Source organism: Tachypleus tridentatus, chromosome 10 (assembly GCF_004210375.1).
Source record: "Tachypleus tridentatus isolate NWPU-2018 chromosome 10, ASM421037v1, whole genome shotgun sequence".
Taxonomy (NCBI): Eukaryota; Metazoa; Arthropoda; class Merostomata; order Xiphosura; family Limulidae; genus Tachypleus; species Tachypleus tridentatus.
This window is the reverse complement of record NC_134834.1, coordinates 155,426,944-155,571,122: the sequence shown is the minus strand read 5'-3', so window position 1 is coordinate 155,571,122 and position 144,179 is coordinate 155,426,944. Positions and strand designations below refer to the sequence as shown.

At 33.0% G+C, this 144,179-nt stretch overlaps 1 protein-coding gene and 1 long non-coding RNA gene across 2 annotated transcripts; one reads left to right on the top strand and one right to left on the bottom strand.

Annotated features, from left to right (window-relative positions):
• Positions 1-47,793: 47,793 nt before the first annotated feature.
• On the bottom strand, positions 47,794-116,259 carry LOC143230691 (E3 ubiquitin-protein ligase TRIM9-like). The gene is given in 9 exon segments (XM_076464678.1): positions 47,794-51,331; positions 52,025-52,249; positions 54,332-54,470; positions 63,845-63,984; positions 65,663-65,819; positions 69,374-69,607; positions 75,076-75,171; positions 115,427-115,611; positions 115,614-116,259. Coding segments are annotated over 9 exon segments (2,052 nt in total). The 5' UTR covers positions 116,164-116,259; the 3' UTR covers positions 47,794-51,005.
• LOC143230693 (uncharacterized) lies at positions 56,161-80,501 on the top strand. The gene is made up of 3 exons (XR_013016600.1): positions 56,161-56,502; positions 74,635-74,726; positions 80,123-80,501. It is a non-coding gene; the product is annotated as an uncharacterized LOC143230693 (long non-coding RNA).
• Positions 116,260-144,179: the final 27,920 nt, after the last annotated feature.

The window sequence follows — 144,179 nt, the reverse complement described above, 5'->3', positions numbered from 1 at the left end:
GTTTCCTGGCTTAGAAAAACGACTGTAAAAATGTTGTGAATAATAAACTTTCAGCAATAAAATTGAAAACGTAGAGGTAGCCGCCATTTTGTCACTTAAGAAAAATTTTAAAATATTTTACATTTGTGATGGATTTACAATTATATATCTATTTTAATACCGATGTCTCTTTAAGTTAAATTTATATTTAGAAATGTACATAACTTAAACTGTTAAATCTACGTTGTGAAATAACCGCCTAACTCACTAAAGTTGTAGAAGATTCTCTAGTGTAAAAATCAACGGTATATGTGTGTACAAAAACAACAGTGTATCCTCTATGCAGGCTGAAGTTTCTTGAATTTCTCTTTACGGCTATAAACGTGACTGACACGATGCGCAAAGAGACCGTACATATTACTGGTTTGTTATAGTTGGTATACTATAAACCCCGGAGTCATAACGATGATTAACGTTTGTTAACTGGGTACTTCAGATGTATCACCACAAGCGTTTATAATATTCGAACATTGCAAACCATTTAACTTTAGCGGATTCACTCTGGACAATAGTGTTTTTTATGAAAACATTATATAACTTCAGTGTGGTCAGAGAAGAACACAGATCTAGCTATTATTGATGACGAGAAACCCACTTGAAATAAAAATGTATCTCAGAACGGTTGGTATGGGTATTAACACTTTTATTGATAAGGAGAGAACAACGTTTCGACCTTCCTAGGTCATCATCTTCAGGTTAAGGTTCTCTACTTATCAATAAAAGTGTTAACACTCATACCAGCCGTTCTGATATACAGAGCTAGTTAGCTCCCTGTTAAGTAAATTGTATGTACATAAACTCGAAATTAACTCGTTCACCGTGAAACCTCGATAAAACATCAAGGAAGTTTCAGACCAGAAAGAAGACTCGATATAGTTCGCCAATTTGTAAAACTTCAGTACATAGACCATTATTTGTAACAACCGTCATTGTTTGCATATTAAAATATATATCTATGAAAAAAAAAACTGTGTGTATCAATCTTGTTGGCAAGTGTAGTAAATTTGATACCTATCAACATTTATTTAACTTTGAAGTTTAGATTACAATTTAATTCAGTTTAAATTATCTGAAATTGTAATACATAACATAATAAATAGGGGGCTTATGTTCGAGACCAGAATGAGAAAGAAAATTTGACTAAATTAAAAGTTAAGTAATAAATCAATTTATATTTATTAATCCCAACAAGATTTTACTATGTTTAACTAGTAAGATTTTCTTAAATCACCCTCCCTCGAACAATTGGAAAGATATAACAAAAATGAATTGCTCGAAACTGCCAAAGTTTTAGAATTAGAAATCAATGAGAAAATATGGACTAGAAATGGTATAACTTTAAGGGGCAATAATATAGTTTACATTAGAATTGTAACTTTGTTTCTTTAAATTTTGCACTGAATAACAATAAAGTAGATAGTCAACGATCGTGAATACCTGTTTTGCACTCTCATAAATTTATAACATTTTAAAGGGACAAATAAGAAATTATTAGTCCACCAAGGATGGTCCTTCTAGTCCCCAAATGTAATCACCCCTTATTATCATGTATTCATTCAATCTTTTTCTGAATTTGGTTAAATTTTCTGCCTCCACTACCAAATGCTAACCAGTCGGTTTGAAAAGTAATACAATCTAAACCGCAGACGACTCCTTCACTGCCAAAATTTATGATATCTTGTTTTATTATTTTTAGTGCTAAACGCAAAAAAAAAGGATCTATATTATCAATACCCTTAATAATGTTAAACACCTCAGTCATATCCTTTCTGATTCTTCTCTTTGGAGAAAACAAGTTTAAAGATTTTAGTTTCTCTTTATGAGACAATCCCATCATTCTAGGTATTATCCTAGTAGCTCTTTTCTGAACTTTCTCTAAAAATTCATTGTATTCTTGAAGAAGGTAGCCCAGAACCGTACACAGTACTTTAAATGAGGCCTTACAAGTGTTTTATACAGTGAAACAATTATATTCCTTGTCTTGTTTTCAGTATTTGTGTCGATGCTTCCTAAACTTCTATTAGCCCTATTGCTAGTTATAATACACTGTTTAGATGACTTGAGTGATTTTTTTCTATCACAACACAATATATTTTTCTTCAATCACTGTATTTAACATATTTCTGTTTAAATTGTTACATTAATTTGAATTGTGAAAAACTACATGCATCACCTTACATTCTAATAGTTCAACATCATCTGCCATGTATTGGCCCAATGCATCAATTGATCTAAATTTCCCTATAAGTCTGCAGCATCTCCGATACAGCTAGCCATCCAAAAAATCTTAATGTCATCTGCAAACTTCAAAATTTTATTAGTAATTCTAAAGTCAATATCATTAATATAAGTCATAAAAAGCAGAGGACCCAGCACAGAACCATGAGGCACACAGCTTGTAACTGTGATCCAGTAAGATCTAACTCCATTTATTACTACTCCCTAGCAACTTTCAATCCAATTTAACATTTTCCCACTACCCAAAGATTTAATTTTTCTAACTAGTCTTTTGTGAGGTACCTTATAAAAAGTTTTCTAAAAACCACAGTAAACAAAATCCACAGTACTTCCTTCATCAACTCTTGCAGTAGCATCCTCGAGGAATGTCAGAAGATTTGTTAAATAAGACTTTTTCCTTATTGAAATCATGCTGGCTCTTTGACACCACATTAAATCACTTTTAGTGACTCTACAGTGCATCTTTAATCACACTCTCCAAAACCTTTCCACTAGTGATGTGAAACTAACTGGCCTATAATTACCTGAACAATGATTATCACCTCCTTTGAGAACGTCAAGTTCCAATAATCTTGTAATACTTTTACACTACTCACCGACCTATAAATAATATTAACTAGCGGTTCACAAATAAAATATTTAAGTTCCCTTAAAATTCTAAGATAAAAGTTGTCTGGTCCAGGGGATTTAGCACTTTTGTTATTTTCCAGCTTTTCTCTTACAATTTCAGAACTTAACTCATATCTTCTGTCTCTATAAATTAAGTGTTCTGGTTTATGTATAATATTTGTATCTTCCTTCATAAAAACTGAAGATAACATATAATTTGATAATATTACCGTATCATAATCTTCTGAGATAACTCCCCACTATTATATTAAAGAGATCCAATACCCATCCTAACATTTTGCTTACCCAGCATATATCTAAAGAATTCCTTATTGTTTGATTTAACTCTCAGCCAACCCTGTTTCATATACAGATTTTAACATTTAAGTTTTTCTTTTAACCAGTTCTCATTCCATCAACACTGGCTTTCCTGAAATTTGGAATTAAGATGTCATTCTTCTTCCCCTCTACACGTAGTAAGATCCCAAACCTAATAGTGAAATGGTCACTTATACTTGTTTGCGCACCAATCACAACTCTGTTTATCATATTTATATCGGATTCTAATATAAGATCTAAATTATGATAAAATTATAGTTATTGCTAGAACTGGACAAGCACTAGACCTGTTGAAGCAAGATGGTAATAAACGAAAATAAGAAATCCCGGTTTTGGTTATTTACAGATTTTCAAATTTGTTATGCTCTGTATAGCTGAAAAGCGACATATACGCCGAAAATAGAGTGACTACGTCATATCTAGTTTTTAATGATCCGTAAAGAACAAAATCCAAATGGCTTTTGTATTGCTTTAACACGAGTATCCGTGGTATCCCTACATAGGGAGCACCAGCACACTTTCTGATACTAAGGCAGCTGAACTTGTGTCTCGATATAACGAATGTGTATTGTAAAACAGAGAGAGTGAAGTAGTTATTTAAGATTTACAATTAAATAACTTCTGTGTGTGGACTTCTTCTTTCTTTTATCTCCTCTCTTTCTATTCCATAAATTGTAACTTTTTATGTTCATATTAAACTGAATGTGTAATGGAGTGCATCTCATGTGAAAAAAAAATTAAAAATCTAGGTACAACGTTAATTTACTTTTTGTTAGTTAACACTCGTCTTATAAATTTACAACGCTTTTGCGCTGTTGTTACAACTGTAGAGGGAACGATAACCATCAATTTGATTTAAGCAACTGCTTTTATCAGGGAGCAAAGCTTGTTAAAGATGTAGTCTTCAATCAATCAAGTACGAATAAATTTCCATTAAAAGAAGGTCCGTTACTGGTTTGGATGTAAATGTCAGAATTGGAAGTGAGAACTTGAGGGAAATTCTCGTCCTTAACAAGCACCACACTCGTGTGCAGTTTGTTTGTGTGTGTTTTGCTTATAGCAAAGCCACATCTGGTTATCTGCTGTGTCCATCGAGGGGAATCGAACCCCTGATTTTAGCTTTGTAAATCCATAGGCGTACTGCTGTCCCAGCGGAGGACCGGCTTACTACTCGACAAAGGAAGGAAAGTATGCTAATTTAGTAATAAGTTGGCAGGTAACGATTTATAAGAATAAATAAATAACTTTATCATGTTTATAAATCGTTGTTTGCTAACTTATTGTTAACCATTTACTACATTTCTTTCTTTTTCTTCCTTTTAAAGAGTCGTAAACATGTTATCTGACTAACATTAGCTTTCCGAAATGAGCAATTTATGAGTACCAACTACAAATTAACAGAAATAAGTCTATCGTTTAAAGTTGAGATTTTCAACTATTCTATAAGAATTTTAATCAAATTAAGTTTTAAAAAAATATATTTTTGTGTCATAAAAATTATATGTCAAACACACTCATAAATCGGACAAATTAAAACGTTTAAGTACGCTAAAATCTGTTTATTATTAATTTAAAACAAATAAATAAAAACACATACATAAATCATAAATACCGGTTTTGTACCTTCAAGGACACTCTTAAGTTTTAAAGTAAGACTCTTTTTTTATAAGACGTACTTAACATTGTAAAACTTCATATATTTTTGGATCTTAAAGCTCCCTTTATCTTTTAAATTATGGAACATTTAATGTGGTTTTCAATTATCAAAACATAATTTTCATAAAATAATCAGAATGATAGAAAATGTAAATATTTCTTACCCCAAAAAGGTTCTTGTAAAATATGATGTTTGTTAATAGGCAACTATTTGCATATTTGACATGAAATTAATATACATCAATTTTTAATAGTAAGTTTTCCGTTTACCACTCAGTGGCACAGTAGCAGTTTTACAAACTTATAAAGCTAGGAACCAGATTTCGATATATATGGGCCCGGCACAGATAATTCATTGAATAACATTATGCTTAACTACAAACAAACAAAGGTGTTCCGTTTCTCCAACATATGTTTGCTTAAAATAAATACAAGATTATAAATAAATAACATTATATGAAATACAAAATCTAAAGTTTATGAAAAGTATTTTCTCCCCTGTAGAGCGAATGGAATATCTACTTTATGTAAAATAATCTTTCCACAAATATAACAGTTTGGTTTATTAAAAGGAAAAATACCTTCATCAGATGTCTTTGCTTTATTTCTCTGATTTAAGATAGCATGTAAATGTTTGAGCTGTCCCCTCGTGAGAGTACAATTTGTTTGTTTTCAAACTTAGCTTTTAAAACTGTACTTGAATTTTTATTCCATTCCTTTTTACATATCATTAATAGTAATTTTAACTGGAGGACATTTGATACTTATGAAAGGAATAACTTGTTACTCTTCGTTTATGATTATTGTTATTTTTTATGTAATTTTAGCTAAGTTAAAACCTCTATCTATTATATTTTTTAAATAATGACACTTTCTAAGACGATATTTTAGTTCTATGAGTCTTTAATTTCGTTGAACAATAGAAACAATTATTTGAGTTAAACAAAGTAGAATATTTAAATTAGAATGTACACGATGATTTATATAAAAATCTAAATACCGAAGTGAATCAGTGGTTTTATAATATAAATACGTTTTGGTTTTACTATTTTCTCTTTTATAATCCATATATCTAAGAAATATAAATCCAAATTACTCATTTCAAAAGTAAACTTATATATTTGGGTTAATTTGATTAAAATTTTTAAAACATATTCTAAAACCAAAGCATACGTTCTATAATAAAAAAATATTCAAATATTTCTTCCAGTTTTTATTAAAATGATTAATACTGCTGCCTTTAACACGGTCTTATAAATTGTTGAATATTTGAATTTCAAAATACTCAATTGCTGAAGTGGCATAACTTGGATATAGTTTTGTACTTAATGAAGTTCCACATTTTTTCTAAATAAACCATTATTACTTATTTTAATTTACCTCGGACAAGTCTCCGATTTATTATGTTACGTGTAATGATTTCAAATACTTGGAAATCTGAATTTGAAATTAGAAGTTAACTAAATGCCATATGTATTAAATTTATGACATTTGCCACCAAGATTGATACAGACAAGTTTCTTTCTTAACGCAAATATGTTTTAATAGAAAAACAAGAATATAATTTATAATAACAGTTTTTACAAACAATGATTCATATATAACAGCGTTACAAACTTACAAACAATACTGAGTCTTCTATTTGGTCTGGAACTGAATCTTTTATCGACTCTTCACGTAGAATGAGTTAATCCTATGTCAATACATATGTACAATTCACGGCGAAACTAGCTAGCTGCTTCAAAGGCACACGTAAGTTTTTCATCGCTAAGGTTATAGAATGTCTTCGTAGAAATACTGACGTCCAAAGTAAATTCTGAAGTTGAATGGCTCGTAATGTTTGAAATCTATAAACGTTTCTGGTCAGATATGTGTAGTTTCTCGATTAAAAACGTTTATCACGGTTATAGCTTCAGAAGTTTATAGTATACTGACTATAGCGGCCCAACAATATTCTTAAATTGCCTCTTGGCGCGACACTTTATAAACTTTTAGGGTGAGGTTCTCGAAGATACACTAGTGCTTTCGTTAAACATTTGTTGTTGATTCTTTCACTCGAGAATCTTCTACAAATTGAGGGAACGGGCAGTACTTGTGCGATACCAATTTAACAATATAAGTCACAAGCATTTCTAAATATATATTAAAGTGAAACAAATATAAGTATTAAAATAATATTAAATCCGCTATACCACGGATATATAACAAATCTGGGAATTTATTTAAATAGTACTCAATAGCTTTTATACCATGTACATATGTAATACATGGATAAAGAAAAATTGTATTTAATGATATTATAATAATATTTCTAAATTTTCTCTAGCAAATGAGTAATGAAATTAAAATAAGTTTTGATATACTATTATACCAAAGATGTAAATAGTTTTAGTATTATGTTCACAATAAAATTCAATGGTTTTTTTCCATCTATAACTGGTGTTCAACAGATTTTTGGAGAACTCTTGATTCAAAGATATCCCACCTAATTTTTAATAAAGTTTCTTTAATTTCATTACTTTTATAAATTTTGAGCAATACATAAAATATTCATAGTTCATCATTCATTAAGAAATAATCGTTTATTTTGAATAAAAATGTGTAAAAAATCCTTTTCTATATTTTTTAATTATCAATTTTTACAAAATATAATTTATAGAAGTATTAATTAAAATAGTTAAATTAGAAACAGGACTTTTACTAATGAGTTTTTCAACTACACAATTATAATTTAACTTCATCGTTTTGTAATACATGACATCTCATTGCCCCTCATATATTTATATACAGGCCTAGTAACAAATGATTCAGAAAATTAAAAATATTCTAGTGAATGCACTTATTCATCTACTGTGAAATAACATTTTATAATCTCAAATATATATTTATGTAATCGACTTGATCTTACTAATATAGGAAAACTTTCAACTGCAACATATTTTTATAGGTGCACAAGTTGTAATCAATTGCACACTAGGAAAATCCCTGATTAGAAAGGAAATTATCACTAATTATAAAAATAATATAAAAGAAGAACAACCAGTTATTTCTTTCAACATTACTCTTCAGTTAAAATTTATATTAATGATTTGTCAAAAAGAAATGAAAAGAATTTCAGACACAATTGTAAAATAAACAAACCATATTCTCAGAAGAACAGACCGACAAATTATGTAATATCTTACACCAGATGAGTAGAGCAAAGGAATTTGATAATGGCATTTTTCTCTGTAATAAACCAGAGAAGTGTTATATTACATAAAGTAAATATGCTATTGGTTCTACTGAGAAGAAATGCTTTTAATAAACTCTAGATTTAATTGTAATTCGTATAATATTATCTACGTATTTTCTTGCATTTGGTTTATGCAAGTCCATGTTACAGAAACATACAGATAATGTTTAAGAATAACTTATATTAATCGTATTTCAAATATACAAACAGTTGCTTATTACATGTTAACAACTACATTAACAAGGGCATTGCGGAAAACATACTTTAGCACAAGCTTTTTCCTTGACACATTTATATTTAGGTATTCTTGTGGAAGAATAACGTATTATCTTACTAAAATCATTTTATCAGTAAATTTAAAGCCACTTTAAATGTTGCTCCGTTTAACGTGGAAAAGGAGCTTAAAAATTTATAAAGATTTAAAGTCCAAGACTCGCATAAAGTTTTCAATGTTAAGTAGATTTTATCAGAAAATATGTTGCATTAGACACTGAAGAGAATTTTCAAAGACACGAAATTGGTATTTTTGCTTGTATACATGTGTATTTTTATTTATTTTACTAACAATCAAGAGTTTAAAAATATGTTAAACATTCTTATTTTGTTTCATTTTGTCGGTCGTTTAACTGAATAAAGTGTTTTTGATTCTGCTTATTTATAATTTATAGAAATGTATAAATATTTATACAAAGAAAAAGAAAACGATATTTTCGAAAGTAAAACACCAAAACAGAATGTGATTACTTTTTACTTGTTGACAATTCAAAACTGTGAAAAAATATTCATATATCTATCATGTGATATGACTATTCACGATTCCTTTACTTCTGATATGAAAAACAGTTTAGGTATTTAATATGTAATACGAGATATGATTACGGAATTCAGCCATCTACCTATATCAGGTTGATCTAATCAAACATGAAAAATATTGCTAAGAAGATGAGCCTTGTTTCACAGTTTTCGTTCCTCTGAACATATGTTGCTAAAAAGCAAGAGAAAAAACTTGACAACTGTTACCTGATAAATAAAACGATCCAAGAATATCAGAATGATACGAGTCCAAGAGTATGCAGATGGCTTAAGTAACTTACGTATCCGTATGTGATCCATTCTCTATCATGTGAATCGGAGTATAATTACTATTTATATGCCATGTGACACTAGAGATACATTATACAGACTACGTAACCATAAAACTTGAAAATAATTACACATTCTGTACCATATCACCTGAGAGGTAAATTATGTACTGTATAAATAAATAATAATACATTATTTAACATGTGAATCGAGGGTTCATGTGATATATGAAAAATAAATCTTTTGTATCACGTTATCTAAGAAATAATCTCTCATTGAGTATCATGCTACTTAAGAAATAAATCACTCATTCTGTTTAATATTATCTAAGAAATACAACTTATTCTGCATCATGTGGTCCAAGATAAGCAACTAACTCATTTTACATGATGTCTGACCGCACAGATGTTTATGCGTTTGTTATTGGTGGAGTTATGCGTGTAAATCGTAACAAAGATGACGTAAGCATCCTAGAAACACTTTATCTTGTGCCAAATGGCACCCTGTTAGTTGCTATATTTGTCTCTTTAGAGTTATTTAAAGGAAAAAGTATAAGATATATTTTAGATGTCTTTGTCGAGTTTACCAGTGCGTATGAGTATGTATGTACACACACACATTTGTATGGTGTTGAACTTCATAACTATCATCTTAGCTATCGAAATCCTTAGAATCTACGTCTCCCGCTGGTACAGCGGTAAGTCTATGGACTTACAACGCTAAAATCAGAGGTTCGATTTCCCTCAGTGGACTTAGCAGATAGCCCGATGTTGCTTTGCTATAAGAACACACACACACCTTAGAATCTAACACAATTACTATAGAATATTTCCTATACCAGGTGTATATGTTTTAACTAGGCGGCTATTGAAAGAGTATTAATATACTAAGTTACTAGATTTCTCTAGTCGATCCAAGTACTAAACTTATACAAATTATATCAAGAATGAAATTTATAATTAAATAAAACACATTTGTTTAGAGAAAAGTAATGTATATTATAATTATGGTAACTGTGGATAATTATCTGATATTTAACTAGTTTCGAATTCCTTTACAAGTTGGCCTTAACTGTTGATTCCAAGAACTGACATGGAAACGCTCCAACGGCTTGCTTTTTTTCTCTTTCTAAGAATTAACAAGTTGGAGGGTTAAGTTGAAAGACAGCCGCGTAACGTGACGAAAATCGAACAACTACTTCCAGATCTGGCAGATACAAAGAAAACGTAGAGTTAGTGTTTCATATTTTAAAATTATCAACATTTTGTTTTATTGTACACTTCCACTTCCCCAATGGGTCATCAGTAACTTTGAGGGCATATCTCGATAAAAACCAAATTTCTCTACCAATGATGAGTAACGATCTGTTTAACTTTGGGTTTATCAACAACAGAAAAAAAAACAAACAATAACAACATTTTATTTACTGTTACTCTGAAAATAATCATACCATATTCATCGAGAAAAATGAAGGAAAGGCCTGTCAGTAAAACAACGATGAAAAATATATTGATGATTAATATTAATTCACTTTAGAATAACCGAAATATTCTAGATTTCTTTTGTATTTTTATGCTACAATGACTGTAGAAAAAATTTGAAAATATACTATATTCTCAACACTTAAGAGTGTATTTCCTATTTCATGAATTTTATATTACGGAGCTACCTGGTTAGATAATATTATATAAAGTTCCAAAATACTAAGGAAATAATTTTCAGGAATAGTTCAAATCTAGTTATGTACAAATAAAACTATGGCGGCAAAACTATTGTACATATTAAGCGTTGAAATATTAAATCAAGTATGGATATTTTACATGTCTCCCCCCTCCCTGTAGTGATTCAGCAGCAAATATCTTCATAAGTCTACAACAACAATTAGGTTTCAAGTAGCTATTCGAGTAAAATATGACTTAGCGAACGTAATAATTTAGAAACTGCTTGCTCTTCCTGATGTCATAAACTGTGTCTGAATCAATATCTAGACAATTTCAGAAATACGGAGGTATGTTTCCTCTTGTATTAGCACCAAACATGCTCGCTCTTCCAGCCGTGAGGGCGTTATAATTTGACGGTCAATCTCACTATTCGTTGACAAAATAGTAGCCCAAGAGTTGGCGGTTGGTGGTGATAACTAACTGCCTTCACTCTAGCCTTACACTGCTAAATTAGGGACGGCTAGCGCAGATAGTCCTCGTGTAGCTTTGCGCGAAATTCAAACAAACAAACAAACAAACCTCTTGTATTAAATAAAAACGAACTACTTAATAGCAATTCGTTATATTATTTTGATCGTATGTCAATATCTAAGGTATATGTTATCTCAAAGAAAATAGTATGTTACCAATTTCGCATTCATATTATCTATCCCAGTGAATATTTCCAACCAACGTAAATTTTGAAAGAGCATACCAAAACTTAATCCAGAGAATACATCCGCAAAAACAGAAAAGAAAATATCTTAAAGTAATAAAAAAAAGCGATAGAGGAAGATTTAGCAGATGGAAAAATCTATCAAGGTAAAACATAAGTCAGGCTTAACGTTCGGTTTCATCCACAATAAAATAGCCTATTACAAAATCTGCATGTAGCAAACGTCTAATCATGAAAAATGTTAGGGTGACAACTTTATAGATGTCCAAGGAAATCGTAACTGCTTGTTCAATATACAACTCCAGTCATACAGAAATCTTGCAAATAATAACAATAAAACTCTCGTTAGAGCTTCCAGTGGCCCGGCATGGCCAAGTGTGTTAAGACGTTCGACTCGTAATCCGAGGGTCGCGGATTCGAATCCCGGTCGCACCAACCATGCTCGCCCTTTCAGCCGTGGAGGCGTTATAATGTGACGCTCAATCCCACTATTCGTTGGTAAAAGAGTAGCCCAAGAGTTGGCGGTGGATGGTGATGACTAGCTGCCTTCCCTCTAGTCTTACACTGCTTAATTAGGAACGGCTAGCGCAGATAGCCTTCGAGTAGCTTTGCGCGAAATTCAAAACAAAAACAAGAGCTTTAAGCAAATTTGTTGATTTTAAGAGCGCGAAGATAGTCCACCGCTACTATAGCGGTAAGTCTACTGATTTACAACGCTAAAATCAGCGGTTCGATTCCCCTCGGTGGGCTCAGCAGATAGCTCGATGTGGCTTTGTTATGAAAAACACACACGCGAGAAGATAATGTCATCTTATTTATCATTTTATTGACGGAATACATAAAACATTACAATCCTATGTAGTTTGTATCAGTCTGCGCTGTTGAAGAGGTTTTTATCATACTTGATGTATCTACTTTCTTCATATTCTGTAGTAACTGTATTACCAGAAAGCATAATGTTATATATACAATATACTAACGTTGACAGAGAGATTAGTGTAATAAGTGTAGTAGTACTTGTGTAAATTTAGATGTTTAATTTTAGCATACAGTGAAGGTGACAGATATATTATTGTAATAAGTGTAGCTGTGTTATGTATAAACTCAAATGTTTGATATTCATATATAACAACGGTGACATCTACATCAGTTTAATATCAGTGTAACTGTATTATGTTTAAACTTAGATGGTTGATGTTCACATACATCCATAGTCGGAAACAACAGTGTAATAAATATCTTGATATTATTTTTTTCGACTTTACAGGTGAGTAGTAAATATACTGAGTTAAACACATTTAATTTGAATGTCTTGCAAATACTGATACAACGGCATTAGGCGCAGACCTTGATGTGGGCCAGAAGTGACCTATTTAAATCTATGTCATTTGATAATGCAATGCTTTCACAGACGACTTTGGGCTGGAGGACAATTTAGTCTTACAGCCCATTCCAAGGAAGAATACTGTTGTAAAAAAAAGAACTTTCTAAAATAATTTCGATAACTCTTGTTTAACTAAAATATAAAGAAGGGTTTTGTACTTTACAAACACCACCAATGTTCTTAAACGTTCAGTCAAACCTCCAAACCAACGTGATGACAAACATGATCGAAAAACTGGAATAAAAGCAAATTGTATTCCTTCAAGTATTTCGATACAGCGTCAATGAGGTTTTGTTTTAAATGTGGTTTTATAAGCCGATGTCCACATATAATACAAAATATGTAGACGTTTGTTTCAAGGTGTTTGTTCTAAAACTGCTGAGGATTGTCATGATAGAAGTTGAAGTGTCCAGCACTATTAGATAGAAATCGAAGTAACTAATTTTGAGGATATCACGATTTTTAAGAAAAAAATTTCTGCGAGAATTCAATCGTTAAAATCTTTATGGGTGATACCTCAAATTAGAAAATAAATTTCATAAACAACAATAATAAAGCTATGTGTGGGACTTTATAATAATAATTTCTTGAACTCAGAGAAACGCTTTACCCTAATCTATTGTTTCGGTTTATTTATTTTTCTCAGTTCAAATGTTTTCCGAAATTAAAAAGTTTGATAAAAAAATCAAAACAAGATTTTGAAGCGTAAGAGTCAATTTACTCAACATTAATTGCTAATGTTATTTACAATGTGTTCCTGAAACTGATCACCTAGTCTTTTTTATCGACGACTTTGTATTTCACATCAAATGACTTGGAAAATAGATATTTGTTTATTAAAAATATATTTAACAAATCGATTATTAAACAAACATTAACTTAATTTCATTCTTTTCTGGTTGTGTACATTTACTTAGAATAGATAGCAGCGTTTATTTTATATAACTGATCTTTGTTGTAGTGGATCTACTGCTCTACTATGGATCTATGTATACGATGGATCATTTACATAGTAAATTTAGTTTTTGCTCACAATCTGAAAAAATATTAAAAATAATGTCTGCGCTTCTTTTAGAATCGAATAAACTTAAGTGATAGCATTTCCGTTTTTTGATAAATACTTTGTCCACAAACTCAATACGAGAAATATGATATACTTATCTACTTCGAGTTTTTGTATAATTATTTTAAACAATTTACTTTGCGACAGTTTGATATGCAGACACGCCATGCCTTCCATACCTTCTTCTTCTAATGTAGAAATTTCATTTATTTCAAGTATCCAGTTTTTCACATAACACGTTGCCAAGAAAGTCATTAAGTCGGTTTTGTTTTGACTGCCTTTTCCCTTTGTTATAATGTTGAGGTAACACCTGTACTACCAATGACGGGAAAAGACATGACTGTAATGATACTTGTTGTGAACGGGTATCAACAGTCAGTGTTCTTCAATGGTAGTCGAGATTATATTTCGTGGTTAAAACCTCTACTGTATTTTAATAAGAATGATCAGTCATGTAGCTAACGCCAAAAGCTATGGGTATATCCCATGTTTCCTGTTAAGTAATTAATGTATCGGATATTCTGTAAATTAGTAAGCAGAAATACATTTCGAGAGAAAAATTGTCAGTCCAACCAACTCAAGAATTCTGTGAAAAGTGTTCAGCGTTCATAAACAATCTCAAGCATGTTTTGTGTCTTTAATGTATTAAACAGTACTGAGCCCAGTCTGTTATTTCTTTGCTCACTTCGTAATATATCTGCATTTATATAACAAAAATTTCTAATACTCTTTGAGGAAATCAGTTTTACCTGAGAATGCCACAACAGAAATTTAAAACAAGTTTAAAAATAACATTTGGTACTAGGGCTTACGCTACAGAAACAAACATTTAAGTAAGAATGTCCTATAATTACTGCCTATAATTACACGAATAAGCTTTAAACAATAAAGGAAATTTATCAAAATACGAAAATATGACGTCTGGAGATTAACAAGTTCTTAATTAGTGTAGGCCGGATGTCAGTTAGCTTTCACCATCTCAACATGTGAATTATCGGTCACGCACAACAAGTTCTGTGATTTAGACTTTTCATATTTTCTTTCCTGCACACTTCATCACAACGCCCAATTTTTTTAAGAGGTCCAAGGCCTAGAAAGTGTCTGAATATTCTGTATAATATGAAATACTTTGAACACTATGAAATAAGCATCTGTCATCATATTGGTAACAAACTGCTGTTTAAAATAAAAGAAAATATGCTTTGCCAAGTTAGTCTTCTTGGACATTAGGTGTCTAGCACAACTTTTCAATACGTTTTCGACACGATCTTCAAATCATAGATTTCTAATCCAACCCTGGCCACTTTGATTTAGAGTATGTTTGACATGCTGAGACAATATGATGCAGTAAATTTATTCATTAATGGTAGCTATTTTCAAATATAGGATAAGTACCATTTTGTAAACACTTTGAAACGTTACAAATAGTTTAAATCGCGATTAGTGTTTTTTAACCCAAGGTCAGGTATAAACAAATATTGTTAGACCTACTTCTTCGTGACTCAGAGGAAATGGGCACTGCGAAATTTACCTTATAGGTATATTTCTAACAGGTTGCGTTGTGAATATATCTCGTTATCTTTAGTAATAATAATCAATAGTAACTATATTTCATAAAATCTAAAAAAACTAGTTTTTGATGTATTTATATAATAACACGTTTATTTCAAAAATACCTTTTCACACTAGGCATTACACTGATATTATTAAATATAGGAGACTAAGGTAGAAGAGCTAGACGTTAGCCAAACTTGTGGAAGATGTATAAGGACTATCTTATCTTGATGATCCAAGTGAAGTTATGGTTAAGTTGGCACATGGCCAATTCATAAATGCTATACTGGATGAGGATATACAAATTAGGCTAAGCCAGAATGGGTTTACGTCTTTAATAGAAAAACATTCACAATGTCCAATGGATATTGTATAATGAATGGTATATATCATGTTCAGAAAGGAACGGCCTCTACGTCACAGATTTCTCTTTTTGGTTTCACTTTTTACTAGAAAGAAAAGAAATATGTAACACAATTTGTAATAATTAAAATAATATTTTGTCGGTTTTATGATTATATAATTAAATGCTTCAGATTTATACGATCTATTGTTATTTAAAAATTTATGATACTATTGTACAAGTTTTATGATTCTTATGGAAGATCGAGAAGGAAATTTTTACTACTTTCGAACACTTTGCCCAAAACACAACTAAAAACTAACCCTAACTAGGCTACTATAACAACAATTACGCCAGTATTAAAGCTGAAACTCAGAGACTGAAGTTAAAGCAATAGTACTTTTAAATCAAAACAATTAAACAACAAAATTACCTTCACTAAATGAAATAAACACTAATAACTAAATAATAATAAATAACATCAATAATACACAATAATAACTAAAACTATACCAGTGATATTACCTAAAATAAGTTGTTTAATTTACGTGGATATAACAACGATTGTTGAATTGTATCACATGAACATTGATGCCAGATAACTGTTTACGTTAGAGATGGTGATCGCTTTCACAAATAATTTTGAATCATTGTTGATTTTCAGGTTTTATGACAAAGAAGCATTTTTGTACGTGAAACATAAGTAACAATAATAATTTTATTGGAAAATACGCAGCATTTACAAAGTTTAACGGATTCTTTTTATTCACCAAAATCAGCCAAACTAAGGAGTATTCCTACTCATACAAACGAAAATGTTTTTACTTTACGACTGAAAAGCCCGAGTTATGTTCCGATTGAACGTTTGCGTGTGGGTGTTCAAACATTTGTCGGTCGAGATGTTAAATAATCGAGCTATATTTCATTTCCGAGGAAATTTACCTCTGAAAGAAACTTAGATTGTAGGAAATAGGCGTAACGTTACAAGCTCGAACTTTAACAACTTTTGCTTGAACTAATAAGTATTTTGTTAAACGCTAGCTGAGTGTAATGTTTATTTCTGTCATGGTTTTCAGTCTGTTTATTCCTCAGTTTAACCTAATACTGTTGTAATCTTTTTCCTATTTGAACATAAGATAGTATAATTGTTGCTTTTTAATTTTTTAAACCAAAATGGGACACAAAAATATTTCCCAACTACAACCTTGCAAAAAAGAAAACACCAGTTTGTTTGTTTTGAATTTCACGCAAAGATAAACGAGGGCTATCTGCTCTAGCTGTACCCAATTTAGAAGTATAAGACTAAAGGGAAGGAAACTAGTCATCACCACACACCGCCAACTCTTGGGCTATTCTTTTACCAACAAATAGTGGAATTGACGGTAACATTATAACGCCCCCACGGCTGAAAGGGCGAGCATGTTTGTTGTGACGGAGATTCGAACTCGCGACCCTCGGATTACTAGTCGAGTGGTTAAGGCACTCTACCGAGGAGAATCGAACCCCTATTTTAGCGTTGTAACTCCGCAGACTTACCGCTGTACTAGCGGGGGCCGTCGATTTTAGTGGATAAATAGATTTGCTTCGATGCTAAGCCCAAAGTTACACAATGAACTATTTGTGCTCTGACTACTACGGGTATTAAAACCCCATTTTAATGTTATAAGGTTTTGGATTTACCACTGACTCACCGAACGGATAAAAAAAAAAAAGAGGGAAAATATTTCAATAAACCGTTTAAGGAACCGATAGAAATGATGCAAATAAACTGTGTATAGTTTACATGAATTGAGACGATTTTCTAAAGAGTATCAAAAAAATGACTTGAGAGTTTTTTAAACATTTACATTCCAATTATTTATTTTAATTTTCCAAACCTTAACTTCTCTTCGTGCAACTTCCCTTCGCAGAATGCATAAATAAACACCTAAAACATCGACTCACGGGCCCTCAACAACATACGTTCACTTTAATTATGGTTTAATCAATACAAGCTCGCCATAACGTTATTGAAATTAATTTTCTCTGCCATTATGGCGTAACAAAGCTATCAAAGGTGTTACTGCTTCACCCCAGTGTCGTCTTATCTCCATGGTAACTGATTTGTTCCTACAATGTTAGTTATACTGCTGGAAAAATTAGTTGGATTAATTTGCTTTTTCATAACACATCTGCAAGGTATACCTGTTTTAAAGTTATTTTCGAAAGCTGTTTGGCTCAGATGTCTGCATGCAGTTATTAAACAAATGGAAAATGAAGCAAAGAATAAGCGGCATTTTGAAGCAAACATGGGATTGGAATAATAAATATCAAGCAGAATTACAAGTACTTCAGATATAAAAGGTGGCTGTATGTACGTATCTGTGTGTGTACCAGAGTACTTGAAACGTCTCCTAAGATATAATTTTAATCAAAAGAAAACAGGAACAATACTAGTCATCTATCCATTAAGACCCAGCATGGGCAGACGGTTAAGGCACTCGACTCGTAATCCGAGGGTCGCGAGTTCGAATCCTCGTCACATCAAACACGCTCGACCTTTCAGCCGTGGGGGCATTATAGTGTTACAGTCAATCCCACTATTCGTTGGTTAAAGAGTAGCCCAAGAGTCGGCGGTGATGCCTAGCTGCTTATCCTCTAGTCTTACACTGCCAAATTAAAGACGGCTAGCGCAGATAGCCCTCGAATAACTTTTCGCGAAATTCAAAAACAAACAAACAAAACATTCTTTAACGGCTATCACAATTTCAGCATCTGAAGAAAAGAGAGAATAAAAATATCTTGAAATATTAAATATTAATTGAAAAAATGTTACAGAAGGCATATTTACAACAGTAAACAATTTTAGTAGAAAAAATAAGTATGTTATTTTTGAATATATAATAATATTTATAAATATATTTCTTCTTTTCTACATGTTTCTTCAACAACACTCGTCTTTCCGGCGTGAACCCGGTGCCATTTTTGTCTTTGGTAACAAGTCTTTACGTACTACAATACGAGAGTATTCCAGGCAGCGGCTCAGCGTTTAGCAAGAAGGCAACGAGTCGGTTGTACAATAAATGTTGAAGATATTGCTAGATAATATGATAAGCTCATGTTTGTTTGCTTTAAAGCTTTTTCTTCATGTGTGAGAATTGTAAATAGAGGTCAAGTTTAATAGACGGTGTATCGCTTCCACTACGCGTTTTATTTAATGCAGATACCCTCTTACGAAGATATATTTATCTTCACTCAGTGTACAGTGTACCCTGATTTTGTCTCTCTTTTTATATACGATACTTTTTATTTGTGACATTGTTGTCTGTTTATTTTTTAAATATAATTTTCATGCAATGTAACATTTTGAACTAACAGACTAGACGAAGTATTTAACACTCACTGTTTAATTTTATGACGCACACACGACCATAAGGTGCAAAGCGCTTTTGCTTAAATTGTCTGTTTGTTTGCTTCTTTCCAAGCAAACCCCCGTGGGCTATCTTCTGTGTTCACCTCGGGGAACTGAACCCCACATTTTAGCGTTGTACCAACAGGAGCTTGCAACAATGAGTCACAAACCATCAGTTCACGATAACTGTTTGGAAACATTCTTTGTCTGAAAAGTCGTTTTCTATTCTGTTTTCACATACATTATTACCTTCTTGTTTTAAAATGTGTATGTACGTAAGAAGTTTAACAATCTACATTACTTTTTTTCAAAGACTGCAACTGTATGATCCATTGTTGACGAGAACGTGAAGTCAAAATACCTAAACTTAGAAGTTTGACTATAAGTAACCAACCTTGTTTATAGACATGATTATAAATAAGGGACTGCCTGATTCAAACTCTTAGAAGTCAAGTTTATTTTAGGCTATTAGAACAATATGAAATACGGCAATAATGGAATGATATATAGTTTGTAATTATTTTTCAGTCGAATAAGAAACGATAACAATACACATTTTGCTGTATTGATAGTTACCGTTCACTATTATACGTATAGAAACGGAATGAAATATAATTCAACAGTCAAAATACTTACTGTATATTCGCACAATCCTTATATCGACTACTTGTGTTAAGAATCCAACTCATCATGGAAATATCCTCACTCGAGCTGAACGTTGTTCCTGTCTTTCTAAGAGCTAGATAATTAAATATTCTCGCGCAAAAACATTACAGAAGTGGCATCTAACCCCCACTGTGCTTGAAAACTTTCCTTGTCTGACACAACTTAGTAGGCTTTCCACGAACTCTGAAGGTGGTCAGTAAAGCGAACTCTTGTCCAACTAAATCAGCAGGAATGCTGCGGTTACTTTAGGTAGAATAATGTTGAATAACAAGAGACTGAATATAAAACATCAGGAAGACGACTGAACGTGTTGCTCAAACAAAACCTTTTGTGCGATATCTTGGGGTGGCATATCCCAAATATCTCCTATAAATAATCTGTTTCTAAACAACAACTCGGTTAATAGTAGCGTCAATATGTACTTTAAAAGATGGCCAATACAATAAATATTTCTTTACACATACAAAAAAGTTTAATTTTAGATATACATTTATACATATCTCAATTGCCTCTTTCAAAAAAATAGCGTTCCTGTTACCGTTTCAAAAGATACCAAACCTGGTATGGCCTGATAATTAAAGTGTTCGACCTATGAGGCTCGAATGCTATTATCGAAAATTTTTCTTCTTTCACCAATGTGTGGAGTTATAATATAATGATCAATACACATATTCTATCAGAGAATTGAAAAGTTTGTAGTCGGTGATGATGACTAGCTTCCTTCTCCAGTTTGTCAGTGCAGGAAGCCACTGAGTGGCTTTGTTCATATTAATTTTTTAAAGTTATATTTATAAAAATTTCTTCAAAGTGTCAGTGTTTGAAGACAACCTTTCATTGGAAGAATGGCAATGATGCAAGTATGCATTATCAACTCTCTTCATTACCGGCACGAAATAATTAAAAAGAATGGAATGATAATCTGGTAAGCTTTGTATAGCGTTAGTTAATTCGTAAAAGCGTGCTGTAATACGTACTTTCAGCTTCATAACAATATCGTGTCATTAATGTTTCTTTTATTTCCTTCTCATCTGTAAAGTGTATGTAATGAATTTAATAGTATTTTAATATCAATGTTTGTTTCAGTTCAATATATATTTAGAAATGCATGTAACTTATATTGTTAAATGTGTATTGTGCAAGTCCTGCTTCTTCTCTAAAACTGTAGAAGATTCTTGTGAGTAAGAATCAACAAGGTAGTTCCCCAGAGGCACAGCGTTATGTCTGCGGACTTAAATGCTAGAATCTGGGTTTTGATACCCGTGGTGGGCAGAGAACAGATAATTCATTGTATTACTTTGTGTTTAACTTTAAACAAATAAACAAACAATAATGTATATATATATATGCGTAAATGCCAGTATTATTGCCACTTAAATGTTCGAGAATCTCTTCTAATGAGTATAATAGGAACCCATTGCGACACGTGGGAACATAGTATAATACTGTTAGGTCGCTACAGTCAGTATACTATAAATCTATAAATATCGGAAACTATAACTGTGATAAACGTTTATTAATACGAAAATTACAGATGCTGGACTTATGTATTTGGAACCTTACGAACCGTTCAGCTTCGAACGTTAGTATTTCCATGAATACATTGCATAACTTCAGCTGTGAGAAACTGACGTAAGGCTAGACAAGAATAGAGCTAGCTAGTTTTCTCCCCAAGTGTACATGTGTGTCAACGAAGAATTACTTGGCTCTCCGTGAACCATCGATAAAATATTCAGTTCCAGACCAGACATAAGACTCAGTATTGTCTGTAAGTTTGTAAAACTCTTGTATATAAATCATTATTTATAATAGCCGTTATTATAAATAATAATACGTTACGTACATAAACATAATAAATCGGAGACTCATTCGAAATAAATTATAATACTTTACAAACGAAATCAAATAGAAAATGTTTAGTGAAGAGGAAATTAGAAGATCCTCAGGCTAAGTGGTATATTATATTTGTTTTTTGCGAAAATGTAATGTTTAGTGCAGAAACTCGACTGATGTCGGTAGCATAGGCATCTTAGTCAATGGTTGCTAGTTTATTCGATTTCTCTCTATATAAATATATGTGTATATACGGCTTAGTGTGGTTACCGAAACGATGTAAAATAACATTTTTTTTTTTTCAAATATGATTCAGTTTAGAATCTCGTGTTTTCAGAGTGCTACAATTTTGAATCTCGAGTTTATAATGTCTTACAAACTTAAATATCTTGTTTTTAATGTGTCACCTAGCTTTGATCTCGTGATTCTAGTGTATTACAAGCCTTAATCTCGTGTTTTTAATGTGTTATCAATCACCAACCCAGAGAGGAAACATTTCTGGTATATCCAGATGGTTGAATATTTATAATGACTTTAAACAAAAATATGAGGGTATTTCTTGTAGTCCAGAAAATAACCGTAGCAACTAGCCTCAAAACAAGATTGTGGAAGTTTCATTACCGATTTTCGTCTTAATAAAGTGTCAAGTGTATCTGATTACACTAAGATTAACAAAGTCGCCAACTCTGACGTCACTAGTAGCATATTTGAAAGGAACGAATATAGGCTTATGTGTAACCCTATATTAATGAGCAATAAAATAATGTAGTCGCTTTACAGTTCCCCTTCGGAGTATATGTAGTAGTTGTAACACTTCAATTATGTTATCACATTATTGTTTCTGTTGTTGTCAATAATGATATAATATTGTTAGTAATTCATAATTCCATCTGAACAATTTGATGTCTTTAGTAACTTATAATCAAAGCAGGGTCACTTACATAAAATTATTCATAACTAAAACACAATAAGGTAATAAGTATAAATATTTGAATATGATGTTCTTATGTTACCAAGACACCCGGTAATGTGTCGTACAGCAAATACAACCTGCAGGACACACTATGTTATTAACAGGAGTAATAGTTTGGCAGTCTTCTGTAGCTCGAACTGTGGTTATCCAAACTAACGGATATTATCAGAAGATTTTTTTTTTACTTAGCCCTTACTTCACGTACAAAATGTAAAGGGAATCTATTAAAAAATACATGGAATGTAAAATTTAAAGGGAATCTATCAAGATATACATGTGATGTAAAATTTAAAGGGAATCTATCAAGATATACATGTGATGTAAAATTTAAAGGGAATCTATCAAGATATACGTGTGATGTAAAATTTAAAGGGAATTATTAAGATATACATACACGTATATGTACAATGATACAATGATATATCTTTACAATCTACAATTAGGTGTGAATCGGGGTCTAAATACAAACCACTTGTGTAAAGTTATTCAACAAGAACCGTTACATTCTAAACAAATTATTTACGTAAGACTACACAAAAAGTCACGCAAGCTAACGGTCTTAAACTTTTCGCATAGCTTTATCTAAAAATAAGGATGAACGTATTTTATTTTTTGTCATTCGGATTAAATACAGCTGGTTTAGAGGAGCAAAACTATAGGGTGAAAGCACGTTCAGATACACAAGTGGCTAAGCCAAGATTTTCCGTTTCTAGCTCAAATTCTCAAAAAAATCATAAAAGCTATTATTCATTATTTATTGCCAATTTTTAAACACGGATTTGCTAAATTTAGCGAAATTATCCAAATTAAAAACAGTTCAGCGTCACGTGATTAGCTTAAGGTATTAGTGTAGATAATGGTACTTTATATGGTTGTACCGAATGTCTGTGGAAGATGACAAGAAACTGTTATTCTAGTATCCATGGGCCGTGGCGTAAGTATAAAGGAAGTTATTAACGATGTTTTAGAGATGAAAACAACCACCATATATTTAAATACTTTGGTTTGTCCTGTAAAGTATAGGTCTGTTTCAAATAACAGAGTTCAGATCTTAAAGCTAAGGTTGCTTACTAGCGAGTACCACTTCTTTACTTGCTGTGGTATTCTGGTGTATACTGACAAAAGAGTCATAATTTATATGATATAATGAAATACACCTTAGACGAGAAAACAAAGGCGCGTCCAAAAAAGGATTGAGCTTGCGACTTAAAGGAATGAAATGAAATTTTGTGGACAAACTGGTAGCTACACTTATAGCATTGATAATAAATATTCAGCAAATATTTATTCATTAGTTAGGTAAGCCGGGTATTTTGTTTTACCCACAGTCCATTTGATTGTTTATTTATTTTAATATAAAGCCTCATGTTAGTCTATCGATGATCTGTCCATCTTAGGGAATCGAATCCAGGTTTTTATAATTGTATGTTAGTAAACTCACCACTGAACCACTGGGAGGACGCTCAGGAAATCCAGGCTAATATTATTTAAAATGCGTATAATAAAATAACAAAGTAAGTAATTTAATTTGAGATGTAAATCAAATATATTAAACATTCTGAGCAACACTCTTAATTACAGTAACAGAAAGAATAACGTAAGCCTTACTCACTAGGGTAAAAATTTGATTAAGATATTAAATTTCAAAATACATGTATAATTCAACTTCAAGTTAAAATAACTGAACAATGTGAGAAAATAAACATACGACATTTTTTTAAAAAGTCAGAAAGACATGTTTATGCTCTGAAGGCTTGTTGTTGAGAAATGAAACGGAGTTTTAATTCCTTTTTTTCTTTTATTGTAATTTTCCTTCAACACTACTGTTCGATAAATTTGTTGTCCCTTTAACTGACAAATCTCGTTTATTTATTGTTTTCATCTCACCATACTCACATAGTCGATTCATAACTCTATTAACTGCATAAGGGCTTTCCATTATTTTACCGAATAACCAGAAGTAGCCCGTACAATGAAAGAAGTCGTTAAAACAATGTTAAAATGTTCGAAGGAAAGTTATTACAAATGATGATGGATGCACAGAGAACGTCTCCGGTGGTATGTCTGCGAACATACAACGCTAGAAAGCGGGTTTCGATACAGATGGTGGGTTTTATGTAGCTTTGTACTTGACTTCAAACAAGCAACCAAAATATATGCTCAAACATTTTGCGTTACTTAAAAAAAATCATTTTCATGTCTGTTTTTTATGATCTTCAAAGGGATTATGTTAAAGGTTCCTTATTTCACAGTGAAAGACCACTCTCTCTACATTAATTGTCTTAAAAAGTTATTCCAATCCTATTTGCTCTAGCAATTAATTGGTATGGATCTTTCTTTATACCTGTGGTTGAACCAACTGCAATCCTTATTAATCTTCTAACTAGTCGTTTAGCCTTGTGGTTAGCGAGTCGGATTAGGAAGACCATGGTTCATGATCGCGCTATTCGATAGAAATAGTTCAAGGGCTGGCAATGACGGTTGTTGACTAGATGTTGGATCACTAGATGTTTAGGGCTGGAAAACATAGATGTTCCTTGTGTAGCTTTTGCGAATATCCGAAACAAAAAAGAATCAGTTATCATAACTTTCTGCTGCTTTGACGAAAACGAAAATATCAATTATTTTAGTCTTCGTCTCTGTTTTGTATTTCAAGGACTGTATTTGATCAAAACTTTAAAAATGTGTTGACAAAGTCTGACTTGGAAGAATATTACGTCAAATAATTTTATGTTTGTTTACTTAAACGTAAAACTGTCAAATATATTACCAGCAATGTGTTCACAGCTGAGTTTGAGCCCCGAATTTTAGTTTCCTAAGCCTTCACGTTTACTGTTAATGTACCAGAAGTTAAAATTCCTTTTTTTATATTATTAATAGGATCTCGTTACTAGTTTTATATTTGTTACTAACAGCAGAATATAAATATATTTCTTTTTCATTAGACAACATTTTTTCATTTTTTTATTTATGGCAAGGCTACTGAGGAAAGAAACAGCCAGTCAGCAATACCTTACAACCTACCATCTACACTAAAATATTGGCTGTCGCTTTTATAACACACATAATTTAGAGTGCAGAGAATATTTTGTAAAATCGCACGATTTGCAAATTGGTCTTCAGCTCCGAAATTCAGTGCTCTATCACAGGACTAACTTACTCTTCTTTTATTAGAGCTCTACCATAGGACTAACTTACTCTTCTTTTATTAGAGCTCTACCATAGGACTAACTTACTCTTTTTTATTAGAGCTCTACCATAGGACTAACTTGTGCTTCTTTTATTAGAGCTTACTCTATTAAAGTATCGATTGCAAGTAAGTTAAATATCTAAAGTAATATTTATCGAAATATAGAAAACATTAGAGCTAAAATACTACTCTAACGAGAAAACCTGCGAAATTTGATGAAATACATATCAAGTTTCTACTTAAAGATGTTTTCAATTCTTGATTATAGATCATGGGGGAATAAATAGTCAAGAACTTTTATAATAAGAAGTAACATTCCTTAGATATGATGTCACCGGTTCATTTTTTTCTTATTCACATTGTGCATGCACATATTTCGGCGTTTCTCCTACACTCTTCGCTAGTCAAAGTGTAAACTGCCTGTCAAATGGACAGAAAAAAAAAACGACTTCTAGCAAACTAAAAAAATAATAATAAAAAATTTGCGTTTCCATACAGACCTTACGAAACTTTAGAAACCAACTGCAAACGACTCGTGCGTTTGCGAGAAAATGCACAAGAACAGACACAACATGCTTCTTTGAACTAACATCGTGCTCGATTTTCAAGAAAATCGCTCAACGTTTCTACCTCGTTGCTATACTCGCGACACCACATTTTAAGTCGAAAATAAATGTGAAAATCTTAAAAGTTGAAAAAATCTCAGAAGTCCTTTTTACAATATTAGATTATAACAAAAAGTTAGGAAACATGACCTGGCATTCGTTTAGATTACGAATTACTTATATTTTTATTTTTATAAAATTCCTAACTAATTTCATGCCTTGTAATGACGAGAAACCCACTTGAAATGAAAATGTATCTCAAGACGGTTAGTATGGATATTAAAACTTTTATTAAAATAAATTAGAGAACAACGTTTCGACCTTCTTAAGTCATATTTAGTTTAACAAAGATACATAATTTCATGCCTAACTGGTGCTCTTATTGACTCAACAATAAGTAAGTATGAAGGCTTACAACGCTAAAAGTCTAATTTTGATATCCTAGGTGGGTACAGCACAGATGTTCAATTGTTAACTTAAAATAATTGTTGCTTATAAACGGATAAACAAACAAAGCTTAACTAGCTTGTACATTTGAAAATACCGAAATTATTTATGATAAAATTTTATTATTCGTTTGTGTATAAGTACTAATTAAAGTTATGACAAATTAAGCATATCCTAATATTGATCAACAAGTAACCATATCCTAACGTCTGTCAAAAGAATATAAAATTGCAATCTTCTTCAGATTCTCAGAGAACTACTTTTATAAAACGGTAAACCTCTCAGTGACACAGCGATATGTCTACGAACTAACAACGCTGGAAACCGTGTAGATAACAGATAGTTCATTGTGTAGCTTTGTGATTAATTACAAACAAACAAGCAATAAAACGGTAAATTATAATAATTAAAAAACATAATCAATCTGCGTTAATTTATTACTGTTGAAGAATTCCTAACTGACCGTTCTTAGTTTAACAAACAAAAATATTTATAGTGATAAAATACTGGTAGGAATACAACTGAACACATATAATAAGGCACTAGACTAGCATAAACACAATTGGGAACATAGTGCTAAGACATTAGTATTAGTACATTTTGAAATATGGTGAAGGAACAAAAGTAGTAATATATATTGTTGTATAATAACAAAAGAGGTGTAACAATAGCCAGAAAATAAAAGTGTACCTGCATTTTTAAAGGTTAATGTTAAATTATATATTTCTGTTCAGATCAGAATTTTGTCAGAAAATGAGAAACTAGTTTATTTGGTGTTTAAAGTTTCTCATCGTCTCCCAACTCAAAACTTAAACAAGATAGAAGAAACACGATACTCGTCAAGCGCCAGACTGGTTGTTTTTAAATGTATCACTTTATTGTCAGCGGAACGTAAACTTAACGTAACGAGCGCGTAGAAAAGCTGCATTTAAACTTCTGTATCAGGAAAGAGATGTTAGTTTGAGAATTTCCTCAAAAGAAAATAAAGTTAGACGTCTTTGTGGTCTGAATATAAATTGGAAAACAACAACAGCTTTAGAGTAGTCTGTAGAGAATTCTTTGCTTCTATTTAGATTATAAATATATTGTTCGGTGTACGATACTTTACTTCTTCCCCATTGGCCCACCAGAGGTTGTCCATTGTGCAACTCTATATTTAACAACAACCAAATGAATGATAAATTCCGGTTATTGGTACATTAAGAATCAAGCAGTGGAGTTGTAGGATTTAATTATGTAGATTTTTGTATACAGAGTTATTAATCTAAACTATTATTTGAAAACAAATATTCAAAGTGTGTGTGTGTCTGCTTACAGCTGTCGAATCGCTTTACCACTTGTCACCAAACATGACATGTTTCCTTTATTAAGATTCCCTACAAAATGACATAGGATGGTCATCGTTCCGTTTGTTAAATGGGAACTCCAGGACTAGATCACAAAGTCTGATAATTAGCATTAAAGCTATGAATTCAAACAGTAAAACATTTTTGTATTAAGATCCGAAAAGTCTTAAGGAAAATAAGTTCATCGTTATTCGTACCAACAATGAGAAACACATCTAAGTGGACGTTCCAGTTGTACTGTAATATTTTTCCTTTTTACTCTAATTCTCTTTAAATTTTAAGGGTAATATTCCTTAAATATGATTTTATTAATGTGTATAAATGAGAAGGGTGTTTTATTAGTACTCTTCAGTCTTTCAGTTTTAATAATATTTTGTTCGTAAAATTAAATAAAAATATTCTTAATATTGAATTTTTAAGAAAGTGAAAAGGCATAATATTCTTCGTAAGCTTTTACAATTTAAAGTTTCCTATTCAGTTTAAGGTTAAATCATCATCTTACCTTTTCAAAGTTGATTTTTCGATGTTGAAGTTAAGTTTAAATTAGATCTTATCGTGTTTTTTAAGTTATTTTTCAACTGAAAGATTTGAGGGAAAGCCACTACTATTAAAAAAAAAACCTACAACCACTTTCTGGGAATGGGACAGAAACTGAGGACTCAAATTTACTGTCCAGAACACCAACCACTATGCCGACCAAGTAAATGTTGTGAAAAACTTGAAGAATACAAGTGTATAAGATTTACAGGAGTAAGAAAGAAATGTTTTATTTATTTATGTGCATTTTAAAGATCCAAAATCTCTATAACTATTATATACACATAACCATTGTGAAAGGACTAGCTATTTCTTTGGTCTGATGACAGGTGAAACTGCAGCCCACAGCAAAAGTTGTAGTAAATTAAAAAGTACAATACACCTATACGTCACGTGTTATATGTCTTGTTACTCCTTTGATGAAAATAAATCTGTATAATCCATCTTCTTTCTTTCTACCAACTAAGGAAGCATTGTTAAAGAGTTAAAGATGTCTTTTCATTTGTTCAAGACAAGTTGAAATTTTGATAAACAATTGGGTTCTTTCGTGAAATATATTCTACAATGAAACATAAGAGAGATTATTGTATTAGTAGTTATTGTGAGCTTAGGCCTATCAGTGAATAGTTACGCTAACTTGTAGTCGAACAAATAATTGTAAACTCTTTCATTGTTGTTAATTTAACTGGACTTCACATTCTTCTACTAGTGAAAAATTCAAAATAAATCCACCTAACAAGATACTAGTTGGATCTGAAGATCAGTCTATTGTTCTAATCCTATGTACCCCCACATTTCTTCATTACTGGTTATGAAAACTTTGTGCTTGATTCAGAATTTTGAGCAAATTTATAAAAGAGTTATCACAGGCCATGCCCTCCTGCTGGTTAAAAATATATGTAAGCGCTTTAAAAGAATTATAGATGCTTATCACACAATTACCATTTGAAATGTGACTTACTGTAGATTTAACGTTTTCTTGTATCGTTGTTACGTTGTAAAGAAAACAATTTCTATTATACTCGAAATCCTGTTTATTAATAAGTATTTTTACATTAAGTAATAAAGTAGTGAAATACTGAAGTGGATAATCATGGTGATGGTTTTATTTCTTTTCAATAGACAAGAAATGTTATTATTTTATGAAGGTTTTCAATTCTCTGCCTGTTGGGGGAATATAGCAAGGCCAAGCAACTAACCAGCAATAATAATGGAAACCTAGATTTTCTTATATGATGTGATACTGGATTTGATATAGCCCCAGAAACCACCGGAAGTTTTTGGCTTGCTTCCCTTCTACCCATAGCTTTTCACGATATTTTAATTGCTAATAACGTGGTTTATTGCAACTTCAATATCACATTCTCTAGACCAGAAAAACAGAGCAGTACCTTAACGCGAACGCGAACTTTCACTCCAAGGAGTATCTGAAATTATGCTGCAGCTTTGGTGGTTTAGGCTCAACCTTTATAGCTTTATCATTGTATCGTAAAACGTCTTTTTTATTCTTTGAAAATATAGCAGGTTAAGACTCGAGTTTCGCATTTCTTAATCCTTCGACATGAAAATGTGAATGCATTGTTTCAAAAATGATATCACCGTTCGTTGTAGTTTCATTTTTCGACTAAACTGTAAAGAATTCCAAACACGTTTCTTCGGAATATAATAATCTCGTGAATAAAGAGAAATTTCTTACTATTTTCAGCGTAAGAAACAATTTCAAACTAGAAAACTAAATTTTTTTATCTTAAGCTGTTTTCTTTTAAACTCAGCTTTAGCGACATTTTATTTTACTTCAGGTACAAAACGATAAACTTAACTAATATGAAACGTGGAAACTTAAACAATAATTTCTAAATCTTCAGCAAAAAGTAATAAATTTCACTAGTCAAAAGGTTGAAACTTAATCCACGTGACTACTTCTATTATTCTAGGGGTCAAACGTATCTTAGTTATCAGTGTTCTTGAATTGTTATCTTGGGGTTTACGATTCGTGTCTTATTAACTCAAAATAAAACAGAGAAAATATCGTGCTCTAAACTTTTGTGTCGTAGGTGCATTATAAGCGATTCATTCAAATCTCATTATTCTATTACAGTAGTCCAAGAACTGGCAGTGAGTGCTGTTGACAAGCTACCTTCTGCCTGTGATGTCAGTTAAAAATTAGGGACGACTATTATGTACATTTAAGCAAATATCTGAAACAATAAACCAATCATTTAATTAAAATCTCATGGAATGACATATATCAGAATTACATTTTCATATCATTTAGAGATTAGTAGATATTGTGATACCATCGAAAACTGATGGCGTTAGAAATGCATGCAACAACGTTTTGCAACGAAAAATATTTATATATACAGATCATAAATATATATTTGGATTGAAGATTTAAAATCTCCAAGACGGTGATGTTCCTTGTACATAATAGCATTGAGAAAACAAAGAAATGTGGATCAACCAGAGAAACCAAGATCGTTCAGAAAGGTCTCTCGCTGGAACAGCGATATGTCTACGGAATTACAAGGCCAAAATTAAGGGTTCGATTTTCCTCGGTGGCCACAGCAGATAGCCAGATGTTACTTTGCTATAAGAGCACACGCACGTACAGAAAGAGACCAACAATTAGTCGTATCACAGATGCAGTAAGCAATGTACGGTGTATTTTAGTAGATGAGAATCCGTAAACACAAAGGTGAATGGCACAATCCGTTCAAGTGTTCCAATACGCAACGTAATCAGATATCTGTCTAAAAACAAGGCCAACAGAGAAGGGGTTTTCAAAGCTAAGGCTTTCTTCCAGTCGTAATTTTTGTTCAATTGTCGCATTTTCCAAACATTTAGAGAATGAAAGCATATCGCTAACGGTACCCGACGCAGCACTATGAATTTCTATACAATCGGACTGTTGGAACGAGCGCTGAAAGACGGTAATCTTCGAACATTCGCTGGATTATGAGATAGACGTAATGCGGATTGGTACGCTTTGGACACGACAACTTACGACTACGCCCTTTGCAACTGAAACTTCCCTGCAAAGCTGTTGTAAAGGTAAACGGAGGCTTGACACGGTGGCATTGATTTTAACGATGTGATTAGGTTCCATAATCGTTTTAATATAATGTGCGAAATATCTGTAATTCAGCAATTGTTGGGATCACCTTGTTTTAAGATATGTTATTCTTTGTCTAATGATGAAAGTATTGTCGTTTACCTAGGTTTTTTTCATATGTATGGTGGAATAAATATTAATTAATTTTACAATTTCGATTATTCTTGGATTCACATTTTATATAGTTCAATTATTAAATTAATGTTTATGCTATTAGATCTATAAAAATGCTCTACTTGCGTTCTATTTTTCAAAAAACATTTCTGGAAATCAAATAGACAACAAGGAAATACTTTTTTGCTTCCAAAATTGCTTAAAATCAAACATTTTCCGGGACTTCTGCTCCTGGATATCTCCAGGTCTTTGCCTCTCGATCTCGAGCAGCCAGTCTCCCGCAACTTATGGAAAAAATTCCTCACTGATTTTAAAACTTAAAATTTAATATCTCTGCTCTAACCAAAAACATTTATTCTGAACAGCAGTCATCAGTTGTAACACTGTGTAGTTATTACTTGTTTGTTTGAAATTATATGCTAACTGCATAATGTGTTATCTGTACTCTTCTCGCTACAGGTATCGAAACCAAGTTTCTAGCGTTGTAAACCCGCAAACCTTTCGTTGTGCCGCTGAGAGGCATGTTATTATTAATACGGTAAAATAAATTCACAGAAAAACACAACATTGCAATAAAAACAAATGTATTTTACCTGGAGTTATTTCGAAGAACGTTTCTTCATCAGACTTAATATAAAAAGGATGACAGTAATACGAGTTAAAAACATTGTACGTATAACAATGGAGAGAAATATGGAAGTGAAACAATATAATACAAGTTCAAAAATTTTGTAAGTAAGTTATATAAAGAAAAAATAAAAACAACACTATATATTAGAAATATACATAATTAACTGAAACTAACAAAATGTACATAAGTAACTAAAACTAACAAAATGTACATAAGTAACTAAAACTAACAACAAAAAGTAGAAGGAAATAAAATTATTTATTTATTCCAAGAGGTTGTTTGTTACCTAATTCGAAAACCAGTCTACGTTTGTCCCTTTTTCTGGCCTGGTATGGCCAGGTGGTTGAGGGACTTGTAATCCGAGGGTCGCGGGTTAGAATTCTCGTCACATCAAACGTGCTCGCTCTTTCAGCCTTAGTGGCGTTACAATGTGACGGTAAATCTCACTGTTAATTGGTAAAAGGGTAGCCCCAGAGTTGGCGATGGGTGGTGATGACTAGTTGTCTTCTCTCTACTCTTACATTGCTAAAGTAAGGACGGCTAGCGCAGAGAGCCCTCGTGTAGCTTTGTGCGAAATTCAAACAAAACATACCCTTTTATTTTTCATCTTATCACGTGGTGCATGTTTGAAAAGCTATATTGATAAAGTAGCTAGATGATAGTCGTTTCAGTTAAAATATTTAGAAATTGGAAAATCGCGGTTTTATTCTTTAGTTTGCGTGAATTTTTCTGGTACATGTAGGCAGTAAAAACGGGGAGCAGGTGCCCCCAATTTTGATCCACTAGTGAAATGCTTCTTCGAATGGGGAATAGAAACTTGTTTATTGTGATTATTTAGAGCACTTCACACATCAAACATTCTTAGTCTTGGAGAAGAAGATAAAGGGATAAGTGCAAAAATCAAACATTTACCTTCGATTTTTTAAATACTTTTTTCAATTCAAACTGTTTGCAAACTTAACACAGCAAATAATTAAATTGTTTAAAACCTAAACAACCAACTGGTATTAATGTATCGAAATGTTAGAAATTGGAATTTTAAAACGAACTTTGTATAAAAGAGTTAACAATGAATTATTGTTCATGTAATGAAAAGTTGAAATTGGATTTTCACACAAACTTTGTCCAAAGTCTCAACAACCAGTTCCCATCAATATATTTAAGTACTTAAGATAAGATTATCAACAATATTTTTATCCATTCTTAACAATGGGCTGTTGTTTATGTATAGAAAATGTATGAAAGTAGATTTTTAAAACCAATTTTCTCGTAAGTCTTAACGAATGAGTACTGTCCAGGTATGGAAATATTTGAAATGGGATTCTTAACGCAGGTTATGTAAAGCCTTAACAATGAGCTACTTTTTAGATACTGAAATGTTTAAATTTGGGATCTTGACATCAACTTAATCCAAAGTTAAATATGACTTTTTAACACCCACAAACTTCATGGTGTGATCAAACAGACACTGTCATGTATTAGAGTTCAGAGCAAGATTTTTAGAGTAATTTTTACCAGTTCAGAATGGTTAGTGTGCTCGCCCTAATACCTCATTTTCTCTTCTACAACTTAATTTCTACAATGTGAAAAATTTGTTTAACATTTCCATATTTTACTTGTTTATAATAATTCACTCTTAACCACTTTTAAACCACCACCCAGAAATCATCGCATTTCTCTGATGGCTGCAGATTTCAGGTTATCTGCGTATTTACACAATAGTGTTTGGTCAAAATGTTTTCAAAGTTCAGCTATCCATGTTGCTAACATAATTTAGTTATGGAACTAAAAAGTGATAATTTTGTAGTCCTATATGTCTTTTACTGAAGTTAAAATCTTGTTCTTGACTTGTTGCTTAACTAGGAGTATTATTTTAATCTAATTTTATTATCTATTACCATCTTGTTCAGAACTCTGTAATACAAGAAATTCCTCTTTATTTTCCCAGTTTTTTCTAGTGAACGCCAAAGTTTCTTGCAGGTGCTTTGTGCTCTTGTGAGTAACGACAGGTCAGTTCCTAGAGAATCACCGATGTTTGTGTTTATTTATTTTATGTTGTTCGTTTCTACATTCTTCAGCGACATTTTGAGCACCTTAGCTTTTTTCACCATCCTGCCTTCATATGAATTCCTGTTCATGGTTAGTGACATAGTGGTATGTCTGCGGACTCACACCACTAGAAACTGGGTTTAGATACCCGTGGTGGGCAGAGCACAGATAGCCCATTCTATACCTTTGTGCTTAATTCCAAACAAACCAAACCTAAATAAGGTTATATTTCAGCAGATTTACCTCTCTGGGGTACAAACACCTACTTGCATCTTTGCCGTGTATGACAACTTGGGAAGAAAATTACAAGATTTCTAACGACAAATGTCACCTGAACAGTCTTACGGGCAATGCCTTGGTGATCAATCACGATTAGTTGGTTCGCAGTTATTGGAAAAGTTCAAATTGATATTTTTGTTGGATTTCTTCTCTGTTTGGGATTTAAGTATAATGCTTTTAAAACATTGATATAATTGGGAAGTATCTTTGTAGGGATCCATAGTGAATATCATCGTGAAATGTCTTTACAGGGTGGTTGAGTGCATTTTACTCTACTCTCTTATTAATATTAACTTTTAAAACTTCAAGCAGATCAAACTGAAAGTTTCGTACTTGTATGTTAACATCCTTTTGTAAATAGACACTTGTACCTACCTTCCCTATTATGAGCTTGCTCTTAAAGACTCCTCGAAATAAGATGTCACCATTCTTTATTCACAAAAGGGCTTAGAGTGGTTTGTTGGCTCATTTTGTTGAGGTTACTTACTTGTCAAAACGTGTATGCCTAAGGACAACAATTTTATTTGGGCTAACTTCTCTGCAGATTCATACTGAGGTCATTCTCCGTAATACCTTAAACTCATGGATGAAAATAAATACTGAATCTAATTGTTTTGGTATTTTAGAGACAGACGTTCTTTTCAAATCGTGTTACAGCCGTCTCATATATCTCATCTGTAAAAACTGGCTATATGTGACAACCTATGCATTCATTTGTTTCGTTTTTAACCCAGTATTGAGGCAGAGTATATGAATTGTTTCATATGGCCTCGTATTTAAAGTCTTGGTTGTTTTTAACTTGCACGACATCCTGTTATAGACCTCTTACACGTGTCTCTTGAGATAATAAAAACCATAACAATAATGACTGTAATACAAGCGTATTATGTAAACACTCATCCTTAACTACTTTCCTACAGCTTGGTCGTACCATTTTTGAATAACGATTTGCTGATGATTTGGTCAAAAATATAACCAATCACACTGTTTATACAATACTTACATTTTGTAACATATAAAACCTTGAAATGTTTTAATTTTCACCCCAACTCGTGAGGTGCATATGGGCTTAAGAAAGGGTTTCGTGGCCCAACCTGTTGAAATCTCATTGCAGTTTGGGATGAAAGGGTACATATGATGTATCAGATAGCGAAATAACTCACGGATTAAACTAACGTCTAGCATCTTATCTTCTACCATACTCCCTATCGTTTAGAGCAAAATATAAACAGTGACTGGGAAGCAAACATCTTACATTTTTGGATTTTGAACAATGAAGAACAATTATTGGTCAAACAGCCTTGAGGCTATTTACATATTTTCACTAATAACTTTTTTATGGCGTAAATTCTCTTGGGGGTCCGTGTTGGTTCGATATGTTTGTGATTAGTTGAAAAGAGCCTCATCATTTGCTAAGATGTTGTTTAGAATTCTACTTTTTTATAGAAGTTAAGATCTTATGAAACAACTGTGTTTCAAACCACCTTTATATTGATGATTTTAAATTTTTTATTGGTCATAAAATATGACTTTTTTTTTAGATGTAGTTCTAAACTGTCTTTAGTCAAATATTTAAGTGGACTTTTGCAAATGTGTTGCAGTTTTCCATACTACCAGCGGTTTTAATTTATATTCTGAGCATACATTGATTCAAGTGATAACAAAGTTCTTACAGTTCCTGACAATACACTGACGTCTACTTTCATCGGAAAACAATTAAAAGTTAAGTGGCATTTGATATTCTGTGGGTTATCTCTCCAACTTCTTGAGCAGGAGATGATGTTCTTTTATAAACAAGTATTGGAGCTCAATTGGACTTTCGATCTCTAGTTATTGCTCTGACTAATGGTTCTGCTTAGAAACGCTGCGTAACATTGCATCATCAGTCTTAAAAATGCACAGGAGCCTGCCACTTTTTCTCAGCTTAGAATACCTTCTACGTTTCCACTGTTTTCTGGTGTACACGACTATCCATATTGTATGCTGTAAAGCTGTGACACATGACACACTATCCCATTTCAATTAATGCTTTTCAAATAGGTTGTTTGCTTTTGTCTTTTAGCCTTTGTATCCAAGGAGAGTTAAAAGAGATAATTTTATCTTCAAGACAGCTATAGTATATGGTAGTCACTTCACTTTAGCATTTTACCTTTTCCCACTGTTAATATATTATTGAGTTACTGCAAGAAATTAGATGCGCTCTGACAATCCCGCACTAATTTATAATTTTCATCTGAGATTTATCATTAAACGTCTAAAAAGCGGGAGATGAATATTCCCGACTAGCTATTTACACATTGGCTTGTTGCTATTCCAACCTATGATCTATCCTAGAATTGCAACAATTGTTAATAAGGACAAAGTTGGTTTAGTGAATCTTCAGATTAGCTACGGATTTCAAACTTGTCACCACATTTCACACATATTTGACTTTCTTGTCATCATTTTAGTATTCAACGACGTCATAGTTTCAACTAGTATCTTTTATATTTGACACAGTCATTGAAATAGCTAAACAGGTCATTTGTTTTGTTTTTTTGGAATTTCGCGCAAAGCTACTCGAGGGCTATCTGCGCTAGCGGTCCCTAATTTAGCAGTGTAAGACTAGAGGGAAGGCAGCTAGTCATCATCACCCACCGCCAACTCTTAGGCTGCTCTTTTACCAACGAATAGTGGGATTGACCGACACATTATAACGCCCCCACGGCTGAGAGGGCGAGCATGTTTGGTGCGACCTGGATTCGAATCCGCGACCCTCGGATTAGGAGTTTAACGCCTTAACCTACCTGGCCATGCCGGGCCGATATAAATAATAATACGTAACAAAATGACCCTTAACATTGTGATGTTTTTATCTACATGTTAAGGTTTTCTTAATAACTTAGTAATACTTTGAATTCAGCTGTTTTATATCTTCGTAAAGTATTGCCATGCTAGAATGATCCTTCGAATTCAAATGTTTTGTTTCCTGTAAATTATTTCTTGATGTTTTAATGATATCTGTGATGTTTTGCCTCCCTGTAAAGTTTTTCTGAATATTTATGTGATCTTTCGTATTCATACGTTTTATTCATGTCTAAAGTTCTTTCTTAAAATTAAACTTCTCACAGCAAGCTATCTTTTTGAAGATAAACTAAAAATTCATCTAGTAAAGGTATAAATAATTAAGTATGCTTTCCTCACTTTTTTATTTATAAAGATTAAATTGCATTTTTTATCACTTAGATAATCTCGATGTTATGAATATTTTGGCTGTAAATCCAATATCTCACGATCATCTTATGGTATTTAGGTTAGTCCTAAATACATCTATTATTAAACCTGCAATGCATAATAATCTTTGTAAGAAAGGTGTTATTATAATAACAAATAAGAATGAAAAATAATATATCTAGATATATAAACATTCCAACCAACACAATGCTTAAGTTATTTTTATATTCAGATGTTTTATCTTGTCAGGTTTCTAATATGGGCTGGGTTTCTTTATAGTAGGTGCCTATCATATCGTTAAATTCGAAAAATAAATGGACAATACGCAATTTGCTTGTTTAAAAGATATATTAAAAACAAGTCAGATATATGTACAAAAATTCTTTACACGTCAATATATCACAGCTGTATCTACGTCTCAGCCTACACAGGCCAGTTCAGTTACTTTAGAACTCAATTGACAAAAACAAATTATTTTTCTCTACTCTGTTTCTTATAGATTCATCTACGTTACCCCGTGGGCTACTATAACTGTAGCCAGAACTTTAAACTTTTGTCTCCTTTTTGATATAGCGCAGATAGCCCTCGAGTAGCTTTGCGCGAAAATAAAAAAAAACAACACCAAATCCTTTTTGACAAACCTCACACAGACGAGTTTACTTTTATACTGTAAAACTACTAAACTAACGGCTAAACTAACAACTATGCTGTCTAACTTCACTTTCCCGATCTTAACGTTTTCTAACTTGTTTGTTACTACATTTGTATCCAGAGCTCAAATGATTGTGTGTTTTTCCCTCAAAAATACACACAGCCTGGTTCTGTTATTTTTACTATCTCTGTTATGAAGCACAACTGTGAAACTCACTATAAAAATCATACGTTAAGACTAATCACTTATACGCTGGTTGACTCCATTTTTCTTTACTTCACTTAACTTCGCTTACTTCAGTGGTTCCCAACCAGGGGTGCGAGATAGCGTTCCAGGGGGTGCGAGATAACATTTCAGTTTTTTTTTTTTTGTTTATATTAAGGGTAGGGTTTATGCAACTTTTAGATTGTTGTAATATTTTTTTCTTTTCCAAATGTTTCGTTTTTGTTTATATATCATTAAAAACTAATTATAAAAATTTGTTTTGTCCACCTTCACCTTTATTCTTAAATAAATAATTACTGTGACGGGTGCGAGAACATATTAAATTTTTTTAGAGGTGCGGGGCATAAAAAATGTTGGGAACCACTGGCTTACTTGGTCGTTTGTATGTACATAAATACCAAACTGTGGCCTAGAACGTTTTAAAAACTACGTGTGTACGATGTAACAATACTCACAGCAACGAGAAAAGTACAGAATGTTCGAGTAATATCTTGTCATATTAAAACAATTTATGACTCTTATAGAATTACGTAACTAGATTTGTCATTACTATAGATTTTAAAATAATTACTTTTACATTTATTATGAAAACTAAATAATGATTAGAGACTAAATCACTAAATAAACTAAATAATAACTCTTATATTAAACACTTTTGTATATCCAAAATATTCCTCTATAAAACTCTTTTAAGTTTCTTAGCTTTTAAGTAACACTTCATATTGAGATGTTGTATTCCGATTTTGAGTTCTTGTAAGACATAACTAATTACCAGATTATTTTTTACAAGCGTTCCAACACAGATATTTTTACTTTAACATGAATATTGAAGCTCATGTTTTAAATAAAGCATTGCTTACAAATAAAAAAGCAATATGTTTTAAAATATTTTTATTTAATTAGGGTTTTCTTAAAATTCAAACCAAACCAAACTGTATACAAATATGTATCTGAATGTGTGAATTACACAGTACATCATAATTTTCACCAGTTAAAACAAAAAAATAAAATGGTTTTGAAAATTTATTACTTGTTTTATCCGTAAACAAAACTTGAATTTTCATGTTACAAGTTCTTCCCTTATTTTATTTCGTGTTTCAGTTGTTTAAGACACGAATAATGTAAGCTGTCTTTCAGTAGGTACTTTTATTCTGATTGAAGCCTTTTGATCCATAAGTGGTGTAATTAAGCTATTGTAAGAGAACCTACTACACTGCACCTTCTCTGAAGTGTCTCAGTACATATAGTGCTACATATTACTATGAACTGCAAACGTACAACGTAATGTCTCTCAATGTTTTTTGGGTTGTTTTGTTTTCGAATTTCACTCAAAGCTACACGAGGGCTATCTGCGCTAGCCATCCCTTACTTAGCAATGTAATACTAGAGGGAAGACAGCTAGTCATCACCATCCACTATCAACTCTTGGGCTACTCTTTTACCAATCAATAATGGGATTGATCGTTACATTATAAACACCGACGGATGAACGGGCGAGCATGTTTTGTGTAACCGCCACCCTAAGATTAAGAAGAGTTGAGCGCCCTAACCATCTGGCCATGCTAGGCCTATCTTTCAGTGAAACAGAAATGTAAAATAAACTATATAGAAGTGTTCGTGTTACTTTGTTAAAAACGAATTAAATTGTTTAACATTACAAGCATATAACGAAAAAATAATACTGTACAATATTATAAATGCATTTTAGAATGATATGTATTTAACAACAAAAGGATATAGTCATGAACGACGTCACTAATCTTGCTTCAGCCCTCTTTAATGTTGCTGAATAATCTCTTATAGCGAACTAAATGGATTGTGTACACTTGTACTTTACTATTTTCAGCGTTAACAGTACAATGTAAACAACAAATTCAGAGCCAACTTTTAAAACAAGTTGTTTAACATAACAGCAGTACTTAGTTGTTATTTCATTGGTGGGCTTCTTTGGGCTATGATTTCGGATATTTTGGGACAAGATCTCAGGTGTTTCAGTTCGTGCTGTTAACAGAACGAACAAACCTTGTGTATTAACACAGCAAGACTTAAACAAGTGCTTGTAAAAACTAGTACTTTTTAATCACAAATCTTGTAACTAATTCATTTATTCAATTATTACAAGAAAACCACATAACTCAATAATATAATGACGAAAATTAGTTCTTTAATATAAAATACTACATCTTCAACAGAGACGTTTCTTATTTTTTTGGTTCTCCCCCAAACACGAACTATTTGCACTTGGCCGTTCCTAATTTTGAACTGATAAATTAGTACTCACTGTCAACTCCGAGACTACTGTAATTGAATAGGAGACCCGGACCAACATTCTTGTAATGAATCGTGGCTACAATGATCAAATCGTAAGTCAAATATAAACAGTGTGACTACTTCTAATCTGAAAAAAAGAAATACATAAAACAAAAGCTGTGTTCGACGCTAACTATTAATGTTAGCCTTGAATATCTGGTGAGTACTGTGTGAAATGTGTTATAAATAACTGTTCATCTTTTGCAGCGCTTCTAACCTTATGAGTAAGACAAGTAATTTTCTATTCAGAAAACAAAGTCAATTTATTTAAGCAGTTATTCACAATAACATTTGTATTTGTCCAAAACCTTTTTTCAAACCCTTAAAATGCGTACGTCATCAAATGATGCTGCTACCTACAACAGTTCTGCTGTTTAAGAGTTTAATAGTAGTTCTGATGTCCGTTGCTACAAAAAATGCATGTTTACAGACGTAGTATTTCGAAAAGTTTCAGACCTTGCAGCATTTATCTGTCGTACGGCGGATAAACACTTGTATGATGTTTTTATGAGCTGTTTTTGAAAAGGTCAAATCCTTACAAGGGCAAAGAAAATGAGATCTGTTTTGTGGATTCAAACTGTAACGGTGGCCTGGGGCTATGAACTAAAAAATAAAGGAGGTTATGTGTATAACAATGAATGCAATGAAAATGAAAGCGGTGAACTGTACGTCCAATCTATTTTCTGTGAAGGGCTCCAAGGCACGACTACCGTTAGAATGCACCACTTACAGGAACAACTCAGATCTATTGATGGAAGCCGATATAATTTTTTTATCATTGATAATTTATATACTCAGAGAGACCATGAGTATGTCAGTGAGGATTCCAGTAAGGAAAGTTTTCATCAAAAAAAGCATGTATATTTTTGTGGTGAAGAACAATCCTACAATCTCACAGTTTATGGGTCAGTTTTTACATTTCACATACAGCTTTTATATTAACAAATTAAAACCACTTGGATACAAATAAAAAATACATAATGCTAGCTTTGTCTCAAAACTGAAAAATAAAACTGTTGTGAAGTATCATAAAAAGATATTAAGTAAATTATGTTTTTAAATATGCGTTAACGGGTGAAAAACAATACATAGAGTAACGTTTTAGCATAACACTAGGAGTATCAACTTTTTAACCAGATGAGAAAGGAACATATAAGTTCGTCTTATCTAGTTGTTAAATCCGTGTGTGTCACCCTGTGAGTGAGCGGTTAGTTTACTGACTTACAACATTAAGATCTAGTGTTCGATTCTTCTCTGTAGACAGAGCACAGATAGTCCACTGTGTAGCTTTGAGCTAACGCAACAGTAACGAGTATCCATGTTTGTTTGTTTGTTTTCATTTTCGCGCAAAGCTACACGAGGGCTATTTGCCCTAACCTTCTCTAACTTAGCAGTGTAAGACTAGAGAGTAGGTTGCTGGTAATCACCACCCACCACTAACTCTTGGGTTACTTTTTTACTAACGACTAGTAGTATTGACTGTGACTTTATAACGCCCTCACGGTTAAAAGGGCGAGCATGTTGGGTGTGACGGGGATTCGAATCCGCGACCCTCAGATCTTGAATGGTCTTAGCATTGTTTATGCATTCTTATCTGTAGCAAACACCCTTATCATTTTTCTCTATAAGTAACACCTTTATTTGTGTCAAAAACACTTTTAGTATTGTTTATAGATTGCTGTGTAATCGAGAAATATCATACTTTTTTAAACATTATTGTGTATTAGGAATTATCTTATCATTGTTCAAACATTATTGTGTACCAGGAAATCCATAACATTACTTTTAAATCGTTGCGGTAGGTACTGACTTTATTATTGTTTTCTATTAGTAACGCACTTTCCATAGTTATCATCTATTCACTCTTACCATTATTGTAGATTGTTACCTATTATATTATGAAATTTCTAGCATTGGTTCATACATTGTTGTGCATCAGAAACGCTTTAAGCATGTGTCTGTTGAGAACTTAATTTTACATTGTTGCGTTTAGAGAAAGTTATTACTACCATGTCGTTGTGCTACACAATGACCTAGCTAGAGTAAGTATATTGTTACGTAAATGGAACGCTATTAACAGTTATTATCTTGAGGTCTTCGGGCTTTCTATCGACCAAAACTGAGAATATCTACAGGCATGAAACTTAGTGATTTAGCCTAGTTCCGAACTATCTAGTCCCTGGCCTTTGTACCCAAAATAAGATTCTAGGCTTACTTTTCTTAACATAAACGAATTACAATTGATATTAAAAGAAACAATATAAGATTAAAAATTTTAAAACAAAAAAATACACTTGATCTTCCACAAACAAACCAAAAAATTTATAAATATCAATATAAGGCGTGCGACGCGTAATCCGAGGATAATAAATAAAACACTTTTATATATAATTCAGAGATGATTATACTTTGCAATCACTGGTCGCGTAATCCGAGGATCGCTGGTTCGCGCCCGCGTCGCGCTAAACATGCTCGCCCTCCCAGCCGTGAAGGTGTATAATGTGACGGTCAATCCCACTATTCGTTGGTAAAAGAGTAGCCCAAGAGTTGGCGGTTGGTGGTGATGACTAGCTGCCTTCCCTCTAGTCTTACACTGCTAAATTAGGGACAGCTAGCACAGATAGCCCTCGAGTAGCTTTGTGCGAAATTAAAACAAACAAACAAACAAACATGGAAGAACTAACACCAGTTGATGTAATTTATACAAAGAGTATAATTTGTATTAAAACGAACTTCCGTTATATTATATTACATGCTTATTGTAAATCTAGAATTAAAGATATGAAGATGGAGGCAGTAGTAGAAAATATATTAGTTTTTTTTTAGAAATCCAGAAAGAATATCCTCATTCACACAAGAAAAAAATCATTAATTGTTATAACGTTTATTTATGCTGAATGAAAGGATTAGTCATATAGACAAATTCAGAGTAATATTAATACATGAAAGAGAAGCGGATTAACTGGCCAGTGTGCTGGTAAGATACGACGTCCAAGAACATTTTATACGAACGTAACCAACATTTTTATTATATTTTATCATATTCATGATAATTAAATTTGATAACAATTAAACAGCACAATTGTTACAGAATATATCAATTAGCCTGATTCTGGTGTTTGTATAGTTTACTGTGTTAATTATTGCGGTTAAGGTTTCGTGTTAGTAAAAACAACAAACCAAATTCAGTTATTACTAAAGGGACACTCAGTAGAGCGAATATCTCCGTCACGAAGCGTTGATCAAATTCAGTTCTCACAAAATACGAAAATGTGCCCGTATGTCGCTCGCGTTATCAACGTACACGGACCACTATTATCAGGACAATGAGGAATAGTATTCTACACATGTTTGCCGAATTTCATCAAATTCAAATTTTATAGTGCAAACATAGTGTGAAAAATCGGTCCAAATATTAACAGGTATAGATTGTTTTTGGAATTTCGTGATCTTGCTGTAACCTTTACCTTTAACCTTGACCCTCCAAAAACTTATAATGTCTAAGTTGCATCATAGTCCATGTTTTTCGGAACTTCAGTCCAAATCCGTTTTTCTCTTTTTGTGAAATTGACGGCAGAGGTAACTACGCGTAATTGTACTGACAGAGCATTATTGTCTACACACAGTGTTATTTAAACAGCGTTTAAAATAAATTATTATGTGACTGCAGTGGTATAGTAATGTGTTATAAAGATTTTTTGAAAACGGCTGAATGGATTCAAAAAAAAGGTGGCATATCAGATTTTTATGGGGCCGCGATTCCTTACAGTAAGTGCTTGTGAGTTTTTGGCGATAAATTTCAACAATAAACTGAAAGCACAAGACCCACTTGTTTTAAATAATATATTCAAAGTAAGTCAAACATATATACAAAAATTATATACACTATAGGTTATTACAGTTGTATCCAGAGCTTTAAATAGTTGTCTCGTTTTCATCAAAATCCACATAGCCTGATTCAGTTACTTTAAAACGCAACTGGCAAGCCTGTTTATTCTCCTCTGCTCTGTTTTCACAATATAATTAGTGATAAATCCACATACTTTACCCCGTCGATTACCACAGTTGTGTAAAGAGCTTTAAATAATCTTCTTTTACGTTAAACGTCAACAAAGACTGGTTTATTTATTTTAACTCAAAATTGATAAGACAAATTATTTTTCTTCACTCTGTTATTACAATAAAATTTGCAATTATAACACTTTAAAAGTCGGCACTACACACTCTTTATGGCTAAGCTTATAAACACAGTTTATATTTATTTGAGTGTATCCTTCACCAATTTTTTTCACTTTCACTAACTTGTGTGTGTATATATATAGTACAACTGGGGTAAATAATCTACTAGAAACTACAAGACGTTATGATGTAACAACGCCTACTTAAAGCAGAAAAACAAGCTAAAAACAAGTAAAAACAAATTATTTGTAAAATGTTAGGTAAGCAAACCTGCGATAACTTATCGCTTTTAAAATTAATAAATTTAACGCTCTCATTTTGTAACTATCTAAATCATAACTATCATATTAAATTTAAATGAAACAGTGATGTAAATCTAACATAAACTATGACTCAACTTAGAAGTGATGAGTTTTGGAGGGTCAGGGTCACGCAAACGTAAATAATTCGTACCTCTTAATATGGATATCGGATTTTCATACCATTTTCTCTCTACAACTCAGTTTAAAATGCATGTAAATATGTAAAATACTATTTTTCATTGTTCTATCAAAGATGGTCCATATTCGTCGATAACGTCGGACATATGGACGTATTTTCGTGTTTTTTTTTTTTTAAAGTCGAATACAGTCAACGCTGCGGTGCTCTACTTGAACTCCTTTAGATACAAATATAATTTATTATCTAGAACTATCAATTAAGCAGTTATTATACTTAGTAAAGCGCATGCGTATACCTTACATTAAGTACAGTTTGTCACCCACCAACTTGGATAGAGTTTCGTCTGTCACACACGTGTTACAGTCAGTTTCTGTTTTGCCCCCTCCCTCCCCAGTGGCAGAGGGGTATGTCTGTGGACTTACACCCGCTAGTGGTTGATTAGTGGAGACACTGGAGTATTTCACTGTATTTCACTAATGCTTCCTCAGACAAAAAAATCATCGTCCACTGATATTTCAACATTATGCTTTTTTATTTAATTTTTTTCTCGTTGCTTCCTTAACTTTTAATTCTAAACTTTTGGCAACTTTGGGCAATTCAATTTTGTTAAATTTTTTACGGTGATTCAACAAAACTTTGATAACCAGACATGATCAAATCTTGTTGGCACTGATAAATAATAAATTGAACTACCATTTGATCTCGTACACGACCTCCCAATTTATTATGTTACGCATGTTATAATTTTAAATAGCTGGAAATTTTAATTTAAAAGTTAATTAAATGTTAATATGTATTAAATTTATGATATTTGCTGACAAGATTGATACATACAATTTTATTTCTTAACACAAATATATTTTAATATACAAACGATAATAAAATTAATATTAACGGTAATTACAAATGATGATTTATATACAAGAGTTTTACAAATTTACAAACAATACTGAGTCTTATATCTAGTCTCGAACTGAATCTTTTATCGACGTTCACGAAGAGCAAATTCATTCTTTGTTGATACATTTGTACATTTGTTTTGACGACTGGCTAAGCTTGAATCACTCGTAAGTTCCACCAGCGACAATATCTAATGTCCCCGTAAAAATCCTGACATCAGAAGTTAATTCAATTCAGTTAACTGGTTTATAATATTCAAAATCTGTAAGCGCTACTGGTTAAATTCTGTAGTTTTCTTATTCACAGGCGTTAATCACAGTTACAGCTTTCAAGATTTATAGTACACTGACTGTAGCTGACTAATAATAAACCTCTTTTTTTGGCACGTTGGTTTATATAGTTTAAGACAAATTTCGAGAACGTTCAACAAATTTCCAACGCGTAAGCGTTTTCGTAAAACAAATATAGTTGATTCTTAATCTCAAATATCATCTACAAATTTATTGAACAGGCGGGACTTGTCCAATACATAGCCAACACTGTACGTCACATGCAAAAAGCAAACTATCCTGAAGCAAGCATAGGTATTAAAATAAACGTGTAACGGTAAATCCGTTACAGTTATCAATTCCTCACGATAAACGTTAAAGTACATATGCTTTGTCCATGTCTGTAACAACTTACCAAGATGAATGTTTTAACTATATGTTGTCTAAGTCTGTAATCAACACCCCAAAATGTGTATTGTCCACAGCTGTAATCAACTCATAATTCTCCGAAATGAATCTTAAAGAACGTCCAATTTATTTACATATCTCAGACTTCTTACAGTTCAAATACAAAGAACTAACACACAGGAAATTTTAATAAATAAATATACTACAAGAAAGCAGGTTCATACAATACAAACAATTGACTTTGAACGTTAAAACTGATGTAGTAATTCTGAAGTAAAAACCATCATTATCAGAAAAACCTGTCTATCTTTTTAACAATTTTTGGGAATTGGTAGAGATAATAGCGATATTCACAGTTTTGTCGTGTAGAAGAGATAATTTCATCCGTTTATTTTTGACAACTTTGCAAACACTGTCTCTTCAGTCATCATGATACAACTAAAAAAACCCAAAATAATTAAAATAGAAATAAGCTTAAATTGTTTAACAGCTTCCCTAAAATTTATAAAGAAAATAAAGAATATGTGCGATTTTGAGAAACGTACTGGTTTGTAGCGGAAGATAACCATAAATGTTCATCAAGTACACCCGTAGGTGTTTCATTTGATGACAGAATAAGAAACAAATGATTAGCGAATACAGAAAATGGAGTGACTATATCTAGTTTATATTAAACTGTTCTAAAATATTAGAAACATATAATGAGGTAATGATAATTTTATCATTTAATACTGTAAATAATGAGGTATGTTGGCTATTAGATGTAACTCTCACAAATAAAAGACAGAACAGTGGAAAGAACTGGATTTTTGAACATGGAAATTTGGATTAGATAATAGACACTACTAAACGAGGTTAATGAATGTTGATTTCTAAAACTAGATATTTGGATAAGTTTATTTGTTTGTAATTAAGCACAAAACTCTACAATCGGCTATCTGTGCTCTGCAAACCACATCGAAACTCGGATTCAAGTGTTTTAAGTCCTCAGACATTCCACTGTGCCACAGGGGAACATTTGGATAAGAGTTTTCTAACCACTCATAAATGGATTGCTCAGCAAGGATTTTTAAGTTGATATGAATTTATCCCTTAGTACAGTGGGAATAATTCTTTCTTATCTAAGTGGATTGAGTTTCTGTAAGATGAGAGGTTGGATGTGTTAATGGAATTCTCAATTTGGTTATAGCATTCCTTAAAGGATTAGAGATGGAAGGGATAATAAAAATTTATGAAACTGAAAATAAGATGGGTTTGTTTTTTATTTGCATAATTTGACATAACGTTAATAATAACGTTGTCTTAGGGGATGATAAAAATCTTTAAAGCAGCAGAAACGTATTGAATGATATTCTCTAAATACGAACATTTCGGTTAGTTGAGATTCTTGAAATGCCTGGTTTTATAGCTTAAATTATATTTTATGATAAAATAATAAAAATTAAATTTCACCAACTTTACTTCAGTTATGTTTGATTATAAAACAATAAAATAAAATTACATCGATTTCAAAGCATGTTCTGCTTTTGATGGCACAAGTATACACTAAAACAGAGAAAAGCTGTTGATGATTGTTTTGAATTTTTATATTGTAATGTTTTTATATTCTGACTGGTCACGAGCTCAAAACTGTAGATTCCACCTTAGTTAAAACTCGAAAACGCAAAAATGACTTGAGTCATTTTATTTCAATTTCTGTTAAATGAAAATAATTTTATAGGATGAATGAGAAAATTCCCACTGTTATTAGGAAGATCCTTTTTAACGATAAGTTACCAAACAGAACTAGTGACAATGAAAGTAGCTTTGTTTTTCAAATTAAATAACCGAATTCATTTTGAAGCTCTTTTTTCTACATAGTAATGACAAGTAAAACTAGGTTAAAGCTGTTGTTATCACATGTTCCAACCACACCCCATGTAAACATTTCATTTCTGCTTCTATTAGAGCGCTCTGAATATTTTTTTCTAATTTTTATTGAGTATGTTATTCTTTCATATAACTTTCATCTGCGATGCGTCTTGAAGTAATCCTGTGTGGAAGTACGTACATCAGCTTGTTAGTATACCTCTATCTCATCAACAGTTATTCTTATACGTTTAATCCGAAAATAATATCCATTTTTTTCCTTCACGTATTTTTTCACAAAACTTCATATGCATTTTTACATAAGGCTAAAATCGGGTCACCTTCTTTTTATGCTTGCAGTGCTGTCAACCACTGGCTATAGATTTCTCTAAACCAATCGCGACGTGAGAGTCTTATCGATCGTTATAAAGCAAACGTAACAAACTTAACAATAAAAAATGTTCATTGTGTTAAACGAATTAACAGTTCGGTGTAAGTAAGAGGGTTCCCCCCCTCCCCGGTTTGTAAAAACATTCTTTCGTGATAGAAACAACGAATATTATTTTTGAAATCTGCGTAGCTGAAGAATGTAAAATTCGTTATTAAAACCAAAACAACTTTTATGGAGTTTAGATTCCATTCATTGCATAATAGACAATTTTGCTTGGTTTATAGAGTAAAATTTACCAATTATTTGTTTAAACAAAATAAAATAATTAATGCCTGCTATTCCCGCCAAACCCACCCTAAACTAATTCTGAGAATGTGTCTTATCACTAAACATCTATAAAAGTGAAAAATTTGTTGGAGATTAAACCCAACCCATCAGAAAATCAAATCCAAGGTATTATTACAACATTATTTTGTTTCTGTACATTTGTAAATATTTCATATAAATCAGATTTCATAAAATATATACCATAGTCAGGCCATGGCCAGGTGGGTTAAGGCGTTCGACTCGTAATCTGAGGGTCGCAGGTTCGAATCCCTGTCGCACCAAACACCTTTCGGCCGTGGTGGCGTTATAATGTGACGGTCAATCCCACTATTCGCTGGGAAAAGAGTAGTCCAAGAGTTGGCGGTGGGTGGTGATGACTAGCTGCCTTCCCTCTTGTATTACACCGATAAATTAGGGACGGCTAGCGCAGATAGCTCTCGTGTAGCTTTGGGCGAAATTCCAAAACAAACAAACAAACAAATATACCATAGTCAAACTTCTTATAATTCATGCTTTTAAATATACGACAAAAATCGAAACTCAGGAAAAGGAGGCCTAACACAACATAAACTTTTCTTTGTTTCTTTGCTTTTAGGAAATTTCTTTCAGTACATATTTTTTAAAGTGTGCGATTTCACATCTCATTTTTACAAAACAAGCATTAAAATCCTATTGTGACATTTTAATGTTTAAATGCATTTTACAATACTTTAGCGACCTTACTACTACCTAGTGGATACGTCTAAATAGTTATCCAACGCCTTTCCCTTCTCCTTCACTTTCGTGGTCACTGCCGTCTGTAGGAGGATCAAGTCCTGTTTGAACAGTAACTTGGACGTTCCTATTCACACTGACTGCAGGATAAAACATCCCCTCGTGGAGCCCAGTGAAAGCGATTGGGCCTTGACGTTCATCATTAACATAAAAACTAAGTTGATGTTGATCCACATCCAATAAAACCCCAACTACTGATCCGGAGCCTACACCACCGTCTGTTCTGTTATCATGTCGATCAGAATGGAGAAACCACGACCTCTGGTAGTCAATATACATACTCCATCCCTTATCATCCTTACCTGAAAATGAAAAGATATTTCAATAAGGGAAAAATCTCTTAATTGTAATAATGGGAGCCGAGAAATCACTTTTAACATTCTAAAACTTGAGTGAAATACAGTGTTGAAGTAATGAGCTGAGCGACAAAGATCTGTTTCCGATAACCAAAAATTTCACAATTTGTTTTTACGTTGCGAGGAATTTCCTTTTCTGTTTCTTTGCTTGGTCTCTTTTGTTTTGTAAGTGAAGTCACACAGAAACTAAAACTCTTTTTCTTTAGATAAAATAAATAATTAATGTTTGGAGTTAGTTTAACTTGTCACTGCGAAGCATGCTTTTCGTTAGCATCTGACCTTAAACAACACGAAAACACTCCATTTATCCCCTACATTTCACACTATGGTTATGTCAAGGCTTTTAGATAAGCCTGCATGTGAAGAGAGTACGAAAGTACGAAAATTCAATATGAGTGTCAAATTTTATCTTATTTCTCTGTCCGATGGAAAACAAATCGTAACGAGATGAAAACATTGTCCAATATCATGCGCTTAGCAGCATTAATTAACATCATGGCCTTACATTAATAGATCAGTAACAACAAAACGAGGCGTATTTACTAATACTGGTGAACTTATTGAGCATGATACCCTTAGCAACATCAATAGGCTAATAACAACTTAACGAGACATCTTTACTAATACCTGTATACTTACCCAGCATTATATCCTTAGCAACATCCAGTGTTGCAACGCCAAATGCTGCATCAGCATTTGTGTTGTACTTATCAACAGTGAATTCCCAGTAATGGACTCCTTGTGAGAAGCCCAGACTACCCAGTACCACTCGATGTTCATAGCTATTGCACGTGACAGTCTGGTTCTCGTTGGATAGAATGATATCAGGATGGGCAGTTACAGGGTCCAGACTAAACCAAGCCACTGGACAGAAAAATAGAGATACGTCATATCAGAAAATGTTAGAAAAGAATCGATGATAAAATACGTTAAACTAAAAAAAAATTTGTTCACCAGCATTGTTAGCAATTTACACGTTTACATATCCGGTAATTTTGTCCCTAACCAATCCCATGACCTATAATCACACAGATTAAGAGCTCTAACTTTTTTGTTTCATTTCAATTGAAGATTGAGGATTTTCAAGTGGATTCCGTTTTAACATTCCTGGAGTGGCTACATCAGATACATTTCCGATTCTGTAATTATAAAAGCACGCAAGACAGTTTGCTTCGAAAAGATGGGTATATATAGTATCGAATCGTATCAGTAAAATAATGGAAGATCTGATTTCCAGCAGAGAAAAAATGGTACTCCACGACTAACTAGTAGCAAACCAGGGGTAGTGAATAAAGTTAAATAGCTTGTCACCAGAAGCAATATATAAACACAGCAGTTCGTTACAGCTGAAGTTGGGATCTCTTTTGGAACTGTGAATATATAATTCCCATAGTTTTAGGTCGAAAAACAATGACACAAGAACTGCGTTCAAAAGCTTTTCTCAAAACACATTTGCGGAATTAAGCCTAAAGGGCGGATGTTGTGTAAGCAGTAGCTTACACGTGACAGACGTATGTACGTCGTTACAATTGATGAAGCATTATTTAAAAAGTCCTGGTGATACAGCATTTCATAAAGGATACAGAACGTGTCACGAAACTGTTTCCAATGGATTTTTATTGGTTGTCCATTACAGTTATAAATGATAATGGTAATTTAAAAATCTAAAAATAAAACAAATGCTGATTTATGTAAACGTATAGAAAGATAAAGTTACTTATGCCTAACCGCACTCACTGAGTGTAACCCAAATAGAACAGAAAAGTTTGGTCTAAAAGAGATGCATATTCGAGAAGTTAGTAGCATCGTAACATAAGTAAAACCTTAATATATGTTTTCAAGTTCTTGATGACTGAAACCTTAAATTGGCGCATTTTAAAATTATTATTTCATTTTGTTTTCGCTGATTATATAAGTTCTATAACCATTTAATGTAAAAACAAACTTTAACTTTTGCTAAACAAACTATCGATAAAGTAAGTACCAAACTGCCATTATAGTATCTTTAGAATTGAAAAAAATATTTTAAAAATTATTGATATAAACACGTCACGTTTCGGTTACAAAGAAGGGCTTGATAAAGAAGTTTAGTGATGAACGACGTCTGCAACTGCAAGAGGAAAGTCTCTTACACATTCGTCTGCTAATTCGTTCCTTAACCTTGCGATCGATCGAACCTAATTCTGTTTTCCAATTTCACTGGCTAAGCTCAAGTGACAGAAAGCCGTCTGAAGCAACATTCGAGGAGATATCTCTCTTAATGCTGAAGAAAACTAAACGTTATTTCAACGAAGCATAGTATACTTAACCTATGTAGAAAAGCAAATGGTGTGCCTTTAATGAAAAAACGAAATTTCGAGAAAAACTTGAAAACCCACGGGCATTTTTAACGTGTTCTACGTATTGATTGGATTTCTTATAAACACACAAAAAGTGACCTTCCAGTCACGAAGCAGATGAGTTGGGTATAATTACCGATCTGTCAAAAACAAAACAAAAGTTCTTGTTTATTACGTCGTGTTTCTTTTTAACGGTTTTTATCTAGAGTAAATAAAATAACAGATCGTTCAGTGTATTTAAAAGAAAAACAACTTGTTTGTGTACGATGGAAAAATATACGACGATTTTCTGTAGCTCTAAAAGGCACCAAAGAAAACACGTTTTAACAATTTGAGTGAATGACAATGTTACAAATGAGTCGTTCTGTGGATGCTCGATAGTAAAACATAAAGTTCTATTAATCCAAAATATTCGAATAAAACTCAACAGTAAAATGAAAACATGTACACTTGTGAAGTTTACAGATGGACACAATATACATTTTCATTTCAGAGAATACTGAGGTTACTAAGATTACCAAATAAACCTAGAACTGAAGTTTTTTGAAATCGTAGATGTTAAATTTATTTAAACCAATCCAACATAACAACTATTAAAACATCTAACCTTCATCGGTCCTTATAGATATCGCTTCACAGAAGTCACTCTGGCCTATGTTGTTCACTGCTTTGACTCGAACCTTGTATAATGTGCTAAAGAGGAGAGTTTCTATCCTACAGATAGTGTCGGATCCACTGTAAACTTCCTGTAACACGCAAAACTAAACCTTAAATTTCTGTATAAATAATATGGAAGGTGTTAAAAACAAATTTTTGTTTGAATGTACGTTGAAGAAGAAATTACAATAATATAGAAAATGTGTAACATTTACAAATTATTGTTTAGACGCACTTTGAAGTACAGGTTATAAAAGTGTGGAAAGTGTGAAAGATTTATAAATTATTGTTGGGAATCACGTTGAAGTACAGAGTATAAGAAAGTGAAGGTGTGAAAAATTTATAGATTATTGCTTGGCCGTACGTTGAGGTAAATAAACGATCCTGTTGGAGAAATGTCTTCCTTCCCAATGCTCATTATTACGTAACTCAGGTTAAGACACAAATTCAATTACCAAAAGACTTAACCCTTTTATAAAATAATGTGGTTTTGACTAAAGTTTCTAACATACATACATATATTTTACAAATGATATTGAAAGAACCTTATTAGAAACTATTATAAATTCAGCCAAAATTGTACATTTTAAAGAATTATAAGTTCTGTAGTAAAAGGTCATCGCTTTACTTCTTGTTTATCGGTAAGATTGTTGATGTAACAAACTTTTTTATTCATACGCTGCTTTAACGTTTAATTTTTCAAAAGAAGAAAGAAGCACGAGGAAATTAACAACGATAACATAGTGTGCTGTTCTGTCCCTATTCGTTCTCTCCTTTTCCCAAGCGCTATTTTTGTAACTAATCCCCTTGGTGGATTTTAATCAACTCAGTCACGAAGAGAATGCTCGTGACCAGAATCTTGCACCACGTGTTATGTTATTGTATTACATCACTAAGCAATGTTCATCTCTGGGTGATATAATTGACCTAAGATGGTTAAATATGCTTCCACACACAAATTAAATATGGTTAATATTTCAAATACATAACCAGCATTCAGCCATGTTGAAGATTTTAAAATATGACGCTATTATAATGTGCTGTTAGCAATGAGTTATTTTTATTCAAATCAATCAATATTATGTTAGTATAATGTATTTTTACTATGTTACTCTAATTATAGTTAGTGAAGTGTTCTTATAATGTATTGTAGCTTATATGATATTGTAATGTGTTGTTAGTGAAGTGCTATTATAAAGTATTTTTTACTGATTGTGTTACTTATAATAATGTGAGAAGTTTAGCTAGCATAAGCCGTCTATAATTAACTACTTACATAATCAAAACGGAAATTATCCAAATATTTTATTATATGATAGTTCGCGCTAGAACAAGAATATAGTAGTACTACAAATGTGTTCTTATTGCCCTTTGATGTTGTGAATAGATTGTGTTTTGTTGTTGAACCTTGACTGTAGCGATGTGTTCATTTTACATTTTAGATCATTACATTATCCTCCAAGCAGTGATTTTTCATAAAGGTCGAATTGTGACTTTGTATTTCTTTTGTTTATAAATTTGGTATTGAATGATTCATTCAGAAATAATTTAAGTTCATTTTGTAACGGATTTACTGTTACACATATATTTAAATATTTACGTTTGTTTCAGTTAAACGCATGTGACAGAAATTGTTAAATGTGTATTGCGCAAGTCCCGCCTGTTTTCTAAATTTGTAGATTTTCGAGTGCAAGAATCAACAATGTATGTTTTACAAAAGCACTTGCTTTAACTTCGAATATTGCCATGTGAATTTTAGAGAATCTCGCCTAATGAGCATAAAAGCTAGCCATCGCAACACGCGGAGAGACAGTTTTAGGATATTGTTTTGTCGCTATAGTCAGTAACTATAAACTTCAGAAACTATAATTGTGATAATCCCTTATTAATCGGAAACTACAGATATTTGAACTCCTGCTTACAAACCGTTTAACTTCAGTGAATTAACTTCGGACGTCAGTATTACTACAGGGACATTTGATATTGTTGTCAGCGAAACTTACGGATACTTCAAGCTAGCTAGCAGTCAAGAAAAGTGTACCTGTGTATCAACAATGGAGTTATCCGTGAACGTCGATAAAGGATCCAGTTGCAGACCAGATAGAGGACTGAGAATTGTTTGTAAGTTTGTAAAACTTTTTATGTAAACCAATATTTATCATAACCGTTATTATCAATTGTATTATTGTTATTTGTATGTTAAAAGATATTTGTTAAGAAAGGAAATTGTGTGTATCAATCTTGTTGGCAGATATCACAAATTTGATATACAGGATAGCCCGTAAGTCCCTACCCATCCATATGTTGTGTCTAAATAACGTTATAATACTAATGATGAGTTGAAGGCAGCTGTTACCGCGGCATTTGGAACAATAATCCTTGCTATGTTGAGGAAAATGTCTCACAGAACATGGCGTCGCATAATATTATGCAGCGAGAATGAGGGACAGCACACAGAAACACTGGATACATAAGATATATGGATGGGTAGGGACTTACAGGCCATCCTGTATATTCAAGTTCTAAATTCAAATTCAAATTTTCGGCTATTTGAAGTCACAATACGTAACGTATATAACATAATAGATCGGAGACTAGTTAGAGATACATGTTGAATATAAGTTAAATAATGTTTTGGAATAACTGTGTTACTATGTAAGTTAATGAGTCTGATGTGGCAAACTTGAAACAGTCTGTGCCAATACCGATAGAAAAGGTATAAATATTAACACACATAGTGATTATTAGTGAGAGCCACGAGATAGTTATTGAAGGGTATAATTATTGCTGTTTGTTGATGGATAGTGATATCGAAACGTATTATTTGTATATTGTACTTGCTGTTTTTTGTGTGTTTTCTGAATTAGTATTTTTCTTTCTTATTATTTTTCTCCTGATCCTGTTATGATTCTATTATTATTGATTTGTCAATATTTATGATAAATTGTTTATTGTTGTTGGTTTGAATTCCTGCTTAGGTGTTTCTTTATTTACTGTGTTGAATTTATTTGTAAGTGTTGTTATTGTGAATAAATTGTGAATCTGCTATTGAAGCCTGATTGCTGTTGTGTATAACATTAAGATACAGCATATATCAATGTGTTACACTATGTTTTATTCGACTGAAATGGTATAACACACGTCTCAATGGTGATTTACTGTCTTGCTAGATTAAACATGTAATACGCGTATCGTTGGTGCTATATTTTATTATAATAGCGTTTTGTTACTAATTAGCGTTGCAGTACTACAAAACAACGACAGTTATCACAAATAGGATTTCATGAAATATTTATTAGTCATTTTGATGGTGCTTGATTTTTCAGACACACAACAAACTTCATGGTGGAAAACTTGTACAAAGCGATTATTTCCAACTATATGTTTTTTTTTGTTATTTTAAAGTTACAGTTGGATAGAAAAGTGCTAATTAAAGCTTATTTTAGCAGCAAAACAAAAAACACATGTTTGTGTAATTTGGCAACGAACGATTTTATATGAAACCTGTATATAAGTTCTTGAAAACTATATATACGTATACAAGTGTAGCCTGGCAACAAGTGTTCTCATTTCCTAACTTGTACTTATAACTTAGTCTATTATAAGGATAAAGAAGTGAGCGTTAGCACTTTCTATAAACAGATTCGTCTTCCATTTTTATCCCACTTCCCTTACCCTCAGATAACACATAAAAAATATGTATATATATAAAATAGTGCTGACAGCAAACGTTCTCATGACCTAAAACAAGGAAATCTCATGAGGCTCCTAAAATAAATATCGCATACAGTCATGAAAAGGAGAAACTCATTCACGAAACCTTACAACACCATAGTATAATTTTTATTCAAACTTGTTGCATTTAATGTTTAAGTTTCTCAATTCAAATGATTTGTGGTCTAGCTCTTGAAATATTAGTGTTTTTCGTGTGTATTAGTGCTGTATTAAGGCAGAGGTGGCACTCAGTAAAAGTCCTGCGCTAGTACAGACGTATCTCTCTGGATTTACAACGCACAATCAGGGGTTCAATCCCCTCGGTGGGCTCAGCAGATAGCCCGGATGTGGCTCTGCTATAAGAAAACACACACATCCTGGGTAAATTAGAAACCAATGTCTCCCCATTTTGTTTTTAAGAAAATAGCATATAGTTTGATCTACTAAATTTATTAATGATAAAAAACTAAAGAAATTAAACACCTTTATTATTTTGTTTTTATACGTTTTATATTTTATTATTTATCGCTAACAAAGTGCCCGATTATTATTGTTTGTGTGTTTTAAATTTCGCGCAAAGCTACTCGAGGGCTATCTGATCTAGCTGTCCCTAATTTAGCAGTGTAAGACTAGAAGGAAGGCAGCTAGTCATCACCACCCACCGCCAACTCTTGTACTACTCATTTACCAACGAATAGTGGGATTGACCGTCACATTATAACGCCCCCACGGCTGAAATGGCAAACATGTTTGGTGCGACTGGGATCCGAACCCGTGGCCCTCAGATTACGAGTCGAACGCCTTAAGATGTTTGGCCATGCCGGGCCGGCCCGGTTATTAAGCTAATTATATTCTAGATATCTGTGTCAATGTGTTTGTGTTCAGAATCCGTTTTAGCATAAAGGTATAATCTACATACCTTTATTGCTAAGCAATATGGCATCAAAGCTATTACTGGAATGCGTTTTTACAAAAGCGCACTGACTTTCTATATATTAGAAGTTGTTATAAAAAGGAACGACTTATTTTCTATGCGGTATTTCGCGAGCTTGCCTCATTAAAACAATGTACAGCGTGTACGCACATATATGTGTGTATGTCTGTCTTTGATTTCTATTTGTGATATAAGGAATCACTTTTTCTTGGTAGTGTTTTATTAGTTTGCCTCATTAAATAGATAATCACGGGCGTGGATAAGTAATACGCAGATGCGCACATACCAACAGGGTTCACTTAGAAGGGGGTGCGAGATTTCAGGTTCCTAGATCTTTCTTCTTGTAAATATGGTGGTCACACTTCTTTTCTATGTGGTTTTTCATCTGCTTGTTTCATAAAAAGAACGCGCACGCGCATGCGCTCAACCACATAGATGACTAATAATACCCAGTTGCACACCCTCAGGATCCACTTAGTAGAAGTGTAAGAATGCAAATTTCTATGTTCTTTCCTCTTGGAGTTATGTCGGCCACACACAGACCCACAGATATGCACTTTTATTATTATAAATTATATGCTCAAAGCGTGGTGCCTAATGGCAGTAGGCACTGAGCAACTGCCTATTTTGCCCATTTGATAGAATGTTCCTGATGTGTACGTTGTTTAGAATGAGAAACAGAAACAAAGCCACTAAGATGTTTCTCTTAGCTTGGAAGTCAACACGTATATTCATCTCTCTCTGCTATCACATAACTTTCCATGGAAGAAAGCTTTTGGAGGGTTTACTAGGCCATGCAATTTTTATACCTTTTTTTATAAATGCTTACTTACCAGAGACACTGCTGAAGCAGCTCTTCATGTAATTTGACGTATCTAACAGAGTATTGGCACAACTCTTAACCCCCTAGTAGAACAATGGAGGCTTAGAACGCTAAAAACTGGGTTTTTATATCTGTGTTGGGAACAACAAAGATAAACCATTGTACAACTTTGTTCTTAACTCCAAACAAACAAACACAACTTTCAACGTAATATAACTTGTCTAAATGAGGCATTGACACAGGTAAGGTCTTCACATAACGTGACTTGTCTTACTGAAACATTGAGACAGCACTCCACGTTATGTGACTTGTCTAAATGAAACATTGACACAGTTCTCCACATAACGTGACGAGTCTAACAGAAAAGTTGACCAAACACCTTTATATTATATGACGCGCTGCTGAAACATCTTCATGCATAAGGCACTTTTAAACCAAATCTGTTCACAAAGCACAAACTTAACAATATTGTATATTTTTCATAATCACTCTACATTAATTTTATTAAATGGGTCATGACGCAGTAATAAAAACATTAAACTTAGGTGTGAAACACGGAATCGACGAAAGTATGTGCCCCTTATACACAGTACAAATTAGTGTATAAGTCAGTGTAACCGACACTTGAAATGTATACCAAACACAATGTTGACATACCAAGCGTCTCCATAAGACATAATATTGACATGTCAGGTCTGTGGATGAGATACAGTATAAATACATAAAGTTTCACATACTACAGATTATTGAAGTGTGTTTCTAGGACTATAACATGTTATTGAAGTATGTTTCTAAGACAATATTTTTTACTGAATCGTGCTTCTAGAAGACATACAAATTATCTAGCACAATATTATATTGGTTAAGTGTTTCTAGAACTATATTTTTAAAGAGCAGGATAACGAGTGTTACTAGGACTATTCTGACGAGTAAAGAGCACGTGGATTCTAGGATAGTATTTAATTACTGTAGAATTTTTACGACAGTAGTTTACTACTACTGTGTTTCTGGGGGCTATTTTATTATAAAAGTGTTTCTAGTCTATACTTAGCTACTTTAGTGTTTTATGGAATGTGTATTAATAACTGGACCTTTTTCAGGACTATATAACGGTCAACGAGTGTTTCTAGAAATATACATTTCTAGGGGAAAGATGGCAGGATATTTATAGGTTAAAATCGTGTTCTCAGCGATAGAACGCAGACGGTTGTCAAGAAATCATAGAATATGATTCTTCATTATTTCTTATTTAGTTATCAGTGTTTTGTAGAGTCTTATAAACAATTGTATTTTTTTTCATTCTCCTTCGATGCAGAAACATACACAATTCTGAAGTATTAAATTACAACATTTTTATATGGTACCAAAGAATATTATATTAGTTTCAATATATCATGGCAAAGTAGGTACTCGTAGTTTTTAATATTTTTAATATTTTTTTATGAATAAAACGAACATGATAAGCAATAATTGATAAATTGAACTAACCTGAAAGAGTTTTTGCCCCAGTTTGTAGTTGAGTAAACTATCTTTTTAAACATACCAGTGATGAACGTACCTTCCATATTAACTAAGTCAAAACTCGACCAGCTTATAAACTGTTACTTATCTTATAATTTCAAAGAAAATGGACGTTTAATTTTTTAAATAACTATAACAGATATATAAGTTACGTAATATAGTATGAAACATTGTAAGAAAGAGATATGAACCTTATAGTTCAAAACTCAAATACGCTTCTAATAACATCAGCACTTTGTCCTTCATGTCTTATATCAAAGTAAACATTTCAGACTTTTGGACACCAGCATTCTTCCGTCATACACGGATATCTTGGCTTTTTTTATCCCAATATTTTCACTTTCTGCATAAGACATAAATGTCTTCATCTCAGTATTCCCCAGACATAAAAAGTCATCATACACTATTTGAATATCAGTATTTCATGGTTATAAACGGGCTTGCATTATTTGAATCTCAGTATTCTTCAATCATATATGGACATCTTGCATTGTTTGTATTTTAGTAACAGCCATTGCACTGTTTGTATGTCATTATTTCTCTCTCATATATGGCCATCTTTCATCGATTTTATTTCACTGTTTCTCCGTCATACACGCACATCTTGCGTTGCTTGCTTGTCGGTATTTCTAAGATACATGTTGCACTATTTGGTTCCTCAATATTTTTCGTCATATACAACCATTTTATCACTGTTTGTATCTCAGTATTCTTCCATCATACACGGAAACTTTGTACTACTTGTATTTGTCCACGTAGTATAACAAGTGTATTAGAAACATTGACCAAATTCCCATGTGTTTTGTAGATAATGATAATGCCTGAACATACCATTGAGTTATTGTTTTCATTAACATGTTAGTTATGATATTTTAACAATTAGTTATTATTTTTATCAATAAGTTTCTAAGGAAAGTATGATATGCTGACAATTCATTGAGTCGTGGTTTTTAATAGAACGTTCTAAAGTATGATGAATGTGAACGGTGCATTGAGTTATTGTTGTAGTAGTATATTAATAATTCTATGTTTGATCACGTGCTGAGTAAGGATGAATTTAAATTGATTTGCTCTACAAATATTCTGTCACAAAAGAATCCAGTAACAAGCAATGAACTATTCTAATGGTTCCTGGATTTCTGATGGTACTAGTATTCAATAGGAGTAATGTTCATTAACTAATTATAAGCTCACAGATTAGTTTGATACATTGTAAGCCCGGATCGGTATTGTTTGAAGCTAAAGAAAAAATCAGGTAAATTGCATGATCAACTACATGTTTCAAGGAAACTATGCTTTGATGAGAGGCACAATTTATTTTATATTCTTCTCCATTTCCACTTAGCAGTGGCCATGAGTGGAGAAACTCTCAGCTTTTAAAGTTGTATATATTTGATGTGTTTGATCAGCATATCTCAAAGTGCAGTCGAAACTATTTCAATCGTATAACACCCTCGGCTCCCCCTCCCAGGTATTCTTGGTTTAAATGGTACAGGACATTCCACATAGCGAAGTATAACATTCTAAAATGTAGTATACGACCTTTTACATGGAGATATAGGTTGTTCCAAATGATTTTGTATGATATTACATATTGTGGTGTGTACGACGTTCCGCTTGCTGCTGTGTGACATTCCACATGATTCACTGCAGTTCTTCTCTAATAGTAAGTAATACATGATAAATTAATAAATAACTTAGGTTTAACGATATACTTTTAATTCCACCAATCGGACTCCAAACAAACGAATAGAACACAACATTTCGTACACTTTAGTAATTATGTGAATTTGTTCCTCAGGTCGAACTTTATGTTTTTCGAACAAAACAGACATATTCAGAATACGAAAGAGAATCTATTGACTGAATTTCCAAAACTGAATTTTGATTTTAATTCATGTAATGAACACTGAACATTTGTAATAGTAGAAAGTCACTCAGAAAGAACAGCTAGTTCTTGTTGTATGTTAATTAAGAAACCTTCAATAATAACTTAGTGAGTAATGAGCAACATGTCAGTTCTCAAGGGAAGCGCTGAATGAGAGCGGCATATAGCTTAATCACTACATCTCGCAGGAAGTTCACAACTGTATAATAAATCGTATTGACAGCTACGTACATACACGTAACAGATAATCCCTAGGGGTTCTGAGTCTTCGTGGTCATAACTGACCGAAATGACCCTAAAGGAGTTCCTACAGATCGTATTACTCATGTATGAGTAACAGTGAGTCATCTTAGTCTGTGTAAAGCAGACATGAATATTTAGTAGGAAATCATCATATCTGTTCAGTAAAATCAGTGAAGAAACATCAACAATTTTATTCACTCATCTAGAAATCCTCTTTGTTTACAGCAACTCTTTTGAGCAACTAATATTTATTGCAACTGAAAGGATCTGGTTGCCAAGAAGCTACAATAATGTTGAAATGACTAAAACAATATGAATTAAATTGATCTTTTTTACTCACCTTAAAATCTCCTTTATTTACTTCAGCTAACTCGAGTTGATAATATTCAACAAAACTTGAAGGATGTGGTTGCCAAGCAACAATAATAGTGTTATTTTCTGCTGTACATTCTTCTGGTATTAAAACAGGTGGAGCTGGAGCTTGAACACAGAAAACAAATAGATAAATAATTATCCATTCTTCTAATGTTATGATTTCTGTCTTTAATGTATTGTTTTTGAAAGCTAAACCTTTTTAAAACAGCGTTAAAGTTTTTTTAAAAAAATTGAGATCATTTGATTAAGATTACTTCATAAATTATATTTATTAAAATAATTTAAATAAGGTAAATTTCGCCTCCGAGGTACACATAAGAAAGCCATTAGTTTAAAATTGTTAATTATAAAAGCATCACGCATAATTCAATTTATTGTAATCAGCTGCGAGAAACGATTGCAAATAATGATAAACAATTAAAATTATTTCAACAAACTGCCTGCAGTGAAGAAATTCTGTTAGATAGCTTTAAGTTTGGTGTGTCGACTTAACCCTGGAGAATTTCTGGTCCTGGCTGAATTACATTATGAGATGACTGTAAAGTTCGTTTGTTTAGAACATTCTCGCCAAGCTACACAAAAGCTCTATACGTTAGCTGCTACTAGGTGTGACCGACTAGTTTCGAAGGAATACAACTAGTCAATAGCATCCACCGCCAACTCTTGGACTACTCTAATCAAATAATGATATTCGATTATTACTACTGTCCGATTTCCTGTCAACGGATCAGAAACCAAGAGCCCTCTGGTTCTCAGTTTGGTACACTAACCACTAGTCGACGTCTAGTCGAAATATTTAAAAAAAACACCGAAGATAAATTTCTCGTATCTTGACATTAAAGGTGGAGACACCGACAGAAGCGATGAGAAAAGTCGTCACTGTGGTTGTAATGTTCAAAATTTCATCCTCACATTAGAAAGGATTGTTCATGATTCACAACAAATTAGTCGATTCGATATACGCCCAAAGCGGAATATTGAAACTCTATCATAAGCTTAATAAAAAAGAATAATACATACACGCGATACGTATACAGTAGTTGGTTTCACATACGAATGTCTGATTGTTACGTTCTAACATTGTTTGTTACTTTTTCACAAGAGCCCTAATATTATCGTTTAAATTATGGCATCAGGTTTCTTTTGTAGGAGACGTTTATATAACGTTTTATATGTTTGTGTAACACGACCGAAATCCACATGCAGTGGTTAAAAAAAAAAAAAAAAAGTGGTCCTAAGAGTGTTGTGTCCGAAAGGGCAGGAACCCTGTACGTAAACAAATGATAAGCGAAATCAATATAGATTCAGCCGTAAGTAATAATTAATATCTATGGTGCATGTGTTATGTCTGCCACATAAACATTAAATTACACAAACTGTCTTCACGCAGCTATATGCGCGTAGTACATAATGACGCTTCATAAAATTTTCTTACTGCATTAAAACTACTAGGTGTCAATGGTTATGTAGAAGCTGTTATTTGCTAGGTAGTCAAACGAACTTACACTACCTGACACATTGTGAAATGGTGCGTTTAGTAATATTGCACAGGTTTTATTAATATACCCACAACCATTTCTTCTGTAGGCTAACGGAACAATATTAAATAATAATAAAGAACAAGCGGTTTATAGTTAAACTGTTTGTCATCTATAAGTTATTCAGTTGTTTATAATATATATATCCATTGTTTAATAAGTTATTTAAATCCTTTCAACTTTATTTATGCATTTAAAAGAATTTACCAATTTAGTACATTCCATGAACGTTTGAAAAATGTTACCTTTTAACTGAGAGAAAGTTAGTAATTCAATGCTTTGTAGAACAGAAAGGTGGTCAAGGGTGAGGTCAATTTCTTCTGATATTCTTGGCGTGAATGTGACCTCTTTGTGCCATGTCATATCCACATGAGCTACTCTGTCCACTAGAGAAGGTCCAACCTACAAAAGAAAACAAGTTTTGTGAATATTATGTTGTGTTAATGACCATAGACAACGGGAAATTTTGAGATTTAACAAAAAATGAAAACTTTAGAATAATTACAAGCAAATTCCAATGTATTCCAAATTGTGATGCGTAATTAGTATAAAAGAAAATAATAATAATAATTAGTCGAAAATGATCTTCTAAAGCATGCTTTCCTGAATATCTTGTACTTTATACCTTCAGGATTTTATTAATGTATAAAATATCCTGAGTTTTAATTCCTAAAGACAAAGCAAGTTAACTATATTTGTGAGTGTTTTATAGATTTCAAAGATATCCAATTATTTTAGCATAAATAACATCGTGGTGCTTATTTTTAAGGGTCTTCAGTTGTCTCATAAACAATAGTTACATAAAAGAAGATTGAATTTCTGGAAAACCAACTATTTACGCCACACATCCACTTGTATGATCAATACAGAAAAAACCAAAAAACTTGATAGTTGCCCGAAGCAGAATTTCGAAACTCTATCACACGCTTAATGAAAAAGAAACACCATATACATGCGATTCACATACAATAGTTGGGTGACCACACGAAGGTCTGAGCAGAACATTTGTTAAGTTGTAATAGTTTTTATTAGTCTTACACAAGAGTAAGGTTGTTTTGTTTGTTTGTTTTTTGGAATTTCGGGCAAAGGTACACGAGGGCTATCTGCACTAGCCGTCCCAAATTTTACAGTGTAAGACTAGAGGGAAGGCAACTAGTCATCACCACCTACCGTCAACTCTTGGGCTACTCTTTAACCAATGAATAGTGGAATTGACCGCCACATTATTAACACCCCCACGACTGAAAGGGCGAGCATGTTTGATGCGACGGGGTTTCGAACCCTCGACCCTCAGATTACGAGTCGAACGCCTTAACCTATCTGGCCATGCCGGGCCCAAGAATAAGCTAGCTTAATTTGTAGTGTACAATATAAGGCATAAAAAGTAGCAGTTAGGCTTAGATTTGGACTCTAAACAGCAATATGTACATGATGTACTGATTTATAACATCACAGTTAGAATTTATAAGAGGCATAAAATAGCATTTAAGCTTAAGGTACAATTTTAACGTTAGTACACAACACGCCTGGTAATCACTTTTCTAGAAGAATAAATTGTCGACAACGAATTAAATATATCTGTAGATGTAAGTACTTTTAAGCACTTATTCGTGTCATTAGTGTTGTGACTACTAAAATGAATTGAAAGTATAATAATGACACCTAAGACTTATTTCATTCAACATTTATATTCCTAGTTAACGATCGATCCAGTAGAACTTTTTCTTAACACGTTATAGTATTGACTCGTGAAATAAGGCAAATAAATATTCTCATATTTCAGATCCGCTTGAAGAATCATTGCTAGAATCTTAAGGATGACATGTAAATAAAATATTATTATGCACATCAACTGTAACCATATGTCATAGTGCAAGTCAAGTGTTAACGTTTACAGCATTGTTCCCATGAACATCAAATGTCTTGATGTGCATCAAGTATCATCATACACAGCTACTCTTATCATCCGTATCAAGTGTTCTCATGCACATCAAGCAGAACAAGAACATCAACCGTCATCAAGCAGAAGAAGTACATCAACTACTATCAAGCAGAAGAAGTACATCAACTGTCATCAATCAAAACAAGTACATCAACTCTCATGGAGTGTACTAATGTACATCAACTGTTATCACATAAATAAATTATCATAATACACATTATATTTTATAATATATATCAATTACACTGCACAACAAAGTTTTTGCTTCTTGAACACTGTTGGGTGTTTTTTATAGATTTGTGGCTGCTGATCACGAACATTACATCCAAATTTGCCCATCATGTACCGTTTCATCGAAATCTTCAGTTTCACCAGGACATTGCTACAATAGAAAAACGATATCAGGGCAACTGGAATCTGTCAATGCTTGCTGACTACTGTTGGACACTGCAACGTGATGCACCGGACATTGAATACAAACGAAAATCAGGAGCTCGGTTTACACTTTTAATTATGTTGAACTTAATAGAGTATTAGAAACATAAACACAATTAAATACGTTATTGCCGGTAAACAGTTAATTGTCTATTTCTCAGAGTTCCTATGTGATGAAGCAAAACCAACACTATATTTGTGCATACCCACCAGGTACCTGTCACAATCAGCAAAAGCTTTTCAGGAAGCAAAACTTTTCAAAAAAATTGTTGTGCAGTGATATCATCATGCACATACAGTGTTATCATCATGCACATACAGTGTTATCATCATGTACATACAGTGTTATCATCATGCACATACAGTGTTATCATCATGTATATACAGTGTTATCACGCACGATAAGTAATAACATAGAAATAAAATGATATAGTGCGCATCAAGTGTTTTAATATACATTAACTGTCTTCATACATAGTAACTATTATCAACTATGACAGCGTTTGTCAAATTTTAGAGCATCAAACATAACACGAAGTCTGCTAGGCCTGGTTTCTCGCGAGATAATTTCAATAATTACACTTTTGCGGCTTTTGTGTGATTTTTACGCGTAACGCACAATAGGGGAGAGAGCATAGGATTTGCATAATGTGCATGTGAGGGGTATCAGGTCAATACGTTTAGGAACACTGAGGTATGGAATATGTATCAAATATTATTTTTTCTCGAATGTATTTTGACTGACGCTGCACATTCTAGGTCAGTTCAAGTTGGCTTATTGTAAGTCCTCTGTTAATTCTATATTATACTGGGTTTTTCTGTTTGTTTGACACACTTAGTTACTAAAATTCAGTTAACTTTACAGGTAGGGGCAGGCAGGTAAGGTTAAAATCATCTTAGGATGAATCGTAACTACTGAAAAAACGTACAAGAAATATAAGAAAAACCATAACAATAAATGGTTTTAACACAAACAAAACCAAAACACTTTAAATGTAGCAATGTAAAATATTATTTAACTGTGCTATGCTAAGTGTTTCAGAACTGAGTTCTAAGAACTAAACACAATCTGATATTTCACGTTTAAATTAGCATTAAAATAAGCACTTTTAATGTGTTTAAGAAACATCAGTAGAGAAGCTTATTATTATGTAATTTTTACTAATTAGTTTATTAGAATTGTCTTCCAAATCACTTATATTGAATAATGGAGGTTTCAAAAGTGTTTTAATCAGACGATTTTTGATAGTTTTGCACGTTAATTGTTGTTAATATAAAAACAACCATTAGCTTTGTTATCGTAAATTTAAAAAAATATATATTAAGATTAGATGAAACTAGCATGTAACGTGAAAAGTAATGTAAACAGTTAAGACTAACTTAGTAGCCTCTTCTTCCAAGAAATGCAATGAACGCATCAGTACAAAAAAAAAATTATTTGTAAACCGAGTTCTTCAAGGATAAAAAGAATCAGACCATTTTCTAAACTTAACTTGAATTTTCTACTACACAAGATGTTTTCTAGCCTAGCTTTATTTATGTTTTTTGTGTCACGTGCTTCGGGCAGCTATAAATATACCTGAAGAAAAGCGGTTGCGTCAGTTTCCTTCAGAGCTTCAATACAGAACTGGAGCAGTCCTGTGGTCTGCTGGAGCTTTGACGCACAAGCTGCTATTTGCTCCCGGAGGATTTTGATTTTTGAATCTCGTTCCTGATGGACAAACTCCAATAACTGTAATTTTCTTCTGTGTATAGCTTCAATTAGGAGGTCACAGTGCACTGAGATGCTATTTTCAAACTGGACACAGTTGTCCTGGAAAGAAAACAAACGCCATCAAACGTTATTTGAAAACAAAAAGTCATGGAATGTTAAACATTTCTCACACTTGTTTCCACGTTGTTGTTTTTCTCATTCAACAAGGTTTTTATTAATGACATAAGGTGTTCTCCATGACCACAGCAATCATGACATCACTTATTAACCTTAACAGGCTTTAAACGTGAATATTGTTCTTTTATCGATTGCTGAGAAGGCTATTGACGATTAACGACGTAAATGTATAGTTGAAATTTACTATAACCAGTTCCTACATAAACCGTATCGAGACCTAAAGTTACTATGTGATAAACAATCTTCAGTCAAGACTCATAACTAATGTACGCTACATAAATTTGACATATAAAATAATGTTTTGAAACAACATGGGACATATTAATCCATATTGTCTGTTCCATTATTTGAATAAAATAAAAATAATTTTAAAAATATTAAAGCCAGCTTTTATCTCTCATGTACGTATAAAGCCTTTTCTTAAACTCACTTAAATGTACTGCCTCCACAACACTTGAAGGCAAGTCATTTTAAAAGCCATCCATCGTGTTAGAAAAATGAATTTTATTAGTTGAAAATGATTCCTACCCTGCCAAATTTATATTTGTCCCACAGTCCTACTATTTTCACTGTCAAAAATGAAAAATATGATACATCAACATTATGAATTCCCTTCAAAATCTTAATCGCGCCCGAGTCGCGCCAAACATGCTCGCCCTCCCAGCCGTGGGGGCGTTATAATGTGACGGTCAATCCCACTATTCGTTGGTAAAAGAGTAGCCCAAGAGTTGGCGGTGGGTGGTGATGACTAGCTGCCTTCCCTCTAGTCTTACACTGCTAAATTAGGGACGGCTAGCACAGATAACCCTCGAGTAGCTTTGTGTGAAATTCCAAAACCAATCAAAATCTTAAACACTTTAATAAAATCGTCTCTAACTTTTTCATGAAAAACAATTTGAGAGATTTCAGTCTCTCCTCGTATGACAACTCTTCCATCCCAAGCACCATTCTTGCAAACTTTCACTGACCTCTTTTCCAACAATTCAATGTCTTTCCTGAAGTAAGGAGCCCTAAACTGAACACAATATTCCAAATGTGGCCTAACCAGTGACATATATAATAAAATTATAACTTTTTAAACTTGTATTTAATATTTCTGTAAATACAATATAAAATTCACGAGCAATAACTGTTTGGATAGCATTAGAGACTGATCGACTATTACACCAAGATCCTTTTCCTTCATAACACTGTTAAGAATACCCCATCTAAATTATACTTAGTATTTAAAGTATAATAACCCACGTGCATTATCTTGTCTTTGTTATTATTAAAACTCATCTGTTATTGATTTACCCAACTCACTAAATTATTTAAATAGTTTTGTAAATCAGCAGCATCTTCTTCACATCTAGTAACACCCAAGACCTTAATATCATACATAAATTTAAGTAATTAATTGACTATTCCTTAATCTATGTTATTGATGTGCATACAAATGAACAAAAATCATATGACTGAGTCCTGATGTACCCCACTTTTGATATTAACCCTGTTTGACTGAGCTCCATTTGTAACAACCTGCTGCTTTCTTCCATCCAGCTACTCTGCTATCTAATTTACTAGCTTATCCCCCACACCTATAGAGATACAAATTTTTACAAGCCTTTTATGCGGCACCTTGTCAAATGCTTTCTGAAAATCTCGGTACACTAAATTACGCCCTTACCGTCATCTACGTAACCAGTAACCTTTTCAAAGAATATGAAAAGATTTGTAAGGCGATATTTTCCCTTAGTGTAACAATACTGATTATCCAAAAATTGTAAACTTTATTAAATGACTTTGTAAAGCATCTTTTAATACTTTCTAAAACGTTTTTCTTCAATTAATATAAAACTAATGAATCTGTAATTATTGGGATAATTTTTATCACCGCTCTTATAAAAAGGAGTTACATGAGTTAAATCCATTTCTTTGGTATCTGCCCATTATTCAAGAACTGCCAAAATTGGAGTAAGTGGCTCGTACATACAATCTTTAATCTCTTTTAAAGCCCTTGAGGAAATATTATCTGGTCCAGTTTTTTTAACAAGTTCTTCCAATTATTAACTGTTCAAGATGTAGAATACTGTTTAAACATTCATTACTAAAAACAAAAAATAAAAGCAAAATTTAATAACCCAGTCATCTCATAATCATCAGATACTAGCCTTCCTTTATCATCCCTCAAGTTCTATCCCTCCCATCGTAACATTTTGTTTACCACCAATGCATTTAAAGAAATCCTTACTGTTAATTTTTAGATTTTCAACCAACCTTTTCCCATACATCCTTTCTAATGTCATAATTTCCTGTTTTACTAACTTTCTTTATCTTCTATAATTTTCTAAATCTCCTGTCATACCAGTCAGTTTAAATTTCTTAAATTTATGATGCTTTTCCTTAAATTTAATTTTTAAACTTTTTCGTGAACCAACCTGGTTTTGACTTGCAGCTACCCTTTTCTTTTTATAAGTGATATGTTTATCTTGAATATTTTTTTAAAAAATCTTCAATTATTTTCCACATTTGATCAGTGTCTCAAAATAACTCAACCATTCAACTAACAACAGATAATTGTTGTTGCATCCCTTCAAAATCTCATTTTTAAATATTTTAACCAACATATCATTATTCCTTATATCCAAATGCTGTTCATTTTCTACTCTCCAGATCATTTCTGTATTTGAAATTAACAATACATCTAATATAGTATTGTTTCTAAGAGGTTCTAATTGGTAAAGAAAGCCACCCTGAACAGTTTCCAAAAATCTTTCTCCCTGATGGTTTGGCTCCATAATTTTCCAATGTATATGCCTGAAATCAAAATAACCTATAATTATTAATTCATTAAAAGCTAAAATGATAATCTCATTATGAAGTTTCTCACTAAGTTCCATCTAAAAACCTTTTATTTTTAGATAATCTAGTAGAAACTCAAATGGATCTAATCTCCTTGTTATTATCTTTAATAGGATGTAGCTTAGTTTTTACATATAAAGCCAATCTTCTCCTCTCTTTATTACTATACCCCTATTAAATAGTATAAAACCCTATTTTTAAAGACATTCCTCTCATCAAAATTGTTTAAACGTGTTTTAGTTATTCCTGTTATATCAAACTCCTCCATTCCTACCACTTCTCTAAAGTATTTTCTTTTATTTATTATACTTCTAGTTTTCAGTTAGTAACAATTAAGCCTACCCTTATAACTACTTCTATATTCATTTCCTATTCTAACTGTTTCTGTGCCTCTTATTCTTTTTGCATTTAATTTATCCGGGCCCCTCACCAATGTCTAGTCCTAGTATAAAACTTCCCTTAGAGCTGAGTTAATAGTAAACAAGTTAGCGTTTACCCTATTTAAATGTAAACCATCCATGTAAAGGTTAACATTTACCTATAGTGATCTACTTATAATTTCATCCCAACAGTTAACTAAGAGCAGTATCCCTGGGAAAATTAAGATATGGTATTTTTCATTCAAAGCCTTTATCAATCTATTGTATTTATTAATTAGCTTCCCTAACCTACCTTTCATGACCAAATTAGCCCCTACATACGCCACAAAATTGCATCTCTGCTGGCTCCCTCTATTATATCTTCTGCTCTGTCAGTTATATCCTCCACATCTGCCTCTGGGTAACACAATTTGATTCTTTTTTTCAATATTTACCTCACAAACTATTATATCTACATGTCAAGGAATCACCTATAACTATAGCCTCTTTACAATCCACATTCTTCTATGATCCTTTTGTTTTCCTCTCTTCCAATAGTTCCTCATCTGTAGAAGCTAAAGGCTGAAATTTGTTGTTTAACAGAATAGGCGCATTATAGATAAATTCACAAATTTTAACTCTAATAGTACTACTTCTACCTTCCTGAGAGTCATTGTTAGCTGATGTATTCGTTACATGTAAAAGCTTAAGATTCTTCTAAAAATCCTACTGCCACTTCCCAGAGTCCACACTTCTCTTTATCTATTGCCTCTACTTTAATTAGAATAGCTGCCATCTTTTCCTCCAACCTTCAAACTCTGCACAAAAAATTGCACATCTTCATTAGTAGCTTCGTTAAAAGTACATGTCATTCCTGAATTCCCAAATAAAGTCAATTTATTACACTCATTACAAGTAACAAACTGTTAATGCTTAACTCTTTTACCAGTGTTAATCATTGTATTTATACTTATAGCCTGAAAATAAATACTCAATACCAACTACCAGTAGTCTATTGTTAACACTACTACTACTACTACTAAACATAACGTTTATGAACCAATTACATTATTTTTGTCACTACTTTGTCTTTACATTAAAGTAAGAAAGTTCATTTTTAATTACGTAGAGCTTAAAAAAAGATCTCAATAAAGTAGTTCTAAAAACACCAAACTGTAGTAAACTAGTTTTTAGATTTAATTTATTTAATACAACAATGTATTTATCTCTGTTATAGTAAAATTTACAATAAAATTTAAGTTAAAACGTTGATCGTCTTAGTTTTATTTACCAAAATTATTATATGTATTTATTATTATATTATGTAACCCAAATTAATACACATTATAATATTAAATAATTCTGAGAAATCTATAACAGAATAGGAGCTTAACATTTCTTCTTGAGTCGCGACCTCTAACGTTGACATATATATATATAACCAACATTTATTATAGCTGGTCCATACATACGCTACATAATCTTCTGGTTGAGGTCTATATTTGTATGACCACCAGTGAGTGTAGATGAGCGATTCGTTTGTTGGACAAAATGTTTGAGCACTAAAGTGGCATAAAAAAACTATAAATTATTTGATAGATTGTTTAAGCAGAGTATTCATGACGAAACTTTCACTTCATTGTTTTGATCCACTTGTACTGTATTTATTGTTTGTCTCTTTGTGTGAAAAAGTCACACTTTGTTTTGAAAAACTGCTAAATGAATTTTCTTCTCTCATCCCTTTAGGGCCATATCTGGATATACTGAAGATCCATCCTCCATTAGCAACATGGTGGACAGCAGCTACAGTTTACTCATCGTACACGTAATTAATGACTGTTAGTAGTCTAAATAAACTTACATATAAAAACAACAACAATTAAAGAATATTAATTAACTATTTTTGGTTAGATATTTTTCAATGATCTAACGTTTTACACTGTTTCACGACTATATTACATATTTATGTTTTGTCTGGTCTAAAAGACTGTTCAGGCAATATTTTCTCTCAAATCTCTACAAAATTTCATCAAATCCCGATACCTATATTACCAAAATTTAAGGGCCTTTCATTTACGCTTTGACTACTAAATATCTAGAAAGTTTTTGCTAAATGATGGAGACATTAAGAAACAGAGATAAAGAGAACGTATCTTTGCTATCCATCAAGTGAAGCAATCCACTTACCGGGACTTTATCCACCATTCCCTTCAGTTTCTGGATGAACTCTGTTGCTCTTTTAGCTTTCTCGGAGAGCGTTTGGAGATTCTGAGACAATTCAGTCTAATGGATAAAATTATTATTTATCAATTTGGTATTTATAATCAGCACTATGATTATGAGAAATGTAGTAATTAAAGTAATTGGGAATATCTGGTTAATTGAGAGATATTTTGACTTAAATTCTTTGTATATATATTTTTGGAAGGGAGGAGATAATCAGACTGATAATATGATGAATTATGTTATTACTAGAATTAATATGGTAAAGAATGTTTCTGAAGTGACTAACTAAATCAAGTTAATAATAACTGTAAATAGACAAAACAACGTACAGTAATACTACAAGTAACAGTTTTCGTGTTAAACTGTTTTAGTTAATTTGCGGCCTCTGAATAACCAGGCTTTCCTTTTTATAGACGATGTATTTGCTGTTGTACCTTGTTAAGATCTCGAAATAATTTGAACTGACGACTACTACACATCCACATAGGGGTCGCTCCACTGCACTTGACTTGTTCTGAAATGTACATGTTTTTTTCACTCGTATCAGCAGTTTTTTGCGTTATATTACTTCTCACCTTAACTGATCAAACATAACAAATATAAAGAAACCAATAAACTACATTTGATATTTTTCATGAAGTACGACTACTAAATAAGAGGAAATGGTGAAGATGATCTGACGATATAACAGCGTAAGGTACTTTCAAAGAAGGAAATCCATCCCCACCCACTTGGATACTCTTTTACCAACAAGTAATAATATTGATCACCCCCACGAATGAAAGGACAAGCATGTTTTTCGTGACGGGGATATGAGCTTGCGACCCTCAGATTGCGAGTTGAGCGCCCTAATCACCAGGCGACAAAAAGCCAACAACAAGACATTCAACAATGTAACTCGTTCATTTTCTTTCTTCAGTGGTTGCTATGCACGACGAATAAGCATTTGTTTGTTTTGAATATTCAAGCAGAGCTGCATTAGAGTTGTCTGTGCTAACCTCAGCAAGTTGCCCTTTTTTCCCGGTAGGAGAGCGTGAAAGATGTAACGAGAGACTTATAATTCAACAAGTTAACAACTGGTTCAAGCTCAACCCATGAACTAAGATGTTAGTAAAGTTTTCTTTAAACAAAGTAGTAATGTCTGACTAGAGGACAGTAAATGTTTTCACAAAAACAAAAACATTAATTAACATGGAACAAGTAATTACATTGTCGCTCTGGTAATAAACAATACCGTTAAAAATGTTTCCTTACTTGAAACTTTATCAATTTCAGATTATTGAGCTCATTTGAATTGCCGTTAAGTATAAAACATGCATTATGTTTCGTACAAAGTTTTCCATTGGCCTTTGTGTTCGTCGATTCTCACTTGTAACAAGAAGTTACTTTTTTGCTTACCAAGGCTGGGGTACAACTGGAGACAAGTATTCTACTGTGGAATCCGAGTTCACGAAATTCATTAATATTCATTTGATTTCCATTAAGTACAAGGGACATTCCAGTATTGGAAATTCTAAATCCCCAATCTGAACACATCTTTTTTATTTGATTTTAAGAATATTTCGCGCAAGAAAATATAATTATATACTGTGTTCAAATGCGGTAATTCTTTTCGGTAACGTCACGCTAGTTAGGAAATGTCAAACAATATCAAAATGTATAAAGGTAAAATCAGTAACAACGTTTAAAACGCACAATAAATATGTTATTTGGCCCACGACCATCATTAAAAGGCTATATATTTCGGTAGTTTTATGTCAGGAATAAAAGCATAAATGACAGTTTGGCAGCCTTATAAGGAAAGGTCTAACTCACTGTAAACTTTAAGGGTGGTACGAATATTATAAAAAAGAAATCGATACTATTTTCGAAAGCTATGCGTTAGCAAAAGCTAACCTTTCATCTTTATTTAGCAAATAATTACTGAATTTACAGCAAAAAATTTCTATTGACTCGCCAATATTCAATTCACTTTAAATATATTAATTTAGAAATATTGTTTCATGATATTATATCGATTGACCTCTTATGTTAAAAAAAGAAAAAAAATTTCTTATTCCACATCCTAGAATCCTAAGATCGCAGAATGTATCAAATGTATTGGAGCATGCCCTAGACGAGTGTGACGTATTCTCTATCCTTGTTACTTCAAGATCTTATGAAGAGCTAACAATAAAGAAAGTATTGTTATAAAAGCAAATTTTCCCATTCAGAGGTGGAGGCTGAAAATTAACATTCAAATCCACGTAAACATTGCTACGAGTTGGAAATATATGTTTTAGGGGTTATTATAGTGAAACCAAAATACTGAGGGTTGTTCTTAGAACACATAACCAAATCATATTGAAGTAAATACTAACACTAAATTGATTACGTATGCCATTCATTAAGTAAACAAATTATATTCGTAACAATGTAGGTTGTCTCTTCAAGAGAAGTTAGCGAAGGATATTTTCAGACTAATTAGTCAAACCAGGATAGTTGTGGAGTTTAAAATTATGAAGAATGTTAGAGATATTAGTAAAATGAAAATAGTGGAAGGTATTTATATAATTATTAGTCAATTCAAAGCGGAGAATGGTGTTATTAGTCAAATCACGATGAAGAAGAAAGAAATTTAAGGGTTTTGTGTCAAATTGGTGCAGGATGTGTTATTAGTCAACTTAAGATAGAAAATAATGTTTGTTGAGTTATTAGTCAAATCAGTATGGTGCAGGATGCTAAAGTTATTAGACAAATTATGATGAAGAAGGAAGTTTGTGCAGTTATTAGTCAAATTAAAATGCCTTAAATAGTTAACTGAAATGAGGATTTTGTTAAAATTATTATTATGAATGTGCATATTTAATTCATACACAAATAAAAAAATTGTATTTAAGGCTTATTTGGTGAAAAGGAAAGAAAAACCTGTTTTTTATACCGGATTTCTTATTTTATTTATATTTCGAAATAAATAAAAGGTAAAAAAAAATAATTGTTATGTACAAATGGATTTGTGACCAGATGTGTAATCTGTCTTATTGAATAAGCTTCCTGTATTCGCTGTTACTTTCCCAAATATAAAAACATACGGGAAACAGGCTTGAGATAAATAACCTGGCTTTTCGTAAATCAACTAAATTGTAATATCGTGATAATCTTATGGTGAAAATGGTTTTGCGCAATTAAAACCAAGACGTTTGTACTCGCAAGAGTGAATCATCTTCAGACAATGTTAATTGTACGTTACTTTAAGATGGCCCGTTTGTATGAGCTAAAACGTCGAAGTTTTAATTGTATACATACATATAAATTCAGTGTGTTAAATTTAATCACGATACTAACAGTAACCAATCTGTGGCATGATCATCACTTAACACTAAATAAATATTTGGTCAGTAAAAAGGCTACTCTTCTATGGATTTGTCTAGTTCTTAGATTAATGCCAACCTTGTTCTACCAGGTTGTCATTGTAATGATCCGAACACTGTTGAGAAGTCAAAGTTTCCACGGCAACCCATAAAGCCATAGCTTAGACATGAATAGGAGGATTGCTTAAGATGGATGGCAAAATTAGTTTCGCCTGAGGTTATAGTACATGCAATTAGTCGCTTCTAAACTTATAAAGTGTCAATAATCTTACAACATCAATCACTAACAGCTTATGTCACAGCATTTAGCTCCGTTGATAATGGTTCTCTAACACAAGAGCCTTAAATTGAAAAACAAAAATTCGGAGAAACTAGATAATGTAAAGAGAAGAGACTACTAGTTCTTAAAAATTCTTAATTATCATATCACGTTATTTTAGTAAGATGAAAAACAATGTACAGAAAAATCAGTTGTGTTTAATACATGTTATATCTTTTGTGTATTATTTTGAAGAAAACTTAGTTTTTCGTTAAATTTGTTTCACGGTCTTTGTAATTAATATAAGACTAATATTTTCCTTATACCTACGTGATCATTTTTAATGACATATCTTATAAGTATGTCTTTTCTTATAGCGAATTCACATCGGACTCTCTGCTGTGTCCCCAGATGGGGAATCGAACCCCGAGATTTTAACGTTGTAAATCCTTATATTTACTGCTATCCCAGCAGGGGACATCTTATAAGACATGTATCGCAAATACATCATCATGTTAAAATTGAAATAACTCGATGATTTTTTTACCAGTATTAAAGTTAAGGTCAGTCCAAAAAATCTGTTGGGAAAATCTTTCGCCAGACAAACTATAGAGACATTTGAGTTATTATACTGAAAAATAAGATAAGATATTTAAATATTGAAAGTTTAAGAATCAAGGTACTTGTGTAGGTATAAATAATAAAACATTTAAACGATTAAAAGTTTATTAAGTATACGATTTGAAAATTTTACGCTGAAATCATCAACGTCACTAAACAGACACTTTACGTGTTTCGAGGTCGAAGCACGTCATCTTCGAGAGTGTAGAATCAAAATTAGAGCAAAGCACAAACTTTCTGATTTAATATACGATGATTAGGGTGTGCTTCGTTATTTCTAGTTTCTCTGATAATTCTAGCCATCGTATCATTTGATTGAATCAAAATAACTTTATTTTCTTAATGGACATATTGAGCTAATGGAAAATTTCACTTTTGTTTTTAACACGAGTATACACACAACCACGTTCACGTTTCAGCCTCACGAGTGTACACACAACCACGTTCACGTTTCAGCCTCACGAGTGTACATACAACCATATTCACATTTTATCTTCACAAGTATACATACATCCACATTCACATTTAGATTGTGATTTATTTGTCACATCTACCTTGTTTAAAATCCTAGCAAGTTCCAATGCTGAAATCAGGTTTCGTATAACAGTCTCCTGACTCATAAACTGAGTCCTGAGATTAACATTGATGAGTCCAAAGAAACATTAGTTTCTTCTGTGTGAAGACTTCTAACAGTTTGTTTTGTTTACGGTGTTTTGGTTGTTGTTGTTTTTTTTTGTTCTCTAACCGTCACATACGATATTTTATTATTATTGTACAGGCTGAAAGGAGAACATGGAGATAGAAGACATAAATATTTTGACTCCAGATGAAAAACGCAGACGGAGAAAGATGACAGTTTGTTACATACACAACAGAAGAGAAACCCAAAAAACATGTTAGAATGAATCTGGGAATGTCTAGAAGGCCTGGCTCAAAGCATACAGCGATAAGGAGAGTGAATTGACGAGGTCCATTTGGAAAAACAATCGAACAAACAATTAAGTTGTTAATACTTAAAAGAAAAGTAATATTCCACTTCCCTTATAATTGCTATTTCTTTCATGTATATTTAATATTAAATGTTTTATATCTTAGAGAAAATTGATATTTTATAACGGTTTTAAGCCTATGTAATATTTAATAGAAAATAAATGTTTTACTTGTGTTTGCCGTATCCTCTAATATGTCACATTCAACAGAAATTAACACATTTACGTATTTTTTTAATGTTTAACAGAGGTATATAATTTGATAAATCTAACAGCACTGGTTATGAAATAATTTTCTAAAGATCAAAACAGGAGAAAGCAGCTCACGTGACCACTTTTTCCATTTAAAACATTTTTGTCACCGTGTATAAACAATAAATACATTAACAGTAAGCAAGTTTCCTATTCATAACTTGAACGTATGAGTTTGTTTGTTTGTAATTAAGCTCAGAGCTAGACAATGAGCTATCTGTGCTCTGCCTACTACGAGTATCGAAACCCGGATTTTAGTATAGCAAGTCCGCAGACATGCCGCTGCGCTACTAGGGAGCATTTTTCAAGAAAAGACGCAGGTGACACAGTACTTTTTCATTGGTTATGAAAATAAATGAATGAAACTCAACCTTGGATTTGGAAAGCCGACTGGTAGAGAATATTAGTGACATGAGAGACTTGTTTGTTTTGGTTTTTCAATTGTGCAACCAATGAAAGTTTCAAACACTAGGCAGTGCTGTTGTTTTCATGAGTTCTCATGTGTGATTAGTCGGGAAGTGGTAATAGAAACCACCAAATTCACGTGTTTATCACATCACCAATATATTAACGTTAATTTAGTACGGTTAACTACGGTTGTGAAAATCTGATATTTCAAAACCTACCTTTTAGACGAACCAGCGGATAAATATCAATCACTAATGAATAAAACAACATATGAATCAAGATTTACATGTATGTATACTAAAGTTATACAAACGTATTTAAAGGTGAGTAGTTTTTCGAGATTTGCGACTGTAATGTAAATCACTTTCACCCATCAGCCCCCAAATATAGTCTCCCATGATGTTTTCGTTATACGCTCCTTGGTAACGGCATTCAAAGTCCAGTATATCTTGGTGGAAGTGCTCGCCTTGCTCCTCTGAGAATGCTCCCATGTTCTCGCTTATCAAGATGAGCATCAAGGATGTGGAATTTCAGGAACATTCTGCAGCCCATTTTGCCATAATTCTTCACCAGAGCCTCAACCAGTTCCACATAATTTTCGGCTTTGTGTTTGCCCAAAAAGCTCTGAACCACTGAGACATAGCTGCTCCAAGCTTTTTTTTCACTCCCATTGAGTATCTTGGGGAATTATGTGCACTCCAGGATCTTCTTTATTTGTGATCCAACAAAGACACCAGCTTTGACCTTTGCCTCAGACAGCTTAGGGAAGAAGTCTCGAAGGTACTTGAAGGTTGCAGACTCCTTATCAAGAGCTGTGAAAAATTGTTTCCTAAGACCCAATTTTATATGCAATTGTAGGAACAACACCTTCTGGAGTGGCTCACACTTGAGATTGTGCCTCCCCTCAGAGAACTCAGTCCTTCCTGTTGTAGTGTGCTGTAGTGTCCCTGCTGTCCCAAAGGCAAAGATAACAGGGAAACTTGGTAAAGCCTCGTTGGAGATCCATCAGGAATGCCACAATTCTGAAGTCTCCAACAACCTCTCAGCCATACTCATCATACTTTAAGGCTTCTAGCAAGGTCTTGACGCTGTTGTATTTCTCTTTGAGGTGCACTAAAAGATATTTAAATTTAAAACGTATAAAATTTGTATAGTATGAAATCTTACTATTCAAACAAGCAAAAATTGTCCGTCTTACCTTCTCGTGATCTCTTGCAGTGCTCGCAAGTAAAAAAATGAGGTGTCCAAGGTTTGTCTTCATCCCCGACAGGCATTCTGAAATATGCCTTGTAGGCTTCACACATTTTAGCAGATGCTGTAACAGAGTACTTTTTCGCTCTTGTCTTGATAAATTGGCCACATACATGGTAAAATGCATCTGAAGAATGCTTGTAGCTTCTTGATGCCATCTCTGATAAAATCAGATAGGTCTATGTGTTCACTTAGGTAGCTAGAACTAAACTGAAGTGGTCAGTGGTGAGTCCCTGCATATATATTACTATGAAAAGTTCTAGAAAATTCTCGTAAGTTCTACAATATTCTAGAAAGTTCTTGAAACTTCTTGTAGGTTCGAGAAAATTCTCTATCAACTACTCAGTACTGAATCTACCTGGAATGTTCTGGAAAATGGGTAAACTTGTAAATTTCATTACCCAGGTCACAATAGCACAATTTGAAGAGTAAAGTTGGTCTTTTTCCATTTACTTTAGGTATAATCAATTGGGAAATTACACTTTCTGCCCAGGAACAAGAAGAAGTAAAATTTTTGTTACATAGTGTAATCGTTCGTCTATTTCTAACGTTTTGAAATTACGAAATAGTTTACATCCAATTTAAAACACATTTGACTGCGCTCAGTTATTGTGTTTATATGATACCATCATGACTCAGGTTTTGTTTGTATGGTATCATCCTGACTCAGGTGTTTTTAACCTCATATCAGGGTTGTTTAGATAATGTCATATAGTGCAGAAGTTTGCATTATATAATTCAGAATCGACACAGGTATTGTTTTTACGCGATATTTCGGATGACCGTGTGTAAAGCTTATGTGATATCATTTGGACCTTCAAGATATGTCTTATGTAGCTCACACGTTATAACATTCGGACAGTATAGATTTTCTTGAAGTTTTTTTACTTTTCTTCTTATCGTAATTATCATAAAATTTTTAAATTCACGCATACTAAGTATATTTGAATTCAATTCTTTTATAGCGTAGTAAATTAACTTCTATTCTCTAAATGTCATCATATTTAGACATAATTCTATTGAAATGATCAATCACATACAACAAAGCTTCATTAATGAAAGCACTGTTTTTGTTTGTTAAGTCCAAAACTATACAATGGGCTATCTGTGATATGTTCTCATGAAGGATCGAATCTCAAATTTTATCGTCACAATCCCTCAGGTTTGCTGTGGATCCACTGGGGAGAATATATTGAATCGGTAGCATCTTAATCAAAAGGAAATGTCATATTTACAAAAATATAGGTAACTCACTAACTCTTATGTACTCATTTAAAACTTCTGATCATAAAATTCTTACTTTCCTTCATAACATAACCAATTATGTCTTTTGCTCCCTCCTCGAAAATATTTCACAAATCAATAATGTGCATTTTTTGTGTGTTGTTGTTGTTTTGAATTAAGCACAAAACTACACAATGGGCTATCTGTGCTCTGCCCACCAGAGGTATCGAAACCCGGATTTTAGCATTGTAAGTCCGCAGACATACCGCTGAGCCACTTGGGGCATTTTTTTGGGAACTTGACCATTAACATAACTGAATAGTATTCTATGTTAGTTTGTTTTTAATTAAAACAAGCACCAAAATATAATTATATTGGAAATAATTTTAAAATGTATCTCAAATACCATTCCGTCACAATCATCTTTCCGATCTATGTGATTTCATACACAAGAAGAGACAAAACATTTATATATAACTTATAAAGCTTTTTATTGAACCTAAATTTAAGTGTTCCGCAACAGATTTAAGGACACAGCAAGCTGGTTCCTGGTATCAAAAGGTTTAAGAAATGCAACCCTATATTATTTCGAGTACAAATGTTACTATTAAGTGAAGTAACTTTCTACCACTATTACCACTATTTACAATGTGTTAGATATCCAGTATCGCAAAATGTCTTTGTAATAGTTAGTTGTAAAAAGCTGTCTGAAATACCAAAATCTGTATCCAATATGCACATAATATGGAACTAGTTTTTATACAAGACCGGTTAGTGAGGATAAAATGCCATCTCACACCAATTGCAGGTACCTACTTAAGGGAAAAATGGAATCTATTAACGAAAACAAAGATCGTGGTTAGGACTAAATTCGTTCAACTTTCTCGTATTCTGACTAAAGTTTTATATTTCTATAAAATTAGTTAAGTATTTTAATCTATCATAAACTTTTCTAAAGTTTTTCTCATTACAAAGTAAAAAAAAACAAACTTCTCTCTCTGAACCATGTAATATCCCCCATAACCCTTCGAATTCCAAGTGATACGAAGAGATCGATCGATCTTTAAGTACCCCTGGTTTTCTTAAAACCCAAGTACCTACAATTAATTGACGATGATGAAAACTTTTCTTATTAGTATAATTATATATAACCACCAATCTGCACTTATTACATTTTAAGGTCCAACTAATATTATTTGTTTTTCGAGGCGTATTAAATAATGTTACGAAAGTTTGGCTCGTGTCTGTGTTATCTTCCTCCGCAAATTTCATAATTTGTTAAGCTCGTTAAAATTTATGAATGAAATATGTGAAACTCATAACTTAATTGATTTGTTTTTAAAAATGAGTGTATTTAGTAAGCACAACTGATGTCGATGTCACCTTTGAAAGGAAGAGGAAAGATAACGCGTTGGTAGTGATAGGAAAAAAATAACGTGTTACCGCTACTCGTAATGTAACTGTAGAATATCGAAGAATATACAGATTTAGACTTCATGGGCACAAATTTACGGCGAATAAACCATGGTAGGTGATTAAGTAAGAGACTGGGTTTCTTCTACTTGGTTCGTGTCTCATTGCCGGAAACCCGATGTCTATACTTTGAGGCTGTGGGTACGCTACTCGGTCAAATCCCACAAATACTCGTTGGACCATACACTATGCTAACGTTATCAAAGAATTTCAAACCTAAAAAAAAAAAAGGCTTATTTGTTTAACTGAAATATTTTGACGTCTCTTGTACATCACGTCATATGTAAAACAACAAAACATTATTATTAATAAAATTTTATGTCTAAGCACCAAACTCTTTTGTCGTTTTTCTCACAATATTTATCGCTAAAGCCAGTCCAGGCAGCAGCATGTGCCTTATGGAGGGCCACCCAGTTATTCAAAAAGGAGAACGAGAACAGATTTGGGAAAACGTAGCTGAAATTCATTAAGTCGTATTTACTATAACTACACGTCACTGTACGTATTAATGAATCATATATCTATCTATTATTATGAAACATTCACATAAATGTAGTTTTTCCTAGGCCTTTTTAAATTATTAGAATTATTATTTAGCTATTAGAAATATTTATCACTTCGTTTAACATTAATTGTTTTTATTTGATTTTCTATTTGTATTTTCATACAAATTTTTATCTCAGTTTGAAGTTTGAGACTGGATAAACAACACTTTTTACAGGACTAAAATCGTTAATAATTCATAAACAACAAAGCGAGTAGTTCCTGAAAGGCGTCTCATGCGCACATGCACTAAACGGTCAGGTCAAAGGTTCCTATGGCTCAGCCATATATAACTGACACTAATTCTTAATTTTTGGTTACTTATCAGCTCATATAGATTTGATTTGAGCTGCAGTAGCTGATTTAGGTTCGTGGTTAACAATTTTCTGGCTCAATTTTGCCCAAGAGTTTTCGATAGGATTACAAGTCTTTGCTAGCCATGACAACCTTGTAACGTCCTACTGGTCGAACTACTCTTGTATAATATGCGCACTGTGGGCAGTTGCATTGTTATTTTGGAACACAAAGTTATTGTAAAACTTTGCCTAACATATGGCAGATATATTGTCTCCATCTCATACCATTGATGTTTCCCTGGAGAATATAGAGTTTTTTCATCCTGATGAATAATTGCCAAACATGTACTGCACCGCCTCATGTGAAAAAGACAGTCTCCCTTTATCTGTTTTACAGGTAAACGTAGAACAAGAATTCTACCAATTAGCTTTAACAAGCCAGAAACAGGATTCATCTGAAAATATTACATGTCGCTAGTATCCTGAATGTAAGTTAACATTCTGCCTTGCCCAAGTAACACGGTGACGATTGTGAATTCTAGTTAATATCAATTTGAAAATAACCCTTTTTCCAAAATAAATTTATTTGGTCAGTCTACTATATACTGTTCTTCTGAAAGGCTCATGCTATTTCCTGTCTTAATCTGTTACAGTACTTCTTTCGATCTTGGTGTACTAACCTGATCAAAACAACAGTTGGTTACAACACATTAGGGGAACCATACTGCTCTGATAAAGACCGTTCGATTCAAACTATTTTTGGATAGTAGAACAATTTGACATTTTACAACTATAAGCACATGACGAGGCATGACTCTACAGCAAGTACAGAGAAATTGTCTGAACAAAGTGTTCATCTGTTTCGAAAAATGTTAAACCAAAAGCACACCTTTTTATACATATTAAATGTATTTTTAGAATAAATGCCGAAAACAACAAATACAGGCCAGAATAACAATTTGTATACGTTTGTCTGACATACGATACCTTCACTGTTACTATTCGGGCATTTACTCAATAACTAATCCATGCATGTAGACAGTAACATCAGTATAGACCAATATGCAACAATCTTGGCCAAAAGTGTATTTTTGTTTCAATGGTCGTTTTTGTGCATAAATCACTAAAGAATTACAAGCTCTCCATGATGAAGAGAATCCCACTTGAAATAAAAATGCTCTATTCCTGTCTTCCTTATTAAGAAATATTTAAGTTGATTTCATTACAATTAAATATGACAACATTTGATACAGACAAAACATTCTTCTTTTTAACAGAACTACTGAGTTTTGTAAGCAATAAAATTCGATAGTTTCTGCCTAATTTGTTTATCGCTCTCTTTAAGTCATTTTCAATCTTGTGCAATCTGCATAAGCTGTCAAACGTTGTTCAAATTGAAACAGAAAACACAGAAATATATCTCATTCACCTCTCGTACGAAGCTCATTAAGCAAGTGGTAGTGATGATAATCTAATGATAATTAATATTAGAATATTAAAGATAATATAATAATAATAATTAATATATATAAATTATAACATAATGATAGTCAAAAATAAGGTCCCCCATGAACTGAGTGTAAATTTGTTAGGGTCTCCACGATGGAGAGAACGCAAATAGCCCATTGTGTAGTTTTGTTCTAGAACCAATAAACCATAATCAGATATATTTGATAATGGATATTAATAGTATTCATGATAACCTGTTGACAATAAAGATCAATAGTGTTGAAGATAATCTAATGACAGTCAAATATAAAATATTTATAATGATATAATAAAAATGATAATCAAAAAAGAAAAATTCAATTCTGTGATGATACAATAATGATTAATATTAATGACAAGCTGCTAATAAGTTACAATAATAATGTTACGGTAATCTACACTTTTAATGACAATCTAATAAGGCAGTAAGGAAGACTTAACCATAGAAAGTATAACACTCTTCAAACGAAAGAAAACATGCTGTGACTCATAAAGAGTATGTCGATTTTTCATAAAATATTTACTTCAGATGTTTAAAACAAATTAGAATATATTTAAAGAACAAATATGTGCACGTATTTTTAAACTCTCAGAGAATAATCTGTAGGATATCAGATTTTGTTTTTTATTCACACATCTCAAAAGAACGTTGACATTGGCGTGTTCTTGGCACCAACGAGTCAAGCCAGATGTACAAAGATTCACTAATTTGGCATTAGCAATAAAAATAAACAAATCTGGCAAGCTACCAGATGTAAAGCTAAATTTAAGTTGAACGTCCTCGCAGTTCCAAAATTGCAGAAGACAAACACAAACTTTCTGCTGAAGATGGACTAATTCCAGTTTGTAATATTTTCAACATAGTCATGTGGCAAGCAAGAAACATGTTACTTTTCCATTAGTCTAACACGAATTAAACTTAAACACTGTCAAGGACAGAGAATGTACTTGCACTCCGGCTTAAAAACGTTACATTTTGTATCTAAAAATCACGTATAACATTTACTCTATTTCTTTCTTAGAATTTCAACTTAGGTTGGGTTTGTGTCTGATGTTCGTCTGTGTAAGACAGAAGTTGTTACAGTTGCAAGAGGTTTGTTCCTGTATAGAGGTTATTTGTGATAGAAATGAGGGAGAGAGCTCGAATTTTTCTCTCTTAAGGGAAGTCAAATATCCCAATAAATAACCTTTAAAAGGTATACGAAGAATGTAGCTGATATCCTCATTGCCATTTCATATTATCTTTTTGTAGGTGGACAAAAATAACATAGAAACAGTAATAAGGTTATAAGCTGAAGGTTAATCTTGAGTAAAATGTTCAAAAGAAGTTTTTATGCGGTATATATCATAAAACTATAGATGGTACTAAGTGTATTAACTTCAAATATACCTAATTTCGACAATCTGTAAATCTATAAGAAACACATGGATGCGATTTCTTACTGAAGATCAAAACATCCTTTTAAAACTGAGTAATTTTAACAAAAAAAAACAAAACCTGGCACAGGATCGTTTATTTTTCTTTAATTTGCTATCACTTAGAAATATGTCTTGGATACTTCAATTTTGGTGTCGTTTGTTAGCAGAGCCAAATCTTGGGTACCTAATTTCTGTTTCGGTTGTTAAAAGAGCCAAGTTTTGGATGCCCCGACTTCTAATTTACCTCTGAAAGAAAAAAAAAAACACTTGCAAAACTACATTTAGAGTACTAGAGCCTATCAGAGGAATTCCAGGCCTTCTATTGACGAAAGTTATAGTACTGTTTTTCTTCCATTCAAAGTTTACTTTTTTGTATATATAATCCTACTATTTTTACCTTTCCCAACACTGCTACTATTATCACAACAATCACTAACCATACCTTCAATTTCACTTAACATTACTAATGTTTTAGTCACCCATTTACGTCTTTGGACATATTTCGCAAGAACTAAATCTTAAAGCAACGGTTGTCTAGAAACTGTCTCCCAGTGGCTCAGCAGTATATCTTCGGGCTTATAACGCTATAAACTGGGTTTCGATACCCAGTTAACCCTTTGTGTAGCTTTGTGCTTGTCTTAAAAAAAACAGTCTAGAAATTGTATTTAAAAAACAAATTGATGCAATAAAAACACTAATTTAACGGTAAATTCACACGAAACCTTTATGAACTTTCTTCATTGCAAAAGAGTCAATGATAGCGTCAAAATTAATTTCTTTTGTAGTTTGCAAATATTACGCTGTAAGATATCACATTGAAAAGAATTTATATCAATCAATTATTTGGGCCTTGTGATACATAATACAATATTTTCTTCAGTTATCTCCAGACTCGATGAAAGGCACATTTTAAAAATCAGATTTAACATTCTATCAAAGTGTATGTCTCTTTCTCTCTTCTTTTCTCTTTTCTTTTTCTCTTTTCCTTTCTTCATGACTTCCTTTTTCTCTCAAAGCCCCCTTGGTCTCAGGCCCTTGTTCTTTGGTACCAGGAGTTCCTTCTCCCAACAGGTTCCATATTTTACTATTTTACTCTGAGATAAATATAAAATTAGAAGTTTGACATTAAATTAATCGTCATTCTCAGTATAAAAAAAAACGCAGTTGATATATTTTGCATATTTTTTCAATTCAAGAAAAAATTTACTGAAAGTTGCTGAAAACTGAATTTCCAGTATTTCATTAATACTTTCATAATGTGTATATAACTTTCTCATTTAATACGTGATCTCTAACTCGTGATCTAGCATTTATATAAACGTGGACGATCCAATCAACATTCAGTTCTGTCCACGTTTTTATGTTAGATACTTAATAAAAATTCGAACATAGCATTCATACCGTCATTTACATGATGAAAAAGCGATTTTCATTAAATAGCTTCGGAGTACACGATTGTAGTCGTATTGAAAACTGTCAACTGGAGATTACTGACTTTAAGACAAACGGTAAAACAAAAGGAACGCTGAACACGATCAAGGGTTAGTGTGCCTGGAATGTGAATCCAATGGTTCATTATTCACAACATAAAGAAAACGCACTTGGTAGTTGTAGATGCGCTATGAAAGTAACAGGAAAATCTCACTACTTGATTAAGCAAGATCACAAAGGTTGACAGTAAATGCTTTCGATTAATTGTCTTCCCTCTAAACTATCAGTTCAAAATTAGAAACAGCTACAAACAGTTTGCTTTTATGCGGCTTCGTGTAAAAATCTGAAACACATTATGCAACTCAGTACAATATACATAAAAATATTTCCATTCTTATGGATCTGCCAACAAACTAACATTGGAAAGTTTTAGTTAACTCAGAGATATTATTTACTTGAAAGATGTGTTAAAAGTTCAGCTGAAATCTATTAGTGATAATTCATCCGTAAACATTTTCACATAATTAATGCTTAAAGTTTTTAATTATAATTAGCTATAAGGTGTTTTTCATACTTTAAAAGAACAACTTGAAGTTATTTCTAATAATTTACTCGTAACTTGTTTTCAACAACTGAACAATAAGTTAAAACTTAAAACTCAGCTGAAAGTTATTTCTATAAATTTAAAAAAGAAGTTATTAGGGATAACACTGTGCAACACTCAAAAAAGTACAAGAGATCTGTGGCCATTTTTATATGCAAAATGACATGGGAAATCCATTTCTGGCCTTCTTTTTGTTGAATTAGGCATGGTTTTTGCAGAATTGTCACTGTATACCCTTTTTGTCATTATTATTAAATAAAATTCTCTACCGCATTGTAAAATGGTTTTCAACCCAGGGCTAGAGACCAATCTTAGTAACACCTATAATGTGATATGATAAATAGCACAGTACAGTTTAAAATCATATTTTCTGGTTTATTATTGTGTGCTTATATTTAATTGAGTTTATCACTTGGCCCGGCATGGCCAAGCGTGTTAAGGCGTGCGACTCGTAATCTGAGGGTCGCGGGTTCGCATCCCGGTCGCGCCAAACATGCTCGCCCTTTCAGCTGTGGGGGCGTTATAATGTGACGGTCAATCCCACTATTCGTTGGTAAAAGAGTAGCCCAAGAGTTGGCGGTGGGTGGTGATGACTAGCTGCCTTCCCCCTAGTCTTACACTGCTAAATTAGGGACGGCTAGCACAGATAGCCCTCGAGTAGCTTTGTGCGAAATTCCAAAACAAACAAACAAACAAGTTTATCACTTAATACTTTATACTTCAAAGTTTGTGTTTAATGTTATTTATTTTTTTCTTTCAGATCTTATTTGTTTTCAACAATGAGTGCAAGACAGTGCAAAAATGATCCAAACAGATTCTGTTACATATGTGGGGAATTAACTTTTGCTAAAGAAAAGCGCAGTATTACACGCCATATCAAGAAAATGTACAAGGCGTACTTCGTTTATGACTTAGGAGACCAGGACAAGTCATGGGCTCCTCATGTGTGTGTTGCCTTACATGTGTGAAGACATTGAGTGCCTGGTATGCAGGAAAAAATGTTCACATGAAGTTTGGTGTGCCAATGATTTGGCGTGAGCAGAAAGATCACTCTAATGATTGCTATTTCTGTCAGCAAGACTTTACAGGCTGTACTACAGCAAAGAAAAAGAAACACATTGTTTACCCAAATTTGCAATTAGGAATGCGCCCAGTAGAGCACTCAGAAAAGTTACCTGTGCCCAAACCTCCAGATCAAGAAATGCAGAGTTCCAGCAGTTCAGATGAACATTCCAGTGGTGAATATGTGGAGCCCAATCATCCAGAAAGCGAGAATAAACCACTACCATTTTCTCAAGAGGCTCTAAATGACTTGTGCAGGGATCTCTATTTAACCAAAGACAAAAGTAAGTTTCTGGCATCAAGGCTTCAAGAACGTAATCTTCTTGAGAAAGGAGTGAACAGAACACTAAATTTAATGTCATTATTTTTATGACTTTATAAAAAGTGATATTATTTATTACAAAATGCAATAATCTGCTTGCATTATTCACCATGAAGGATGACTTATGCTTTTGTAATGACATCACTGAACTTTTTGAGCAACTGGAAATACCATATGATAACACCAACTGGCAACTTTGCATAGATGCATCCAAGGACAGCATCAAAGCTGTTCTGTTACACAATGATAACACTCTGCCTTCTGTTCCCATAGCTTATAGCACAACCATGAAAGAATCATATGAAAATCTGAAAGCAATTCTAACAAGCATACAGTATGATGACCATAACTGGCATATTTGTGCAGATTTCAAGGTTGTGGCCATGCTTACTGGCCTTCAGCTTGGCTATACTAAATTTTGCTGCTTCCTGTGCTTATGGAACTCCAGAGCAAGAACTGAACATTATGTACGCAAGGATTGGCCGATCCGAGATGAAATTGAGCACGGAAAACACAACATCATACACAAACCACTTGTGAAAAATGATAGAATTCTTTTACCACCTTTGCATATTAAACTTGGTTTGTTTAAACAATTTGTGAAAGCCTTGGACAAGGAATCCTCCACATTTGCATATCTTGCAGAGAAGTTCCCTTCCCTGAGTCAAGCTAAAATTAAAGAAGGTATCTTCATAGGTCCCCAAATTCGAAAAATTGTACTTGATGAAACCTTCATCACACATTTCAAGAGAAAAGAGAAGCTTGCCTTTGAGTCATTCAAGAAAGTTTGTGATAACTTCCTGGGGAACCATCGTTCAGAAGACTATGTGCAAGTTGTGAATGATCTGCTGAGTCATTATCATGATATTGGATGTAACATGTCTCTAAAAGTTCATGTGCTCCACTCTCATTTGGATATTTTTGCGGAAAATCTTGGTGATGTGAGTGATGAACATGGCGAGAGATTCAATCAGGATATTTCAGTGATGGAGCGACGATTTAAAGGAAAATGGAACCCTGGCATGTTGGCAGACTACTGCTGGGGTATAAAAAAAGAAGATCACACTCCACACAAGAGGTTTAGAAGAACAAAAGTTGTTTAAACTGACAGGTGCGTGTTTTTAATTCATAACCAATAAATGTTTTGTCATACCAACTAAATTTTTGTTTTGTTTTTTGTAACTTTCAGTATTCGCAATGTTGTGTTCAATACGCGATATTTTAAAACATTATATTATAAAGTATATATATAAAACAGTATATTATAAAACATATGGTTCATGGTACAAGAAAACGGTGCCTAATCTGGAGGAATAAAGGTCAGATTCAGAATCAGGACAATTTTTTGACCCAGAAACAAGTCTTACTTAACTTGTACTTTCTTTTAACCTGAAATTTGTTGCACAGTGTAATTAGTCTGATTCTATTACATATATCTCAAACGGCAGTATTTACTTATAAATTTTGAGAAGTTACTGATCTGAAATTCAGTCCAGATAATGTAAAATAAAAATCCGAATGTGGTTCGTTTACAAGTGAAATTGGTTACCTTGTAGTTAAGATTAACGATTTTATTCGATAACAAACTCCACTTTTGCCTAGTAGCCGCGTAATCATCACTTCCACGATGATAAAATCTGCCCATTCGACTAAAGTAGAACCTCGAGCGTGGTGAAGGAGAATTGCTTAATCTTCGATCACCCTTAATGATTAATTTTTCCCTCGAGAACAATTATATTACATCAAAACAATCGCCAGAAAAAATGATAACAAAAGACTGCGAACGTAAACTTCGTAAAAAGTTGTTTTGATTTTGATAATGAATTTTCCATAATTCAGCAACACAAATGTCAAAAATAATATTATTTTATTTTCTATCAAGTAAGAATGTTTTTTTACAAATCGGAAAGAAGAAAAATTCTTACTTAGATCAAATTATTATCTCTTTTACCACAATGAACATTATTTATCAAGATGTGTGTTACTCGTCGCAATTGGTCTAGAGAAATCTATAGCCAGTGGTTGTCAACATTTTAAGCATAAAAAGGTGATCCGATTTCAATAAAATTATTTATTTATGTAAAAATGCATATGACGTTTTGTAAAAATATCTTTACGTGATAGAGAAAAATTGATATTATTTTCGAATTTAGCGTACAGGAATTATTGTAGAACACGTAAAAATTTCAAGACAGTAAACCATCGCAAGCTCATAGAACTATGATTACACCATGTAACAAAAGTTTTACTTTTCTTTTGTTCCTGGGCAGAAAGTGTTATTTTCCAATTGCTTATACCTGAAGTAAGTGGAAAAGACCTATTTTTCTCTTCAAACTTGGATTTTGTGACCTAGGACTGTATAACAAAAACATGATGGGAGAATATATTTGGGAACTGATACGTAAAAGTGATTTACACAGTCCCAAATCTCGAAAAAACTACTCACTTCTAAACATTTTTGTATAACTTTAGTATAAATACATGTAAATCTTGATTCATATGTTGTTTTATTCAAACCTTATGTAAATTAATATGTTTCCGTATTTACAACGCTAAAAGTAGGGGTTCGATTCCCCTCGGTGGGCTCAGCAGATAGCCCAATGTGGCTTTGTTATAAGAAAACACACATGTAAATGAAAACGTGCAAATTTGTTCGTTTTTACAAATAAAATAGATTAATTTCTAAATTTCATTATCCAGGCCACAAAAGCAAAGTTTGAAGGGAATAATGACCATTTTCTGTACTTTTACAACATAAGCAATTAAGAAGTAACACATACTATCCAGGAACAAAATTTGTGTTACATAGTGTTATCAGTATGATAGTCCTGGTCATGATTTTGATTATCTAAGATGAAAAATTAATCTTAGAAAACGCTTTATAATAAGTGGAACAGTTTAGGAACAACTAAAGCATGAAGATCGAAGTGAATATCACGACAGTTTGATTCCATAGAATTGGAAAGTGTTGGAAAAAGTGTCTACGCAACTACGACAGCACAGTGACGATTTATTTATTAATTAATAAGATGGGAAAGCAATGAGTTCCTGAGTGCGAAATGATATTTAAAGAAAAAACAGCCGACATAACTACACTACAATGGTATACAGAAACTCAAATTTTAAACAAAGTTATTTATTTAAAATAAGCACGTGGTCCCAGCAGTTCAGTCAAGTACGAGCTAACTCATGGCTTGTGAGCTGCTGACTGTTCCTGTACAGCATTCTTAGCTGTACGAGTCACGCAATGAAACATTTGTTGTTTGAATTTAAAAAATACATGTTAACGAGGGAGAGAGAGAGAAAGGTATTAAGATAAAGAAATAGACAACGAGAACGAGCTACGAAATGTATTACGTAAATTATAAAAGAAAACTTTCCTCCAAAGTTATGATTCTCTATATTTCTTTCTTTCATTGATTTTTCTCTTTCTGTAGCGTAAATGCATGAAAAACTGGGTGCAGGATAGTTCTCACTGGCTTTACGACCATCTGCCTTTGTACAATTTATGCAAAATGGTTCACTACTGAATTTTTATGGGTCATTGTCGAGAAAAATGAAGTGCAGCGTAAATTCCTGTAAGCCCAAATGAGAGCCTTAGAAACTGAAAGTATATATATATATATATATATATTTACATAAATAAATACATAACGTACCTTCACTAGGTAAATTATCTTCGTCTCATATGTGAAGGATATATAGACCCTGAATCTTTATATGCCACATTTATATGACTTATGTCTTGTACGAAGTTCAACATACGATAAACCTAAGAGGAATGTGTGTTATTGGTTCCACGGTTATTTTAATATTTCACACTAGATCTAGTTTGTTAATATATAATAATATTTCTCTTGTCCAGTCATTCGTTACTTAGATCAGATGAATTATGGTTTGTTAGACCATAAGAAAACTATTGCCTGTTAGCTTTATAACAAAGCACCTTGCATGGCAATTCTGGATTGGTGGTCAATTATTCCCAGCGTCAATATTTATGTCAGTTGGGGTTCAATACAATAACCTGCATCTGTTGAACTTATCAATGATTTATGAGTGTAGTCTTAATGTTATTGATACCAGAGTAACTTCACTGTCATTTTCATGCTCACCAGTGACACAGCGGTATGTCTGCAGATTTACAACGCTATAAACCGGGTTTCGATACCCGAGGAGAACATAGTACAGATAGTCCGTTGTGTAGCTTTGTGCTTAACTACAAACAAACTTATTTTCGTTTGAAATCATAAAAACTCCTGCTAGTGTCTTTTTTATAACTGGCGAAGTTGTCCACATCCATCTATGGATATGGACATTCTGACTATAATCCTTGTTTTCTAAAACTTTTTCTTTACTTATCTTTCGATTGATAGATTTACCAATTTACATTTCCATCTAGATGGCTGTTTTTTTTATTTGTTGATAAGTGTTATTATGTTTACTAATAAACCATTAAACACCTTATTCACAATTTCCAAATTCCAAAAACTATTATTATTTTGATTCTTTGATTACGTATACGTAACTTGTGTTTAAGTAGTTGCTGTGGTAACGAAGTTTGGTTGTAACTGAAACGTTGAATACATTTACATCGTTTGTACCGTGTTTCTCCGAAAATAAGACAGGGCTTATATTAATTTTCACTCCAAAATATGACACTAGGGCTTATTTTCGGGGGATGTTTTATTTTGATATATTAAAAAAATGAAGTTACAAAGTAAAACTATTAAACTAACCATTTAAAATAAACTATTATTAAACTATTAAACTAACTGATTAATACTTAAACAAACTAATTAACTAACTATTAAACTAATTAATAAATTAATTTTTTTTATTTCTTTCCTCTTCCTGCCACTCTTAACTAGGGCTTATTTTAAGGGTAGGGCTTATATTAAAACTATCCCCAAATATCACACTAGGTCTTATTTTATGGGTAGGTCTTATTATCGGAGAAACACGGTAGTCTTCATTTATAAAAGATCAGCATAAACTTTTCGATAATTTTTGACGACTTATAAACGATCTCTGTTAAACGAAACTGTTATTAATATTAAACATCTGATCACGTTTTCAGTACAACATTATTTCAGGATTTTTCTCACTACCGAACACTTTGTGTCAGACAGCTGAATGTTCACACACATGATATCGACAATCTGAAACCATACCTTCTCTATATATGCAATGCAAATCCCATTATACCGACAGTTTGAGCCCATAGAGGGCGCTATGAATGAATGATGACGTTGAAAAATTGAGTTCAAAGTTTTGAAAATGATTTGATAGTAGTATCATGGTTTGTAGTAATGTGCGTTAAATAAGACATGAATAACTAGATTTGGTAAGACGGTCAAATTTTTACCTTAGAGTTTATTCATGTAAATTGTACTACAAAGTTAAAGTAGGCTTTCTAACGATACTTAGGCTTAGGCTTACTAGTAAATCGTAAAACAGATTAATACGTTATTTTATTAAATAGATATAATCTAAGAACTAGTTGTATTGTCTCCTCGTGTTTTAAGGATTGATTTGTTTATTTGTTTAAACTCAGATAATAGTTATAGGTAAGTTGTTATATAAATCAAGCTGGTTCAGATCATTTATTAAGTTGGACAAGACAAATAAATGACAGAAGGATTTTAATTATGATAACTGCCAGATAATACATTGTATTATTAACATTTCATACACATTAAAGTAAAGACTAGTTATTGCCACTTCTAATAAAGTTCTAAGTTCTAGATACTTAAGCTTAAACATAATTACTTTAATGTGAAGACAAATTAGTGATGAAACAAAACAAACTGATATAATTGGTTCTTATACATTAGGCTTAACAGTAACAGTGTTGATAATGAGCTACTGATATTGAGTATTTCTTTCCAGACTATAAGTGTAAACTTAATTATTAAGACGAGTGTATGAAGTAAATGTTCACAGTTTATAAGATATAACAGTTGAGATGATTGGGTTTTATTTGGGAACTCGGGACTGGTATGTACTTTTAAAGAAGCTAGTTGCGAAGAAGTACGTTTTTTATGTAGAGTTTGTAGGCTGCAGCCTATCCTAATTAGAGGCAATAGATAAAGAGAAGTGTATACCGTGGGAAATGGTAGCAGGATTTAAAGAGGAGCTTACAATTTTATAAGAAATGCATCACCTAACAATGACTTTCAGGAAGATATGAAGAGTACTATTAGGTCTATAGGTAGTGGATTTAATTGTAATGAATGTATTCTATTGAGTAACAGATTTAAACCTTTGGCTTTGTAAACGAGGAACTATTGCAAGAAAGGAAAACAAAAGAGACAGAGAAAGATATGGATGAAAAACGTAAGGATGTTATAGTTATAGATGATTCCTCGACAAATCATGTGGATGGTATAGTGTGTGGGGTAAATAAGGAGGAAAGAATTTGATTATCTTACCCAGAGACATAAGTGGAGGATGCACCTGATAGAGCAGGAAACAAAAGAAAAGGTGTTTACAGAGATACAGTTTTTGTTGTGCACGTGGAGGCTAATGATGTATGGGGAGGTAGGTCAGAGGAGATAGTTAATGAATATAACGGGTTGATAAGGGCATTTAATGAAAAAGGCCATAACTTAATTTTGTTATGGATACTTCCCAGAATTAACTGTTGGGATGAAGTTATAAGTAAGTTACTAGGGATAAATTCTGTGCTTAACTCCTTCGCAATGGGTCACGGGCCAAAGGCCATGTCATCGTGTTTGTTGACTTGCATTCAAAACTTTATTGAACTACTATTTTATGAATTTATGTCAATAAGTTTGGTATCACATTGTAAATTATAAGTGAAAACTTAATATCATATATGATCGAATTTCTTAATTTCGAAGAGCACTCCTAAATATAGATTTTAGTAAGTCACGTGGTATGTTGAATGCAGCACTGTTTAAAATTAGATGTTTGTGATGTCAAAATACAAAGACTATAGTTTTGTACAAATAAGGAACTCAGATTATACATAATAACAAACTAGGTTATGGTATATTCATTTGTATTTACATCGATGATATAGATGAAGGAATAGTCAATGAATTACTTAAATTTGCTGATGTTGTTAAGGTTTTGGATGTTTGTAAAGAGGATGTTGCTGATTTACAAAATGATTTAGATCATTTATTGAGTTGGACAAATAAACGAGAGATGGGTTTTAATTATGATAAATACCAGGCCAAATAATGCATGTGGATTATCATAATTTGAATTATAAGTATAATTTGGATAAGAATAATCTTAAAGAGTGTTATGAAGGAAATGAATATTCGTGTAACAGCCGATCATTCTCTAAAGCAATCCAAGCAATATGTTGTTATTAGTTGTAGGGTGAATAAGATTATAGGTTGTATTTGTAGAAATATTAAATACAAGCCTAAAGAAATTATAATTTTATTATAGAGGTCAATGGTTAAGCCACATTTGGAGTATTGTGTTCTGTCTTAGGCTCATTACCTCCGGAAGTACATTGAATTTTGAGAGAGTTCAGAGACATAAATGTAAATTTTGACAAGGTAGAGGTCGTCTTCAGCTAAGAGAGTTTTATTTTTCTAACAGGGTTGTTGGCGTCTGGAATGTGTTGTCTTTAGATGTTGTGGGGGCACTTAATTTAAGTGAATTTAAGAGAGAGCTTAGTTAATGTACGAATGGTAATGGCTGGCTTTAAGATATGTTTAAATCTACTTATTAATAGTTTTTAGTTTAGTTAGAGCATGAGACAGGCATGGTGAACTAATATGTCCTGTGTTTTCCCAAACATTATGTTACGTTATATCCGTCTTATACAGGCAGTGCAGACCTATCATGCCGACCTTTTTTAACCCATAACAGTTGTATACAGATAGAACTGACCTATCATACCTACTGCTTTAACCCACAACAGTTTTATACAAGCAGTGCAGACCCATCATACCAACTGTTTTAACTCATAACAGTTATGTAAAGACAGTGCAGACTCATTATACTGACAGTTTGAAACCTTATCCTTCCCATAAAGATGGAGAGAGCCATCGTAATAATGACCTTGTAGCAATACTCATGTGAGGTAAAAGTTTTTTGCCATGTCAACACACCCTCAATTTTACAGCTTTACCTGTAAATCAAGTCGTTTCAAGCAACTTTAAACAGGCAAAAAAATGCGAAAGTTCATTAAAGCTGCATTAGAAAAAATTCAACTAATTTAAGGTTTTGTAAAACAACTGATGTTGTCCGAGTTTCTTCGCCTATCTTTTTGATGCCGAAAACTTGTGAGACTTCTTAAATTCAAATCCTCCTTTACTGTGTTGTTAATGGTACATAAAGATATACTCAATTTCTTTAATTCTGACTTATAAGTTCTTTACGAAGGACTGGCTTCAATTCCTAATAATGGCTGTTAGTTTCTTTAACAGTAGTTAGATAGTATTATCTAAAACTAATTCATAATAATATTCTTTAACATTAATTTAGTGTTCTAACTAAGAGTTTTCTCTAGCACGTGGGATAATGATAAACTCTAATGCTGATTGAAAATGTTTTCTAGCCTCAAGCCACTGAATGATAATATATTATCTAACACTAACGATAATGATCTTTAAACTAGTCACCTCGTGTTTTCTAACACTACGTGGTTGTCTCAGTTAGACCGATAAATTCTGTAGTTTTGTTTAAAAAAAAAGAGCTAGCTGGATTCGTATTTCTCCGTAGGAAATATTAAAAAGAAAGACATTACAAAGCAAGTAAGAGTCAATAGATGGCGTGACAAACTCTATCATATTATCACACAAAACTATCAATCATTCTCCCAGATTTACTTGATGACAAGGCTGCTGTCACTGACAGCTATGATTTTCTGTATTGATTGTCCACATACACACTTGTATCTTCCCATCAGTGTTTATAAGCATTATGTCCCTAGAATAACGGTTGTAGCTCATTAACGTAAGTTATTCACTGTTCCTTGATATTTTGGTGCATGTGTAAACCCGTAAACTACACCCCATTAGTTCACTCTAGTCGAAGAAGGTCAGATATCCACGTGGATAATCAACACAATGAAAAACTGAGCACCGCTTAGCTTTTGCTGTAGTCTTCTTGGTTTTTAGTTAAGAAATATGAAAGCACATACTTCTGATGTCTAAGCTCTATACAAGCGGCTATACTAGAATAAAAATAAAATCTTACTACTGTAGGATTGAGGATCTCCTAAACACTCCATAATTTGCTATTAAAATACAAAGCTCTATCTAAGATACAAAATGTAATAGTATTAGGTTGAGGAGTAATTCGTGAGCGTTTTTAAATAATTTCATTCAAGCATTACATGCAAGACTATACAATACTTCAATGCATGAACACATTACACCCAAAACATTTATTATGATACTTTATTTCATGTAATACCTAGGTATATAGTATGCATTGTTTTAAACGAAATTGCAAGAAATTAATGCGAAAAGTAGATGGTGTCGAAAATGCTCGATTTTGTCCACTTGACATTCCATTTAATGAGCTGAAAATGAAAGCAAAATTAAAGACATATGAAAATCAAACACACCATCTATTAGAGCAAAAATTATCTACCAAATGACATGAAATATTTTGCGAAAGCGTTTCATTTATGAATATATTTTTTTAACTTGAAAAAACGCTCACGAATTATTCCTCAACCCAATAGCTACAGTATAGTAATAATAAATTGGTTTTGTCAGGAAAGTGGATTTCGAAAGTTCTCGAACTATCGAGTTTCTTTATGATAGACGTAAAAATCCAGTCGGCTATACCAATAACATAAAAAAGTGTTCAGATACACTAATGACATAAGAAAATACAATCAGTTACGCCAGTAGCATAAAAAAAGCTAAAATTTTAAATAAAAACTATTCAGGTAGAATAGTGGTAGAAAAATTACTCGGTTGAATTGGAGAACTAAAAAACAGCTTACCTACACTAGTGACATAAAAAAACCATTCATCAGTAAAATATTACTGTTCAGACACACCAATAACATAAAAACATTTCACGCACACCAGAGGCATAAAAAACAATCAGCTATGTTTGTTTTTTGAATTTCGCGCAAAGCTACACAAGGGCTATATGCGCTAGCCGTCCCTAATTTAATAGTCAGACTAGAGGGAAGGCAGCTAGTCGTCACCACACACCGCCAACTCTTGGGCTACTCTTTTACCGTCACATTATAACGCTCCAACGGCTGAAAGGGAGATTCGAACCCGCGACCCTAAGATTACGAGTCGCACGCTTTAACCCACCTGACCATGCCGGGCCCAACAATCAGCTATATCCAGGACATAAAAACTGTTCAGCTATACCAGTGACATCAAAACGACATTGTTACACCAATGAAATAAGAAGTTGTTTCACTATCATAATGCTATAACAACTATTTAGTTACACCACTAATATAAAAATCCATTCAGCTATATTACTGACATAAAAAATTGTCCAACCTCATCAGAGACATTAAAACCGTCCAGTGACGCAAAATGTCGTTAATCTACATCAGTACCATAAATAAACGTTTCAGCGACATTATTGACATAAAATATCGATCAGCTGCACCAGTGAAATAAAAACCGTTCATCTAAACTAATGATATAAAAACTGTTCAGCTTTTGATTTATATATGTATTATTTTTATTACCATCCAAATTAATTAATACATTCGATGAAATTAAAAAAATAATTTAAAATGAAGGAAGAGTAAACATACTTCTGGGTAGTAAAAAAGCAAAAACAAGCACAATAATTAAAAATTAGAAGAAAAATAAGTAAGATATTCTAAACAAAGCAAACGATAAATTTCTTGAAGCTTTAGCACAGAAAGCCAAAGATGTCATTAAAAATAAATTGGAAGTAAGTACATTGAGTAATATATTAGAGAAAATATCATTATCTAGTATTTAAAATAAGAAACCTCAAGGTCACGGTGAAATTGAATTTAAAATACTTTAATTAGAAATAAATAGAGAAAATTCGGAATCTAACAAGTGTACGTAATTAGTATCAAAATGTTATAGAACGCTTTTAATACAAACAACGTCACGACAATAAAAGTGTATTGATGGAAAACTACATTCTAATTATGAATTCTACATTAAAGCTATGAACAATGACATATATTCTAATGAGTATATTTGCAGAGAGTTAAAAATTACAAAAGAGCATGGCTCCTCATTCGGAACAGATAATGTAACATTTGTGAATTGTAACGGATTTACTGTTATAAATTTATTTTAATATTTATGCTTGCTTTACTTTAATATACATTTAGAAATGTGTGTAACTTATATTGCTAAATTTGTATTGCGAAAGTCCCGCCTATCCTCTAAATTGTTAGAAGATTCTCGAGCTTAAAAATCAACAATGTACGATGTGTGTATATAAAATTCTAGAGATTGCCAGTATTATTGGCAGGTAAAATATCGAGAACCTCGCCTATGGTTTTAAAAGGTACCCTTCGCAACACGTGAAAAGACAGTTGAATATTGTTATTTTGCTGCAGTTAATATACTATAAACCTCGGAAGGTATAACGATGATTAATGCTTATCAATCGGGAAACTATTGATATTTGACAATGAAAGTTTATAGATTTCGAATATTACAAACCGTTTAACTTCAGTGAATTAACTTCGGACTTTAGTATTTCTTTAAGATCATTAGATATTTTCACGGAGCAAAAACTCACGTGTGAAGAAGCTGACTGGCTTCCCGCCCAGTGAAGTGTAGCTGGATATGAATATAGAATTAATTTGCTCATCGTGAACCATAGATTAAAATATTCAGTTCGAAACCAAATAGAAGATTCAATAATATTTGTAAATTTGTAAAACTCTTATATATAAATCTTTCATTTGTAATAACTATTTCAAATAACCGTTATTATAAATTTTATTGTTGTTTGCATATTAAAATATATTTATGTTAAGAAAGAAAACTGTGTATATTAATCTTGTTGGCAAATATAAATTTGATACATATCTACATTAAATTAACTTCTAAATTAAAATTTCTGGCTATTTGAAATTGTAACACTTAACATAATAAATTAGAATCTAATCAGAGATAAATTATAATACGTCAAACTATACAGCAATTATTCTATCAAGAGCTAAATTTCATATTAATAAAATGTTCGTTGAAGAAATTGAATTATCCGGCCTCAATCCTCGTGTAGAAGGATTAATAAATTTTACAAACATTTACAACAGATTCTACTACGTGTGAAGTATCTAATATGTTATCCTACAATGATATCTCACAAACTCCAATTAAACATTTTTACATCTGATGACGATGGAATAACAAAAATAACAGTCGTTTGAATTGTAAAGATAAAATTGATAAATTAGAATCAGTATTTAATCGTAGCGCTTCTTACAACAATCAGTATTTAATCGTAGCGCTTCTTACAACGGAGGGTTTACTAAAAGATGGATTATAACAAAAATAGTACTAAGAGAAAATTATGGATACCAATGAAATTATACTTTGGATTCTTTAATGATTTTAGAAAAATTATTTCCATTATTGATAAGAGATTTGTTGCCTGGAAAAATGGAAGAATTATATGTTTTATACCGACGTAGCTAAGACAAATTATGAAGCGGATATGAACGATATTTCGTCATGGTCACCTCATATTAAACTCTATCCTGAACAACAAGCTAAGCATAGTGGGTTTTTCTCCCTAAGTCCTCAAGTCGATATGGTGCAAGAGCTATTTAAAGTAATGTTCAGAATGGACATATGTATAACTTAAACACTACAAGCAATGAAATTATAAACATTTATGTTGTTCTCCAGTCTCAAAGTAAGAAACATAATTAAAACAATTAATGTTAAATAATGTTAACTATCTTTCTGAAGATTGCATTGTTTCGTTCAGTGATGGAGAATTAAATTATTCCAGATATTATTCAGATTTGTTAATAGCCGAGTTAAATAATATCAGTGCAGAAACTGTTTGTTTAGTGAACTAAATGAATAATAAAGGTTGTATCTAATCATTTGTTTCGGCGTTTTGAATCACGATTCTAAGAATAATGTGATGAATCTGAAGATTGAGTTCTTCTGGCATCTCAGATAAACTCTTGCAAAACTATTTATATTTTATTTGTTATTATTTGAAAGGGAAAAGGAATAAGAAATATTTTTGATAAAATGTTGAAAGTATGATAATTCTTTAACAATAATAAATTAGCTTTTGTTTTCTACATGTTAAGTAATATTTATAAATAGCATCTGAGGGTCCTATAGGTTTATCTGTTAACGGTTTTAAATTCAATAATTATGGCAACTGTGTTACTGAAAATAAAAAATTATAAAATGCTAGGGAAATGATAATAATATTTTAAATTTATCGTTTATAGAATAATATGTTCATACCAAATCATTGATGATATATACCTGAATAATATTCAGAAATATTTAGAAATAAAAACGAAAGGATTATTATTAATCAATGATAATTCTGATGCTGATTACACAATTTAAAATAACCGATAAAAGAAAAGAATCATTCTACAAAACGTATGTAGATAAATTAGATAGAGCTTTAGAAAAGACTATAAGTGAATTAAAATTCAGAAGAGCCAATTAATAATATTAATGCTCTTAATACAGAAACTACAAGAAAATTACACTAGTTGGAGAATAACTCCATAATATAAAATAACGTGAGGAAATAAACAGAACTAAAATGTCAATGGTTCTTCTGCAGTAAAATATTCTGCAAGTAAATCTTATGTGGATTGTAAAACAGATAATGCAAGAATAAAGATTGAACTCGAAGCTATTAGAAAATTACTGACTAATGGTAATGGAACAATTAAAGATATATTTTTCCTACAGATGACTATTGCGTTTTTCAAATATATTTGTTTGTAATTGAGCACAAAGTTACACAAAAGGCTATTTGTGCTCCGCTTACACGCGTTTCGAAACCCGTATTCTAACGTTCTAAGTCCGCATACATATCACTGTACCATTATGGGGCTATTAGATATGAATGTAATAGTTATGGAATTCAAACGATTTATAGTACTCGAACAAAATATGTACTTGAAAATTATTGAAGAGTTTTGTAACGTAAAACGAAAAAAATAATTAGGATAATTGAAATGAATCTATATTATGCATCAAAAATTCTGTTTTCTAAACTAGATAAATATATTAAGATAATGTTATCTGCATAATATTCTTATGTTATTAGCAAAGGTATAAATTAGGAAATATTAAAAATTATGTATTTATAAATATTTCAGAGCTATAAGGTAAAGAAGTAGTTAAAACTTAGTTAAAATTATAGTATCAAATTATTTCTTCGACATTCTTTACATTTTTCAAACAGGCTATATCCTATAAATGAAGTTTCTGACATATTTTGCCCTACTAATTCAAAGTATACAAGTTTTAAAACCTTGAATTTGAGGGCAGAAACCCAATATCCTTAATGGGAGGATCTGAACGCATGGCTACAAAATAATATTTTGATAATTCTAATTTTCGATGTTTTTAGCAAATCTGGGTTATTTTTAATGATTTTGTGACTATTTTTATACCGTTTCGAAATTATTTGTTCGTACTTTTAACATTTTTCATTTTGAAATTTATTGACCTTAAGTTAGAAGGAATTTTATTTGTACACTCCTGATGTTTGTGTTTAATGAGGAAACTAGAATATTAAATTTAAATTTTGTTCTAGACAGACAATAGTATGTTGAGAAATTCAAGATATTCCTTACTGTTCAAAACAATTTCAGTGAAAGTAGCCCAAATATTTTAAACCTCTTCAATGCAAGACTCATTCTTGCGAACGCAGTATATTATCTTTGTGTTTCAGGTTGCACTAACAAACAGCCAGCCATTATTAGTTTGTTGGGACCAAATGTGTCTGAGACAGTGAGCAAAAAAAAGATGACTAAACTTTTCCATGGAAATCAGTAAGTGGATTTTTTGATATTCCACTGTATCCACTAAGAATATGGACTGATGCTTGGTGACATTATATAATTTTAGTATTGTGGATAAAACCCCCAGCCGCCCACTGATGATGTAAAAACATAAATATTACATTGAGAACCTCCGTAAGCTTGTAATCTTAAACCTCTTCCCCCAGGAATTAGCTGTCATATAGAACGAACACTCACTCTCTTTGACAGGTGACACTTGGGAAATAGCTTTACGATATCCAAAGAGCCCAGCTTGGCATTTCACACCTCCATTTGACTGACCAAACTGGACAATCGATTACTTAGCTGCATGAGAATTACAGTCGTTACTAGTTGGCTGTGAGAAGAGTGGACATTTCTAGATGTTAGAAATTTAGAAACATGAGAAAGCAATTTCGTTGTGGAGAGTTTCGCGACAAATAGTTTTTATTTAATCACAACTACTTTGTTGAAACTAGACATCTAAAATCGAGGGTTGTCATTGAACGTTCCCTATTCTCTTGTAAGTGTTTGTGAATGCAATAAACGTTAATTAAATTTGATTTAATTGGTATCTTTGATAATCACAAGTTATCTGAAAATTGTGTTAAAAAAACTCATGAGTTAATATACAAATTATCAAAAGTGAATTGTTTCTATAAAAACTACAACTGTTGTTTTATATATGAAATAAGAAGAAAATAACTGGATGAGTGAACTAATTTCAATTTATACATATTAGGAATTATGGAAAGCTAACAAAATTTGGAATAACTGGATGTTTTCTCTCGATATCATTTAAATAAAGAAGTATGAAATGATAGAGTTTTTGAATTTTCATAATTATTAAAACATTTGTTTCATGAATCGTGCTGTAAAAGTAACAGGCATGTGAATTGGATATTGAATAATGTTTAATGAATTATAAATTACTACCTAATTATCTAAATAAAGGTATAATCAATTTGTCCAGCTAATGCTTGGACAACCCCTAAAATATATGTGCTTGCGTGATATCTCATCAGTTTTCCTATACGTTCCTTCATTAATATCATGTATTGCAGTTTATTTTTGTTTCTCGTGGTTATTAACGAAGACATAAATATGATGATTTCTTCCCTTTATTCACCAAACTATTAAAATAAATGATATCTGTTACCTTTTGTCATGTTTTGCGCAGCTAGGAATATTTAAAACTCAAATAAAGATACACGTGAACGTAAATAAAGATTATTTGCCGGGAATAATTAAAAGTGGATACAACAAAAAAACTGTTAGAGTTGAAGCAAAGACGGCATGGATAACTTGCACCTCGTCTCGCTGTCTTTAACTCGTGTGTAAATTATGATATAATTATACGTTCGGTTCAACAGCAGTCAGTAATGAACGAATACGACAGACGAACGTAAGGTTAGAAAAATGACGCGTCATATCGCTTCAGAATATTCCCGCAAACCTACTTAGGTTAAGGGCTCATCCACACTGCCGTTCCTATTTTTGAGCTGAGAGACTAGAAGACAAATAACAACAGTTTCTCAACAACTCCTACGAGAAACTATTGAATTACTTTTCCCTGATCGAATATTGGAATCTGGCTGAAACTCTTATAGTGCATCCAAGGGACCAAAATGTGAAGTGCGTTTTTCCACATTAGAGCGCAAACCATGAATGTTCGGATTCACAGTCTGGGCTCATTGTGTCAAGGTCACGCCCGGTACATAACAATCACGCTCACACTACTAAGTTATGACGTTAACTTTTTGTTTACTGCTAACCGCTGAAGCTTCCTTTTTGAATAAAAACAGCAACAAAGAATATTTGTTTACAGTATCGCGGTTTCGACACGACACCCAAAAGAGTTTCAGTGATATTATTATAAAAAAATTAATTTTTTAAATACTTCAAAAAAAATTGAAGCTTGGAAAGTCCGATGCATTGTTTCTTCTGTCAGAAACAAGAGTGTAAACATGCACTTATTAAAAAAAGATAATTCTATGTTCAAAATTCGATAACGTACTACGTCTATCCTAAAATATCTATAGATAGGTTGATGTCGATTTCGTATTTATTTTGTTTTCCACCACAGTATAGAGTGTTATTATACAAAATTATATATGCATGTATATATGGTTATGAATAATTTTAGGGAAAAACCAACCTTGCTACGAACAGCCAAAGTGTTGTTTATTCTTAAGAACAAAGCTACACAATGCGCTAAGTGTGCTGTGTTCATCGAGATAGAAAGCCTAATTTTAGCGTTATAAGCCTTTAGACTTACCGCTAAGTCACAGAGAGGTGTTCAGAATGTCTGCTTGTGTAGTAATTCTGAGTATGTTTTATTTTCTTACAAGAAAATTCCCATCAACGAACTGAATTCAAATGGTTGAAAATAAGCAATGAGATATATGCTATGTGAATCACTAATTGGAATAATTCAAAACAGCGTAATTGAAAAATGACAACAAATAAGCAACCAATAACTATGGTTTTACGCTTATTCTTTCGGTTTCTCCTTCCAGCAAAACTATTTACGTTTTGTGTATATACGAGTATATGACTCAGAGTTCATTCATATCCAGGCATTTATAAGGAAATAACTAAAAATTATTTAGTCCTACGAAGTGAAATGAAATGGATTAATATCAACTGGTAATAAGAGTTACTGCAGTTGATGAGTTTTGGTTTTGAAAGAAAGACGTTCTGGACAGTGATTTGTGAGAAATAGAAGATAGAACTAAAATTAACAAATGTATGTCAAAGATCGGTCTGTCTGTTATCTGTGTGATTTATTTTAAATATCATCCTTATTAAACTTTAATGCGCTTCAACACTTTCATCTTTTAAATCGTTTTGCTTTGGTTTGAATTTCGCACAAAGCTACACATCTGCGCTAACCGTCCCTAATTTAGCAGGGATGACAGCTAGTCATCACCACTTTTGGGCTACTTTTCTACCAACGAATAGTGGGATTAACCGTCACTTTTTAACGCCCCCACGGCTGAAATGGCGAGTATGTTTGGTGCGACGGGGATTCAAACCAGCGACCCTCTGATTACGAGTCGAGCGCTTCAATCAGCTGGCCATACCGGGCCGCTTTTAAATCGAAAAATTGGAATTAAATGGAGTTTTCACGTTCTTTCTAATACTCAACCAGATCAATAAGCAGACACTAAGAAGCCTTATGACACTGTTGTCTTGTCACATTCGAGACGAAAAAGCCATATCTTTAAACATATTAAGTTAAAAACAATCAATTTATATAACTGACTGACTTAAATAGTAGGAACTAAGCCTTATACGATCAAAATATAAGAACAAAATAATAGCTTATCGAAGTTTTAGTAGATACCGATATATGTAACACATAACCCATCCTATTCAATCACACTTTGTACATGATTTCTGAGAAACCACAGTATTTAAGAACGCTCTGTTAGTGATGTTCAGCAAGTCATACTGCTTAATCAAATTCTGTACGTTATTTATGAGAAACCACAGTATTTAAGAACGCTCTGTTAGTGATGTTCAGCAAGTCATACTGCTTAATCAAATTCTGTACGTTATTTATGAGAAACCACAGTATTTAACAACGCTCTGTGAGTGATGTTTAGCAAGTCATACTGCTTAATCAAATTCTGTACGTTATTTATGAGAATCCAACCGATTTACTTACACTCTGTACATGAAATCATAGAACTCACTTGTAGAGACACGTTCCGTATACGATCTATGAGAAACAAGCTCATTTAGTCACATTTCTTACGTTATTGTTTCAAAACCCATCTCATTTAGTCACAATCCGTACTAGAATTTCTCAGAAATCATTCCATTTAGTCTTGCTCTGTGCCTGATTTTTACAACTCATTTTTAACTTAATTATCGCTAGAGGAATACGGTCATAAATACAAAGTATCATTTTGAGAATCATCAACGTTTAATAGTTCCCACACAATGTGTCATATCTTGACAATCACCAACGTTAATTAGTTCCCGTAGAATGTGTCATTTCTTGACAATCATCAACGTTTATTAATTTCTACATAATGTGTCATTTCTTGACAATCACCAACGTTAATTAGTTCCCGTAGAATGTGTCATTTCTTGACAATCATCAACGTTTATTAATTTCTACATAATGTGTCATTTCTTGACAATCACCAACGTTAATTAGTTCCCGTAGAATGTGTCATTTCTTGACAATCATCAACGTTTATTAATTTCTACATAATGTGTCATTTCTTGACAATCACCAACGTTAATTAGTTCCTGTAGAATGTGTCATTTCTTGACAATCATCAACGTTTATTAATTTCTACATAATGTGTCATTTCTTGACAATCATCAACGTTTATTACTTTCTACATAATGTGTCATTTCTTGATAATCATCAACGTTTATTAATTTCTATATAATGTGCCTTTTCTTGACAATTACCAACGTTTATTAATTATTAATCACTATCACTTTACTCTGATGTTATTTTACACTACTTGTGATTATAGTCCCAGCAGCCGTTTGAAAGAATGCGTTTATCCTTCAGTTTTCCTTATTTTGTTTCTCTGTTATAAATTTCAGATGTGAATTATAAACTGTTCGAATGATTTCCGAGAATACACCAACTACCAACCAGCACTGTTAGAACAGAAGTTCCAGAGAAGCTCAAGTTTATCACACACATATATCAACCTGAAAACGGCTGTAGAGTTGTGTTGTAAGGGGGAGAAGACAGAACCCAGACATCGCTTTACTCTTAGTTCTAGATTATCTCCATCCTTGGATCGTTAACCTTCCATTATGGGGTCATTGGGTTCTGTCACACAACAGAACACTGTACAGTAATTAAACAGTATGACCTTATCTTGGACTTTCTTGGCTGATTTAATGGTTTGGTTTTATCGCATAACAGTGTTTATCACTTACTTAGATCAGGGTAATTAATCCTACTCTAAATTCTCTTTCACACCTATTATCGACGTTACAGAAAACACTCATTACGGTCTTCAAACAAGAAAATACAGTTAATGTTTTACAGGTCTCGAAATAATGGTGTGAATATTATAAATTCGTTAATTTATAACCAAACAAGACATTTTTGGTAGATGTATCTGCCCTTTAAATTCTAAGTGTGATAGTTTTAACGCATAAGAATGGGGGAAGAGATAAAAAAACCGACTGCTTTAGTAGTCACTTTCTTGTGAAATTTAGTAATAATCTCGTTGCTGAGCAACTGTTGATATAGCAATATTTACATTACATTTCATTATATGTGATTGTATGTCGATATTACGTTCATTCGAATAACCTTTTCTTGGTTTTTTGTAAAATAAAAAAATGTCAAACAAAATTCAGCTATTAAATGATTTAACCATTTCTTTCTAAAAGACATAAACAGTATTTTATAAAGAACACATATTTACATCACCTTCGATACACCAGGGTTTACGGATAATGTTTAACGATTCTCTAGACATAACGTTTTTTCTCTATAGATAATACTGTCTAGAAAGATACAAATATAATAACACTGCACAACAAGTTTTTGAAAAGTTTTGCTTCATGAAAAGTTTTTGCTGGTGACAGGTACCTGGTGGGTATGCACAAATATAGTTTTGGTTTTGGTTCATCACGTAGGAACTCTGAGAAGTAGACAGTTAACTGTTTACCAGCAATAACGTGTTTAATTGCGTTTATCTTTCTAATACACTATTAAGTTCAACATAATTAAAAGTGTTTTGCTCCTGATTTTCGTTTGTATTCAATGTCCGGTGCATCACGTTGCAGTGTCCAACAATAGTCAGCAAGCATTGATGGATTCCAGTTGCCCTGATATCGTTTTCCATTGTAGCAATGTCCTGGTGAAACCAAGATTTCGATGAAACGGTACGTGATGGACAAATTTGGATGTGAGTTTCGTGATCATCAGCCAAAAATCTATATTATAGATTTCTATAAGGAACACCCAACAGTGTTCAAGAAGCTAAAACTTTGTTGTGCAGTGTAATTAAAGTAATAACCAAATTCTTTTTTAGTATTAATATCCTACTGCCTTATTAGAACTACTGCATTTCGTAAAATATCAATATGCCCCTGATATATAAAGCAACTACTATTTTACCTTCAATATGCCCTTCTCTTTTAAAAGAACAGCGATATTATTTTGGTTCAACCATAATTAAGTAAGTTCCGTAAAGAAAAACATGGCGGAGTTGTCGGTTTGAAACATACCACGTTATCACTCTGGTAACCGCAGGTTATAAGAATGAATTCTCATATACCACGTTATCAGTCTGGTAGTCGCAGGTAATAAGAGTGAACGTTCACTTACCACGTTATCATCCTAGTAGACGCAGATCATAAAAGTGAGTGTTCCTATATCGTGTTATTACTTTTATAGTAAGAAATCTATAAACAGGTTCGATGTGTGCACAGACATCATGATTAAAACAATGTACTCGTGTAAAGAAAATCCCATATGATTGGGGGAAACTTGAATCATCGGAAAAATCTAGTTGCTTTCAAATAAAATAACAGATTTAGGTTGTTGGATTGGGACCATCAACACATGTGTTAGAATTAGCTGCAATTACAGGTTTATATTGTACGTCTTAAGGTAGATAAATTCTCACACATTGCTTTAGTAAAATTACTTACATCATACTGATGCATAACCACCTTGAGTTTTAAATTTAATACCGTCAATTCTACAACGAACAAAACTATTTACTGTTTTTTGCAATGGAAACTACAAACGATTTGCTTTTATGTTAGTTTTTGTTTTCTACAAGAAATGAACTAAAAGTTATAAGTTCTACTTTCGAAACCTTACTATGCTTTGTTCCATTGGAAAAGAAGCCGGTGGACAAAGGATAATGAAACTAAACGTATCGTTTAATAATTCTAACCTGACATCCAGAAATGATTAATTAAAATGTATCTCAGAGCGGCTGGTATGAGTATTAACACTTTTACTAATAAAGCAGAGAACAACCTTTCGACCTCACCTTGGTCATCAAGAATGATTAATTCAATCATACCCACATAGATTTGTCTGTATCACTTAAATGAAGACATAGCAATGTTTAAGAAGCTCCGTAGGTGGTATGTCTAACGTATAGCAGGAACAGATAAATAAATAAAAAACCAAAATACAGCCGTTATTCCACTAGCGTGTGGCAGAAACTGCAACAGTAATCAATTAAACATCTAGGTCGTGTATCTGAAGAAACTAGAGTCACAAAATAGCTCATTTAGAAAATAAATAATCGTTACCACATACCAAATCAAATCTAAATGAAAATGAATTGTTGCATTGTTTTTATGTCGAAGTGAAAAGTATTGAGTAAACTGTAGCAACTAAGTCTTGACAACAGAAAACTGAACATTAGAACATTATAAATTCAGTCGTGCTAGCTGACTTTTATTATTTTTTTACAAAGTCAAATTAAAAGAAACACAGTTAACAATAACACTAACGAAATTGTTGAGGCTGATATATTTGTATTAGAAAATTAGAAATAAAAGATTTACCGTTTGTCTCAAACTGATGTTATTATTGTCCAAAACTAAAACACAGAATAAATGTCTACAGTAGTTGTAAAACGAAACATGATAAAGAGATTTATATATAATTTCATTAAACCAGAAAGAAATAATCTTCAACCTAACTACAGCCTTATTATTTATCCCTCTAATGATCAAACATCATATTATTTATTGGGCTAAAGCCATCTGCATTGTTAAATTCAAACAGTATTTTCGTTGTAATGTTACTGTGTTTTAACTTCATGGGCTTAAAAACCTCGTAGTGTAAAAAACGTTCCATAGTATATAATACATTTTAAAACCGTCAAAAACGCCTTTTCCTAATCAAAACCGGAATAATCCGTTAATCCCTGCCGAAGGTTTATTATAATATTTTAACAATGGCTCAAATATAAATATATGTACTTGTGTGTGTGCGTTCATAGTTCTGATTAAGTTTTCGTTCAGAGAAGTGACGTCACTTAACTAACATTCGAGTAAGTCCGGCCACTATTGCTAAAATCAACAGTTATGATACAGATACACAAATAGGCTAACAGGGCTCTGCCAACCACAGGTATTGAAACCTGTTTTTTAGCGGTGTGGGCTCTTAGGTTTACTGGAAATATCAGTAAACTAAAAGGAAAGCTACACATGGAGAATTCCTATGTTGTTTGAAGAACTGATATATTGTAAGTCCAAAAAGTAAAAAATTAGTTAACATGGTTAACAAGCTGTAATAATAGTAACTGACTTTAAAGACTACAACATAACTAAATAGTCATAAAGTTCTTGGTAATAGTTTGAAGAAAATTATTATTGGTAAAACTGGAAAAGTAAACTTACCTTCTGAGCCTTACACATTCCCACAAGAGCTTGAATGTCATGGTTAGCGTGTCTATCAGTTTTTAAACATACACCACACACAGCTACTTTACACAGCATACAGTACATCCCCAGTGTTTCTGACGGATGTTCCCCACAATTGGTCTTTTTCTCTTTATTTTTTGATCTCAGTAAGGCCTTTCCTGCTGTGGACTAACCAGTGAATGGGCAGCTAGAGGCCCTCGAGCCGGATGGCAGCCGTCTCTACAAAGGTCACAGTAGAACACTTCACACTGTTCACACATTACCGTCGCCTCCTTGGGATCGTCTTCACACAGTTGACAGTGGATTGGTAATTGCTTACTTTCTCCGTATTTGTCTACAATGTTTTGGAGCGTCTTGTTCTTCGGCAGGTTGTTGGATCCGTGTTCATCGAAATAGACCACCTTCTGGCAGACAGGACAGCCCAGAGACAAGGAGCTGCTCTGGAGAGGGGGAAACATGAGGTTAGGGGTTCCGACATAGCTACTCGGCCGGCTGTTACACACCACTCCGCTATCGGTTTCACTCACTAGACTCAGTTTGTCCCCGTCGGGATAGTCTGCTGTGCTGTCACTGTCGTCTGACGGTGGCTGAAGGTGCTGAGCTGGCTGCTGGTTCTGAAGAGCACAGTTTAGGCAAAGAGAGTGGCAACAAGGTAGTAGAACCGGATTCTTGAAAAGGTGTTTACACGCAGGGCACTTCAACTCTTCTTCCATCTGGAGCTCTTGAATCTCGACTCTGCATTTGCAGAGCAGTAAATGACGCTCACACGCGGGACCGGTACATCTTCACATTTGGAGTTACTGCCAAGATACGCAAGTCTCCCCTAGCGTTGAATGGAGCATGCGCACTGTGTTACTACCGTTGCCCAGATACAGTGCGTGCAAGCAACTTTACCTTTTCGCTTTCACAACTCTTGACTGTTTAAGTCACAGTCTTTCTCTGTAGTATAAGAACGAAAAGTGTTTGACAAAGAACTATTATATCCAAAATTATTCACTGAACAAATTCTTCGATTAATAACTGTAATATGGAATGGTTATGTTGTAGTTTATGTTGTTTTTCTCATTCTGACCTTGGTTGTAATATAATTATGTGATAATAAATATATGTTGACACTCGTTTGGTGTTGTTTTTATTTCACGCAAAGCTACATGAGGGCTATCTGCGCTAGCCGTCCCTAATTTAGCAGTGTAACACTAGAGAGAAAACAGCTAGTCATCACCACCCACCGCCAACTCTTAGGCTACTCTTTTACCAACAAATAGTGGAACTGACCGTAATATTATAATGCCCCCATGGCTGAAATGGTGAGCATGTTTGGTGCGACGGGTATTCAAATCCGCGACCCTCAGGTTACGAGTCGCACACCTTAACCCACCTGGCCATATCGGGCCTTGTGTTGACACTCTTGTGAATAAAACTGAAGTAAATGAAAACTTCTTCCTTAGTTAAGAAAACAAAATTGTTTTACAGTAAAACAAAATAAAATAATCAAAATTTCTTTGTAAGCTTTGTACCCGTGCATCGTATCATATTTACTTCTGAGCTTCGTTTCTATATGACATTCTGGTTTGGTGTACTTTAGTGTACAATCAACTAGAGACACAGATTTCAAAACAAAACTTGAAGTTTTCTTTTAACGAGGATGTTAGAAACTGCGCACATCTCCTTGCACACTCTATATGATATATGTAACATATGGTGTATCTGTATTTGACGTCACGATTTATAATCTGTTTCCCAGCTGCTCATGTTTTCATATTAGCCTGCTTTTTTATACTGTAGGTTTCGTATTTTAATTTATTGCTTGTCTATTTCTACGTTAGAGCACAAAATATACACCGCATTATTAGTTTGAAAATTATATGTAGAATACATGAGCGATATACTTGGAAGAAGCTTAACAAAACGATTTGAAATTAGTTAATGGTTTAAAGATTTTACAACTTGCAACCTCCTTCCTTTGCCCCTGGAAACTGGGATTAGACTTGGTTAAAAATGTAATTAGGGTTCAGTTTAATCAGATCTCGATAAACCATTTTCTTTGTGGTAATCGAAATCAACTAAAAATAAACTAACAAAATTTACAAAGGATTCAACTCCTTTCATCGATCACTTATTCAACAGCGTGACTAAAGGGGTTGAGTTTGGACGAATGATTGGTATATATATATATTTGTATAGGTACCCAGCTTTTTAAGATTAAGGTGCAATGGTGACAGTGTTAGTAAAATTTGTTTGATTTCTCTATGAACTCTACCCCTCGTTACGCCTTGTCGTACGTTCTGCCACGTGTATCACCACTGTCTTCAAGCGACTCTCACCTGTTCATCAAATTTCTCATACTACTACCACTGCACGTTAGTTCAGTCCAAGTGTTTAATAAGACACGCTTTACTCCTGGATTATGTTTCCAGCCTGAACACCCGAGCTATGGACACGGAATATCTACTTTATACTAGAATCTTAAAATGCATTAATAAACAGTAAATGTACCTACAAAATCTTGACGCGACAACTGTACCATTGAAACTACTTAACTTTAACACCAGAATAAAGTCGATTCAAAATATTTCAAACGCAGTGTCGCTCAAAATCCTTGAAATTTTGGATCCGCTTAAGTATTAATCGAAAACTTGTACTGATTCTAAAGCATGTCAGTTATTTCATGACGCAAATCTACTGCGCATGTGACTTCATTTATTTGACAGAATAATATTGAAAATTTTCTCTTTTTTTTCTTCAATAAACTATCGAATTTTTTAAAATTTTATTTATAAGTTTCATGATGTTCATTTCAATATTTTTAAATCTAAATAATATAAATAATGAAAATAATGTTTAATTTTAATAAAATCTCGTAATTCTTTTTGAGAAATGAGTGTGTGTTTGTTTTATAGTAAAGCCACATCGGGCTATCTGCTGGGCCCACCGATGGGAACCGAATCCCGCATTATTTTAGCGTTGTAAGTCCGTAGACTTACCGCTGTACTACCGGAGGCCTTGAGAAATGAAAAACTTGCTAATAAAACATAATATTATTCATAAAAAAATTAAAATTATAATTAACACCACCTAGTGGTTAAGTATTTAAAACTTTGTGTTTGTGAAAGTTGTAAATCAACTGAGTATCTCAATAACGATAAGATAAAAGAGAAATGAAATTAAAACAGACGGCAAATGTAAAATTCCAACATAAATTTCAAACAGATTTTGTTGGAATGTTTTACTATAATGCTATCTTAATTATATGACATTTTTGGAATAATGTAGCTTCTGGAGAAAAGAAAAACACGTATTCACAACACAAGAAACCGTAGGATTGTGTCTATGCTAATCCCTACAGTTCGATCAAAGTCCTAGCATGGTACTACACAATCCTAGATTAAGTTCAAGCTCTTACTAACCTGTACAAACCTCTAACACAGGCGAATGACGACAGAAACCATTCAATAACCAACCATAAACCTTTAGGAATGAGGAGGATAGAATGTAAGATTAACTTAATATTAGAACTACATAAGCTTAGGACTTTTAATTTCCTCTTCACCAGGACATTAATTAGATTCAGAACATATTTATAATTTTTAAGCATTCATGAATACACCTGAACAAAGACATTTATTCTCTTCTAAATCTAAACCTTCAAAAATAACTTTGAACATCAAATTTAAGCTGTAAATTCTATTCATCTCCTTATATCTGGACAAATTTAAATAGATTAAGAAAAATATACTTAGAGTTTACACTTTTAAGAAAAATGGAATTTCTTAATTTAATTCAGTCAAGTCATGCTTCAAATTAAGAATGAACAAACAGTTCTGAGTTCGTAATTGCTCTTCACCGTCAGTTCGGTTCGCTTTTATGTTTGCTTTGTTTTTATGAATTTCGGGCAAAGCTACACGAGGGCTATCTGCGCTAGCCGTCCGTAATTTTGCAGTGTAAGACTAGAGGGAAGGCAGTTAGTCATCACCACCCACCGCCAACTCTTGGGCTACTCTTTTACCAACGAATAGTGGGATTGACCGTCGCATTATAACGCCCCCACGGCTGAAATGGCGAGCATGTTTGGGGCGACCGGGATTCGAACCCGCGACCCTCAGATTACGAGTCGAACGCCTTAACCCACCTGGCCATGTCGGGCCACTCGCTTTTATAATATTCTTGTTAGTGATAAACCTGTTAAATGTTAAGACATGTTGTTTGAATTTCTAGGAATAACCCAAGTTGTAGGATTTATATGTTCTTCAACACAAGAACAGTATTGTACACAAATCACAAATGCCGTTTGTGTTCTGTCCAATGTGGAGAATGAAACTACGGATTTTAACATTGTATGTCCTTAAGCTTACCGGTGATCCACTGAAAAATCCAAGACGATGTAAAATGGTTCCTTGTATTGGTTATTAAAATTCAATGACCAGTTCTTTTAACGTTCAAAACTTCTGTAAAATGTTTTCTTACAATATCAATCTGTCACTTGTAACAAGTTAAATAATTTTTATTCTATATTGCGCTTCACTGTAACTAATATTCATGTAACGTCTCCCCCAGTGATTCAGCAGTAAATCTGAATTCTTATGACGCTAGAAACTAGATTTCCATATCCTTAATAGGCACAGTACACATAGCTCATTGTGCTTAAAACAAAACAACAATTCACGCAATTAACATGAAAATTAACCATATCCATTCACAGTTTGGCAGGTATTACAACCAAACACAACACCAGTCACTCTTCAGGTGTACTAGAACGTACAAACAGGTTTTAGGCAAAAATATTTTGATTGAGGCAGATACTAACTCGTATGGTATTACGAAAATAAAATTAATCATGGATGAAAGCCAAAAGTAATAACCATTCCTGCCATAATTCACCAATATTCGAAATTCCACACAGCCTAATTAGTACAGCGGCATAACAAAAGATTTGTGCATATAATGATAAAAGTACCAAGTTTGGCAAACAGGTAGACTAATATATTAAGAAAATGGTTATAGCCTGATATTTGAAATATGAACGTTAAATCAGCTATACTTATGGGCATAATGTGCATCCAAGATTTTATATTACATATACAATAAAGCGCGTATAATGTTATACTGGGACATAGGCCGATAACATTTTGAGGTATATTTTTAATCATTCTAGAGACCTATGTTATTGTTATTCGTAATGAAAAATTTCTAATCTTTTGAAAAATTATATTGGAATGTTCATAATATATTATTATTATTATTATCATGGAAAGAGGATAAAAAAGTTGAATAACTGTGTTTTGTGAGTCTGTGCGTTTTCATCAGGCTATCTTCGGGGTCCATCGAGAAGAACCCCAAACGCCTGGTTCAAGCGTCGTATTGGCAAAAAATATTTGAAATTGCAGTGTTCCCAAAACTAAACCAGGCTTCGATACTTGCGGTGGATAGAGCACAGAGGGCCCACTGTGCAGCTTTGTGCTTAATTACAAACAAATAAATGAACAAACTGTTCCCGAATTAATAATTAGGTGTGGAGCCACTTAAAATTATACCTGCGTACACGTGTGAAATGATTTTAAAATGTATACGTATTTCAACTTGCGGTTAAACGTTTCTTCAAGAAATAAAACCATTGAGTTATTATCATTATTAATTAGTATAACATTTATTAATAATAAATATATTCTGTACTAAGTAACTGAATATATGTGCGAAATATGACAAAAAAGAAGTAACATACAAATATGTGTATGTGGTTTTAAATATGGAAATAGATTAATCCACAACCACAGACTTGAGTTTAAGCATGTTAATACATCTTACAACTGAGTTTGTACATGTGTCTAAAAGTGATAAATTCTGTAACAACTAAGTTTCAGAATAATAACATCTAAACTTATAGCACTAATACTAGTTTTATGATAGCAATAACTTAATATAATATAGGAAATAAAACTGGGCTCACAGACAGTAATATATTTATATATATATATATATACATATATGTGTGTATATTTTTAATATCCAGAGTTTTCAGTTAGAATAATACTTATAGAAACCAACAGACATAAAGTATGTAATCAATCAGAAAATTTTGAATCATAAGTGGACAAATTTTACATGATTTGTATCACTACTGTTAGACCCACTGGTTTCTAATGCTTCGTCAACTTTCGGCGTTTAAAGCATTTTTCAGAAGCTAGTCATAAAATCATGTTTATTAAATGTAAGAAGGATATGAAAGAATTTTAAATTAATTTCATGAATTTTATAAGTGAATGACTTATGTAATAGTGGACTCTGTATGTATATAATGAATTTAATTTTAATAGAAGTGATGAAGAGAAATGTAATTATGTTACAGCATTTGATTCTTAAATGTCAAACTCACATAGCAGTTTCCTTCAGAAGCTAAGCAGTAAACATGTAGACTTATCACGTTAAAATCTGGGTCTTAATTCCAAAACTTGCATAGTAGTTGCCTTCAGTAACTCAGCAGTAAACATGAAGACTTACCACGTTAAAATATAGGTCTTAATTCCAAAACTTACATAGTAGTTGCCTTCAGTAACTCAGCAGTAAACATGAAGACTTACCACGTTAAAATATGGATCTTGATTCCAAAACTTGCATGGTAGTTGCCTTCAGTAACTCAGTAGTAAACATGAAAACTTACCACGTTAAAATCTGGGTCTTAATTCCATAACTTGCATAGTAGTTGCCTTCAGTAACTCAGCAGTAAACATGAAGACTTACCACGTTAAAATATGGGTCTTAATTCCTGCAGTTGGCATAGCACATCGTACAAATACATACCAGTTATATTATTAAGTATATTAATTTTCTGTACTACTGCAGGTATAAGATAAACTGGGAGACGATTCATTTTCATGTTTGCTGTTATTTCTGTAAAACCCTTTTTTTTCCAAAAGGATGTTTTGTTTTTATTTATTCATTCTGTCGCCACCTACCCACTTTTCCAAGTGCTAAATGACAAGTAATTGACACTTCAATAAATTTTAGGAATTACTTTCATTATAGAATGGAGCAGAAGTGTGAGAGAAACAAAAAGACAGGCTGTTTCAAACAAATGTTTAAAATGGTAAATAATTTCGACATTAAAGTAAAATACACAGACAATGAGTTTGTGAAATTAACTATCACACAAAGTATAGATATTTCGACAAATGAAATAAAGATTCCAGTTGTGTAAAATCGAACATACCATAAAAGGACAAATGAGCGATAGAAGGAAAAGTTCTAACAAACTCTCATTTTTTGGATGGCGATTTTTTTACTTTTCTTTTTACTCTTGTTTTCTTAATATTCTTGTTTTTAACATTATTTTGTATAGATGGTTATAATGATGTAATCTTAATGAATAAAATGTTTTTCACTCTTAGCTGACTCCGAAGTTTTCTTCTATATTTAAAGTCTTTTGGAACGTTATTAGAATACATTTGACAATGTTGAAAAATATTTCTAAGAGTATACGAGGTCTGTTAAAAAAAAATACGCGGACTGACGTCATAAAACAAAATGTACTTTAATTAGAAGTTACAGGTCTGGAACTCATTCAAAGTACTCTCCTCCCCAACGCACACACTTATCCCAACGGTGTTTCCACTTGTTGAAACAGTCCTGGTACGCTTCTTTTGTAATGTCCTCCAGCTCCTTCGTCGCATTTGCCTTAATTTCGGGAATCGTCTCAAATCTTCTTCCTTTCAAGGGTCTTGAAAGTTTGGGGAACAAGAAAAAATCGTAAGGAGCAAGGTCAGGTGAGTAGGGGGGTGGGGTGGGGAAGAACAGTGATCGAGTGTTTGGCCAAAAACTCACGAGTTCTGAGGGCTGAATTTCGCAACAACGCGGTGCATCTTCAACTTTTCGGTCAAAATCTCGTAACAAGATCCAACTGATATCCCACACTCTTCAGCAAGCTCCCCGACAGTCAGACGTCGATTTGCCCGCACCAGGGTGTTGATTTTGTCGACGTGTGGGTCGTCAGTTGACGTGGAAGGACGTCCAGGACGCTCATCATCTTTAATGGACTGTCGACCATCCTTAAAACGTTCATGCCACTTGAAACATGCCATACGCTTCATAGCAACATCACCGTAAGCCGTGTTAAGCATAGCAAAAAGTTTCAGTCGCAGATTTTCCAAGTTTAACACACAATTTCACAGCAAGTCGTTGCTCCTTCAAGTCATTCATTCTGAAATCCGCCAAACGAAAAAATCGCACTTCACTTAAAACCGCGTAGCTAATACACAAATGAAGATATCTGCAATCGGGAAATGGCGTCGTAATCAGCTTATCTGTGCGAACCTAGCGACACCAAGCGGATTCCCCTGGAACCAACTGGAGCTGCGCAATTCAAACAGTCCGCGTATTTTTTGAACAGCCCTCGTATACATACATATACATTTAGAGAAAATTAATACTGTTATAATTAAGTAAATTAAGTTAAACAAAAGGGTACATTTTGTATCCCACATTATAACTTGTACCCTGAGATCCTTTAATTAGTGCAGCGTTTTTAGTTTTGTCTCGATTTGTTTTTGGTTATAACAGACTATTATATATATATATATGTGTGTGTGTGTGTGTATGTGTGCACATATTTTTTCTAATTTCCGAGAGACATCTACAGGTTAGAATTACAATTATCTATACATTTCTTGCATATCTTTCTCAGAGATTGTCATTTTATACATGTTAAATAGAGTGAAAACCGTCAAAACCTGAGATATTCTTGAGCTCTGTTAAAATACTGTTCAGTATAGTTAGTTGAGTAAATTTGGATTGATTTTATTAATTGTTAACAATAATGTGTGATAGAAATGAGTTATTAACAATTGCTTTGATACATTTTGCCCTAAAAGTTTTAATGTAAGGGTGGGCTTTAGATATATTATTTCTCAAAGTAATGCTCAATCTATGCCTTGTCGGTGATGATGCATTCTGTTTATGTCCACATTTTTCTGGATTTGTTGTGAACTTCTAACAGATCCCATATATAACAATGTACTCTATTGACAAAGATGTTTTAAACTTTTTTGTGACTTTCTAAGAGATTCTGTTATAAACAAAATGCGGTACTGACACACACATTTGTTTTTTTAATTTTCTTAGACTTCTAATATGTAATATTGCATTGTATTGACATAAGTTTTAGGTATTTTGAGTATACAAAAGTTTCATAGATTTTTAGAGAATTCTACCAGATTCCATCTTTAAAAATGTACAGTGTTCGTATACAGGTTTTCAAGATTTCCGTTAGAGTTCTAGCGGATCCTTCCCGAAAACTCAGAGCTATGCAATCGCACTGTTACTAGTTAATCTAACTCTTGCTGGTAATTCTATCCTTGAATATATACCATACTGACACCCATAAGTACATTACACACACTTCACGTGAAAATCGAAAGACATGTTATTTATTCTAAGGTTCAAATAAATTAAAATAAATATAGTTTATTACAAAGAGTAACTTTAAATGAACTATCTACACATATAAGAAAAAACGCACTTAAAACTCCATCAGACCAATAGCAAGGCTCCATTGAGTATAATAACGTTTAAAATGGTTTCTAAGAAAATAGCAAGGCATCGAGTTTAATCGACAAAGAAAATCCATTCAGACCAGCTAAAAGACCCATTAAGATGGGAAAAAAGAATAGCTATCTCATTTGATGTCTCTAATCCATAATGCGTTAGCGCGTGTTTTTGAAACAAGTTTAATCTATCAAATGATTAATTCATGTGCTCACACTGTTGAGCAAAAACGTGTTCGTGTCCAATCAAGACGTTTCTTTTTTTTCCATCTCGAGCTCACAGCTTGAAAACTTGTCATCTGAGCGTCACTCGGATGACAAAATTGAGTCACTTTTCCTCGCTTGCATCTGAGTAGTTTGCTGTATCATTGATGATTTGACGTTGCTCGTTTAACTTTCAATCTTCAAAAACAGTCATCATTATTTTGGGGTTTCATCAATCTCACATTTCTTCAGTTAGCTGAGAAGCCAATACATTCAAGCAAAGTGGACACCATAAATAGATAAAAACGTTGACGAATAACACGTTTTGCTGTCACAAAAAAAAAGAAAATTGGTTTATGTTCAACGTGTTAAATATTAATAACTTCTGATCAAAAGTAATCCATGTAATTCAGGATTAAATAGCAGTTCAAATATTATGATAGAAAATATTAATAAAGCTATCTTCAAAGGAAAATTGTGTTATTAATTACAAAACACATAAAAAACTGGTGTTTGCTCTTGAGTTCTGTACAGCTTACCAACATTCTGAGCTTAGCTCTCATACAAATGTTTACTTCAGTGCACAGCACAATGAAAACATCTCGAGCATCCACAAAGAAATAAATAAATATTAAAATTCATAAACGAACGAATGTTAGCTGCGTAAGAGAAGAATTGTACTGACTTTCTGTGATTGACCAGCAGAAACGAATAACAGCATTTTACACAACAGGAAGGACCTGAGGATGAAAGGCGGAAGACTTTCGAAACGTCGTCCTCTACACTTGTGTCTCCACAACAGGCAACTGCCGTCCATTGTACAACATTTCATCATGAATACTCTGCCTAAACAATCTATCAAAGATTAAGCATAACAGCAATATAAGCAAATATCTAGGTAATCTTCACTTTACATCTCAATTGAAATATGACAGCAATAACAATGTTCTGTGGTTTCAGGATACTAAAGATGGGTGTTTGTTTGGATACAGGAATGGTTTCATAATGATTAAACAATGTCGAGTTTCTTGTTTGCATACAGTAATGTTGTCTTATTTTGTGGTTTCGGGTACTGAAGTTCCATTTATTGTTTCAAAAGAAGTAACGTTTACAGATATTGAAACTGAATTTATTGTTTGGAAAATGGGAACAATATTCCGTTTTGCAATTTTGTGATCGAATTTGAGTTTATTGTTTAGGCTCTAAGAATGATATCATGATTCGTGATTTCAGGATAATATAGAAGTTAGATTTATTTTTTGGATACAGGGTTTTCTGCTTTTCAGGATGTTAAAGTTCGGTTAATTGTGCTGCTACAATAATGACATTTTCTTTTGAAATACATAATAATGAGGTATATTTATAGGTATCGGAATGATGTTCTGCTTTTAGTTCTATAGGAATGATGTCCTATTTTCATTTTGAGGATAACAAAATTGGGTTCAGTTATTGGATTACGTGAATGACGTTTTGTTTTATCATTGTTTAGACCAGAAACTGGATCTCGAAACCAACCTCCAGATCAAGATATGAAGTATCCATCTTGTTCTCGACTGTTCAGGTCTCAGTGCTGGTTCCCATTTAGACACCATCACTGTGAAACTGTAAATAATCTCAGTATTTATTATGTATCTAAAGACAGTCAGTCTTACGACAACACGATTCATTACATGGTTAGTATTCTGGATCCACACTATGATTCTGTTGGGTTAGAAGATGATCATTTAGGATCAGGAGAAATGAAATTTACCTTAAAACATGTTATCATTAATGCAATTTTGAAAAAAAAAAAAGATATCTTGCTGACGCAGAATCAGTTGACAGGATGACAACAAGTATTTGTACGACAAACTTATGTAGTTAAAACACCACAGAAAAAACACTCGTTCTGTTCTTTTTGTATTACATAAGTAAAACACCAGCAATAATATCAGGAATTCAGTGTACAATAATCCATTATCTTAATTTATCAACTTTAAAATTACTTTAATCACTATCAGAAGAAGAAAATTCTTGAAAAAGTTGTATTTTTTTTAAATGCCACCTTTTCTAAGCATTGCCCACTGCACGAAAAGACGTTCTACCTTTCAACATTAACATTATTAGAAAGGGTACTCAGCCCGGATGGAGGAAGTGTTCATGAGATCCAAAATGTCATCAAAACTCTCAACTTTAGTTATCTGTTTGTGTTGATACTCGGTCATATGTTTGTGATGATACTCGATCATAAGTTTGTGTTGATATATGGTCATATATTTGTGTTGATACTCGGTCATGTGCTTGTGTTGATACTCAATTATGTTTGTGTTGATACTCAGTTATCTGTTTGTGTTGATACTCGGTCACATGTTTGTGTTGATACTCAGTCATCTGTTTGTGTTGATACTCGATCATATGTTTGTGTTAATACTCGATCATGTGTTTGTTGATACTCAGTCATCTGTTTGTGTTGATACTCGGTCATATGTTTGTGTTGATACTCAGTTATCTGTTTGTGTTGATACTCGATCATATGTTTGTGTTAATACACGATCATGTGTTTGTTGATACTCAGTCATATGTTTGTGTTAATACTCGATCATGTGTTTGTTGATACTCAGTCATCTGTTTGTGTTGATACTCAGTCATATGTTTGTGTTGATACTCAGTTATCTGTTTGTGTTGATACTCGGTCACATGTTTGTGTTGATACTCAGTCATCTGTTTGTGTTGATACTCGATCATATGTTTGTGTTAATACTCGATCATGTGTTTGTTGATACTCAGTCATCTGTTTGTGTTGATACTCAGTCATATGTTTGTGTTGATACTCAGTTATCTGTTTGTGTTGATACTCGGTCACATGTTTGTGTTGATACTCAGTCATCTGTTTGTGTTGATACTCGATCATATGTTTGTGTTAATACTCGTTCATGTGTTTGTTGATACTCAGTCATATGTTTGTGTTGATACTCAGTCATATGTTTGTGTTGATACTCGGTCATGTGCTTGTGTTAATACTCGATCATGTGTTTGTTGATACTCAGTCATCTGTTTGTGTTGATACTCAGTCATATGTTTGTGTTGATACTCAGTTATCTGTTTGTGTTGATACTCAATTATGTTTGTGTTGATACTCAGTTATCTGTTTTTGTTGATACTCGGTCATATGTTTGTGTTGATACTCAGTTATCTGTTTGTGTTGATACTCGATCATATGTTTGTGTTAATACTCGATCATGTGTTTGTTGATACTCAGTCATCTGTTTGTGTTGATACTCAGTCATATGTTTGTGTTGATACTCGGTCATGTGCTTGTGTTGATACTCAATTATGTTTGTGTTGATACTCAGTTATCTGTTTGTGTTGATACTCGGTCATATGTTTGTGTTGATACTCAGTTATCTGTTTGTGTTGATACTCGATCATATGTTTGTGTTAATACTCGATCATGTGTTTGTTGATACTCAGTCATCTGTTTGTGTTGATACTCAGTCATATGTTTGTGTTGATACTCAGTTATCTGTTTGTGTTGATACTCAATTATGTTTGTGTTGATACTCAGTTATCTGTTTGTGTTGATACTCAGTCATATGTTTGTGTTGATACTCAGTCATCTGTTTGTGTTGATACTCGATCATATGTTTGTGTTAATACTCGATCATGTGTTTGTTGATACTCAGTCATATGTTTGTGTTGATACTCAGTCATATGTTTGTGTTGATACTCGGTCATGTGCTTGTGTTGATACTCAATTATGTTTGTGTTGATACTCAGTTATCTGTTTGTGTTGATACTCGGTCATATGTTTGTGTTGATACTCAGTTATCTGTTTGTGTTGATACTCGGTCACATGTTTGTGTTGATACTCAGTCATCTGTTTGTGTTGATACTCGATCATATGTTTGTGTTAATACTCGATCATGTGTTTGTTGATACTCAGTCATCTGTTTGTGTTGATACTCAGTCATATGTTTGTGTTGATACTCAGTTATCTGTTTGTGTTGATACTCGGTCACATGTTTGTGTTGATACTCAGTCATCTGTTTGTGTTGATACTCGATCATATGTTTGTGTTAATACTCGATCATGTGTTGTGTTGATACTCAGTCATCTGTTTGTGTTGATACTCAGTCATATGTTTGTGTTGATACTCGGTTATATGTTTGTGTTGATACTCGATCATATGTTTGTGTTAATACTCGATCATGTGTTTGTTGATACTCAGTCATATGTTTGTGTTGATACTCAGTCATATGTTTGTGTTGATACTCGGTCATGTGTTTGTGTTGATACTCAATTATGTTTGTGTTGATACTCAGTTATCTGTTTGTGTTGATACTCGGTCATATGTTTGTGTTGATACTCAGTTATCTGTTTGTGTTGATACTCGATCATATGTTTGTGTTAATACTCGATCATGTGTTTGTTGATACTCAGTCATATGTTTGTGTTGATACTCAGTTATCTGTTTGTGTTGATACTCGGTCATATGTTTGTGTTGATACTCAGTTATCTGTTTGTGTTGATACTCGGTCATATGTTTGTGTTGATACTCAGTTATCTGTTTGTGTTGATACTCGGTCACATGTTTGTGTTGATACTCAGTCATCTGTTTGTGTTGATACTCGATCATATGTTTGTGTTGATACTCGATCATGTGTTTGTTGATACTCAGTCATCTGTTTGTGTTGATACTCAGTCATATGTTTGTGTTGATACTCAGTTATCTGTTTGTGTTGATACTCGGTCACATGTTTGTGTTGATACTCAGTCATCTGTTTGTGTTGATACTCGATCATATGTTTGTGTTGATACTCGATCATGTGTTGGTTGATACTCAGTCATCTGTTTGTGTTGATACTCAGTCATATGTTTGTGTTGATACTCGGTTATATGTTTGTGTTGATACTCGATCATATGTTTGTGTTAATACTCGATCATGTGTTTGTTGATACTCAGTCATATGTTTGTGTTGATACTCAGTCATATGTTTGTGTTGATACTCGGTCATGTGCTTGTGTTGATACTCAATTATGTTTGTGTTGATACTCAGTTATCTGTTTGTGTTGATACTCGGTCATATGTTTGTGTTGATACTCAGTTATCTGTTTGTGTTGATACTCGATCATATGTTTGTGTTAATACTCGATCATGTGTTTGTTGATACTCAGTCATATGTTTGTGTTGATACTCAGTTATCTGTTTGTGTTGATACTCGGTCATATGTTTGTGTTGATACTCAGTTATCTGTTTGTGTTGATACTCAATCATATGTTTGTGTTGATACTCAGTTATCTGTTTGTGTTGATACTCGGTCACATGTTTGTGTTGATACTCGATTATATGTTTGTGTTAATACTCGATCATGTGTTTGTTGATACTCAGTCATCTGTTTGTGTTGATACTCAGTCATATGTTTGTGTTGATACTCTGTTATATGTTTGTGTTGATACTCGATCATATGTTTGTGTTAATACTCGATCATGTGTTTGTTGATACTCAGTCATATGTTTGTGTTGATACTCAGTCATATGTTTGTGTTGATACTCGGTCATGTGCTTGTGTTGATACTCGGTCATATGTTTGTGTTGATACTCAGTTATCTGTTTGTGTTGATACTCGGTCATCTGTTTGTGTTGATACTCGATCATATGTTTGTGTTAATACTCGATCATGTGTTTGTTGATACTCAGTCATCTGTTTGTGTTGATACTCGGTCATATGTTTGTGTTGATACTCAGTTATCTGTTTGTGTTGATACTCGGTCACATGTTTGTGTTGATACTCAGTCATCTGTTTGTGTTGATACTCGATCATATGTTTGTGTTAATACTCGATCATGTGTTTGTTGATACTCAGTCATCTGTTTGTGTTGATACTCGGTTATATCTTTGTGTTGATACTCGATCATATGTTTGTGTTAATACTCGATCATGTGTTTGTTGATACTCAGTCATCTGTTTGTGTTGATACTCGGTCATGTGTTTGTGTTAATACTCAATTATGTTTGTGTTGATACTCGGTCATATGTTTGTGTTGATACTCAGTTATCTCTTTGTGTTGATACTCGGTCACATGTTTGTGTTGATACTCAGTCATCTGTTTGTGTTGATACTCGATCATATGTTTGTGTTAATACTCGATCATGTGTTTGTTGATACTCAGTCATCTGTTTGTGTTGATACTCGGTCATATGTTTGTGTTGATACTCAGTCATCTGTTTGTGTTGATACTCAATCATATGTTTGTGTTAATACTCGATCATGTGTTTGTTGATACTCAGTCATCTGTTTGTGTTGATACTCAGTCATATGTTTGTGTTGATACTCAGTTATCTGTTTGTGTTGATACTCGGTCATATGTTTGTGTTGATACTCAGTTATCTGTTTGTGTTGATAGTCGGTCACATGTTTCTGTTGATACTCAGTCATCTGTTTGTGTTGATACTCGATCATATGTTTGTGTTAATACTCGATCATGTGTTTGTTGATACTCAGTCATATGTTTGTGTTGATACTCAGTCATCTGTTTGTGTTGATACTCAAATATCTGTTTGTGTTGATACTCGATCATATGTTTGTGTTAATACTCGATCATGTGTTTGTTGATACTCAGTTATCTGTTTGTGTTGATACTCAATTATGTTTGTGTTGATACTCAGTTATCTGTTTGTGTTGATACTCGGTCATATGTTTGTGTTGATACTCAGTCATCTGTTTGTGTTGATACTCAGTCATATATTTGTGTTAATACTCAGTTATCTGTTTGTGTTGACACTCGGTCACATGTTTGTGTTGATACTCAGCCATCTGTTTGTGTTGATACTCGATCATATGTTTGTGTTAATACTCGATCATGTGTTTGTTGATACTCAGTCATCTGTTTGTGTTGATACTCAGTCATATGTTTGTGTTGATACTCGGTTATATGTTTGTGTTGATACTCGATCATATGTTTGTGTTGATACTCGATCATGTGTGTGTTGATACTCAGTCATATGTTTGTGTTGATACTCAGTTATCTGTTTGTGTTGATACTCGGTCATATGTTTGTGTTGATACTCAGTTATCTGTTTGTGTTGATACTCGGTCATATGTTTGTGTTGACACTCAGTCATATGTTTGTGTTGATACTCGGTCATATGTTTGTGTTGACACTCAGTCATATGTTTGTGTTGATACTCGATCATATGTTTGTGTTAATACTCGATCATGTGTTTGTTGATACTCAGTCATCTGTTTGTGTTGATACTCGATCATCTGTTTGTGTTGATACTCGATCATATGTTTGTGTTAATACTCGATCATGTGTTTGTTGATACTCAGTCATCTGTTTGTGTTGATACTCAGTCATATGTTTGTGTTGATACTCGGTTATATGTTTGTGTTGATACTCGATCATATGTTTGTGTTAATACTCGATCATGTGTTTGTTGATACTCAGTCATCTGTTTGTGTTGATACTCAGTCATATGTTTGTGTTGATACTCGGTTATATGTTTGTGTTGATACTCGATCATATGTTTGTGTTAATACTCGATCATGTGTTTGTTGATACTCAGTCATATGTTTGTGTTGATACTCAGTCATATGTTTGTGTTGATACTCAGTTATCTGTTTGTGTTGATACTCGATCATATGTTTGTGTTGATACTCGATCATCTGTTTGTGTTGATACTCAGTCATATGTTTGTGTTGATACTCAGTTATCTGTTTGTGTTGATACTCGGTCATATGTTTGTGTTGATACTCAGTTATCTGTTTGTGTTGATACTCGGTCATATGTTTGTGTTGACACTCAGTCATATGTTTGTGTTGATACTCGGTCATATGTTTGTGTTGACACTCAGTCATATGTTTGTGTTGATACTCGATCATATGTTTGTGTTAATACTCGATCATGTGTTTGTTGATACTCAGTCATCTGTTTGTGTTGATACTCGATCATCTGTTTGTGTTGATACTCGATCATATGTTTGTGTTGATACTCAGATCATGTTTTTGTTGATACTCAGTCATCTGTTTGTGTTGATACTCAGTCATATGTTTGTGTTGATACTCGGTTATATGTTTGTGTTGATACTCGATCATATGTTTGTGTTAATACTCGATCATGTGTTTGTTGATACTCAGTCATCTGTTTGTGTTGATACTCGGTTATATGTTTGTGTTGATACTCGATCATATGTTTGTGTTAAAACTCGATCATGTGTTTGTTGATACTCAGTCATATGTTTGTGTTGATACTCGGTCATATGTTTGTGTTGATACTCGATCATATGTTTGTGTTAATACTCGATCATGTGTTTGTTGATACTCAGTCATATGTTTGTGTTGATACTCAGTTATCTGTTTGTGTTGATACTCGGTCATATGTTTGTGTTGATACTCAGTTATCTGTTTGTGTTGATACTCGGTCATATGTTTGTGTTGACACTCAGTCATATGTTTGTGTTGATACTCGGTCATATGTTTGTGTTGACACTCAGTCATATGTTTGTGTTGATACTCGATCATATGTTTGTGTTAATACTCGATCATGTGTTTGTTGATACTCAGTCATCTGTTTGTGTTGATACTCGATCATCTGTTTGTGTTGATACTCGATCATATGTTTGTGTTAATACTCGATCATGTGTTTGTTGATACTCAGTCATCTGTTTGTGTTGATACTCAGTCATATGTTTGTGTTGATACTCGGTTATATGTTTGTGTTGATACTCGATCATATGTTTGTGTTAATACTCGATCATGTGTTTGTTGATACTCAGTCATCTGTTTGTGTTGATACTCGGTTATATGTTTGTGTTGATACTCGATCATATGTTTGTGTTAAAACTCGATCATGTGTTTGTTGATACTCAGTCATATGTTTGTGTTGATACTCGGTTATATGTTTGTGTTGATACTCGATCATATGTTTGTGTTAAAACTCGATCATGTGTTTGTTGATACTCAGTCATATGTTTGTGTTGATACTCGGTTATATGTTTGTGTTGATACTCGATCATATGTTTGTGTTAATACTCGATCATGTGTTTGTTGATACTCAGTCATATGTTTGTGTTGATACTCAGTCATATGTTTGTGTTGATACTCGGTCATGTGCTTGTGTTGATACTCAATTATGTTTGTGTTGATACTCAGTTATCTGTTTGTGTTGATACTCGGTCATATGTTTGTGTTGATACTCAGTTATCTGTTTGTGTTGATACTCGGTCATATGTTTGTGTTGATACTCAGTTATCTGTTTGTGTTGATACTCGATCATATGTTTGTGTTAATACTCGATCATGTGTTTGTTGATACTCAGTCATATGTTTGTGTTGATACTCAGTCATCTGTTTGTGTTGATACTCGGTCATATGTTTGTGTTGATACTCAGTTATCTGTTTGTGTTGATACTCGGTCATATGTTTGTGTTGACACTCAGTCATATGTTTGTGTTGATACTCGGTCATATGTTTGTGTTGACACTCAGTCATATGTTTGTGTTAATACTCGATCATGTGTTTGTTGATACTCAGTCATCTGTTTGTGTTGATACTCAATCATATGTTTGTGTTGATACTCAGTTATCTGTTTGTGTTGATACTCGGTCACATGTTTGTGTTGATACTCAGTCATCTGTTTGTGTTGATACTCGATCATATGTTTGTGTTAATACTCGATCATGTGTTTGTTGATACTCAGTCATCTGTTTGTGTTGATACTCAGTCATATGTTTGTGTTGATACTCGGTTATATGTTTGTGTTGATACTCGATCATGTGTTTGTTGATACTCAGTCATCTGTTTGTGTTGATACTCGGTCATGTGTTTGTGTTAATACTCAATTATGTTTGTGTTGATACTCGGTCATATGTTTGTGTTGATACTCAGTTATCTGTTTGTGTTGATACTCGGTCACATGTTTGTGTTGATACTCAGTCATCTGTTTGTGTTGATACTCGATCATATGTTTGTGTTAATACTCGATCATGTGTTTGTTGATACTCAGTCATCTGTTTGTGTTGATACTCGGTCACATGTTTGTGTTGATACTCAGTCATCTGTTTGTGTTGATACTCAATCATATGTTTGTGTTAATACTCGATCATGTGTTTGTTGATACTCAGTCATCTGTTTGTGTTGATACTCAGTCATCTGTTTGTGTTGATACTCGGTCATATGTTTGTGTTGATACTCAGTTATCTGTTTGTGTTGATACTCGGTCATATGTTTGTGTTGATACTCAGTTATCTGTTTGTGTTGATACTCGGTCACATGTTTGTGTTGATACTCAGTCATCTGTTTGTGTTGATACTCGATCATGTGTTTGTTGATACTCAGTCATCTGTTTGTGTTGATACTCAGTCATATGTTTGTGTTGATACTCAGTCATCTGTTTGTGTTGATACTCGATCATCTGTTTGTGTTGATACTCGATCATATGTTTGTGTTAATACTCGATCATGTGTTTGTTGATACTCAGTCATCTGTTTGTGTTGATACTCAGTCATATGTTTGTGTTGATACTCAGTTATCTGTTTGTGTTGATACTCGGTCATATGTTTGTGTTGATACTCAGTCATCTGTTTGTGTTGATACTCAGTCATATATTTGTGTTAATACTCAGTTATCTGTTTGTGTTGATACTCGGTCACATGTTTGTGTTGATACTCAGTCATCTGTTTGTGTTGATACTCGATCATATGTTTGTGTTAATACTCGATCATGTGTTTGTTGATACTCAGTCATCTGTTTGTGTTGATACTCAGTCATATGTTTGTGTTGATACTCAGTTATATGTTTGTGTTGATACTCGATCATATGTTTGTGTTAATACTCGATCATGTGTTTGTTGATACTCAGTCATATGTTTGTGTTGATACTCAGTCATATGTTTGTGTTGATACTCGGTCATGTGCTTGTGTTGATACTCAATTATGTTTGTGTTGATACTCAGTTATCTGTTTGTGTTGATACTCGGTCATATGTTTGTGTTGATACTCAGTTATCTGTTTGTGTTGATACTCGATCATATGTTTGTGTTGATACTCGATCATGTGTTTGTTGATACTCAGTCATATGTTTGTGTTGATACTCAGTCATCTGTTTGTGTTGATACTCGGTCATATGTTTGTGTTGATACTCAGTTATCTGTTTGTGTTGATACTCGGTCATATGTTTGTGTTGACACTCAGTCATATGTTTGTGTTGATACTCGGTCATATGTTTGTGTTGACACTCAGTCATATGTTTGTGTTGATACTCGATCATATGTTTGTGTTAATACTCGATCAAATTTTTGTTGATACTCAGTCATCTGTTTGTGTTGATACTCAATCATATGTTTGTGTTGATACTCAGTTATCTGTTTGTGTTGATACTCGGTCACATGTTTGTGTTGATACTCAGTCATCTGTTTGTGTTGATACTCGATCATATGTTTGTGTTGATACTCGATCATGTGTTTGTTGATACTCAGTCATATGTTTGTGTTGATACTCAGTCATATGTTTGTGTTGATACTCAGTCATGTGCTTGTGTTGATACTCGGTCATATGTTTGTGTTGATACTCAGTTATCTGTTTGTGTTGATACTCGGTCACATGTTTGTGTTGATACTCAGTCATCTGTTTGTGTTGATACTCGATCATATGTTTGTGTTAATACTCGATCATGTGTTTGTTGATACTCAGTCATCTGTTTGTGTTGATACTCGGTCATATGTTTGTGTTGATACTCAGTTATCTGTTTGTGTTGATACTCGGTCACATGTTTGTGTTGATACTCAGTCATCTGTTTGTGTTGATACTCGATCATATGTTTGTGTTCATACTGATCATGTGTTTGTTGATACTCAGTCATCTGTTTGTGTTGATACTCAGTCATATGTTTGTGTTGATACTCAGTTATCTGTTTGTGTTGATACTCGGTCATATGTTTGTGTTGATACTCAGTCATCTGTTTGTGTTGATACTCAGTCATATGTTTGTGTTGATACTCAGTTATCTGTTTGTGTTGATACTCGGTCACATGTTTGTGTTGATACTCAGTCATCTGTTTGTGTTGATACTCGATCATATGTTTGTGTTAATACTCGATCATGTGTTTGTTGATACTCAGTCATCTGTTTGTGTTGATACTCAGTCATATGTTTGTGTTGATACTCAGTCATATGTTTGTGTTGATACTCGATCATATGTTTGTGTTGATACTCGATCATGTGTTTGTTGATACTCAGTCATCTGTTTGTGTTGATACTCAGTCATATGTTTGTGTTGATACTCAGTTATCTGTTTGTGTTGATACTCAGTCACATGTTTGTGTTGATACTCAGTCATCTGTTTGTGTTGATACTCGATCATATGTTTGTGTTGATACTCGATCATGTGTTTGTTGATACTCAGTCATCTGTTTGTGTTGATACTCAGTCATATGTTTGTGTTGATACTCGGTTATATGTTTGTGTTGATACTCGATCATATGTTTGTGTTAATACTCGATCATGTGTTTGTTGATACTCAGTAATATGTTTGTGTTGATACTCAGTTATCTGTTTGTGTTGATACTCGGTCATCTGTTTGTGTTGATACTCGATCATATGTTTGTGTTAATACTCGATCATGTGTTTGTTGATACTCAGTCATCTGTTTGTGTTGATACTCGGTCATATGTTTGTGTTGATACTCAGTTATCTGTTTGTGTTGATACTCAGTCATATGTTTGTGTTGATACTCGGTTATATCTTTGTGTTGATACTCGATCATATGTTTGTGTTGATACTCGATCATGTGTTTGTTGATACTCAGTCATCTGTTTGTGTTGATACTCGGTCATATGTTTGTGTTGATACTCAGTCATATGTTTGTGTTGATACTCGGTCATATGTTTGTGTTGATACTCAGTTATCTGTTTGTGTTGATACTCGGTCACATGTTTGTGTTGATACTCAGTCATCTGTTTGTGTTGATACTCGATCATATGTTTGTGTTAATACTCGATCATGTGTTTGTTGATACTCAGTCATCTGTTTGTGTTGATACTCAGTCATATGTTTGTGTTGATACTCAGTTATCTGTTTGTGTTGATACTCGGTCATATGTTTGTGTTGATACTCAGTTATCTGTTTGTGTTGATACTCGGTCACATGTTTGTGTTGATACTCAGTCATCTGTTTGTGTTGATACTCGATCATATGTTTGTGTTAATACTCGATCATGTGTTTGTTGATACTCAGTCATCTGTTTGTGTTGATACTCAGTCATATGTTTGTGTTGATACTGTTATCTGTTTGTGTTGATACTCGATCATATGTTTGTGTTGATACTCGATCATGTGTTTGTTGATACTCAGTCATCTGTTTGTGTTGATACTCAGTCATATGTTTGTGTTGATACTCAGTTATCTGTTTGTGTTGATACTCAGTCATATGTTTGTGTTGATACTCAGTCATCTGTTTGTGTTGATACTCAGTCATATGTTTGTGTTAATACTCAGTTATCTGTTTGTGTTGATACTCGGTCACATGTTTGTGTTGATACTCAGTCATCTGTTTGTGTTGATACTCGATCATATGTTTGTGTTGATACTCGATCATGTGTTTGTTGATACTCAGTCATCTGTTTGTGTTGATACTCAGTCATATGTTTGTGTTGATACTCGGTCATATGTTTGTGTTGATACTCAGTCATATGTTTGTGTTAATACTGATCATGTGTTTTGTTGATACTCAGTCATATGTTTGTGTTGATACTCAGTCATCTGTTTGTGTTGATACTCGGTCATATGTTTGTGTTGATACTCAGTTATCTGTTTGTGTTGATACTCGGTCATATGTTTGTGTTGATACTCAGTCATCTGTTTGTGTTGATACTCGGTCATATGTTTGTGTTGATACTCAGTCATCTGTTTGTGTTGATACTCGATCATATGTTTGTGTTAATACTCGATCATGTGTTTGTTGATACTCAGTCATCTGTTTGTGTTGATACTCGATCATATGTTTGTGTTGATACTCGATCATATGTTTGTGTTGATACTCGATCATATGTTTGTGTTGATACTCAGTCATCTGTTTGTGTTGATACTCAGTCATATATTTGTGTTAATACTCAGTTATCTGTTTGTGTTGATACTCGGTCACATGTTTGTGTTGATACTCAGTCATCTGTTTGTGTTGATACTCGATCATATGTTTGTGTTAATACTCGATCATGTGTTTGTTGATACTCAGTCATCTGTTTGTGTTGATACTCAGTCATATGTTTGTGTTGATACTCGGTTCATATGTTTGTGTTGATACTCAGTCATATGTTTGTGTTGATACTCGATCATGTTTTTGTTGATACTCAGTCATCTGTTTGTGTTGATACTCAGTCATATGTTTGTGTTGATACTCAGTTATATGTTTGTGTTGATACTCAGATCATATGTTTGTGTTGATACTCGATCATATGTTTGTGTTGATACTCAGTCATATGTTTGTGTTGATACTCAGTCATATGTTTGTGTTGATACTCGGTCATGTGCTTGTGTTGATACTCAATTATGTTTGTGTTGATACTCAGTTATCTGTTTGTGTTGATACTCGGTCATATGTTTGTGTTGATACTCAGTTATCTGTTTGTGTTGATACTCGATCATATGTTTGTGTTGATACTCGATCATGTGTTTTGTTGATACTCAGTCATATGTTTGTGTTGATACTCAGTCATCTGTTTGTGTTGATACTCGGTCATATGTTTGTGTTGATACTCAGTTATCTGTTTGTGTTGATACTCGGTCATATGTTTGTGTTGATACTCAGTCATCTGTTTGTGTTGATACTCGGTCATATGTTTGTGTTGATACTCAGTCATATGTTTGTGTTGATACTCGGTCATATGTTTGTGTTAATACTCGATCATGTGTTTGTTGATACTCAGTCATCTGTTTGTGTTGATACTCAATCATATGTTTGTGTTGATACTCAGTTATCTGTTTGTGTTGATACTCGGTCACATGTTTGTGTTGATACTCAGTCATCTGTTTGTGTTGATACTCGATCATATGTTTGTGTTAATACTCGATCATGTGTTTGTTGATACTCAGTCATCTGTTTGTGTTGATACTCAGTCATATGTTTGTGTTGATACTCGGTTATATGTTTGTGTTGATACTCGATCATATGTTTGTGTTAATACTCGATCATGTGTTTGTTGATACTCAGTCATCTGTTTGTGTTGATACTCAGTCATATGTTTGTGTTGATACTCGGTCATATGTTTGTGTTGATACTCGGTCATATGTTTGTGTTGATACTCGATCATATGTTTGTGATACTCAGTCATATGTTTGTGTTGATACTCAGTCATATGTTTGTGTTGATACTCAGTCATCTGTTTGTGTTGATACTCGGTCATATGTTTGTTGTTGTCATACTGATACTCAGTTATCTGTTTGTGTTGATACTCGATCATATGTTTGTGTTAATACTCGATCATGTGTTTGTTGATACTCAGTCATATGTTTGTGTTGATACTCAGTTATCTGTTTGTGTTGATACTCGGTCATATGTTTGTGTTGATACTCAGTTATCTGTTTGTGTTGATACTCGGTCATATGTTTGTGTTGACACTCAGTCATATGTTTGTGTTGATACTCGGTCATATGTTTGTGTTGACACTCAGTCATATGTTTGTGTTGATACTCGATCATATGTTTGTGTTGATACTCGATCATGTGTTTGTTGATACTCAGTCATCTGTTTGTGTTGATACTCAGTCATATGTTTGTGTTGATACTCAGTTATCTGTTTGTGTTGATACTCGGTCACATGTTTGTGTTGATACTCAGTCATCTGTTTGTGTTGATACTCGATCATATGTTTGTGTTAATACTCGATCATGTGTTTGTTGATACTCAGTCATCTGTTTGTGTTGATACTCGATCATATGTTTGTGTTGATACTCAGGTCATGTGTTTGTGTTGATACTCGGTCATATGTTTGTGTTGATACTCAGTTATCTGTTTGTGTTGATACTCGGTCACATGTTTGTGTTGATACTCAGTCATCTGTTTGTGTTGATACTCGATCATATGTTTGTGTTAATACTCGATCATGTGTTTGTTGATATGTCATCTGTTTGTTGATACTCAGTCATCTGTTTGTGTTGATACTCAGTCATCTGTTTGTGTTGATACTCGAGTCATATGTTTGTGTTGATACTCGATCATGTGTTTGTTGATACTCAGTCATCTGTTTGTGTTGATACTCAGTCATATGTTTGTGTTGATACTCGGTCATGTGCTTGTGTTGATACTCGGTCATATGTTTGTGTTGATACTCAGTTATCTGTTTGTGTTGATACTCGGTCACATGTTTGTGTTGATACTCAGTCATCTGTTTGTGTTGATACTCGATCATATGTTTGTGTTAATACTCGATCATGTGTTTGTTGATACTCAGTCATCTGTTTGTGTTGATACTCGGTCATATGTTTGTGTTGATACTCAGTCATCTGTTTGTGTTGATACTCGATCATATGTTTGTGTTGATACTCGATCATGTGTTTGTGTTGATACTCAGTCATCTGTTTGTGTTGATACTCAGTCATCTGTTTGTGTTGATACTCGGTCATATGTTTGTGTTGATACTCAGTTATCTGTTTGTGTTGATACTCGGTCAGATGTTTGTGTTGATACTCAGTTATCTGTTTGTGTTGATACTCGGTCACATGTTTGTGTTGATACTCAGTCATCTGTTTGTGTTGATACTCGATCATATGTTTGTGTTGATACTCGATCATGTGTTTGTTGATACTCAGTCATCTGTTTGTGTTGATACTCAGTCATATGTTTGTGTTGATACTCAGTCATATCTGTTTGTGTTGATACTCGGTCATATGTTTGTGTTGATACTCATCATCTGTTTGTGTTGATACTCGGTCACATGTTTGTGTTGATACTCAGTCATCTGTTTGTGTTGATACTCAGTCATATGTTTGTGTTGATACTCAGTCATCTGTTTGTGTTGATACTCGATCATATGTTTGTGTTGATACTCGATCATGTGTTTGTGTTGATACTCAGTCATGTGTTTGTGTTGATACTCAGTCATATGTTTGTGTTGATACTCAGTCATATGTTTGTGTTGATACTCGGTCACATGTTTGTGTTGATACTCAGTCATCTGTTTGTGTTGATACTCAGTCATATGTTTGTGTTGATACTCATTTGTTTGTGTTGATACTCAGTTTGTGTTGATACTCAGTCATATGTTTTGTTGATACTGATACTCAGTTATCTGTTTGTGTTGATACTCGAGTCATATGTTTGTGTTGATACTCGATCATGTGTTTGTTGATACTCAGTCATATGTTTGTGTTGATACTCAGTCATATGTTTGTGTTGATACTCAGTCATATGTTTGTGTTGATACTCGATCATATGTTTGTGTTGATACTCAGTTATCTGTTTGTGTTGATACTCGGTCATATGTTTGTGTTGATACTCAGTTATCTGTTTGTGTTGATACTCGATCATATGTTTGTGTTGATACTCAGTCATCTGTTTGTGTTGATACTCAGTCATCTGTTTGTGTTGATACTCAGATCATATGTTTGTGTTAATACTCTCATGTGTTTTTGTTGATCATGTGTTTGTGTTGATACTCAGTCATCTGTTTGTGTTGATACTCAGTCATATGTTTGTGTTGATACTCAGTCATATGTTTGTGTTAATATCATGTTTGTGTTGATACTCAGTCATCTGTTTGTGTTGATACTCGATCATGTGTTTGTGTTGATACTCAGTCATCTGTTTGTGTTGATACTCGATCATATGTTTGTGTTGATATACTCTGTTTTGTGTTGATACTCGATCATCTGTTTGTGTTGATACTCAGTCATCTGTTTGTGTTGATACTCAGTATGTTTGTGTTGATACTCAGTCATCTGTTTGTGTTGATACTCGATCATATGTTTGTGTTGATACTCGATCATGTGTTTGTTGATACTCAGTCATCTGTTTGTGTTGATACTCAGTCATCTGTTTGTGTTGATACTCAGTCATCTGTTTGTGTTGATACTCGGTCATATGTTTGTGTTGATACTCAGTTATCTGTTTGTGTTGATACTCAATCATATGTTTGTGTTGATACTCAGTTATCTGTTTGTGTTGATACTCGGTCATATGTTTGTGTTGATACTCAGTCATCTGTTTGTGTTGATACTCGATCATATGTTTGTGTTGATACTCGATCATGTGTTTGTTGATACTCAGTCATCTGTTTGTGTTGATACTCAGTCATATGTTTGTGTTGATACTCGGTCATGTGTTTGTGTTGATACTATGTTTGTGTTGATATCATATGTTTGTGTTGATACTCAGTTATCTGTTTGTGTTGATACTCGGTCATATGTTTGTGTTGATACTCAGTCATCTGTTTGTGTTGATACTCGATCATATGTTTGTGTTGATACTCGATCATGTGTTTGTGTTGATACTCAGTCATATGTTTGTGTTGATACTCAGTCATATGTTTGTGTTGATACTCGGTCATCTGTTTGTGTTGATACTCAATCATATGTTTGTGTTGATACTCAGTTATCTGTTTGTGTTGATACTCGGTCATGTGTTTGTGTTGATACTCAGTCATCTGTTTGTGTTGATACTCGGTCATATGTTTGTGTTGATACTCAGTCATCTGTTTGTGTTGATACTCGGTCATATGTTTGTGTTGATACTCAGTCATGTGTTTGTGTTGATACTCAGTCATATGTTTGTGTTGATACTCAGTCATATGTTTGTGTTGATACTCAGTCATATGTTTTGTTGATACTCAGTCATATGTTTGTGTTGATACTCAGTCATATGTTTGTGTTGATACTCAGTCATCTGTTTGTGTTGATACTCGGTCATATGTTTGTGTTGATACTCAGTCATCTGTTTGTGTTGATACTCGGTCATATGTTTGTGTTAATACTCGATCATGTGTTTTGTTGATACTCAGTCATCTGTTTGTGTTGATACTCAGTCATATGTT